Source organism: Carassius gibelio, chromosome A5, assembly GCF_023724105.1.
Source record: "Carassius gibelio isolate Cgi1373 ecotype wild population from Czech Republic chromosome A5, carGib1.2-hapl.c, whole genome shotgun sequence".
NCBI lineage: Eukaryota > Metazoa > Chordata > Actinopteri > Cypriniformes > Cyprinidae > Carassius > Carassius gibelio.
Window position 1 is genome coordinate 7,614,958 of NC_068375.1, and position 116,421 is coordinate 7,731,378.

A 116,421-nucleotide genomic window follows, 5' to 3' on the forward strand; every position below is an offset into this window, starting at 1 on the left:
ACGGGCGGCTCCTGACGGCTGGGATCTTGTACAACGACGGGGTCTACCTCGGCCACGGGGAGCGGGGCGGTCTGGATGGTCTTGATGAAAGTCAGTGAGAAGGCTGGGGTCCAGGATGTCGTTACGATTAACCCAGCAACGCTCCTCCGGGCCGTAGTTTTCCCAGTCCACAAGGTACTCCAGTTGAGGACCCCGTTGTCGAGAGTCGAGGATAGCTCTCACCCGGAAGATGTCGTTGTCGTCTTCGATGGCCGGAGGAGGAGGTACGGCATCATCACCAGGTTCTGTGGATAGAGGAGACAAAGGTTCAGTGAAGGGTTTGAGGAGTGAGACATGGAATGAAGGTGAGATACGGTACTGTGCAGGGAGTTGGAGTCTATAGGTCACTTCGTTCAGTTGCCGTTCAATAGTGAATGGTCCGATGTATCGGGGACTCAGCTTACGGCAGGGCAGTCGGAGGCGGATGTCCCTCGTCGAGAGCCAGACTTGTTGTCCAGGTTGGTATTGCGGCGTGGGTCCTCGACGAGCGTCCGCTTGCTCCTTATGCCTCCGCACTGCCCGCTGGAGATGCACGTGAGCCGAGTCCCAGACCCTCTCGCTCTGTCGGAACCAGTTTTCTACCGCTAGGACCTGCGAGGGCTCACCTGACCATGGGAAGAGCGGAGGTTGGTATCCAAGGACACATTGGAAGGGGGTGAGCCCGGTGGTAGATTGCTGGAGGGAGTTCTGAGCGTATTCGGCCCAGGGTAGGTACTGGCTCCAACAGTCCTGGTTACGGTGGCAGTAAATCCTCAGGAACCCCCCCAGCTCCTGAATCTTACGCTCCGTCTGGCCGTTGGTCTGAGGATGGTATCCCGAGGAGAGACTGACGGACACCCCTAGAAGACGGAAGAAAGCTGACCAGACTCTAGAGATGAATTGGGGGCCTCTGTCGGAGACGATATCTTCTGGGATGCCAAAGTGACGGAAGACGTTGTGGAATAGTGCCTCTGCCGCTTCGAACGCAGTGGGGAGTCCTTTGAGAGGGATGAGTTTACATGATTTTGAAAACCTGTCGACCACTACCAGTACACAGGTGTAGCCTTGAGAGAGAGGGAGGTCAGTCATGAAATCAATACCGATATGGGTCCATGGACGTTCAGGAATGGGCAGAGGCACCAGTTTACCTTCCGGGAGTCTTCTAGGGGTGTCTGCTATGGCGCAGACGGAGCATCCTTTGAGGTAGCGGACCGTATCCAGAGCCATCGATGGCCACCAGTAACGCTGTTGTAGGAGCGAGAGGGTCCGCCTCCTGCCTGGGTGTCCAGAGCCCGGAGAGGTGTGAGCTAAGTCCAGGAGGGTAATCCGATGTTGAGGGGGGACGAAGAGTTTCCCTTCTGGACCTCCCAGCGGAGCAGGGTGTTGAAGGTTTTCCTGTGCAATCAGATGATCAATACTCCACTGGATAGGACTAACTATCATGGCTGGAGGGAGGATTGGTTCTGGAGATTCGGGTTCGGGATCTGCTTGATGAAGACGGGAGAGTGCATGTTTTTTTTTTTTTTTTTGGTGTGTAACATGCAGGTGTTGTTGTGATCGTCAATGTCAGACACAGACGAGGACACAGAGGATTCAGTGATAAGGTAGTTTAATGTGAATCAGAGGTTTCAGACACAGGTGAATCTTGACACGTGGATAGAACGGTGACAACACAACTTCCCTTATGGTGAACGGTGATCCAGATGGTGCTCAGATGAAGATGATGGGGACAGGAAGACTGACGAGGATGAAGAGGGTTCAAGAGTTCAGGTAGGTTTAATAATGGCGTTCAGGCAAGTGAGGAGAACGGTGCAAGACCAGACGATGAGTGATGGCTTTATATTTGGTTCTGGTGATGATGCACAGGAGTTCAGAATTCGGGTGATTGGGGACGAGTGGGTGTGGCGTAAGTGTCCGATTCCGGGAGTGTAGAAGGTGTGGCTGTGACAGTACCCCCTCCTCCACGGGCGGCTCCTGACGGCTGGGATCTTGTGCGACGACGGGGTCTACCTCGGCCACGGGGAGCGGGGCGGTCTGGATGGTCTTGATGAAAGTCAGTGAGAAGGCTGGGGTCCAGGATGTCGTTACGATTAACCCAGCAACGCTCCTCCGGGCCGTAGTTTTCCCAGTCCACAAGGTACTCCAGTTGAGGACCCCGTTGTCGAGAGTCGAGGATAGCTCTCACCCGGAAGATGTCGTTGTCGTCTTCGATGGCCGGAGGAGGAGGTACGGCATCATCACCAGGTTCTGTGGATGGAGGAGACAAAGGTTCAGTGAAGGGTTTGAGGAGTGAGACATGGAATGAAGGTGAGATACGGTACTGTGCAGGGAGTTGGAGTCTATAGGTCACTTCGTTCAGTTGCCGTTCAATAGTGAATGGTCCGATGTATCGGGGACTCAGCTTACGGCAGGGCAGTCGGAGGCGGATGTCCCTCGTCGAGAGCCAGACTTGTTGTCCAGGTTGGTATTGCGGCGTGGGTCCTCGACGAGCGTCCGCTTGCTCCTTATGCCTCCGCACTGCCCGCTGGAGATGCACGTGAGCCGAGTCCCAGACCCTCTCGCTCTGTCGGAACCAGTTTTCTACCGCTAGGACCTGCGAGGGCTCACCTGACCATGGGAAGAGCGGAGGTTGGTATCCAAGGACACATTGGAAGGGGGTGAGCCCGGTGGTAGATTGCTGGAGGGAGTTCTGAGCGTATTCGGCCCAGGGTAGGTACTGGCTCCAACAGTCCTGGTTACGGTGGCAGTAAATCCTCAGGAACCCCCCCAGCTCCTGAATCTTGCGCTCCGTCTGGCCATTGGTCTGAGGATGGTATCCCGAGGAGAGACTGACGGACACCCCTAGAAGACGGAAGAAAGCTGACCAGACTCTAGAGATGAATTGGGGGCCTCTGTCGGAGACGATATCTTCTGGGATGCCAAAGTGACGGAAGACATTGTGGAATAGTGCCTCTGCCGCTTCGAACGCAGTGGGGAGTCCTTTGAGAGGGATGAGTTTACATGATTTTGAAAACCTGTCGACCACTACCAGTACACAGGTGTAGCCTTGAGAGAGAGGGAGGTCAGTCATGAAATCAATACCGATATGGGTCCATGGACGTTCAGGAATGGGCAGAGGCACCAGTTTACCTTCCGGGAGTCTTCTAGGGGTGTCTGCTATGGCGCAGACGGAGCATCCTTTGAGGTAGCGGACCGTATCCAGAGCCATCGATGGCCACCAGTAACGCTGTTGTAGGAGCGAGAGGGTCTGCCTCCTGCCTGGGTGTCCAGAGCCCGGAGAGGTGTGAGCTAAGTCCAGGAGGGTAATCCGATGTTGAGGGGGGACGAAGAGTTTCCCTTCTGGACCTCCCGGCGGAGCAGGGTGTTGAAGGTTTTCCTGTGCAATCAGATGATCAATACTCCACTGGATAGGACTAACTATCATGGCTGGAGGGAGGATTGGTTCTGGAGATTCGGGTTCGGGATCTGCTTGATGAAGACGGGAGAGGGCGTCGGCTCTATTGTTCTGGGAGCCAGGGCGATAGGTGACCTTGAAGTTGAATCTCGTGAAGAACAAGGCCCATCTAGCTTGGCGATGATTCAGTCTTTTGGCTTCACGGAGGTATTCCAGGTTCCGGTGGTCGGTTACCACCTCGAAAGGGAACTGGGCTCCCTCCAGCCAGTGACGCCATTCTTCCAGAGCCAGCTTAATGGCCAGTAGTTCACGGTTACCAATGTCATAATTCTGCTCCGCCGGGGATAGCTTCTTCGAGAAGAAGGCACATGGATGGAGTCGTGGTGGATTCCCCTGCCGCTGGGAGAGGACTGCTCCGACCCCGGTGGATGAGGCGTCCACTTCCACGATGAACTGGTGGCTGGGATCAGGGTGGATGAGGATTGGAGCGGTCTTGAAGGCTTGTTTGAGCAGGTGGAAAGCTTCAGTGGCCTCGGGGTTCCAGGACAGAGACTTGGGCCGGTTCCGGAGGAGAGAAGTTAGAGGGGAGCTGAGTAAACTGTAGTCCTTGATGAATCTTCGATAAAAGTTGGCAAAGCCCAGGAAGCGTTGAAGTTCTTTTATGGAGCCGGGTTGAGGCCAGTGTGTGATGGCGTCCACCTTCCCCTGGTCCATCTTCACGCCACATGGGTCGATGATGTAACCTAGGAACTGGACTGAGGGCGTATGGAACTCACATTTTTCGGATTTGAGGTAAAGGTGGTGTTGCCGGAGTTTTCGGAGTACGAGGATGACATGATGGATATGTTCTAGCTTGGATGTGGAGTAGATGAGGATGTCGTCGATGTAGACAATTACGAACTTGTTAAGGTAATCTCTGAAGACTTCATTCATGTAGTTTTGGAAGACGGATGGACTGTTGGATAACCCATACGGCATGACCCGGTATTCATAGTGCCCGGAAGGAGTGATGAAAGCGGTCTTCCATTCGTCCCCCTTCCGGATGCGGATTAGGTTGTAGGCGCTCCTCAAGTCCAGTTTCGTGAAGATCCTGGCTCCGCGTAGTTGTTCCAACGCTGCTGGGACCAGGGGAAGAGGATAACTGAATTTGACGGTTTGTGAATTGAGGTGGCGATAATCGATGCACTGCCTCAAGCCTCCGTCCTTCTTGGCCACGAAGAAGAAGCTAGAAGCGGCAGGGGAAGTAGATGGTCGGATGAACTCCTGAGCGAGGGCTTCCTGTATATACTCCTCCATGGCCTTCTGCTCCGGGATGGACAGGGGATAGATTCGTCCTTTAGGAAGGGTTGCTCCAGGCAGGAGGTCAATGGCTCAGTCCCATGGCCTATGAGGTGGTAGCTTCATTGCCAACCGCTTACTGAACACATCCTGGAACGCCCGATATTCAGGAGGGATGATATGATCCATCTTCGTTTCGGGGCTCTCCACTGATGTGGACTGGACCGGTAGGGAAGACTTCCTTAAGGGAGGACTGACCTTGGGGATTTTAGCTGGAGGAGTGATGCAGGTATGATGGCAGGACATTCCCCATTTCAGGATCTCGCCAGTGGGCCAATGGATGTGAGGTTGGTGGAGGTTAAGCCAGGGGCGTCCCAGGATGATGTCTGCGGTGGATTCCTCCAGCACCATGAACGTGATGTCTTCTTCGTGCAGGAGTCCCACGCGGAGGATGATTGTGGGGGAGAAATAGTGGACACGACCCTTGCCCAGCGGCTTTCCCTGTATGGTGGTTACTTTGAGTTCGACAGGGCTTCGGTGATGTTTGGCGTTGAGACGAGTTAAGGTTTGCCGGTTGATGAAGTTCCCCGCCGAACCGGAGTCGATGAGGGCTTGTACTGAAACATAAGAGCAAAGGTGTCTTAGAGTAACCCAGGTCTTAGTTAGATGAGCAGTTTGAGGAGGTATATGGATGGTACTCACCGCTGGGCGTGGAGGTCGAACTGGACAGGATGGTAAGAGGTGTCCATCTCCCCCACAATAGAGACATAGCCCGGCGTTGATCCTCCGCTGACGTTCCGATGCGGACAGATGGTGAGAGTCCATTTGCATGGGTTCAGGTGCTGGAGGACCGACAGATGGTATAGCGGGCGGAGGAAGTACAGCGGGAGTGAGCGGATGACAGGCAGTGAGTCTCTGGGCAACTCGAATGGATTTCTGAATGAGATTCTCTAGTCCTAGTGAGTCTTCGTACACAACTATCAAACTCTGTATCTTGTCATTCAATCCATGGCGATATGCTGTAATTAAGGCAGTTTCATTCCAGCCGCTTATGAGAGTACGGAAGCGTATGGCATAATCACTCACAGATTCATCTCTCTGTTGGTGAATGGTAAATAATTGGTCATGGACAGACAAGGCAGAAGTTTGATGGCCAAAGACGGATTTTAACTGGGAACAGAAGTTAGTGACGGATCCAAGGGCAGGTGAGTTCGAGTCCCAGAGAGATTCAGCCCATTGGAGGGCCTTACCTGAGAGTAGGTTGATGATGAAGGCTACTCGACTGCGTTCGGAGGTGAATAAATGAGAGTTGGATTCCATATAGAGGGAACACTGTAGCAGGAAGCCGCTGCAATCCTCCGCCGTGCCGCTGTATGTCGCTGGTTTGGCCATGGGACTCGCAGGGGCAACTGAAGAAGTGACCGGAGTTGTAGCGGTGTTTGAGTTGTTGACAGCCGGTGAAGAAGGGGGAGTTTGTTGCATCAGTGAGGACCGTACAGCGTGAACCAGTTGCGTGAAGGGATCAGCGGTGCGGTCCTCGCCCGTGTCCGAAGAGCTCTGCATGCGGTCTGGTCTTCTGTCAGACACAGACGAGGACACAGAGGATTCAGTGATAAGGTAGTTTAATGTGAATCAGAGGTTTCAGACACAGGTGAATCTTGACACGTGGATAGAACGGTGACAACACAACTTCCCTTATGGTGAACGGTGATCCAGATGGTGCTCAGATGAAGACGATGGGGACAGGAAGACTGACGAGGATGAAGAGGGTTCAAGAGTTCAGGTAGGTTTAATAATGGCGTTCAGGCAAGTGAGGAGATCAGTGCAAGACCAGACGATGAGTGATGGTGACTGATGGCTTTATATGTGGTTCTGGTGATGATGCACAGGAGTTCAGAATTCGGGTGATTGGGGACGAGTGGGTGTGGCGTAAGTGTCCGATTCCGGGAGTGTAGAAGGTGTGGCTGTGACAGTCAAGCTCTCCAGCAGTTGACATAAATGACACCTGTGACAATAGTTTTCTCCACACTTTTAAAGGCAAGCAAGATACATTCAGTACAGGGCTTGTTTTTTTGTAGTTTTTTTGCTTTTTGATTCTTGTTGCATGACAGTAAATTTAAAATATTCAGGCAAAATTACCATATGAGGGAGTGCACTAAATGTATATATACATTAGTTCAGGTTAACTAATGATAGTAAAGTCTTGCTAATGATTATGTTGATTAAAAAAGATCAATCATTCTGATGCTTTTCCAACTTGCCAACTCCGGTACAATACTTACATAAATCACTGAACATTATAAATACAAAGAGACATTAGTACCAACCAGAAGTGAACTTGGATTACCACTAAAGGGGCTTGTGTTAACCCATTTATAAGTGACCCAGGACTTATTATTTTGTAATAAACTGGTGTTTTCTGTATCGCTACAAAGATGAAGTTGACGATGCGGACTCGCCATGAACGCATGAGAGAAATACACATTTCATATGGATTACATAATCAGAGAGTAGCCTATTTGTTTTGGTTTGAATATGTTCGTTTAAAAGTAGACATTTGAAGCTTTCTGTAATATATTGCCTATATTTCTTTTTAAACCCACCAACGAAATAATTAAGACACTACCTGTCCCAAAATATCACCCAAAGTTTCTACAGCTTTTTCTTAGCTATTTCAGAATCTGGAAAAATGACTGGGGCAAACTTACTGAAGTCAGAGCGTATCTGCAGTTGTGATGTACGTATAAATTGCTCGTCACTTCTGCTGCCCAAACTTTGTCAGACTGTGGGTCATTTGGTGTATTGTAAAACCATTGCACTGATTTGCATGTTTCTTGATGATGTGCTTTTTTCTGTGGTACTCACATGCACCATGACGCTCACGTCGTATTCTCCACCATGTCCCATGGAAAAACTGCTTTTGCATAAAATGCAAAACGCTCTCTCTGCTTTGCCATCTACAGGTCTTAACCAAGAGAAGGCTATGTAGCGGTCCATTCGCTATTAAAACTGCATATTCTCTTTTTCATGGCCACACTGGCCATGGCTGCTTAACCTGACCGAACAGCGAGCGTGCTCTCCAATTTGAGATTCTTGAGGAGGCGTTCGTGCACCAGTCAACAGTTTGATTGACGTACGACTCAGCCTATCGACTTACGATTTTATTGCTCTCCTCTGAACTATTGGACCTAGTTAACAGTACGCCTATGGACGTATTCGTGTATTTATTAGGGTCGAATGAAAAAGCGGGACAGATGCTCAGTTTGCGTGAGGAGGGACAAAGGGTAAAATTTCTGTACTGTACAATGTAAAGCGGGACAGGTGGCCACTCTATTCATGCCAGTTATTCAGCCAATAAAGTGTAGGCCTATGTATTTCAAAATTGTGTCTAGTACTATATAAATTACATTTTTATTTCAAATGACCCGACCGACCGCGACCCGAATATCATTAAAAAAAATTTGCATGACTCGTAACCGCGGGTGAGCGCAGGCACCCACTCATTTCGGATTAACCCGCGCATCACTGGTGTGCACCACCACATTCATATTGTGGGAATTTATTGTATATTTGTTTGCGTCGTGACAGGCCTGTCCTTTCCACACCTATTTATGTATGTAATTAATAAATCGGTTTGATCCCAGGTTTGATCCCTTTGGGTTAATTCATTCTTCAGGCCAAGGGGGTTGTGCTTTTCACAAACGTTCTTGTTAGTTATTCCTTCAGTATGTCGATGTTGGTATTAACATTCCCATTGAATCAATGTAATGATGCAGCATTGAGTTTCATTTGAAAGGGAAACATCTTCCTTCAGACAGTTAAGAATCTGGTGACATACATTTCAGGTCTAATTTATGGTCTAATACGTTATGTAACCTATTTGTTATTTGGTCCATGAAAAAACAATAATAAATGTAATGTAGCTTCTGCATGGGCTATGTAAACTTAGGAGCAAAACTTTATCTGAATACTTTTCATCTCACGCTACTGTCTAATGTGCAAGAGGTTCAAGTATGCAGTTGTGTAACATTTGTTTCATCAGATAAAATCATTGGTGTGTTAAACTCACAGCTGCTGCTTACAGTCTGACTACACAACCAGCAGAAAGTGTGATGGACACTGCATACAATATGTGCTCATTTATATAGACTTGCCATTCTTTCTTTTTCTTTTTCTTTTTTAGGTGAATCTCCAAAAATAAATAAAGAAATAAGATTGAAATTGTATTTTGATATATCTTTATAAATTGGCAATACTTTTTTCCCCATTTCAATTAAGATAACTTGCAACTTGGTCCTAATTTTATGCAAAAAAAAATTTTCTTCTTTTGATTATGTGATTCAATATAATATGTTTTTTTCTTTTTATAAGATTCACTAAAGGCAGAGAATATCCCGAATGTCAAATGGTTTTAAAATGTTGGATTTGTTTAAATTACCTTTTACATGGGAATCTAAAATGACAATGTGCTTTTATTATGTGAGTTGTGAATTTATCTTGTTAGATGACATTCACAACACAGACGCTTGAATAAGAGTGCATGTTTGTTTTTTTTTGTTTGTTTTTGGTGTGTAACATGCAGGTGTTGTTGTGATCGTCAAGCTCTCCAGCAGTTGACATAAATGACACCTGTGACAATAGTTTTCTCCACACTTTTAAAGGCAAGCAAGATACATTCAGTACAGGGCTTGTTTTTTGTAGTTTTTTTGCTTTTTGATTCTTGTTGCATGACAGTAAATTTAAAATATTCAGGCAAAATTACCATATGAGGGAGTGCACTAAATTTATATATACATTAGTTCAGGTTAACTAATGATAGTAAAGTCTTGCTAATGATTATGTTGATTAAAAAAGATCAATCATTCTGATGCTTTTCCAACTTGCCAACTCCGGTACAATACTTACATAAATCACTGAACATTATAAATACAAAGAGACATTAGTACCAACCAGAAGTGAACTTGGATTACCACTAAAGGGGCTTGTGTTAACCCATTAATAAGTGAGCCAGGACCAGCTTGATGCTAAAAAAAAAAAAAAAAACCTGATCTCAGATCTGTCAGTGCTTATAATTCTCTCCAACCCCTGCTCTGTTTAATAGAGTAAAGCTTAGCAGTCTTGGCATTTTGGGGGAAAGAAAAAGCATTCAGAAAATGTTCAACAGCATAAAATCTGATTCTAATTGTAATAAATAGAGTGAATCTTGCTAGCTCTGCTGACCTAGGTCTGGTTTCTCCAATGCAACTCATATTACACACATTGTAAAACTGATCTCAGTTTAATATAAAATGATTAATTCTGTCTGTGCCCATTTATTGTGCTGAACTAAATCTTTTTGTCTTCTTGTTTTTGACTTGGTTCAGTAGAGTTAAAAGAATAGTTCACCAAAATGAAAATTAGCTTGAAGTTGGTTAATAAACACTAATTGGTTTATTGTCATCAGCTCAGTGATGATTTTGTGTTTGTTTCTTACAAACACACATCTTTTGTCTTCTCCAGATGTTCACTGATGGACTGGAGTGCTGTGGATTATTGTGATGTTTTTATCAGCTGTTTGGACTCTCATTCTGACGGCACCCATTCACTGCAGAGCATCCATTGATGAGAAACTGATGTTAAATGGAATGTAAATTACTCCAAATCTGTTCTGATGAAGAAACAAACATCATAGAAAACTTGAGGGCGAGTGCCTTTTCAGCTAATTATCAGTTTTGGGTGATCTATTCCTTTAAGCTTGATCAATAGCATGCTGTCATTTACTGCAGAAAATTTGATTTAGTTTGTAAAAAAAAAAAAAAAAAAAAAAAAAAAAAAACATTTTACAGTAATGCACTTGCAATAGTAGAAGTCTATGGGGCTTCGCTTTTCATTGTCACTGACGCAGCTTGTATTTGTCAAACACGCAAGCAATACTAGCACAGTTCTCTGGTCATGTTAACCTTTGACCTTCAGGACTATTTGTGAACTATGATCTTTAAATTATGACTCTGTCCACTTAGTGCAAAGGATGCTGACCGCTGAAGCCAAGCCCCACACGAATGATGATGCCTTGCAAAAGTATTCAGACCAGCATCCACTTCGTAAACTACTAATCCTGCGTATAAAGAAGTCAAGTGTCTATCTTGAGGATAATAATAAATATATTCAAACACCTGCCAATATTCAAGCAAGCTGTCTGTGTTGTATCAGGCCCAGACAGACTTCTCAAACAGACTGCACTTCCTTTTGGTTCTTTCATTTTTCCCAAACGCACTAATTCAATACAGGATATATATAGATTTAAGATTAAGAAAATAATCTTATATTACATTAAGAAAGTATTCTTAGAATAAATTATACACAAATAAAATAAAAAAAGCACCCTACTTATAACACAACTGTCGATGGAAGCTTATTTTTTTCTATTGACATTTTGTTTCACAATTTAGCTTTTTTTTCTTTTTTTAAAATTCTGAGAACAAAAAAGTCCAAATTTCAAGTTACAAACACTAAATTGCAAGAAGAAATGTCTGAATAGTGCATGAAATGGAATGCTCTACAAAATGTGAAAATTGGGAATAAATGCATGATATAGATCTTGTTATAGATCATTTCATACGGCATATTTATTTTCTATCTGTTTATTTATTTTGACCTGTTAATGTTTAATCAGAAGATCATCTTCCAGTGAAAATGACGAATTCTCTCCAGTGATGCAAGCGGGACTACTCTAATATTCTGTCTGCTCAAGAATGGTTTACTGTAAATCATATTGTCACCCAGCACAGCGCTTCAGATTTAACAGTGAAGATGTGGGAGGTCAGCAGCTTAACATTTCATATTTGACAGCCATTCTACAACAGAAATATTCATGATCAACAGCAATATAGAGCAATGCAAGCTACTCAACCTGTCAAATGTTGCTGATTTGAAAATATTTAATTTAGGACATTCATATAATTCATAATCAAATGTGACAAGACGATAAATATCTTGCATTTTTGACAAAATTAGGCATATGAATAAGATTAAATGTGTGCATTATTTAAAACAAAAATATTATTTGCTAACTAATTTGAGTAATGTTCTCCTTCTTTTCCAAATACAGTTAAATCCTTCATGTTTACATATATATATATATTATTTTATTTTATTTTAATAAAAAGACCTTTACCACTGCGGTCTTTCAAGACCACTACCACTGAGTTCAAGACATGGCTATGGTTTGGTTAATGATATTCTGGTCCTAAATGTGGCTATGAGATTAGATTTTCTTGCCCTTTTTTTGTAATTAAATCATTTGGAAACAAGCCTCATGATTTGAGGTGTCTTTCCAGTCTGTTGCACTGCATCAGTTTAAGTTTACTGAGAGTTCGGTGTCTGTCAGTAATAGTAATATTGACTAAAAGAGTTGTTTTTATATAAGTGAACTGGTGAGGGTCTGAATATATTGGCAAGGGACTGGATCCACACTCACACGCCTCTCCACTAACTGCACAGATTCTCTTAAAGGGACAGGTGCACTGTTGTAAACACGAGGAGAGATGGAACGAGGGAGATGGAGGAAGACTTGTGATGTGTCCAAACTGCTGTTTGCTGCATGTTGCTCCTGTAGGCAGTGAGCGTCCCAGCAAACGGGACGGGCAGCTTTTAGAAACATCTTCTGTGACACTCGTGTGCAACGCCAGCAACGGAGAGTTTGATTCAAAAAGTGTGTCACCGCATGCACACACGATCTTGAACGCACGGCCAGGCCCACGTGGAATCTGCGCAGGTTTCCGCAGAACGCTCATGATTCGGGAAGTCCTACACATCATTCATCCCACACATGTTCTTTTAATAAACATTTTGGCATATCTGATAATTCTTCCAGCTGGAAATAACAATGTAGCACTTTCCAATTTATCACATTTGATCCATTTCGCAGAATTCCACATTGGAATTTCCGTAGCGGATAAAGCTGCAGATTCCGTCTGGGCCGGCTAATAAACAAGCTTTTTGACACTTTCATCCTTCAATCAGCAGCACTTCCTCACCGCTGTGATGTTGCAGGCAGCCGTGTCTGTGTTGAGTTAAGAGGTTATGTTCAGATATCTGAGCAGGGGGACAGAGAGCAGTGTGGTGTGGGCTGGAAGCATGTTGCAGAAGGCATGCAGGTGTTGTAATATACGGGAGGTCAGGAAAGCCGTCTTTTCCCCGTTGCGTTCTTTGTCTTTTCCGGCTGCACATGTTCATGTCATCTCTCTGGTTCCTCACGCACGTGACTCTTTCTTGGAGTGAGGCTTGTTGCCCAGGAGAGCATCCATCTCGCTCACTGTCTGAGGATTCATCTGAGACAGCACCTAGAGAGAAGATCAAACTCATCTTATTAGGACGTCTGTCTCGTCACAGGATGCCCCTTTTCATCAAATGGTTTCAGCAAGGATTTATTACACGGATCAAAAACATCAAAGACTTTTAGAATGTTACTAAATATTTCCGTTTCAAATAAATTGTGTTCTATTGAACTTTGTTCATCAAACGCACACATCAATGAGTGTCTATGTGTTTGTGTGTGTCTGTGTGTATGGGTTTGTGTGTGTGTGTGTGTGTGTCTGTGTGTGTATGAGAGTGTGTATGTGTTTTTGTGTGTGTGTGTGTGTGTGTGTGTGTGTGTGTGTGTGTGTGTGTGTGTGTGTGTGTTTGTGTGTGTGTGTTACCCGCAGGGCTCCGAGGTTCTCAAGAAGCTGGTCTGTATTGGAGACACCAAGAAGTACAGAACTGACCCCTTCACTACGCAAGCACCACGCTGAAAGAGAGATTTCACAAAACATACTGTACACAAACACTGACATCAATCTGTTCACTGACCATCTGATGCATAACACACACAAAGATCACAAGCAGTCTCAGTCTGGCTAACGTCCAGGAGTTAGGAAGCACAATCAGTATAATGTAAGTGACCAGATCATATAATAAGAGTACAGAGACACTCACCGATGGCGAGCTGAGCCGCCGTGCAGCCCAGTCTGTCAGCCACCAGATGGAGCTCTTTGATTTTTGCCAGCTGTCTGCGTCCCTCTTCACTGAACACTCGCTCCTTCAGCCACTGATAGCCCTAATACACACACGGTCACTGGTTTAGACTTCAAACAGCACTGAGACCCTGAGCAGCGAGGAGAGACCATCTCCTGCTGTTTACGACTCACTTTAATTGCGGCTCTGGAGAAGTCTGGAACCCCGTCACTGTATTTCCCAGTGATCAGCCCACACGCCAGAGGAGACCAGGTCATGGCTCCAACACCTGACGCAGCATGTGACAGACACAACACATCTGTCCTCAAACCAAACCCTCAAATCAATAACTATTTTTAAACCTAAGATGTATGACTTCAGTATGGTTCAAGGTTAGATACAGTAAATATATCCTGCCGTTATATATATATATATATATATATATATATATATATATATATATATATATATATATATATATATATATATATATATATATATATATATATATATATATATATATAAAATCTAAAGTTATGTTTTCATCTAATTTCAGTTAGCATGAATTTAAGTGTCCAAAACATGGCATTTCAGTTCACGGTTTGAAGTGTGAAATTTGAAGGTGTGGTAAAGAGTGCTTGTTTCTGACTGAATATGATTCTGACCGATCTTGTGGTAGAGCTCTGGCAGCTGCACCTCCACTTTGTCCCTCTGGAAATAGTGATACTCGGCCTGCTCACACACCGGTGGGATTAGATTAAACTGCCTCGCTACAGAGTACGCCTCCTAAACACACAAACACACAGACCACAAGGGGTTAAAGTGTCCTTTCAGCGGCCCAGATCTTATAAACCAGCGTAAACAGCAGTTCTGGAGAGTGAATAATAGCAGCAACACAATCAATTCATCAGCTCATTGCAATTCTGAGAAATAGTTGAAATATCAACTCATAGATATCAGTCGCAATTGTGAATAAAAAAGCTGAAATTTGAGATAAAAAGTTGCAATAACTTTTTGTATTTCATGGTAGGAAAAAAAAACGGAATTGCGAGATGTAAACTCAGAACTTTTTTTTTTTTTTTTTAAAGCTAAGCCTATATTATTATATAATGTATCCAATGAGAAAAAATAAATAAATGAAAAAAACAGCAAAAGTCAGAATAACAAGATACAAATTCTCACAATTCTTAGTTATTATTATTATTATTATTATTATTATTATTATTATTATTATTTATGTATTTATTTATTTGCAGAAATGGGCTGCCATAATAACAAAACATGCTCTTCTACATTTTATTTAATTAATTAATTTATAAAAAAACATTTTTTTTTTTTGCATGTAGCATTAGGAAAATTTAAATGGACCAAGTAAATAATTTACAGGTAAGTAGAAATAAATATCTAACATGATATTGCGGGGTAGTAAATTTAATAGCTTGTAGTGTAACGAGCTTCCTTCCCAAAGCAGTTACTTGACTATATTTTAACTTCTTTAAATTGCGAGTTGAGTAGTTTGTAAAACTTGTGCTTGATTACATGCATCATATTATGAGAAATACACTCTCAGAAAAAAAAAAAAGATGCAAAAGACCTTTTCAAGTCCATACTGGTACCTTAAAGTGACAGCTTTTGTCCTTTTTTTTCTGAGAGCGCAGCTGCTGTGAGGAATGCATTATGGTATAGATGTGGTGTATTGAGAGAAGAGAGAGCGTACCATGATCTCCATGGAGCTCCAGCGGGACGTGCCCCAGTACATGGCCATCCCCTGGTTTATAACAAATGTCATCGCACGTACTACCTCTGCAAACACACACACACAACAGCGCTTGAGAGAAAGATGCATTCGTCACGCCGGCCATGAAAGATGCATGAGAAATGACAGACCTTCCATTGGGCTGTTCACATCGTTCCTGTTGGCGAAGACTATATCCACATACTCCAGCTGTAGTCTAGACAGGGATCCTCTGAGACCTGCAGACACATCACCATCAGCGTCCGTCCCCTTCATCATCATCATCATCAGTGTGAGAGTCAGAAACAGCACTTTACCTTCTATGATGTGTTTCCTGGACAGGCCTCTCTCTGTCTCTGCCCTGAGGATCATTGATGCTTGATTCACATAGTGCATTTGCCGATCACCTCTGATTTGTGTATATTTTAGACTTTACTGACTGATTATGATTCATAAATAGTTTAAGAACTTAATTAAAAAAACTACATTTATTAATTTTGACACTATTCTGAATCATTTGTGGTTTTGAATGAACGCATGATGAAACTCAAGATACTCACTGTCCTCCCCAGTAGATCTTAGTCGTTACTACATAACTGGACCGTCTGAAACACAGTTTAAAGGAAAAATTTAGATTATTATAGTGAAGACAAGCCTAATAGTGTTCTACATATTTTTTTCCTAAATGAATCCAAGATTGACCACAACCAGAGCAAAGAAATACAGAAATACTAGATAAAACATTACTGATTATTCTGTGTTATTCATATACTCCACAGAATTAATAAAAACAGAGTAAAAGCAGGTCACCTCCAGCCTTTCTTCTTGATGATATTCCCTAGAGTGATTTCAGCCCTGCAGGAAAAATAATACAAAATCTGAAAATATATGTTATGATTTCTATTACAATGCAAAAAAATAAAAAAAAATATAAATATATATATATTTTTTTTATATTATCAAATATTTTTTAACATTATATTATATATTGTATTATTCTATATTATATATTATATTATATTATATTTTCAGAAATTGTATACATGCATTTTATCATGTTTGACTTGCATAAATCAGAAAGGTCACTTATTTGCCACTATTTGTTCTTGTTATCCCACACAGCTATTTTTCAGTGTATTTAATCAGCATTTGTAGAGTTTAAAATAAGAATGTGGGAAAGATTTGATAGAAAAAAAAACATGACAGCAAGAACAAGAGGAGGATGAAGTGAACGCAGCATAGAAACAAAGACTGAGAGTGAAAGATTGATGAATGTGTCGTGGCTAAAGAAGTCATGACCACACTTTTATCAGGTGCCTCGGCTCTCAGATAATCCAGCATATGATATAACCACTATTACTATTTCTTATGCTTCGGGTCAGGATCTAAATAAGCATTAAAGAAAGTTAAAGACAGATGTTAAAACTGTAGATTTATCCAAATAAAATGTGTGAAATGAACTGAAAACAAAAGATGAAATAATGGATTTTACACAAATGTGTAATGTGTCATGTCGTGCATCAACCATATAAAACCTGACAAGTCACATTTGTCAAAAAAAAATGTTTTAAACAAAACTATTTATTGAATCTTTACACAAGATATTACAAATTGTAAAAGTTGTGCTTCATTTGAGTATTATATTTGATGCATAATGCATTTATGATTTACACAGTATGACAAAGAAGAATAAGTTGCTTATATTCAAGGAAGAAAAAATATAATGCAGTGTAATGCAATGATGATTAAGAGATGAACAAATAAATATTCCTTAATAGACTCATATTCACATTTTAACATGACTTTAAAAAAAAATTATGCATGGATAATCAGGTAAACATAGGCTGCTTCAGTGCAGTAAATATTAATTTTAAAATATCACAAACAATATAAAAGCTATTAGATTATGTTTATTTCAGTAAAGAACAACAACCTGAAGTTGCACATTTTTATAAAGATATTAAAAGACCTTTTACTTGCTAAAAATAGAATGAACCATAAGTCAGATGACAGAAGGCATGTGTTAGATTGTGTAGATCATGTTGATAATTTGGAGACCTTAGGAATTTGTGTATCAAATATGATATAGTACGCTTTATAGCATTAAGGAAAGTGCATAATAATTATAATACAAATAGCTATTTGAAACTAATTTTACACAGGACACGTTGACCTCTCGGAGGCTATTATGTAATCTACACAGCTCCACATGACGATGATCATGCTGGTATAATCCTCCCAAGCACAAAGATCCCCAAACAGCTGTTCAGTTCACTCCACCTTTATTTTAAACTAAGTAACTAGGTTAAATGGCACTACATCAGGGCTGTCAGACCCTGCTCCGGGAGGACCTCCATCCTGCAGGGTTCAGCTCAACACACCTGTTTAATTAGGACTGGAGTGAATTAAACCCTGCAGAGAGGTCCTCCAGGAGTGCTGCTCTACACCCATGCCTACAAATGAAGACCTCAGCTCTCAATTCTGTCAAGTCAAAAAGCTGCGTGTTGATTGCAATAAAAGTAAAATGTATTATTCAATGCAATTTCATAATTACAATTATTGTCTTTGAGATATGGTTAAAGTTACTGTTGAATAAGCTCACAAGCATTTGTGGTAAACTAGAAATATATACGAATATCATTTCTATAGACACATAAAGAGTTTAGTTCCAAAATGCCAATTAAATGGATAAATGCCTTTTTATATTTTTAAATGTAGTTTCCGCCAAAATTAGTATTGTATCTGGTCGGTATTGAAAAGTCAGTTTTTAACGTTATGCATTTATGCAGTTATTAGTTCATGTTTTCTCCCTTTTTTACACTCTCCCTTTTTCCAGATTGCGCTATATCTGCTTAACCAATCACAGCCCACCATTCCAAGCACTGTAAACATTAACAACCAATCACAGCACACCTTTCCAAGCACTGTAAACATTAACAACCAATCACAGCCCACCATTCCAAGCACTGTAAACATTAACAACCAATCACAGCCCACCATTCCAAGCACTGTAAAGATTAACAACCAATCACAGCCCACTAGTCCAAGCACTGTAAATGGTAACAAATAGATAAATAAATAATTTTATAATAAATCTTTGAAAATCTAAACTTGGATTTTTTATTTTTTTATGTTATTATAACCTAAAGATGTTATGTGAAAGTTTGAAACAGAACATAGTGGTTTTCATCTGGCCACTTTCTTAGTAAAGAAAACACATTTTTACTCAAATAAATAAAAATGGATTTATTATACCAAACTCTTCATATATCTATACATCACTTTTATATCCACTGCATCGGTGGCAGTCTTACCTGCCTGAAGCGTACACTTCAGCTGTGTCGAACAGATTGACTCCATTCTCATAAGCTACCGTCATCACACTCTCTGCCATCTGCAGAAAAACACACACACACAAAACACACACACGCAGAAGATGACAGAGATCTGGCCATTTACAGACACAATCTTTCACTTACCACAGAACAATGATTTAAACTCATTCAATAGCTATATATGTTTGCTTATTGAGTTCCATTACATGCACAACATTGTCTTCATTTTTTCCAAAATGATCTTCTTTTATGTTTCACAATGGAATGAAAGGACATGATGACAGGTTACTTATTTGTTTGTGTTAATAACACATATTAAACACTAGAGGAGCATTTATCCTGAACATTATGATTCACCTCATCAGAGATCTGAGATCCAAATGTCACCCAGGTCCCTGTGGACAGAAAGAGAGAGTGAGGGACAGACCGATGAAGAAAATAAGGAATAAAACAGATTGGGGAGGGCTGGGATGCATTAAATACAAGAGAGAAAAAATGTGGCAAAGACGAGACACATCACAACTTATTCCAGTTGTTCCACAGGAATTAAAACATAACTAAAAAAAAAAAACAATGAATCATCAACTTGTCTCTTTTCAATTTTCAGAAAATATCTCGATAATGTCCAACATGAACTAAGTGTGAGCAACGTATTTTTAATGTTACCGTTACTTTAAAAACAATTGTTTGTTCATCTTAGTTGAGAGTGCACTAACTAATGCTAACATACTTTTTGATTTTAAAAACATCTTAGTAAATGCAGAAATAAACATGAACTGAAATTAATGAATGCTGCTGAAGTGTTGTTTATTGTTAATGTTAACTAACGTAGTTAACTAATATTAATAAATTAATATGAATCAAACAATAAAGTGTTACCAGAATTGATCAAATATTGATTGATTTCAGCAGGTTTGTCTGCCGCTGGTTAGAATGTAACGCTGTGACTTATTTATAGTTGCATAAGCTGGGATAAATGAAAGCATTTAAACATGGACAAAATAGACACTTATGTTTTAAATAAATGACTGACTCCAGTTTAAACATTGAACAGTTTCAGTCTTTAACAGAGATGACTGAAAATCACTGGCTACTCACCAAGACCCAAGCAAGAAACACGCAGACCCGACTTTCCGAGGTTTCTGAGAGAAAAAATAAAAGCGAGAGAAAACACTTAGTAATTTGAACTCTGCTTTTGATATAGTTGTATAGTTTTATTGTCAGTATGCTTTAACTCTGACTGTATTCATTTGCATCAAACAGAAAAACGAAATCAGTAATTCTGCATATTCTTCATATAGCTTACATAAACTGCATTCGTTTACACAATTTTTGTGAAAAACAATGAGCTTGATGCACAATTATAAAAAAAAAAAAAAAAAAAAAATAGCCGTTTTGTAATCTAATTAATTGATTACTCAAAGGCATATCTGACTGATTAAATGATTATTAGAATAATAGTCCCATCCCAACACAATACATAACGTCAGAAAGCATACTGTATAGTGGATATGGATGCATATTCAAAACCATTGTACAATGGCTAATATTAAATAAAAGTAGCACCCTTTGTGTTTGAATTACAGATGCATGCTGCTCGCTCACGTGTGCGATAGAAACAGAGAGATAGAAAGAGACAGTCTGTCAGCATGTCTAGATCCAGGCGGCTGAACCACGCTTTCTCTTCTCTGCATCTATTTTTGTTTGCCCGGCCAGTCTATTTATAGAATGCTTGCAACTGTGCATTTGTTTGCGTCCAGTGTGCGAGTGTGTGGACTGCTCATTATATTGATATAGACATATTACCAGCCAAGACCGTGAGGAATTGCTGAATTAGTAGCATGAATCATTAATTTGATCTAAAAAAGCTGAGGAATAAAAGGCACATCTATTCATCTCATGAGAGGACTGTGTGAGAGAGGTAAAGAACGCTGCAAAGCTCTGTCTCGCTGACACAAATATTTTCACTTTCACTGTCATCCTTCGTTTTTATCTTTCTCCAACCTTTCTCTTTTTGCACAGCGCTGTATTAGAGCGCTGAATCACACACACACATGCACGCACACACACACACATCTATATGCATGTATATGATGAGACGCCGCAGGGAGGAAAACATGAAGATCATGGTGCTATTCACAGTCGATGCTGCATCACCACACACACACACACACACACACACACACATTTTACTATGATGGTGGGAACTTACTGCGATATTTCCTAGCCCCTAAACTCCTAACTGTTATAGAAACGTCACCTGCAATATTATTTTTTGCAATATATTTTAGTAATATATACATAATTCAGATTCTGTTATAATGTACTCATCCTCACATTGTTTTGAAGCTGTGTTGAACACAAGACGAGAATAACTCTTTTCCATGCAGTAGGTTTCTGTGTTTGAGGCTTTTAACTCGCGTTATGCTTTCAATATCTATACGATTTTCACACTCCAGGAGCGTTTGGACCGTCATAACGTAATATTATTTTTAAACTAAAACTATATTGTATGTGGTCGCCAACTTTTAATTAATGAGTGAATGTGAAAAAATGTGTTAGTTTTTATGTTATCATATTATTACCAAGTTATTACTGCATTTACCCCTTTTGATTCAAAAATAAGAAATTCTTCAAAATGTACAATTCAACATGAAACTATACATATATTTATTATTTGAATATATCTTTGTGTGAATTTGGATGCATTCAGTTAATTTGGCTTTATGATGTAATCCATGATTGTTAAAAAGCAGTCAAAATTTATGAAACCTACATATTAGTTTCTAACAAAACAACTTTCAAACAACATGAATATTACTCATAAAAGTTTTCAAATAAACAAAAATTCATCGTGCATGCATAAACTTTCCATTTCAGGTGAAAAAAATGTATATTGTTTGATGCTGCAATGGTTCATCTATGGGTGTACTCATGATTATCGACAAAATTAAGTCACAAACCCGAACACCAAACATTTTAAACATTTCTTAAAATTGGTATATCTTTTAACATGTAATCATATAATCTGTACTGTTTTAAGAAATGTTTGTGTAACTCCTCTGGGTCACAACGGATCTAAATGTGCAAACGCTCTAAAAGTAGCATCTTGTAAATCATGCCTATAATCTATAAAGCTGTGTTCAAGGTTTAATATAGCTGAATATCATGTGTGAAAACAGACTGAAGTTTACCTTCCAGTGAGTCAGCGATCCACTGAACGCACACATATATCACATATAGTGCCAAGGAAAGATAGGGCGATGTCAAGATTTTGAGTGATTAAAGATTTCAGTTTCAGCTTGAGTCTCACACAAACTATTGAGAAGTCAGCCTCATTGTAATGACGTGGAGAGCGTGACTATGCATTAAAAGTCAAACATTGAGAGTGATTTTTTGGGGAATGAAATGAATGCTTTTATCTAGCAATGATATATTAAATTGATAAAAAGTGACAGTGAAACATTTGTAATCTTGCAAAAGGCAATTGCATTTGGAATCGTGAAAAATGAATCATTCCATGAAATGAAAATCAGTATATTAGACTGATTTCTGAAGCATCACGTGACACTGAAGACTGGAGTTATGATGCTGAACATTCATTTCACGCATAGTTGTTTTTACCGAATAGATCTGAGCCAGAGACTTCTTTCAAAAACATTAAGAGATCTTAAGATACCAAACAGTAGTGTGCAATGACAAAACTGTAATATATGGGTGAACTAATCTTTTGGGAACCAGCCAACAGGAGATCATTTCAGGTTTTGCAAACAATGCTGTAACCTCCACACATAATCTTCACATGTTCTTAGATGCTGACTCATGCAATATGTCCAAGACAATTGATATCTCCACCATGAGTTGATATTGGGTTTGCATTGCTGCAAATACTGTACATACTGTACAAACATGTATTTTCTGGTAGTGACCGTGTTATGTGATGCAGCATTTCAATCTTAGACTTGTGGCCTGGTCCTGTTTTTTTCCCTGAGCATATCATCAGTAAACACTTTATTTGTCAAAGGCATTTTTTGCAAAAGATAGAAAAGAAAAGATCTTTTAAAAGTTGCACGCACCTTATATCTCTTTCTTTATTCTCCTTTGCCTTTTACTTTGAGACACAGAGGTTTAATAATGCTCTTTATCCTACCATAAGCCTCACTGTAAATCATCCTGTTGACACGCAAGCACATGCTAAATAACATCGGCCTCTGCAGCAACCACCGACTTCTATTTACTGATATGGGTATGAAGAAATAGACAGACACAGAAGTGTAGTTTGTGTAGTAAGCACTGCAGGAATCCATGCTACTGTGTGCTTTCATATAAAGCTGGAGTATTTGTGTCTAGCTGATGTAATCAGAAGTGGATAATTGTGTAAGATTATTTAATAATAATCTGTCATTCCCTGTTCCTGGAGCTGTGTGTATACAACTGTACGAAGCAAACAGTCACTAAGTAATATCTGAGCTGTTTCTCCCTGACAGCAGCGAGAGCAAACGTGTATTACTGCTAAACTTTCCTGCTCCTCGGCTGTATATAGAGAGTTTAACAAGAGATGTCTCAAACTGAGCTCAGATTTGCCAAGATACGAGAAGTTTAAAAACTGGACTAATAATTATCAATGCATTCTTTCAAAATATCCAAGCAATGACATTCACAATAACTGTACAGCAAGTGTATATCAAGAATGACCCCATCTGTTTTCAATTAGTTTTTTCAAAAATATTAGGAGAAACTTTATTTATTTATTTATTTAGGTTTTTTTTTTTGTTTTTTTTTTCGCATTCTCACATTTCGACATTCAGGATTTCAGTGAGAACACTTCAGCATCATACACAGATGTGAGTACAGTATGGGAATATCGCCTTGATGCAATTACGTATCGAAATATTAATAAATACCTGTAAAGAAATATTTGTGCAATACATTTATATTTATGCATGAAGAGTTTTACGCTTATGTTTCATATTTATGTTTATGTTTATTCTTTTATAAATATATATATATAAAATTGATACTTTTACATATGGAAAGAATTACATGCATCATCACATAAACTGAATTTTAAAAAGTGACTACGTGGGATCCTGATCAAAATTCAATAAATTCCTCCATTTTTTATTATTTTTATTTGTTTGGTTTTTGTATTTATTTTTTTATTTTTTTGTCTATTATTTTATGTTTACTGGGTTAAATGCAATTATGAGCAGCAACACAGAATGGAGCAATATTAGGCACGCAGTTTGCTGTGAGTACAGGAGGGCCCCAAAATTAACAGTAATAATATTATTATTATTAACATACAAATTAACTTGTAGAATTAACAAAAGTTCATGTCAGCTTGAGCACTGCGGTCATTAAAGCAAAACTGAAATACCAAACACTTATTCATTCTCAAGCTTATTTATTTATTTTAAAGGAAACGTTTCACTCCCATTGTTATGCTGATAATATGATTCACAGTGACATGACACATCATGTTTTCTCCTGTGGTCTCAGACTGTTGAGCCCCACTGTATACACAGAGGTCACATCATACATCAACACAGACATCAGGCAGATTCATAAAAATCAGAAATGCAGAGCACACAACTCCTCAGACACACTCCTCTCAGAATACTGCAGTGCACCACAACAGGGTGGAGAGAGAGAGAGATAGTGAGCGAGAGAGAGAGACAGAGAGAGAGCAACAAATGTGAAAATGTGAGTGAAGGAAGATAAAGTGGGAATGAAATAATGACAAGATGAGGGAAAATTGAAAAAATTGATAAAGGCAGAGGACAAAGAGTGAAAAGCAATGCGATAGAAATACAGAGGGAACAACATTGAAGGAGAGCAGTGAACATCGAGAGAGATAGAGAGAGAGGGAAGAAAATGAACAGCAGAACGGTGCACACTTCTCCACAGTGTGTCTGTCTGCAAGCCGTGAAAGGCCCAGTCTGATTAATGTACTTTATAATGAGTTAGCATAGGCAATTACTGCACATGCTGAGAAGTGACGATAAAAAAAAAAACAGTGAGTGAGCAAAAGAGAGAGAGAGTTATGTGTGGAAGGATTTCATGGGAGGCCGTTTGAGACAGAACCCATTGAAAACCTCGCTTCTGTTTCCAAATGAACTAAACTTCTGGTTGCAATTAAACGACTTACGGACATACTGAAAATGTTTATGCTCTCTCACACACGAAAATTTTTGAAAGTGCAGTCTTTGTGCAGGTTCAACAGTATGTGGGTGATAACATGGTATACGCAAAGAGTTTCTATGTAACCACGTCTTTCATATATATGCATAGATGTATAGTGTTTACCATGTACGCGCAAGTGTATCACATGTATGTGCAAGTGTTTCACATGTACGCGCAAGTGTTTCACATGTATGTGCAAGTGTTTCACATGTAAGGACAAGTGTTTCACAAGTATGTGCAAGTGTTTCACATGTAAGGACAAGTGTTTCACAAGTATGTGCAAGTGTTTCACATGTAAGCACAAGTGTTTCACATGTAAGCACAAGTGTTTCACAAGTATGAGCAAGTGTTTCACATGTAAGCACAAGTGTTTCACATGTATGTGCAAGTGTTTCACATGTAAGCACAAGTGTTTCACATGTATGTGCAAGTGTTTCACATGTAAGCACAATTGTTTCACATATATGTGCAAGTGTTTCACATGTAAGCGCCAGTGTTTCACATGTAAGGACAAGTGTTTCACAAGTATGTGCAAGTGTTTCACATGTAAGCACAAGTGTTTCACATGTAAGCACAAGTGTTTCACATGTATGTGCAAGTGTTTCACATGTAAGCACAAGTGTTTCACATGTATGTGCAAGTGTTTCACATGTAAGCACAAGTGTTTCACATGTAAGCACAAGTGTTTCACATGTACGCGCAAGTGTTTCACATGTAAGGACAAGTGTTTCACATGTATGTGCAAGTGTTTCACATGTAAGGACAAGTGTTTCACATGTAAGCGCAAGTGTTTCACATGTAAGGACAAGTGTTTCACATGTACGCGCAAGTGTTTCACATGTAAGGACAAGTGTTTCACATGTATGTGCAAGTGTTTCACATGTAAGGACAAGTGTTTCACATGTATGTGCAAGTGTTTCACATGTAAGGACAAGTGTTTCACATGTATGTGCAAGTGTTTCACATGTATGTGCAAGTGTTTCACATGTACGCGCAAGTGTTTCACGTGTACGCCCCAAGTGTTTCATATGTAACCACAAGTGTTTCACATGTAAGCACAAGTGTTTCACATGTATGCACAAGTGTTTCACATGTAAGCCCCAAGTGTTTCATATGTAACCACAAGTGTTTCACATGTAAGCACAAGTGTTTCACATGTAAGCACAAGTGTTTCACATGTATGCACAAGTGTTTCACATGTAAGCACAAGTGTTTCACATGTAAGCACAAGTGTTTCACATGTAAGCACAAGTGTTTCACATGTATGCACAAGTGTTTCACATGTATGCACAAGTGTTTGGGGCGGGGTTCTTCTTCGTGGGGAAGAAGGATGGATCGCTTCGTCCCTGTATAGATTATCGGGGTTTGAATGACATCACAGTCAAGAATCGTTATCCTTTTACTTACTTCTTTATTTAAAGAAACAGGGACAGCATACAATAAACATTAACCTAAAAGGGAGAGATGCATAGTACTGGGTTTTAGCTCAAGAGCTAATTTTCACCCGTAGTCCCTGCCGTTGATGCTATTGGCCATCTTTACGAAGTTGGACCTTCGTAATGCTTATCACCTAGTTCGGATTAGGGAGGGGGATGAATGGAAGACCACCTTTAACACCCCCACGGGGCACTTTGAGTATTTGGTCATGCCTTTTGGACATTCTAACTCCCCAGCAGTCTTCCAGGCACTCGTCAACGACGTGCTTAGAGAAATGGTCGACTGGTTTATATTTGTTTATCTCGACGACATCCATGTCCAACATGTCAGGCGAGTGCTCCAGTGGCTGCTTGAGAATCCTTTATTCGCCAAGGAGGAGAAGTGTGAGCTTCAAGCATGGTCGGTTCCGTTCCTGGGATTTATTTTTTCACCCTGAAGGAATCCGAATGGATCCTGCCAAGGTAAAAGCAGTTGCTGATTGGCCCACCCCAGATAGTCATAGAGCGGTCCAGCGATATCTGGGGTTTGACAATTTTTACAGGCGGTTTATTCAGAATTTTAGCCAGGTCTCTCATGGATCTCACCTCCACTTGAATACGCTTCTGTTGGTCGCTGCAGGCTCAGGCTGCATTCTCTAATTTAAAGAGTCACTTTGTTTCGGCTCCCATTCTTGTTACTCCCGATCTGTCTCGTCAGTTCGTTGTGGAGGTGGATGCATCAGAGGTGGGAGCAGGGGCAATTTTTCTCAGCGGTCACCTTCAGATGACAGAGTACATCCCTGTGCATTTTTTTTCCTCATCGTTTAGCCCCCTCGGAACGGAATTACGACATCGGGAGTAGGGAGTTACTGGCTGTTAAGTTGGCACTGGAGGAGTGGTGTCACTGGTTATAGGGTGCGGAGTAGTGTGGATCGATCATAATTGTGCTCAGGACTAGGAGTCTTCGTTGGCCTCGTGCCTGAGATCCTCTGTCTCGTTCTTCCATGTCCCGTTGGGCATTGCACCAGAGGTGGTCTCCAAAGCCTGTGTCCGCAGGTGACTGTATGGACGGCTCAGGGTTGTTACACCTGTTTTTTGCTCATGTGTGTGTCATCACACGTTGGATTCTTTTTGGATTTATGGTTATACCTAATAAACTGTTGCACTTATCCTCTGCGTTTGAGTCCTCTCTCTTCAAGTCCCTGACACGCGCAAGTGTTTCACATGTGTATCGCAAGTTTTCAATGGGTTTCTAATAGTCAACGCAAGTGTCCTTCCCGAAAGCACAACAAAAGATGTTTAAAAAAGTGATTCATAATGTACATAAAGCAAACTTTTATAAGTGCACTTTTTTTTTATTGTACTAAAGTGTGTTAAGAATCATATAGTCTTGGAAGTGGCAATGCAAAAAATACCACGTATATGGTGTAAAAACATTAGTTTTCAGGTTCAGGGTTAGAACGATTACCTAGTCTTCTTTTGTGTTCAGCAGAAAGAAATAAGGTCATAAAGTGAACTGTGTGAATTATCAGTTACATAGTACTGTTTGTAATTTGAAAATGAAAAATAGCCATTAGCAATAATTAAGAAACACATAAAAAGATGTATCAACGTCCTACTTAAAAACAGAAAAAGACACTCTAAAGATCAGCTTTATTGCTTTCGACATTGCTTTCCATTCATATGTTGTCTTGGATAAGTGTTAAAGAGATTTAATGGTAATCTTAGTTATGGATTTTGTGTGGGAATCAGATATCAGTGTCTCTGACCCGAGTGATTTTTTATCGACTAGCAATCAGACCAGTGCTGGATCCCTCACTGTTGATTATGATCTTATGAGATTTAGAGAAACAGAGGGACCATATTAATTTGCCCATATTTTGAATCAAATTTATCATTAGCCAAAACAGCATTTAATCTTTCTTTGTTTTTGTTTTTTTCCCCCAAAACAAAAAAATCTATCATCACTGACTCACCCTCATGTTGTTTCAAACCCATAACTTTCATTAATTTTCAAATCATAGATGAAGATATTTGAAAAGATATTCTGAAAGATTTCTGTCCCTCCTTTGGAAGTCTATTCACTGAAAACATTGACACTTCAAAAAGGTTAGAAAAAGATTGTAAAAGAAATCCGTATAATTTAAGTGGCTTCATTTGAGTCTCCTGAAGAGACACGATCACTTTATATGATGAACACATATAATTCATAAATAAACACTGATCAAAACACACATATATAGAGTGCATCAAAAATGGCGATAAGGAAGCTCAAGTGTTTTCATGTTGTGCTGTCTGTATGAATTTTAAACCTCCTTGTTTCAGATCATTTAAAATATAGTGCATCAATCATATGGAAAACTCTGATTCTGCTTTTTCGAAGTTGATTTTTGTTGTATGGGATAAGAGCAACATGGACATTTAGCTAAATGTCTTCGTTTGTGTTTTTCACAAATGAAAAATCACAAATTATAATTTTCATTGAACTAACATAAAAAATAAATAAATAAACCTTTCACAGTGAAAATGACCCTTGTGAAAAAGAAATACACTTAGAAAAAATAAAAATGCTTATTGCAGAATTAATAGTGCAAACTGAATGTAGTGCTTTTGGATATTTAATTTTATGTTATTTACAATTTATATAAAAATAAAAATGTATATTAAATTTAATTAGTTAAACTTAAAGGTGCTTTTTGACCTACTTAAATAGGAATTAATTGCGTATTTTGTATTTGAAATAAGATTAAAGTATATTGCCGAATGTATTGACAAGCATTTATGTTAAACAAAAATATACATTATTGATATGTTTGTAATTACACATTTATGGTAGGGCTACATTATAATCAATTTGAAATATATTAACTTTAAATGTAATATCAAACAATAAGTGTACTTCTTTAAAGTAACACAAAATTAATGCACAATGATTTAAAATAAAACCTTTCATCTGACATTATTACAAAGTGCATTTTTTAATAGTGCACTTAATTGTGTTATGACAAATATGATCATGAAAGTGTCTCTCTTTAAGTACACTTAAGTGGCCTTTTATTTCATTGAAATTATATTATCAAATACACTGTACTTTAAGAGACAGAATAGACTATAAGAACGAATTTTTGTTAAACATGTAAAACACTGCAAGCCACTTCATTCCTGCAGGAACTGATATAAAAACCTAACATACGGTTTGTAAATAACTTTCTGGCTAATATAGAAGGCTGGCTAAGGACGCTGCTGTATAACCTCTCTCTACGACAAGCACAACTGGGATATTCACAGATGATGAGCTCTCAGACGCATATGTTTCTTAATGGCCTCCATCTCCCAGTGCATGAAAATGAATGGTAGCTTTTTAATCACAACAATTAGGGGTCATTAGCATAATTATAGCAGTTGTTATTCTGAATGTCATTAATGATATTACACAGCAATTCTAATATGTTGGTATATGTGCCCTACATTAAAAAAAATGCACATGGGTGCATTTAACTGCATTCATGTTGGGAAGCTCTGAATAACATGCTATCTTCTACTAAATATCAACTTCACAATATTGTTACACACAGTACATGCATGCTGTTTAAAAAAAATATAGGCACTATGCAGTACGCTAGTATTCTGATCACTACTGATCAGTAAGAAAGTAAGAAAGAGAGAGATTTGGTGAGAATTTTCTAGGGTGGAGAGATAGAAAAATAGAAGGGAGTTTAAAAGCATATCAAATGTCTAGTGAGTGTTTCTTAAGCCAGCATAATAACATCCATCTCACTTTCCAACACTCTCCACTAAACCTGTACTGTACTCTGTGTGTGTGTGTGTGTGTGTGTGTGTCTGGAAATAGCAGAGTGTGCTTTAGGTCTAGCAGATCCAACAGAGTGATGTGCAGCAAAGTGGAAACTCATTTAAATAATGGCTCAGCAATCTCTGAGAAAGATCCGTGAACGATCCGTGGGTGTGAGTCTGAGGCTGAGATTAGCACAACACACGCTCACACAAACATATTTCACAGTCAAGCAACATATTCAATGAGAGGAAATGTGATGTGGTACTGGACTGTATCCACCCACAATTGACTCGACCATGAAAAGTGCGCATTCGGAGCAAGTTCATTTTGATCATGAACGTTTACAGAGCATTTTTTTATTTTTTATTTTAGGATAAGAGACGACACTTGTAACATTCTGGTGCCTTCACTGTAAAAAAAATGTGTACATTTTAATTTTCACATGCATAAATTTAACATCTCAAGTAACTTTGCTGTCAGATATGTTGGTTTTGACAGGGTTTTGTGTGGGTTATATGAAAGAAAACAATAAAAGGATATTCCCAGAAGTCCCTGAGAGATGATGACATATAAATATATTTTTTTAAATAGTTATCTTTCATACTTTTGTTTGCATTAATGTACATTGTGTTACATTTTCTGTTATTTAGTTAATGTGTATGCATTATTTAGAGATGTGTTTTGTCTTTGTGTGTTTGATGATATGCACATCTAAATACGAGTACTGGAAATGTTTTATGGACAAGCCACTTAATTATAATTATTTTTACTTTTTTGTACTATTTGCACTTTATAATTATTGATGTTATCAGTACATTTTAAGGTAAAAATCTGATAGTAAACTTTGATAGTAGATTGGTATTTAAAACATCAGCTAATTAAATATACTGTTTGTAAAATATGCAGGCAGCATTATGCCATCCTTGACAAACATTATCAGTTCTATTAGCAAATTATTTTTTATCATCCTCCAAATCACAAGTCAGATCATTAAAAAATATATTAATAAAACAAACTACTTTTCAGCAAGTTGTGTGTTTTATGCAACAACTAATTCTGAGGGTCATGGTATGAGAGCTTATCGTGCTATATATAAAATACTGAAATGTACTAAACACTGAAGGCATTAGATGAACTAATCAATAATGCAAGCAAAGGAGGTGATTCCATTCCTGGCCCATTAACATCCAGTTTGCCATTCATTCAACTCAGCCAAAACACACGCACTGAAGTGAGCACACACACACACACACACACACACACACACACTCAGTACTAAACTGGCTGTCACTAGGCCCTTATGAATCTTTAAAGAAGCCATAAAACATCATCCAGCACAGAATAACCCTGTCTGCCGCCCAACAGGTGGTGTAACACACATACACACACCACCTCCACCTGTCTCACCTGTATTTCATGCTACTGTGTCGCCCAAGAGCCTCCTTCATGTGGGCGTGGCCTTGCGGCAGGGGTCGGGACCCCGCCACGTCCCGAGACTTGACCAGGCTGTGAGGGGCGTAGTGGCCGTTGCCCCCCTGTCCACTGCCTCCTCCGCCGCTGTTGCTGCCCCCTGGTGGAGGGGCATTTCGCAGGCCGCACAGCCGGTCCTCACTGCGGCTCTTCAGATTGTGCTCCGTACAAGCAAATGAGACCTGCATCCTGACCGGCTCTCACACACTAGTGACTCCTGTGAGTTTGAGTCTATCAGACTGAGACGCTTTGTGTTTGTGGTAGTCTCACAGTATGAGCCAGATAGATAGATAGATAGATAGATAGATAGATAGATAGATAGATAGATAGATAGATAGATAGATAGATAGATAGATAGATAGACACTCAAGTCAGGTCTTGTACCTGTGTGTGTGTGTGTGTGTGTGTGTGTGTGTGTGTGTGTGTGTCTGGCTGCTGTCCAGGCCTTTATTGTGCCGCTGCGCGCTCAGTCTGTCTGTGCAGCCGCCCACTGCACTTCTCCGAGACCCGGATCGACGCAACTGGAAGACGCTCCTCTCCGTGTTGAGGCATGCCTCGGCAGAATCCGGGTGGTCTCTCTGTATACGGCGGGGGACTTCCTTAAAATCCGGAACCACCCTTCCACACCGGGCTTCCACCGACGGGATGCGTAACACGTGAACGGCACTGAAGCTCCGCTACGCGACGGCAGAGACGCTTGTGTTCAGGCGCGCCTGGACATCTCCTCGTCTGCACTCGTATGGACACACACTCACTAGATAGTGATGGTCACTATCTGACACACAGCGCGCCCTCACGCGCTCGACACACCGCAGCAAATGACGCGCTGTGTTCCTGACGCGTAATTATCATTGCCATGGTGATCATCGCACGAGATCAAAAGAGAGTTTGACAGATCCGCAGTGTCCATATTTCAATATCAGATCGGACTGTAGGAGCCCATAAGTCGCATCATGAAGGGGATATATAACGACGAAAGGCTGTCGATGGAGAAGTGAAGAGAAGTGTGCCTCCTTTCAGAGCGACAGAGCCATCAGACGCGATACTGCCACCTCAGAGCCCACTGAAACCCTCTGTGATCCCCCCCCCCCCCCCCCTCTCTCACTCACTCACTCTCTATCTCTCTCTCTCTCTCTCTCTCTCGGATCTCCATTGTGATTAATGTGTGAATTGAGGAGGACCACTGCAGATTAATCATGGGCTTGACATACACACACACACAATATTTTACATTCCTCTGTTGCTTAAATATAAGGATAAGGCAGCACAGCAAAAAGATTCCAAAGGGTTGGAATAAAATTAAAATAAAAACATTTAAAAAACTGTACTTTTCACTGTACAAGCAGACCAAAACAAGAGTTTGTCATGCAGACACTCAGTCAAAGTCTTTCTAATATAATGCTATTGAACTGATAAAATTGTAGGGCTATATTAAATTTTAGCAAATGCATCACAGTTTTCTTCTCAACCATTAAAACACCAACTTTTATCGAAACAAAATAGATGAATTAGAAATAAAACTGATAATACACACACACGCACTGTACGTACAACATTATATAAATATATTTGTAAATAATTTTTATATATATCTTCTTAAGTCCACATACCTTCTTAAAACTCTGAAAGTAGAATGTTATCCAACTATCTTCAAATTAAGTAAAACAATATACAAATATAGTTCCATAAACTAACATAAACCATAAACTTTTTCATGTTTAAAACTCAACTTTCTTTTCTTTTTTTTCATAAAATATATAACTACACTATATATATATATAAGTGCAACCCTGACATAAATATGAATAAAAAAAACATGCTCTTGGCTCTCCTCACAAACTGCTTAAGAAGGCCAAGGGTGGTTTTTAGAGCCAGAAGGTTGCTGATGGATGCTGCTGCTGTAACATCTGCACTGGACCACCTCTCTGACCACAGGCACAGGAGACAAAACCTCAAAATGATTCACATGAAACATCACGAATAATGCAGAATCAACATGAAACTGCAGCTGTTTGAGGAGAAATATAAGCTCTCCTAAATTCATAATTCTGTGTGTTGTTCAACTGACTGTTCAATTGGAGAGGCATTAGTACACTGTCATGCAGCTAAAGCATGTTATTCAAAGCCGTACTCAGTGCATCAGGGCACACAGAGACTGCTGCCAACCAATCAGAGCGAGGCAGTGCAGAGGAATCAGCCAATGACAGCGCAGCTGTGCAGTGTAGTGAACATGGGGGCGGGGCAGGGGGGATAGAACAAATCTGCTCTCATCAGAGAACATCTGCATGTAATCCAGAGCCAGAGAGAGAGAGAGAGGGAGAGAGAGAGAGAGAGGGGGAGAAATGGAGGTATAGCTGTATGTCACTCAATTAATTTTCTAACTGACAATGCAAAAGAACCAATCAAAAATCCTCTTTAAGGATCTGTCCAGGGCTCTGAAATGCTCCAAAAATGCTGGATCAGCTTGAATTTACAATTTATCAGTATTTAATACTGTGTTCAATACTGTGGTCACAGCTGTGTCAAACGGGATCCATCAATTTACACTGCATGCTGTGTTCCTGAGCAAGCCACTGAAATAAAGCTCATCGCATCCCTGTTGGGTTAGATCAGGGGTCTCAAAACCAAGGGCCACTGTCCTGCAGAGTTCAGCTCCAGCCCTAATTAAACACACCTGAACCAGTTAATCAAGGTCTTACTAGGCGTACTAGAAACTTCCAGGCAGGTGTGTTGAGGCTGAACTCTGCGGGACACTGAGTTTGGACACCCCTGTATTAGATTGTACTGCTGTTAGTCTGCAAACAGTCGTCTCAGCTGCAAACAACATGTGACTGAACATGTTTTAGTCCATATGGCAGTAGAACAATGGAAAGAAAAACAATATGCCCTCTTATTTGCCTGTAAGGTGTGTCCTACTAAAAGCATAATTAAGATATAATTGCAAACTAATTGGCAGAAAATGGCAAAAGTAGGTCTCGTCCGATAGCGTGCAGGGATTTATCAGAGGACAAAAAGCTCTACTTTCATCCTTGTTCTAGTTTAAGTAAAAAAAAGCATTAAATGGGGATTGGAAAACAGTTTAATTCTCATTCGCTTTTCTTCAGTAAATCTGTTGCATGGCCTCCAGTGGACAGCAAAGAGAACTGCATGTCAATTATTCATGAAGTAAGAATATGTTTTTTAAAAAAAGAGGAAAACTGGGAACAGATCGCTGTCCCCCCTGGAGAGACAGAGCTTTTAAGTGCTTCCATCTGGAGAAAACACAATATGCGGTAACATAAATGCGTACACACACACACACACACACACACATGCACAAACTCTTCAAACAGTGGGATATGCATTCAGACAAATGCTGCTTTTTTCTGTCTCTCATCTTCCAGATCCTCACCATTCCTGTGGCACTCATTTCCCTCTCTGTATTTTTTCTTCTCTTTAAGCTGCTAAACATAATCATCCTTTCTGTTGTTTCTGCATGTTTGTCATCTTTATCTTCTCAGAACCAATGTCATAATTTAATAACACACTGAAAATTTTGAAAAAAGACAGTATCAAGAATGATTTAAGAGAAATGAGACGTATCAACCCATATATAACCCATTCAAATGTGTTTCAAAATATTCACACAAGGCAAAAATATTTGTTTGCCAAAATATGTTTCAAGATACATTTGTGGTACACAAATGGGCAAAAAATATATTTGCTACAATATGTTAATAATTTATGTAAATATATCTTTCACCAAATTATTTCGGACCTTTTTCTTAAATATATTTTTGAACGTGTAAACGTGTAACACATTTGAATACAAATAGATACATTTTATGTATAATGCAAACAAAGTTGGTGACACTACAAAATAGACAAGGCAAACAAAAATACATACTGTATCAACAGCCAACCTGACAAGTCTATTCAAGTCTAGACTTATTTTTGGTTGTCTCTGCAGTTTGAGCCTGGACAGAACAATCAAGTAACGTTCTGTTTTGAATCTGTTTATGATTTCCATACACATACTGACGTGAGATGTCATAATGCACCACAGCTGACACCAGTCAGGCCATAGAGGACCGTCGCTCTTTCACATGCACACAAACAAGCACACACAGAGAGAGATCTCTCAGGATATATAAGGACACTGAGCCTCAAACCAGCGAACTTTGAGCACGGCCGGTAGTTCCCATGGAAACCTGCATAGAACTAACCACCTGGAGACACAGGACAGCCTTATGGGATTTGTAGATGTAGAAGTATACTTTATTGTCTGTAGAGGGGAAATTGTTATGGACTGTTATGTTGCAATTATAACAGGATCGAGTAATATAAACCTTACAAAATGTCCACTATGTCAGGAGTCTCGGTATATTAATAGTGTTCCTTGTGATAAAGAAGTATGGAATACTGTTCTTGTTCTGTTTCTGCTTTTTATGTAGATTTATTATATGCACAGAATACCTGAATGTCTTGCTACATTTGCCAGAGATAAGCAATATATAACCAGAACAGGCTGGGTCAGATACCAGTCAGGACAGGCTGGGTCAGATACCAGCAAACAATAACGTACAAGGCACAGACAAAAGAGTAATCCAACAAGACAGGCAATGATCAGGGCAGGCAGCAGTCAACCAAAACAAGGTAACAGTCCAAGGATCAAAACACGAGAAAGGCAAAACTTAGGAACATGCAAACTAGGAAACATGGAAGGGATGTGAGTGTGTGTGTGTGTGCGTGCTGTTATTATAGTGTGAGAATGATGAGGTGATGAGAGACAGGTGATTGCAATTTATGAGTCCCTGGAATGGAGTGCCCTCTATTGAAGCTCACAGGCATTCCAGCTAGAGATCGTGACAGAGGCCCCCACCAAGGAGCAGCTTCCAGATGCTCCAAACAGAATAGCTTAAAGTCCAGGAGGGAAGTGGAGGCGAAAACCATGGCTGGTTCAGAACAGGATGAGAGTTCAGAGATGGCCGCTTCAACTGGTTCAGAGCAAGGCAAAAGTTCAGAAGCGGCTTCCGTAGCCATGTCAGGAGAGGACAAGAGTTCACAGACTGCCTTTATAGCTGTGACAGAACAAGATGAGAGTTCACAGGTTGATACCACCGACACCTCTGGAGGTTCTAGAAAACAAGGTCAGTTCATTAATAGTATCTTTAACAGGGCAGAAACAATGTTCATCAATGGTTCCTTCGACTGTGACATAACGGACTGTGACTTCTACTCCAGAGAAGCTGCGGCGGATGTCATCACTTCGGGGAACATGGCGCTGTCTGCCACTACCTCATGAGGTTCTGCAGCATCAGTCGCCACCTCAAGCAGACATTACTGTGGCCGCTGCCATCTCTGGCAATTCTGTGGTGGTGTACACAGCCCAAACGCAAAATAAAGGAATCCCCATCATGGGAAGCACTTCAGTCTGGGGAATTAGTTCAGGATCAGCTGGACTCAAAGGGATAGGTGCTGGTTTAGGAATACCAGCCGGGGGTATTAAAGAACTGACCTCGAAGATCTGACTGCAAACAGGGAGTAAGGTGATCCTGGATGATCAGTGTGACTCCGGAAGTTCACCTAAGACATGACGATACTCCAGAAGTTCAGCTGAGACATGACAAAACTCCGGAAGTTCAGCTGAGACGTGACAAGACTCCGGAAGTTCAGCTGAGGCATGACGAGACTCCGGAAGTTCAGCTGACACATGACGAGACTCCGGAAGTTCAGCTGAGATGTGACGAGACTCCACAAGTTCAGCTGAGACATGACGAGACTCCGGATGTTCAGCTGAGACATGACGAGACTCCAGAAGTTCAACTGAGACATGACGTGACTCCGGAAGTTCAGCTGAGACGTGACGAGACTCCGGAAGTTCAGCTGAGGCATGACGAGACTCCGGAAGTTCAGCTGACACATGAAGAGACTCCGGAAGTTCAGCTGAGGTGTGACGAGACTCCACAAGTTCAGCTGAGACATGACGAGACTCCGGATGTTCAGCTGAGACATGACGAGACTCCAGAAGTTCAACTGAGACATGACGTGACTCCAGAAGTTCAGCTGAAACGTGACACGACTCGGGAAGTTCAGCTGAGACGTGACGAGACTCCGGATTTTCAGCTGAGACATGACGAGACTCCACAAGTTCAGCTGAGATGTGACGAGACTCCAGAAGTTCAGCTGAGACATGACGAGACTCCAGAAGTTCAGCTGAGACATGACGAGACTCCAGAAGTTCAGCTGAGACATGACGAGACTCCAGAAGTTCAGCTGAGACATGACGAAACTCCACAAGCTCAGCTGAGACGTGACGAAAACTCCACGAGTTCAGCTTAGATGTGACGAGACTCCGGGAGTTCAGCAGAGACGTGACGAGACTCCACAAGTTCAGCTTAGATGTGACGAGACTCCGGAAGTTCAGCTGAGACGTGACGAGACTCCGGAAGTTCAGCTTAGACGTGACGAGACTCCGGAAGTTCAGCTGAGACATGACGAGACTCCGGAAGTTCAGCTGAGACATGACGCGACTCCGGAAGTTCAGCTGAGACGTGACAAGACTCTGGAAGTTCAGCTGAGACATGACGTGACTCCGGAAGTTTAGCTGAGACACGATGAGACTCCGGAAATTCAGCTGAGACACGACGAGACTCCGGGAGTTCAGCTGAGACGTGACGCGACTCCTGAAGTTCAGCTGAGACGTGACAAGACTCCGGACGTTCAGCTGAGACACGACGTGACTCCGGAAGTTTAGCTGAGACACGACGAGACTCCGGAAATTCAGCTGAGACATGACGAGACTCAGGCAGTTCAGCTGAGACATGACGAGACTCCGGAAGTTCAGCTGAGACGTGACGAGACTCCGGAAGTTCAGCTGAGATGTAATGAGACTCTAGGAGGTCAGCTGAGATGTTACTTGATTCATGATCAACTGGGACTTGAATTGACTTAGGAAGATCAGCCGTGATGTGACTCAACTCAGGAAGATCAGCCGTGACTTGGCTTGGCTCAGGCTCTGGTTTGGCAGCCTTGATGGAATGATACTCAGGAATTTAGCAAAATGTCTCTGGATAAGCAGCCATTTTGGGCAGAGACACTGTTTCTCCAACAGTAAAAGCAGGGCCACATAACAACAGCACATAGTCCATACTGTCCCTCAAAGTACCGTTAAACTCCCCTCCAGGTAACAATGATTTAGTTGGTTCCTTAAACAAAACTTCATCATAAAGCGATACTTGATATGCCAACTCACAGAACTGGTGAACATACTCCTCAGTAGATAGGCCTCCTTCACGGAGATGTAATAACTGGTTTACTGGGTTCATGGTTGGGCTGGGTTTCCGAATAAAGCTTCTGGATCTGGGTGTGTCTGGTGATTCTGTGACAATAGAGCTGTCATGACAGCGAAGTGGTGATCCAATAGCAGACTTTATTAAAAGAGCGTAGTCAGGACAGGCTAGGTCAGATTCCAGCAAACAATAACATACAAGACACAGACACAAAGAGTAATCGTACAATGATCAGGGCAGGCAGCAGTCAATCAAACACAAGGTAACAGTCCAAGAGTGTGGAATGGAGCGCCCTCTAGTGAAGCTCACAGGCACTCCAGCTAGAGATTGTGACACAACTACTGTCAAAGACACTTTATCACTGCATATTTCACACTTTACACTTTTGCTTGTAGATATTTGTTTGTATATGTATGAATAATATTTGATATATTGACATATTCTATAATTATTTTAAATAATACACAACAATGAATCATGCAACATAATAACATCTATAATATGCATTATATTTAATGGTTAAACATTTTGGTAGTATGCAGGATTTAATTGTTTGTTTGTTTTCTTTTTATTTATTTTTTTAAAAAAATATGCAAAGAAACCAAATTTTATGAGAAAAGGACACTGTTTGCTGAATTAAACAAGCAACAGAGTGTCGTCACATAACAGCTATGTAGTGCACTACTGTAAACGGCTTACTGTGCAGCCGTATACAGCATGACAGCATCCCATTCACCTGCTGCTACCTCCACTTTTATACACCTTCATTTACCTACATTTACTAAGTTTGGCATTTTGACACCACTGAGAGAGCGTTTCCCCGAACACTTCTCCACACACACTCACCGGTACAGCATGGCTTGTCTCTCTGATTGGCAGTCATTGATGCTGAGGCTACACTCTCTCAGGTAAAGCTCAAGACGCCGTCGCTCGACCAGTCTGTGTGCCGCCTCCAGGATCTGAGAGGCCAGGGCATCTGTTTCTCCTTTCTGCCCCTTCCCACGGCCTTGCACAACTCTTTTTGCCCCAGTGCTGCATGCTGGCCCTGATGAGGCTTTAGGTTTCTTGGTGATCCCATACAGGTCCTCAACGGAGAACTTACCCCCCTTTGCCCCACGACTCCCAAACATGGCCATATTCCTGGGTTTGGTTTGTGTTCGTCCTTGGTTTGAGCTCTCAGTTGAGCATTTAGATGCACTCCAACGAGCAGGACTAAATATACAAAGATAAAAGAAAATAAAAAAAGATCAAAGTTTCAGCATGTAGGTACAAAATAAATATATAATTTGGAGATGCCATATTTATCCGAAACTCTCACAGACAAAAAAAAATCTCATCCTGGATGTTTGTTCTTTGAAAATGGAGCCAAAACATCTGCTCATATCACTGTCAAAAATCACACACACATTCCCTTTTACAATATCTTCTCTTGCACTGTACAATTTTTTTTTTAAATCACTGATTAGTTTTAATTTTCTATTCGCTAAATATCTTATTTTATATTTTCTAGTAGATATATCTAAAATTCAATAAAAAAAATTATCTCCTGATTTAAGATACTTTTTCTTTCTCCATCATAGTGAAAATAGTCTGATGTTGTTTACTGATGCTTTAAGCATAAACCTTTAGTTTGGTTTATGCTTAAAAGTAAACAAACAGACAACACATAAAGACAACCCAGGTGAACGAAGGGTGAAAATTCAAGAAAGTTTGCAAATCTCAGAAAAATGCAGTTTCTTTCTTACTTTCGTCTCTTTTGCTCTATCCCTGTTTTCTCCCGATCGCTTTCACTCTTTGGAATGACAGATGACGGGGATTTACAGTGATGTCATTTAGATTAAACACACACACGCACAGAGAGAGACTAATTCAGAAGCAGCTTGCATTAGACCTGACTAGCAAAAAAAAAAAAAGCCTCGGATGAAAAGTGACCAGGTCACCCCTCCCTCATCCAGCAGCTCAAACACAGGATGTAGGAACAGAAAGGCTGAAAGACACCCAACAAACAAAAGAGTGACATCCAAAGGTAAACCAAAAATACCACACAGAGATCTAATTATAAAACTGGATTTTGACATAAATGATTACACAGACGCACTCATCTTAATATAATCTGCAAACAGTAGAAGCACTGCTCAAAGCACGAGGTACAGAAAATACAGTACTCAGTATGATATAAGTGCAGATGTGTGTTTCCATACAGAAAGAATAAAAGCACAAGGCTGGATAGTAACTAGCAGTAGTAACTGGGTAGTAAAACGTGGAAACGTGATGTACAGTGATGAAACTTGCACGCAGCATCATGAGAAACATCTGGAAGAAAGTTGAGACTTAAGAGAGTGTGTTAGTCATGAAGAATCTGTGTCTATGTAGAATTTCCCTCTGGATTGTTTTCTCTTTATGGAACACTGTGCACTCACTGTCTTTCTCTCTCTCTCACACACACACACACACACACACAGAGGGATTGGGAGGAGAGACTAGAGAACAGTGATGCATCTGTTGAACTCAGCACAGCTCCAGCTTCAAGCACTGCACTCTTTAACTATTCCTCCATCACAGCACAGCCTGCAAACATGCACAGAAGACTTGTTTATGTCCTATTTTAAACATAAATCTATCGGGTTGGACCCTTGTGAAAAAGAAGTACACTTTAGCGTACAGGTTTTTAAAAAATTTTACTTAAATGTGTGAACTGAAAATAATGTTTTTTGACATTAATTGCATGTTAACTCCAATTGAATAAAAATGTATTATGTGCATTATAAATGCAATTAGATGAATTTAAGAGTGATTTTTGACACAATTAAGCACATCTTTATGTAAATTCATCATTTTGTCTATTGTCGCTGAAAAAGGGTTAAAGTGCTGCCGAATGTATCGACAAGCATTTATTGTGAACTAAAATATACTTTACTGTCATTGCTATTGAAAATGTTTATACATTGGTAGTGATGAAGTAGATTTAGAATATATATTAACTTTAAATGTAATATTAAATTAATTTAAAATGATCGAGTTCTTGATGTGCTTTAGTATGTTAAACACAACAAAATAAGAGTCCTTTTAAAGCACCCACAAACGATGATTAAAACAATGATTTAAAATGTGCTTTAAACTTTTAATTTGACTTTAATTACATTTTGATTGCAATTAGATTTTTATAAGTGTGTTATGGAACAATATAAAAGTGAACTATCTACAATACACTTAAGTGGCTTTTCATTTCATCAATATTTAATATATTACATACAAATATATATCTGAAAAAAAAATACTCACTTTTGTTTTTTCAAAAAGGACCTTCATTTATGAAACATGCATTTTTTAAAATAAATAAAAGAAAAGGAAAACTGACTAATTGACATAGACCTTTTTTTGTGTGTGTGTGGTAGATTGATATGTCTAATCCATGTTCTGGGTTATATAAGCTTTACATTAGATATGAATATGATCACCTGCACTTCAAAATGCAGGTTTATTGTAATATATCATACTAATAATATTTAACTAACTAACGAAATACTAATATAAATACACAACATACTAACAAATTCATAATATTTATTAATTTTCATTTGTTGAACTTGTTGTGTACAAATAACTTTAATTTGATATAAAAGTATATATATAGAAGGACTTTGTATAAAATGATTGAAAAGTTTTTTTTTTTTTTTTTTATGTATTCTGTAATATTCCATATTGTACATAATTCCTTTTTATTGACTTCATCTCATGTATAGTGCTAGGAATCAGCGCTTGATTAATATTGCTATCACAAGTTTCTGTGTGCTTCAGAGCTGCTCTTGCTCCATCATCTGCTGTAAGAGGGTCAGATTATCAAGGATTATACTCTAGAGACTCTGAACACAGCTGTTCTGTCACATCTCTTCTCTTTCATTCAGTCAGTCTCTCTCTCTCTCTCTCTCTCTCTCTCTTCATGCCTTCATTCAGGAACGCTGGGTTCCAGCCGCAGCAGGAGAAAGGTTCATGGTGTGTGTGATTCCAAAATTCTTCACGTTATTTAGTTCATGTCAGGGGCGATTCTAAGATTTTGATTTTAGGGGGGCTCAGCCCCCAATAAGAGTATGATTAAAAAATATTATTTTACTATTAGGGTAGGGTTGTATACTACTCCATTGTATTCCCTGTATTTCATATATGGGAGTAGGAGTACTGACTGAGCCATATATAACACTGTAAAAAAAAAAAAAAATACAGTTTTTTAGATGTGACCAGTCACTGGAAAATTTTGAATTGGGAATGTAGATATTTTTTTTTATTTTTATTTTTTTTACAATAAAGACTTCATGTTTATCCTTTGATGATACCACTGCTTTTTCTTATGAAATGTACGTGGAAATTGGCAGAAAATTAAAACAACATAAGGGTTCAATGACTGCAATGAATCTTGGGAACACAGTGGTATTGTGTGTGTGTGTGTGAGGCTGTCTGTTCTATTCTCACCTGACTGTTGCTCATTTGCAGACCTACTCCCGCACAACAAAAAAAATGTTGTATATCCATCTACAATGAAATATAAATTATTATATTATTATTATTATTATTAATTTTTAGCTTTTTAGCCTTTATAATCAACAATACGGTTGGTTATACATCAAGTCAGCCCCTGAACATTTATTTCATTTCAAATCATTTAACTAACCAGCTAATATTCATTAAGAATATAGACAAAACATGTATTAATGTAATTGTCTATTGGCAATATGTTTAATCTGTTCTATATTTATTTATATTTATTAAAAATAACATCATTATCAATTTGCCACTTCTATAAATCAATTACTTAAAAAAAAAAAAAAAAAAAATCACAGATCCCTTTACTCTTACTCTAATATATGTATCATGATACACTAATGATTAATTATTACTTAATACAAAATTATGTTTAATAATACAAAACAAAATAACTCCACATGATGTTTCTCTCTCTGTGACATTTAGTACTTTCAGACAATGATGTGTGTCGTTAATAATTTATTTTGCATGGCTGCATAATGTAATGCCGAAATACACAATAATATGTTTTCAATTTCAAAAAGTAAATTAAAATAAATCATGATCGTTTTCTAAAGTATGTTTTCATGGGTGTTAATCGCTTCATTTTTGTTGGAAGAAAAAACATCTGTCACACTGTGATAAAGGCTGAAAGTGAAAGCAGCGAAGACGTATTGGTATTGGATGCAAGAACCAGGGGCGTCGATAGGCCCTTTTTAGGGGGGCTTCAGCCCCCCTAAACTTATGCCCAGCCCCCCTAAAAAATTATTTGATTAATTAATTAGTGATCGCTTCAGTCTAGAGGATGACACGGGAGTGGATTTTCACTCCTGTCCCGTCCCACTCCCATAGAAAGAAATCTTGTCCCGTCCCACTCCCAGACCAAAGTTAAAAAAATAATCCCATCCCATCCCGCTCCTGGTAAATTGACTCCCACTCCCATCCCGCTCCTGTTTAAACTGATTCCCACTCCTGTACCGCTCCCATATATTTTTTTTCTTCAATTAGTGTTTAGTTAATACATAGAATTTGATTTAATCTGCTCTCCATCCTGTTTTAGACCAGCTACTGACGCCTGTTTCTAGATTTTCTCCAGAAAATGGAAGACAGCAAATAAAAGAAAAACAGTACATAGTTCACACCATGTGTACAATAGTTTAATAAACCCAAACAGCACATAAAGCTTCATTTTACTCATTTATTGTTGAGTAAACAATACATTTATAGTTTACATTTATAGTTTTTTTAAATTACATGTTAACGATTTTCAAAAGGTCTGTGGTTACAGCATGGTCCCTAGTCTGCATGAAAGGAAGAAGAATATTTTTAATGGGCCACAAAATATCTTACATGTAAAAAAGATTACCAGTTTAGAATATGGAGATATTATGGCGTTTAAAAATTGTAAGGAAAATCTGGTGTTTAGGGTTTAGAATTTATAGATCACAGACTACTGCGTGAGAGGTACAATTTATGTATAAAAATAGTGCAGAGTGACATAACTGACGGAGCTCCTCCATGACCAGCAGTTTTATTTTCTCATACTCCCTTTCTACGTGACGGGAAACTGTGCGTGCACATGGCAGTATGTCTTCCACCTGCACGTTACTTCCATATTTGGCTCCAATGTCGAGCAGCTCCTGTGATACATTGGTAAAGCCTTTCCCCTCTACCACAGAAAAGGGTCTGAGATCTTGGCTGCACATGCAAGCAATTTTGTCGGTCAGACGAGACTTGAGACCTGACGGCAATTTTCGCTTGATGAACGAAGCGATGCTTGGCTGATTCTTGCCTTGCCAGTGTGCCTCTTCAGACCGCTCGTCCCTGAATCACTTGCGTACTTGACTAAGACTAAGCATGTCTAACAAGCAGTGTACATCGTGCTATCACCGTCACATTCTACTTTCATAAACTTAATTAATATTTCAGACTTTCCGAACAGTTCTTTGAACATAATAGACATGTCATTACTTATGACTTTGCGCTGTAAATCATTTTTTGCCACATCGACTTCTCCGCGGCTGTTAGCTCTCTCCATCACTGCTCTTTGAATTCCGGCTGGAAGCCATGACAAAAAGCACTGATGGCTTCTGGGACGGCTGGGTCGTGTAGTTATTTTTTAATTGTGTCACATTGTAGGCGTATTAAAAGGAAACTACAAAATGGTGCATTTACTTTTTTCTTTTTTTGTCGTCTTTGCTATTGGTTGATTCCCGCTCCCGTCTGCTCCCGTTAACCATTTATCCTGTACCGTCCAAATCCCGTGATTAATAGCAAAGGTGACTCCCATCCTGCAGGAATCCCACGGGAATCCCGTGACCCGTGGGATTCCCGAAAAAATGTCAGCCTCTACTTCAGTCCCCTTTAAAAACTCATTTGAGACGGTGGCAAGCTGCATCAAGTTCCGGCTCCTCCCCTGATCTGAGTCTGCATGGATTCAGCGCGTTTTTCAATCCACAGGGGCGCCGAGCAGAGCGAACATCAGAGAGTACAAGGTGTGTGTGTGTGTGTGTGTGTGCGTGTGCGTGTGTGTGTGTGCGTGTGGTGTGTGTGTTCTTGCATCCAATACCAATACGTCTTCGCTGCTTTCACTTTCAGCCTTTATCACAGTGTGACAGATGTTTTTTCTTCCAACAAAAATGAAGCGATTAACACCCATGAAAACATACTTTAGAAAACGATCATGATTTATTTTAATTTACTTTTTGAAATTGAAAACATATTATTGTGTATTTCGGCATTACATTATGCAGCCATGCAAAATAAATTATTAACGACACACATCATTGTCTGAAAGTACTAAATGTCACAGAGAGAGAAACATCATGTGGAGTTATTTTGTTTTGTATTATTAAACATAATTTTGTATTAAGTAATAATTAATCATTAGTGTATCATGATACATATATTAGAGTAAGAGTAAAGGGATCTGTGATTTTTTTTTTTTTTTTTTTTTTTAAGTAATTGATTTATAGAAGTGGCAAATTGATAATGATGTTATTTTTAATAAATATAAATAAATATAGAACAGATTAAACATATTGCCAATAGACAATTACATTAATACATGTTTTGTCTATATTCTTAATGAATATTAGCTGGTTAGTTAAATGATTTGAAATGAAATAAATGTTCAGGGGCTGACTTGATGTATAACCAACCGTATTGTTGATTATAAAGGCTAAAAAGCTAAAAATTAATAATAATAATAATAATATAATAATTTATATTTCATTGTAGATGGATATACAACATTTTTTTTGTTGTGCGGGAGTAGGTCTGCAAATGAGCAACAGTCAGGTGAGAATAGAACAGACAGCCTCACACACACACACACAATACCACTGTGTTCCCAAGATTCATTGCAGTCATTGAACCCTTATGTTGTTTTAATTTTCTGCCAATTTCCACGTACATTTCATAAGAAAAAGCAGTGGTATCATCAAAGGATAAACATGAAGTCTTTATTGTAAAAAAAATAAAAATAAAAAAAAATATCTACATTCCCAATTCAAAATTTTCCAGTGACTGGTCACATCTAAAAAACTGTATTTTTTTTTTTTTTTACAGTGTTATATATGGCTCAGTCAGTACTCCTACTCCCATATATGAAATACAGGGAATACAATGGAGTAGTATACAACCCTACTCTAATAGTAAAATAATATTTTTTAATCATACTCTTATTGGGGGCTGAGCCCCCCTAAAATCAAAATCTTAGAATCGCCCCTGGCAAGAACACACACACCACACGCACACACACACGCGCACACGCACACACACACACACACACACACCTTGTACTCTCTGATGTTCGCTCTGCTCGGCGCCCCTGTGGATTGAAAAACGCGCTGAATCCATGCAGACTCAGATCAGGGGAGGAGCCGGAACTTGATGCAGCTTGCCACCGTCTCAAATGAGTTTTTAAAGGGGACTGAAGCGATCACTAATTAATTAATCAAATAATTTTTTAGGGGGGCTGGGCATAAGTTTAGGGGGGCTGAAGCCCCCCTAAAAAGGGCCTATCGACGCCCCTGGTTCATGTCCTATAAACTGCTAGTCCACATAAACCCAGTGCTTGCTAAGATTGAGGAGTGATTTATATCAGTTATAATTAATTTATTAGGGTGTTCTGGGTGCATGCTAAGCTGTTGCTGAAGTGATCATATTTAAAAAATATTGTTCCATCATTATTAAATAAGTACAGTCTTAAAAATGATGCTTATTAAAGGGGTTCTTCACAGTGATGCCACTGAAGAACCATTAAAGAACTAAATTAAATAAATAGTGATACATTTACATTTTAATCTCTCCTCTATTCACTGTTCATAATCGATAGGTAATAAACATATCATGCCAATCTTTTTCCAGCCAAGCAGCTCCCATTGATAACATGAAGAAGAAAAAAACCTCACCAACGACTCAAGAAAACAATCCTGTGACTGAAAACTTAAATAACAAAAAACACACTTTATACTTAACATTGGTTTACACAATTTAGGTATAAATTGTAGTTTATCCATGTATAAATTGTAGTTTAAAACATGTACTTCACTTACGCAAAAAAATATTTCCATATATATTAACATACAACATATGAAATACACATAATTTATGCATAATGAAATTATACAAAATAATAATGTATTGACGCAAAATATTTTTTACTTAAATATTGCTATGTATGTAATTCAAGATTCAGTAATACACTAATATATAGATGTGCATCTGATAAAATATACTGTATACACTTTATGTATAATCATATTTGATATATAGATATTATGGCCTTGGATTTTCAGCAAATTCTACTTTTTGGGTAATTTTGGAGTGAAATGTGACCTGGACATGCTCTCAACAGGCTAAAGTATAAAGAGTACAGTACATATTCAGGCAAGACTGATCTTACAAACACTAAGCGTAGTGTTTATCTTTGGCTGAAAATGAATCAGAATCAGTGGTCAGCAGCAGAACTGAATAACATGATCTAAACTGAGCTGCTGTGACTCCTGAGAAATCATTAGTCTATTTATATCTCCAGGATGATGTCATAAAAGAGTATATCCTGAAAACGAGAGGACTGTGTCTAGAACACTATATATATATGTGATGGAAAATAATATAAAACTAAAATAAAGGTCATTTGAACTCATGCATCAGACATTTAAAAGCATATAATAACACATTCACTGACCAATTCACGTTGTATACATGGTCACACACACACACACACACACACACACACACACTTGAATGAGTAAGAGTCATAATGCATGCTGACAGAGAGACGCCTAAGGCATCACACAGCCTTCAGGAGAAACTGTGATGGGTTATCATGATGTACCAAAGGAAAAGTGCCAGCCGATAGACACTCTCAGGAGAGCAGAGCCAGAACTGAACATGATCAGAAAGAGTGTGCGCGCACACACACACACACACACACACACACATTCACACACACATACACAAGAGAAGCAAACAATCAACTTCTGACCTGATATAAACATCAAATGGACTCATGTGTTGTATGGGTTTGTGCATTTCATCACACATGGCTGCAAACATACACAGTTGTGCTCTTTATAAATAAACTTAAATATTCCATGCCTTGGGCGTAAACATAAATAGGGGTATACAGTACAATGCACTCACACATTTTCATGCAGATATAACATATAAGTGCCTCTTCTTCTATGCTATTTTCAACATTCAGTACCAGAACATGCTATTGTTCAACTACAAAAGATTTATCACACATTGTTTCAAATTGTTGCATTACAAAGACTGATCTTTTTTATTTTATTTATTTAGCAGCTTGTATGTTTTGCACATTAAATGCTGTCTTGTATTACCTCGTGTGCACGTATGCACATAGAGATTCTTATACTGTATATTTTATATAGCCTACTTTATGTTTTTTCATGCTCTATATGTGAAAATATGCTCCAGGAACAGTAATCATAAATGACATGCATAAGTTGACTTAAGTTGAACATGTTCATGCAGCCTGTCTGCGCTTGTTCATCAGACAATGAAAGGACAAGCTTGCTTCTGAAACAATGTTAAATCATTGCAATAGCCTGGGATGCCCCTGCTGTCCTGCTACAATTAATTGTATTACACACATTCATCTGTCTTAAATTAAATCTATGATCTTCTATGGATGGCATTAAATCATCATATCCTTCTTAAAAGATCCCAATGATTTTACTAAATTCTATGTCCAAAAATAAAATAAAAAATAATTAAAAAATGCAAAAACATAGTTGATACTTTTCTGTATTAAAAAAATTTAGAAATTAAACATATTTTAAGTTTATTGCAATCTTTAATGGAAATTCAAGAGCTAGATATGGTGGCAAATGTTGCTAAAACCTTTTTTATGTTGCTGAAAGCTGATGAAAGTGTTATTCTTTCGGGGGTCACTTTGAGTATTGAAAAGCGTGAGCTTGATTTAATCACTTTCGGCTCTCTGTGTGTTTTTCATATGTTTTTGTTGATGCTGCTGTCGTTTTGGGACTGGACAGAAACCCAACTTTAACAGCCACAGAGAAACAGTGGATCCAGTAATTAAAGTCCAGGCAGTTCAGCAGTGGTTTGGACAACATTTCACTCCTCAACACTGACACTGAAAACACAGAACACACCGTAATGAGTTTAAATCATTACACTGCATCTGGATGACCTGACCGAATAGAATAAAATAATTATACAACAAGGCCTCAATAAACAGAAAGAATATTTTATATTCTAATACATGCATTGACTATAAAAGAAAAGCATAATGCATGTGCATAATTACGAGCAAGTAGCCTGGTGTCAGTAATGGTAATGCAAATTAGTAATAACAATGTACAGCTCTATGCATTAAACACAATTGAATAAAAGCATTGTTCGACAATACATACAAGACAGTATTAGCGATTTCTCTATTTTTAATGGATGACAGTTGAAGATAAAAGACGTGTCTGTCTCTTTTTTTATTTAATTTCAAGAACAGTAACATAACATACACATAGAGAGGGTCACAGTATTTACATCTATTATCAGTTACATTTATAATTGCATTAAAGGAACAAACAGAAAAAGAAGGGAGAAAACATTTAAACAAAAAAACTATAGGAGATACAATACATTTTCATAATAAAAGGATTCTATTCATACATTTTGCTTTCTTTAAAGGCTTCAGTGTAATGCTTAAGTTCAATTTTAAATAATGTAATGTTAGGTTTATTATTAGTCCATTTGGATATTTCCCATACATAATTATTAGATGAACCACAGAATTTTGCTCCAAACTCAAATGATTATTTTTTATAAAACAAAAATTTATCTTAAATTAACAGAAAATCGAATCTTTAATTGTATACATTTAAACATGAGATATACAACATCAATCCAAAATATTTAAGTAAACGTATCTGTCTCTTTAAGAGAAATTACACGTCACGTACGTGCTCGGCTCCGCGAGTGAAAATTCCTACGTGATTGGTCCCCGCGTGTTCCGCTCGACGTGCGCGGTCCTGGCGAGTCACCTTGCTCCACGCAGCGGAGCGACAGAAGCGGCGCACGGAGCGCGCAGGAGTCCTACAGAAACCCGAACCAGCACCGCAGGCATGGCATCCGCCGCGGACACAGCCAGGCCCAAAACCTCGCCCAAATCGATTAAGTTTCTCTTCGGTGGCTTGGCTGGGTACGTAAGCACCCGTGCAGGGCTCTGCTGCCCGGTTATCAGCTGAACCATCAGAGGATCAGCTGTAGTGTCTCTGTCAGTCGTGCTGTGATTGAGTTTACAGACCCGCGGGAAGCACTTCAGTCTAATGTCACAGTGCTTCTGTTTGGTCTGCTGGCACCTTTATTTGTGCTACTTTTCAAGTGGTTAAAATATTCAAGATTTATTATGAGGGAAGACTGTCTTCTGTAACGTTAGAAGTTTCGTTAGTCGCAGAAACACAGCGGGCAAAAAACAGTAGACGGGTAAATGTAAACATACTGGTGACGAAAAAGCTGAGATATTAATGTGTAAGCGCTTAACGTCACTTTGTACTGACAAAAGAACACGATATTAACCTAACGTTACCCGTGTATCTTCTGTCGCAGTTACACACCGGTCGACCGTTAGAATTTAAAAATTTGAACCCAACTGGTTTCGTTGTTATAGAAACAGCCAAACATACAGAGTCCTGCTATGTTTAACTCAGATACTGTGTACAGTAAACAACCCAAGAGCAGAAGTCTGACCTCTGCAGAGGACATTATCGTTTAGTAATGTCACAGTTTTATCACCACCTCCTGTATTCATTTGGGAAATTTACGATCATTTTCTGAGTGATTTTTTCCCCCAAGTTCTCCAGTGTTCTGCTATTCTGCTGCTGATACGAATAGGATTCCTTCAGGACTAGGACTGTGGAGTGGAACAGTGATGTAGGTGATGTGCATTGGTTCTGTGTCCAGGATGGGTGCCACGGTGTTTGTGCAGCCGCTGGACCTGGTGAAGAACCGTATGCAGCTGAGCGGTCAGGGATCAAAGGCTCGCGAGTACAAGACCAGCTTTCATGCCGTGGCCAGCATCCTTCGCAACGAGGGCATCGGCGGGATCTACACTGGGTACGAAAGACAGGCGTGAGCCTATAAGAGCGCTTAGATAGAGAGGTTAGAGATCTCAGACAAGAAGGATAAATCACACCACTCATGAATTATTGAATGAATGCTTTTTTGTTTTTCTAAGATTAGTTTTACCAGACACTGGATGTGAGAGACTAGGGAGCTTCCTGACTGTAGATGGAGCCCATAGCTGTAAATATCTGATTAGGTTTATATCTGATCATACATCTCGTTCCTGTCTCGCTGTGCATTTATTGTATTCATGTCTGTTTCTGTGCCGTGTTTGTCAGACTCTCTGCGGGTCTGTTGAGACAGGCTACCTACACCACGACCCGTCTGGGCATCTACACCGTCCTGTTTGAGCGCATGACCAGAGCTGATGGCACACCTCCCAACTTCTTGATGAAGGCTTTCATCGGGATGACGGCCGGGGCCACGGGGGCCTTCGTTGGGACTCCGGCCGAGGTGGCACTTATTCGAATGACCGCTGATGGCAGGTAGAAGGATATAATGCACTCCATATTTGACTTCCTCACACATTGTTTATATTCCTGAAAGTGACCAAATGACATGCTCTCTCCATTATCTCTCGCTTGTTCAGATTACCACCAGATCAAAGGAGGGGCTACACCAATGTCTTCAATGCCCTCATCAGAATCACTAGAGAGGAGGGGGTCACCACACTCTGGAGGGTATGTGTGTGTGTGTGTGTGTGTGTGTGTGTATGAGAGAGAGAGAGGGTGTGTGTGTGTGTGTGTGTGTGTGAGAGAGAGGGAGCGAGAGAGATGGGGTGTGTGTGTGTGTGTGTGAGAGAGTGTGTGTGTGTGTGAGAGAGAGTGTATATGTGAGAGTGTGTGTGTTTGTGTGTGTGAGAGAGAGTGTGTGTGTGTGTGAGAGAGAGTGTATATGTGAGAGAGTGAGTATGTGAGAGTGTGTGTGTGTGTGTGTGTGAGAGAGAGAGAGAGAAAGAGAGGGTGTGTGTGTGTGTGAGAGAGAGAGAGAGAGAGAGGGTGTGTGTGTGTGTGTGTGTGTGAGAGAGAGGGAGCGAGAGAGATGGGGTGTGTGTGTGTGTGTGTGTGTGTGAGAGAGAGTGTATATGTGAGAGTGAGTATGTGAGAGTGTGTGTGTGTTTGTGTGTGCGAGAGAGTGTGTGTGTGTGTGAGAGAGAGTGTATATGAGAGTGAGTATGTGAGAGTGTGTGTGTGTTTGTGTGTGTGTGTGTGTGTGTGTGTGTGAGAGAGAGAGAAGGTGTGTGTGTGTGTGTGAGAGAGTGTCTATGTGAGAGAGTGAGTATGTGAGAGTGTGTGTGTGTGAGAGAGAGAAAGTGTATATGTGAGAGAGTGAGTATGTGAGAGTGTGTGTGTGTGAGAGAGAGAGAAAGAGATGGTGTGTGTGTGTGTGAGAGAGAGTGTGTATGTGAGAGAGTGAGTGTGTGCGTGAGAGAGAGAGTGTTTGTGTGTGTGTGTGTTTGTGAGAGAGTGAGTGAGTGAGTGTGTTTATATGTGAGAAAGTGAGTGTGTGTGTAAAACTATGATTGGAGATGTTTTACTAGGATCTTGTTCAGTTCATGATGTTTGATTTAGTTCAAATTTCTAGAACATCTGCATTCTTTCAGCAGTGCAGGTGTAACATTGCACTAATCCCTGTTTTCTTCACTCTATTCAGCTGCTGTAATTTCTCCTTCCTTTTAAATAATAAAAATAGTCAAAGACTCACATTTCAGTTTCAGACTCATACGTTCAAGAGCTACTAGCCTGATGACCACGGTTTATGTGACAGTGTGTCACTTGGGTTTTTCTTTTTCTTTTCATTTATTCTGAAACTATATGCAGGGTTTTTGCGGTTCTTAAAAGGGTTTAATGTACCCTTAAATAAATTAAGGCCTTAAAGGGTCTTAAATCAGAGGCAGAAATCTTAAATTCATAAAGTCATGGCATTACGTTTTGCATTCACTTAAATCCACCCTTGTGGATTGTTCATATTCACTACCCTTTCGAGTTGTTCGGGATGAAAACATCCACTCAATTAAACTGCTGTAAAAATTTATCAGAATCATATATTTTTTTCTATTTTTTTTGGCATAAATCTTTTAACCAACTTCAGTCCTGATCAAAACTACCAGAGGTAAAAAAAAAATGTAATTTTACAGTTGATCACTAGGTGGGACCGTTAACCCTTTAGATAGGCCTGTGCAAAAAAGGCTTAGTTTCTGGCTTGTATATGGAGTTATATGGAGTATAACAGCAAATTATAGTGTTTTTGTGTGTGTGAGATTCTTGATTGTTGGTGGTTTTCCCTGTTGGGAAGAGGTAACATTTGTTATTTTTACAGTTGATCACTAGACGGGAACATTAACCATTTAGATAGGCCTGTGCAAAAAAAAGCTTAGTGTCTGACTTGTATATGAAGCTATAGATTTATGCAAAAAAAATGTAAAAAATATTTATCTGTTACATTTTTACAGCAGTTTCATTCCATTAGCTCAAACACAGAGAAAGTTGTGGCCAAAATAAGACTCAACTCTATCTCCCAGTGGACGAAAACCTCCCCAACAACCCACAAGGGTCAAGTAAATGTGTCTTGATAAATTAATCTTTAGACATTTTAACTTCAAAACAAGAGAACAAAAAAGTAAGGTACTGTGAGCAGGTATCTAAGTTTTTGTTTTTGTAAAATTAATGTGAAAAGTAATAAAGATTTATAGGAGGTTGTATTTTCAGACTTTTAAGTGTTGCTAATATTAATCAACTAAACACTTTGCCTTAGAAAGTCTTACTCTTACATGTACCTTCATCAAACCTGCAGAAACCCTTTGTATATGTAATGTGTGTGTGTGTGTGTTTTGTTTTTAATGTAGGGTTGTATACCCACCATGGCCAGAGCAGTCGTTGTGAACGCAGCCCAACTTGCCTCATATTCCCAGTCCAAACAAGCACTGTTGGACTCTGGTATCAACCTTCTTCTGTCTTCTCAGTCACAAACCTGTACTGTCTGCTCTCTAGGCAGTCTAGCTATAGCACATATATGTTATGTACCGTGTTACTTGCAGACGTTTCACTGAGTGTGTGTTGTTCTGAATGAGTGAGTAGTGAACTGAGGTCAAACTGAAATCTTGTGTGTGTGTGTACAGGTTATTTCAGAGATGATATCTTGTGTCACTTCTGTGCTAGTATGATCAGTGGACTGGTCACCACAGCTGCCTCCATGCCCGTGGACATCGTTAAGACCAGGTACACTCAGTTTTAACTCTTGTGATTTATTACTAGACATAGGGTGGTGTGATGATCCACCCTCTACACTGTGAGTAAATCACTCGCATATGCAACTAAATCTTCACTCTGGCGACTAAATGATGTGTAGTATTAGCCAATGGTTAATAAATGATCAGATTTTACTCGTCAGTTTGTGAGTTTGAGGCGGAGTATAAGTTTAGCACAGATATATATTCATTCGCCGAACAGTGATTGAGCGCTTGAGTTTCACTCTCCATCATGCGTTCTGTGATATTTTTCAGTTCATCTCAATGGATGCACAGCGCACCTGTGTTTGTGTATTTGGTGTACCTTAAACTCTAGTGTGAAGATGCGTTACATGTAAACGATGGTCTTTGTTGTATTTTCCTTTTGGATTTTTTCTTTCTTTCAGTTTTCTGGTAGTGGGCAGAACTAATGTGCAAACGACAATCTCTTTGGCTGGTGTTCATGTGTTATCATCCCTGTTTTGATTTCAGCAAATCAGTTCCTGTGAATGGACACAGTCTGATTAATATTCATGAATGCAGCAGCTCGTTCATCATTAGTGCATGTTTTACTGTAGTTATGAGTAGAATTTGGATTATTATTATCTTCTCATCAGTATTATTATTCATTTTTTCCACTTTTTAATTTTTTTTTACAGAAACACTGAATGACAAACAAAGCACCACCACCAGTCCTAAATTCAGTTAAAATGTCTGTGCATTCATACAGGGTTATGAATTATAATTACTAAAGTTCTATCATTAAATAGTATTATCCAGATATCATATTGTAATGCTTGACTGACTGATGTTAAGTATGTGCTTTCAATTATTTAAAAAGCTGTGCCATTTTAAAAACATATACAGTATGTTTATGTCTGTCTCTCTTTCTGGCGAGTAAACTAAAAACTTTACTAGCCAATGGCGATTCAATTGCTAAGGTGTCCGTAGAGGGTTGTGATCTGTGTGATTTAGGTTGTGAAGTAAATATTAGGGCTATTTTATTAATCGAGTAATCGGTTGACTATTCTACTGATCGTCGAAAAGCATCGTCAGAATAGTCCATCTGCCATCAGTGGTTCAACAGTAACATTATGAAACCATGAGAATACTTTTTGTACACGAATAAAACAAAAATAACAACATTATTCAACAATTCCTTTGTCAACAGATTCTGTAGAAATTGTGTTGAATATTTAATGCTGACATATATCTCCTTCTTTCAAAAGAATCCAGAACATGAGAATGATCGATGGGAAGCCGGAGTACAGGAATGGTTTGGTAAGTTTTCATCTCACTCATACTCGATCTCTCACCAAGCAAATACAGCAGTAACTAAAGCGGGTGTAGACCTATTGTAGGAGACTCCCAAAACAATATTAGGAACCTTAAAATGACATAATAGGGGCACTTTAACTGATGTAACATAAAATAAAAAATAATAGTTTTCATGAGCTGTATGCCAAAATCATCAGTATTAAAACAATAAAAGACCTGAAATATTTCAGTTGGTGTGCAATGAATCTAAAATATATGAAAGTTTAATTTTTATCATTACATTATGGAAAATAATGAACTTTATCACAATATGCTAATTTTTTGAGAAGGACCTGTATATATATTAGCTTTTATAGTATCAATAAAGACTCTTAACATATAAATATACACGGCTTTGGATGGTGTCTCTGTCACAGAAGGTGTAATAATTAAATGTCCTCTCTTATTGCTGTTGTTAATGGTTTAGTGGTAAAGACCATGACTTTGACTCGCTCTCCTCTTGTTCTCTCTCTCTCTCTGACCCTGTCTGTAGGATGTGTTGGTGAAGGTCATCAGGAAGGAAGGATTCTTCAGTCTGTGGAAGGGTTTTACTCCGTATTACGCTCGTCTCGGGCCACACACAGTTCTCACCTTCATCTTCCTGGAGCAGATGAACAGATTCTACAAGATCTATTTCCTTGACTCCTAGATTCCCCCTTGAGCTCGTCACTGGTGGACGCTGCGGGCCATGTTTCCACATGTTTCTCTCCCACACTTCTGTTTTTGATGGTTGCTAAATGACCAGTGTACTAGCTGGGTTAGTAACTCAACTCTTATGTTACACAGACTGATTCTCTAAACTGTAAAGTGCATTGAAAGAAGGGGCCATCACATTTGGTGATGTTTGCTAACGGTGAACAGAGCACAATTAATTGGAAAGTGTGTTGTAATAAAGATAATGTGGTGTGATAATGCCAATACCACACCTGACAGCATGTTGTGATGTATTAAATGATGTAACGAGGTATTTGAGAATACATTTCGTGGTCTGAGGAGCTAGACACAACTGGATATTTCCTTTTTAGTGTGTGAGGTGTGTTATATTCCTTTTCATTGAAGAGCAGTGTCAAACAGAGCCCAGCTTTTTATACAAAACAAAATGCTGCGGTTGTGGCTTTCATCAAGAAGCCATTTAAAAAAAAAAAAAAATCTGTCATTGTGGTGTTTCTCATTTGCTTGCTCTGCAGGAATGACGAACAAACACAACTTCTGCAATCTGACTAAAACCAGTCCATTAAATGAAACCTGAGGTAACCTGAAGACATGAGCATTCAGCTGTTAAAGCTGTAGTGCTGGGTTTGACTCCTATGCACCAGTAGCAAAGTGATAATTGGTCAAATATTACCAATATATAAAACAATCCTGAAAATATGAGAATAAATGACAATTCTAGAAAAAGTATGAATCACAAATTATCAATACACATAATACCATCACATACAACGCAGCTCTGTGAGAGTTGTATTATGGTCGATTACTAATTTACGAAACTGAGCTGGTGTCACGGCTGTAGAGGTCATATAACTAATGCTTTACTGAATCCAGAGTGATGATCAAAGCTGTGCGGCATGTGCTTTGCTTTTATTTATTTAATTTGATTTTTTGCGTATTGTTTCTTTATATTCGAACGGCGGATTAAACCAGTGACGTCACTGCGTTTGGACCACATTACCCATAATGCCAAGCGAGCTTCCGGCGAAAAATTAGACAGTCCAAAGATGGCGGACCTCCTGGGCTCGATCCTGAGCTCGATGGAAAAGCCTCCGACGGCTCACAACCAAGAAAGCCGACGGAAAGCTAAAGGTAGAAAAGATTTTAACCCTACGAATGCGCTTGCTCACAGTGTAGAAGACGAACCCGAGCTTGTTCGTAGATTTCCGAGAGAAACCTGAGAAATATCCGAGTGCCCTCTGCGACACTAACTGTGATCAAACAACCAATCAGCGCCCGAGAAACGATCGCTGTGCGTGCACGCGTCACCGCTACGCACGTCTGCCGTTGAAAACACGGGCTACAGCAAAAACCGAAAGCTAAAAATAAATTAAAATTTTCTTCCGATTAGATTGTTTTTTTAACGTCTACACCTGCTCCTCTTACAATAATGCAAAAATAGTAATTATTGTACATTGTGAGATAAATTAATATGCGCATGCGCAGTATTATTATTATTTTTTGCTCTATCCCTTCTAGCAAGTTGGTTTGTTTATACATTAGATTTACTAAATTGCCTCACAAATAGTGCATAAATATGCGTTGTGTTAAAATACACAACGAGGAAGATCCCAGATATAAACAATGACAGTATTTAATACATTTATCACTGACAGTTCACACATACATGTGGTGCATATTGAATGATATATTGTGATTAATCAACGTGCAGAACAAGCAGCCAGAATGAAGAAGATGGAGGAGGACGAGAGGAGGAAGAAGGCAGAGTTTAGGAAGAAGGTATAGCATGCTCTCTCACATCTGTGTCTCATGAGCTGGATCCTGTGATCCACTGAGTGTGAATGTGTTTCTCATCAGATGGAGAAGGAGGTGTCTGACTTCATTCAGGACAGCACCCTGCAGAAGAAGACCTACGAGCCCATGAGCAAGATCAAGAGAAGCATTCTGTGAGCTCAGCACACTGTTATCCTCCGACTTTACATTCACTTTCACTTTTAGAATCTGTGTGTTTCATTCTGATTTCGGGTTTTTTTTTATTTTATTTTGACTTTTTATTTTATTTTTGTTATTATTTTAGTACTTTTGTAGTAATTTTTTTTGCCTTTGCAACTAGCTTAAAGAAACTTTATTTTATTTTATTTTATTTTTATTGCAAGTAATGCAAAGGTTTTTAATGGTTTTAGTTCTAGTTAACTGTAGCCTTGCGTGATGCAAGTTGATATTTATCCAGTTTAGTTTTTTATATAAACTTGAAAAGAAAAAAAAGAAACAAACAAATATTTGAAATGTTGCCTGGGTAACTAAATGGAATAAAATCAGTTTAAGCTGAAGAACAAAAAAAAGTTTACTAAAAATGAATTGAGGCTAAATAAATCACAAAGTAATAAAATTGTTAAAATGTAAAATCTAAAAACAAAGCTATTCAAACAATTAATGAACACTGTAAAATAATCCTGAAATAGCAGTATGCCCCAGGGATTTGTTTCGTGGCGTGGAAATGTCTCCACATTAACAGACTCTTGGATGTATTCTGAGGAGTGTGTGCTGTGAACTTGACACATTTACATCTGTGTGTCTCAGGCATGATGTGGCCGAGGTGGCTGGCCTCACGTCCTTTTCCTTCGGTGAAGATGAAGAGAGCAGATACGTCATGCTGTTCAAACGGGTAAGTGTGTGTGTGTGTGTGTGTGTGTGTGTGTGTGTGTGTGTGTGTGTGTGTGTGTGTGTGTGTGTGTGTGTGTGTGTGTGTGTGTGTGTGTGTGTGTGTGTGTGTGTGTGTGTGTGTATGTATATATATATATATATATATATATATATATATATATATATATATATATATATATATATATATATATATATATATATATATATAATATACAGTTTTAGTTTAATAATAATCTATAATATTTCCATAATACAACATTGAAGGGTTAGTTCATCCAAAAATGAAGTTTCTGTGATCATTTATGGTAATGAAGGAGTTTGCGCCATCGGATGAAGAACTGGAGGCTTATCGGAAAGGTGAGGAGTGGGACCCGCAGAAGGCTGAGGAGCGGCGACGGAGGAAGGTGAGATCCTCCTGAATACTGTTCACCGTCCTGCAGAGTCTGTCTGCGTGTTGAAGTGTGTGAGACTGATTCACTGCTGGTTCTTCAGGAACAGGCTGCTCTGGAGACTGAGGAGGACAGTCGCTCTCAGAAGAGGCCTGCGTCGCCCAGCTCAAACTACAGAGACAAATACAGCCATCTGATTGGAACATCTGCTGCTAAAGACGCCGCCCACACGCTTCAGGCCAACCAATCATACGGCTGTGGTGAGTACAGTTACACAAACTGGACTCTAAGTAAAAAGTCAAAGCGAGGAAAAAAAAACTTTAGTTTTTTGCAACAGGATCGTGAAACTGTTTATTTCAGATTTAGAAAGTTCAATAACGCTAAATATATAAATAAAAGCCCAAAAAAACAAGATTACTAAAAAATTCATTAAATTGAAAACTGGACTGAAAAAATAAAAAGGTAATTCAAAATATAGTAAAATAACCACAGTTTAAGTGTAATAATAATAATAATAATAAATAAAAATATTATATATATATATATATATATATATATTTAAAAAAAAAAAAGATTTAATCCCAAATCATGACTATTTCTTCCACTAATACGCTGTAGGTCATTAGCAAAATGTGATTTAATGTAATTTAATTGATGTGCTGTTACAGGAAATATTTTTAGACCGCCGTTTAGAGCACATCCAATCACTTTTTTGAGCCAGAATCAGAGAGAAAAGTTTATTCAAGAGAACGAACATCTTACAGCCCTAACATGAGCGAGAGATCGACACAAAACGTTTAGTAAATTAATAATTATAAAGCAGTGTTGATTCTGTATCTTCCAGATATGAATTCTGTGTAACATTGAAGATGTCAGATATATATATATTTATATATTATTCTTTATTTAGGCTTTATTTAGTCAATAATAATCAGGTTTTTGTCAGAAAAGTACACAAGTATTAGGTTAACTGAAGTTATGTGATGTGCACGAGGCTCAAAATCATCTGTGCTTCTCTTAACCGATCTTAATAGCAGCTGTTAATGCCATACCCAATAAAATATCTCCTGTAGACTTGCTTTTGTGACAGTGCAGTATCCAGATTGACTGTTGTCTGGTTGTTACAGTCCCTGTGGCCAATAAGAGAGACACGCGCTCCATCGAGGAAGCCATGAACGAGATCCGAGCCAAGAAAAGGCAGAAGAAAGGCGAGGAGGACGGCGCTGGCAGCAGTGTGTGATCAGATGTTATACAGAGGAGCGATGGAGCAGCAAGCTTCAGATGAACGGAGGGGTTCAGGAAGTGTCATGCACATAAAGGCAGTGCAGAGCTGCTTTCATATTACTGTCCCAAATCATCTGTTTTTAGGGTAAACCCAAACATGTGGTGTGTAATGTTGCAAGTCCCCTGTGTTTTGTCATGATGCTCTTTTTAAAGTTAGGAATGGTTTTAGGATCGTTTTCTGGAGAGAGTCCTATTTATTGCCTGGACATAACTGTGTTTGTCTGACTCGAGGCCATGTCATGTTCATTTTAAGTCATGAAACAGAAACAGTGTGTGCTTGAACTAGGAGTTGTTTCTTCTTACTGTTTACTTGCTTTGTTTTAAAATAAATTTGGTTGAGGACTGTTTTTAAGTCATCTTGTTCTTTTATGTACAGTAGAGCTGTTGTATTGTGTGAGTCTCACCTACATCTAACATCCATTTAGACTTGTGTTTAAACTATTGTGTCTGTTTATATGGACTAGATTGAATCGAACGTGATGTTAGATGGGATTTTAGTCCGTTATAATGACACACAAAAAATATATTATTTTAAAATAAAGATTCAGAATCAGTTCTGCTGAGAACAAACCCTATTCACAGTCTCTGTAGTGATTGATGCAGTTATTTACCCTTATTGTGTTTTTGGAAGACAAATTGGGCAAATAAAATTGTGTTGTGTCATAAATATAATTTACATCATTTTATCATTTTCTTAACATTCTTTCTTAATTCTTTCAACATTTGTTTTTATAACAATACAACATTCTTTCTCCCAAAATGAATAATTAAAAAGTTTAAATGGGTAAATAAATATTTGTTATACTTAATTTTCTTTTCTGGCATAATTGTTAAAACGCTAGACATTATCGTTGTTGTTAAAACTTTTGGCATGCTTATTCTGTGCATTTTGAACAGGTTTTGTGTAAAATCATATTTATTTTTCCATCAAAAGTGTGCTTTCACTTTAATTGAGCGTGAGCAGCAAAGCAAAAATAGACCGGACGCCGAAACCCCCGCTTCACTGCTGTTCACGCGACGCTCCTGCTTCACGCTCACGCGACGCTCCTGGTCCCGGTGTGAATGCACTCATTTATTAACATGGACGCCGAAAAAATACGCGCTGCTCGCGCGCCGCTCACGCTTGCGGTGTGAAACAGGGGTAACAGTTTTTACCTGACAACTAAATAATAAATAATGTAATTATATTTTAATAATAAATAAAAATAATAGAAGATATAATATAATTAGAATAGAGTGCAAGTTTTAGAGGGTCAAATTATTATTATAAATGTAACCTTTAACCTGGTTTTATAATTGTATTTTTTGTTTATATTATTATGTCTATTATTATTTTTATTACAACCTCTCGCTCATCTGTCTCGCGATAACTGCAACTGCGCACTTCACGAGATCCCGTTGGCCTCGCGGTATTGTAAACAAACGTGTGATCGTAGTTCCACCAAGGGCTGGATCGGACAAGCTCCTCGAGAGAAACCGACTCGAATCAATGAGCTGTAAGCGTCGAGAGAGCGTTTTCGGGAGAAAAGGCGCCGTGTTTCACCGATTTGATCGGAATCACAGTGAAGTCTCGAGTGAGTGAGAGATCAGCTGGATCGAGTGATTAGCCGCTAGCGCTAACATACAGAGTAAACAACAGTCCTCTGAAACTACACTTCAAATACGGTACTGTGTGTGTGTGTCAGTTAACAATTGGCGGCAGAAATGGGCTTAGGAAGTTGTAATTGTATTTTGTGGATATAACGTTATATAGCAATAACGTTTGTTCAGACTTCAGATTTGTTTTACTGTTTCCTGTAATCATCCAGGGCTATCGTAAAGCGTAACATAGTAACGTTATCTACTAATGTATGTTAGGCCTTGTTTCTTGTTGAAAACCTCTTGGCACTGTACTCTTTGCGTGTGTTTTGATACTCGGGATGGCAAGCACTTGTGAAATAGCCGGATATGTTTGAGTAACACAGTCAAAGAAACGGAACTATAAACACATTTATGTAAAGATGACGACAGTAAAACATTAGCGACACGTCGTGTGAAGGGTTAATGAGGTGCAGTTTCATACGTCCCAACATCTGAGAAGTGTGACGTCACTGTCCGGGAATGTTAGCGCATCGTAATTAATGTTTTAAACTGAGGAGTTAGTTTTGAGGTCTGAAACCCGCAGTATGTCTTTATTGTGGAGTGACCTCTGAGATGTGTGAACATCAAGAGCATTTGATTCTTGCCTTCATGAAGTGACAATCACAGTTCATCTCTAAAATCTCAGCCTTGATGATGAGGAACCAGAACTTCCTGCTCTTCATCTGATCCAGCAGCTCCCGAACACGTGGGATGACTCTCAGACACTGCTTGTGTCGCATGTCCTGTCCCATTTCTTTATGAATTAAACCCTGTCACAGTAGATCATTCAGCTGCTGTCAAACCTTCACAGATCTGAACGAGAGACACTTGTCTCAAGCAGTTTCACTTCCTCACAGTTTGTTGATGACGCGTGGAAACCACAGATTCCTCACAGAGCCTTTCATTCCTGGGGTTAATCATTCATTGAAGATGAGTAAAGTGCAGGTCTCAGAACGGCTTGATGACGTCAGATCAGGAGTGGCTTTCTTCTAAGGACGTTTTTAAGCAATAAAGCACAGAAGAAGATCAAGGAAATCATCTCGGAGCACTACTTGCTGAAAGGACCTCCGTTTAATAATCCAGAAGGTGCTCTTTGGTTGGGTTCAAACTTGTGTCTATAGAAAATAATAAGACAAGGCACTTCTTCCGGCTCCAAAATATTAAAAATACCTTTGCTTCTTATTTTCTACAGACCGAAGAAGATAATTTGAAAGATTAAAAACATTAAATGTGCTTTTAAAGCATATTAAAGCTATTAAAACTGCTTTGGGCAGGTCATTGAAATAAAAAATTCTCCTTATCTGTTTTCTAAATGCATCTGTGCCATTTTTTATTTTTATAAAAAATTTTTTAATGTTTTTATATTCTGGTGAAATTGATGCCTGCTGGATTTCTGCTTAAACCCACAAAAGTAGTGCAAGATGAGTGCCACGCCCACTTTTCACAAGCCAATCAACATCCACATCCCTCCCTACATATATTTCACTTAGATGTACGTCACAATATGGAAAAAAAGAGAGCGATCTGGTGCTACTTTTGTCCTGTGGCAACTTTAAAAGTAGCTCACCGCAGTGCTGTAACTCACACAAATGAAATCATTCATAATTAACATTTGTGTGTGTGTGTTAGCACATGACCGATCCACTCACAGAGCCTTCATCCTGAGGGGAGAGGGTTATGTGCTTTCTTAGAAACCAGTTATTTTAAAGCTAAAGCATGATTGCTGTGTTCAGGCATGTTTCTCTCTGTAGACCAGGTCAGACTGGAGATGTTTGATGGTGAAGGTGTTGAACTCGTGTGTCTGTGCAGGTCTCCGTCGCTCTGGTTCAGGATGGTGTCTGTGGAGAGCGTGTCCGTCCTAGTCTTCTTCTGCACTGTGGCGCCGTCTCCTGGTCAGGCGTATATATATGCTGTAAGTGTCTGGTTTTAGGCGTTTTCTAGATGTTTTTATGATATCGAGCAGCATTCGGTGTGTATTTAATGAAGTGGGGTTGATTGCTGTATAATGCCTCTTCTCTCTTCTGTGCAGCATTACAATAACATGACCTCCATGCTGTTCGAGGATCTGCCCGCTCTCTTCGGCTCTCCTCTGCCAAAAGATGGACTTGAGGTAATGAATCTCTACTCCTGGACATTAATACTGTGACTGAGTAGGAGTGACTGACTTCTCTTTCCTTCTCTCTCTCTCTCTCTCTCTCTGTTTCTCTCTCGCTCTGTCTCTCAATTCAATTCATTATGTGCTTTATTGGCATTACAATGTATTGCCAAAGCATAGTGTTTACACTGAATCTAGAACATATATATATGCAACAACAACATGTATGTATATACATTAAAGAAAGTAGAACAGTGTGGGCTCATCGCTGATTTGTTGACTCCTCCCTCTTTTTGTGACAGGCATCACTGTATCTGTCGTCTTTCACTGCACGCAGATATTCTGCAGTTGTGTAGTCTCTGTTTAGGGCCAAATAGAATTCAAGTTTTAGTTTTTCTGTTGTCTCAGTCCAGTAAGTTGTGCTTTTACAATTTGTTTGGGCTGAACTGTGTGGATGGGTATTTCAGAGTCCTGATGCTGGCTGGTGTTAGTTGTGATAGTTTGCTTCTGCAGCTTCAGGATCATCTGAATCAGGGGATTTTTTCAGGGTTCACTTCATGGTGTTTAAGGGCTTTAAACTGGTAAGAGTTGGGGTCGCTCATTTCTAGGTGTTCCAGAATGTGATGGCTGGTTTCTCACTGTGCATTAGTAGAGGGTATTGGCCTAATTCTGCGCTGCGTGTGTTGTTCGTAGTGTTCCTCTGGACTCTGAGGAGACTCTTACAGAACTCAGCATGCAGGGCTTCAGTCGGAGTTTTGTCCCATTTTTCAAAATTGGTGATTCAGGAGAGGACCCCACACCTCACTGCCATATAAAGCAGTAGGTTCAGTGACTGATGGGAATATTTTGAGCCAGATTCGAATCGGTATTTCAATTTGTAGAGATTTTGCAAGCAGATATTCTGGTTTTGTTTTGGTTGATGTATTTGTGGATCAGGGTGTGTAGGGTGAAGATGTGGTCTGATGTTCTCTCTCTTCATCTCACATAGTGCACATATGTATTAACAGAAAGAAAAGGAATAATAAAAATACATGAAGTATTAAGCATGTAGTGCAAAATGGGGGTCACTGGGTTTCAAGAATTGAGTTGCCCTTTGTTGTATCTTTATAATTGGAGGATATTTTCCTAATTCTGCCCTGCATGTGTGTATTTCTCTCTCTCTCCGTCTCTCTCAGGGTGTGCTGGTAGAAGCTCGTCCTCAGAACGCCTGTGTGTCTATAGATCCTCCTCCAGTTTCTCCCACAGCGTCTGATCTCAACAGCACTAAATACATCGTCCTCATCCGACGCTATGACTGTAACTTTGATATCAAGGTTAATGTTCCCGCACAGCTGCACTATTACAGTACATTACAAAATATCCTTCATAAAAATAATATGTCAATTGACAAGGATATATATATATACACAACTAAAAGCATGTGGCAATAGACAATGTACCCTTGAGAAAAAGAAGAAATACTTATTATGACTAAATACCTGGTACTTATTCTGGAATTAATATACTTTAAAATAATATGTGTCCCCACAGCACAAAAGCAGTCTTGAGTCTCAGGGTATATTTGTTGAAACACCCAAAAAATACATAGTATGGGTCAAAATTATACACTTCTCTTTTATGCCAAAAACCATTAGGATATTGAGTAAAGATATTTAGTAAATTTCCTACTGTAAATATATCAAAACTTAATTACTGATTAGTAATATGCATTGCCAATAACTTCATCTGAACAACTTTAAAGGTGATTTTCTCAATATTTAGATTTTTGGCTCCCTCAGATTCCAGATTTATAATAGTTGTATCTCAGTCAAATATTGTCCTCCGAACAAACCACACAGTAATAATAATTAAAAAAAAATACAATATATGAAATATACTTTAATTTCTATTGAAACGTGTTTGTCATGCACTTACAAATGTATAATTATAAATGTATTTATTTGTAATGATAATCACAAACCGTCTAAGATGTATTAAATTCAAACGTAGTGTCAAGTTTAGTCAAATAAAAATAAAAATTAAAGTAATAAAAATAAGTAATAAAATCAAAATAAGTGTTCACGTTTGAAGCATGAGAAGGAAATGATCAAAGCAGAATGATTATGAAGCATGCCTGAAAAGCAAAACTTTTAATTTGTGATTAGTTAACTGTGTAAAGTACACTTGGGTAGCCTTTTGATTTATTAATAATCTGCAAGTAGTTGTTTTACTTTTTATGTACCTATAAATCTGAAGCGCTCTTCTTCCTCACAAGGACATGTTATCTGGTGTCAAGCCTTGTGTGTGTGCCACAGATGTGCTTCCTGAGTAACAGAATATGAGAGCAGTACTGTTTTTTGATTATTGTGTCTTCTAGGTGCTCCATGCACAGCAGGCAGGATTCAGCGCAGCCATAGTTCACAACGTGTACTCTAATTCACTTCTCAGTATGGGATACAGCAATGGTGAGACACACACACACACACACTGCACTCTTATTAGTAGCTGAAAACAAACAAGTACTGATTAATAAATGAACAGACGAGCAGTGGTGGATGTGTAGGATGAGCGGTGTCTGAAGCCTATCATTGACCCTTACTGAAGAGGGTTGAAGACGTTTGTTGTAAGACTCATACTCGATCATATTTGTCCATCTTGTTCCTGTGTAGACACGATCATGGAGAAGATCGAGATCCCTTCTGTGTTCACGAGCTACTACGCGTCTCAGATCCTGCGCAGCATCATCATCCCAGAGAAAGGGTGAGAAGGACATCGGCTACATACAGAGAATTAGAAATATGGGTAGAAATGGATAGAAATATGAATAGAAACACAACTACATTCTCAGAAATGGGGTATTGCCTTTTTGAAAGGCACAATTTTGTACATATTTTACCCCTGGAGGAGTTATTTTAGTGTTTTAAAATACAGTATAGTACCTAAAAGTTAAATTTTTTTGAAAAGGTCCTGCCTCCAAGACTGAGAGTGTACGCCATAATTTTAGTAAATGATCAGTAGTAAGTGATCAAAGCTACGAAATAACAAATATGGGCACGTGGAAATGTTTTTTTTTTGTTTTTCACATGCTAAAATATCTCTGCATAGTTTATTTTCTGACGATTTCCTCTTTGGATGCTCTCTTAAAACTCTTTTAACTCTCTGCTCTCACACATCCATGTGTAATAAAAGATAGATGTTTGTTTATTTATTACATTTTTTTTTAAATTTGTAACAGAATCAATCTTGAGCATTTATATTTGTGTACAAATCTAATTTCACTCAGAGAGCATTGTGTGCTAAACCTAAGTCCTATGTCCAGGATTTTAAGAGGTTTTTACTGGTTTTGAATGACTTTATAACCTCGAAGGTGTTTTGATGTTTTTACGCTTGTGTGTGTGACTTTATTTGTTGACCTCTGTGCTGTAGGGCTTTTGTGATTCTGAAGCCCGAGTTCTCCTTCCCTCTGTCCTACTATCTCATCCCCTTCACTGGAGTAGTGGGCATTATCATCCTGGTCATGGTCATCATACTGGTCAGTGCTGCTCGACTGCTGTAGAAACACCTGAATGATGTGTACTAGACTCATGCATGAAAGCACAGGTGTCTACAACATGGTTTCAAATGTGCACAAATCCGGAAGTATTGAAAAGAGTGTTGTTGTGATGTAATAAAAGTGTAGTCTGGGTGGCAGCTGTATAGTGGATGAAGTGTTCATGATGTGTTCTCCTCCTGGCTGCTTTAGATTGTGCGCTGCATGCAGCACAGGAAGAGACTTCAGAAAAACAGACTCTCCAAACAACAGCTGAAGAAAATCCCCACTCACAAGTTTGTTAAAGGTGAGCGGAAGAGACTTCGTTAAAGGTCTAATCAGCGTTAAACAGGTGGCTGACGATCAAATCCAAAATATAGTCAAGTTTGCATGTTAATTCTACAATATAGATAGAGATTTATCAGAACTGCGTGGTGGAAATCATAGAAGTTACCATCTTCTTCCTTTTTTCTTTTCTTCTTTTTTAGGGGCATACCAAGGATATTAGTTAAACTAAAAACATTAAAACAACACTTGTTACTTGAAATAAAATAAATGTTAACTGAAATAAGATACAAGAAAATAAAAAAAACTTTTCACATTTCCATTTAAAATTAAAGCTGAAATAAAAATGTATTAAAAATATATAGACATTTTTAAAAACTAATCACAAATGCACAGCAGTGTGACTAAAACTTTTACTTAAATTAACACGGAAGTAGAAAATGTAAAAATTGAATATAATTCAAAATATAACAAAAACTATAATAGTATGTGGAAGATGCTGGAATAACACTGGCATGCAGCACTTACTCAAACGTGTGATGTGGCACTTTTCCAGATTGTTCTGTCGCTCTAATAACGGTGTGTTGTTCTCAGGTGATAGTTATGATGTGTGTGCGATCTGCCTGGATGAGTATGAAGAGGGAGACAAGCTGAGAGTGCTGCCGTGTTCTCACGGTAAGAGAACACACACACACACACACGCATGCAAGCATTAAACATGCTTTAGTTTAACATTCAGTGCATTTAGAGCTGATCGGAGCCGAACTGGAGGTGTCTCACACATATAACCGTGAGGACTGTTAAACAGCAGTGAATGGCTGCAGGAAAAAGCACTGATTTCAAATCACAAGATTACAGCCAGAATGAGTGCAAAGTGTTTTTTCTTTTGTTTCATGTTTTTATGAATCTCTTTATTTGTGAAAAAAATTACATCGAGGGATTGATTACAGAATAAAGAAGTTGCATGTGATATCATATACATATATATCAGCCATTCTGCTCTTTGGTTTCAAAGAATCATCGATCAATAAATAAATAAACATATTGGTCAACATCTCGTGATTAGTTTTCCTTGTATTGTCTTCTTAAACTCTGTAAATCCATATGTAGAAATGTTCCTGCACATTAAGTAACCAAAACAGAACAAACTGAAAAAAATAGCTAATTGTAAGAAGTAATTGTTTTAGTAAATACTATTATGTAAAATAAATGGGAATCCCATTGCATAAATGATGCATGTGTTATTTACTATATTTAAATGAAATAGTGTTTTATCATTAAGTGCTTGTCAAAGTGTGGAAACCGTATTATATATCAGTGTTTATAATGAACTCTCTTCTGCATTTATTTGGTGGTAAAAACACTAATATTGTGAAATTTTAACAATTCAAAGCTGAATTGTTTTAGCAGTCTTCAGCATCACATGCTCCTTCAGAAATCCTTCTCATTGTAAAAACCGTGGTTTTAAATAGTTTTCACATTATCAGTGTGTTGAGCCGAAGAGATCTCGCACAGCGTTTTAAAGTTATTTAGTGTCTGTGTTCAGGATCCCCTAACATCATCATTGTGTTTTTGTCCCGTGGTTCAGCGTACCACTGCAGGTGTGTGGACCCCTGGCTCACCCAAACTAAGAAAACCTGCCCGGTGTGCAAGCAGCGAGTGACCCGTCCCGACCCCGAGTCTTCAGACTCCGACAGAGAGGAAGAGGAAGAGGAGGCAGACTCTGAGCGCACGCCTCTCCTCCGGCCCCCCGCCGCCTCCAGCCCGCCTCACACATACTCCTCCACGGTCACCACCTCCGCACAGTGTCTGCAGCCGGACGAGCCCCCGCTGGGGGGGGACCAGCACCACTCGCCCGTCCAGGACTCGGAGGAAGACACTGATGATGATGGAGACACCACAGCGCTCATGGGACGGGGCGCACTGCGAGTCTGAGGACTCAGAACAGAACAGCTTCTCCTCTCCAGTCTTCATGGAGATTTGCATCCGTCTCGTTCTTCACTAGCTACACTACACAGCTTCACACATTTGTGTGTTTCACTAAATCATCTTTCCCCTAAAACTTGGTCCGTGTCCAAAAGAGAAGCTGACGTTCTGAAGTGAAGGAGGCAGAATAGCCCATCCCCAAACCGATCCGTTCAGAAGCGATCATTGCGTCCCGCTCGTGTCGTTCCAAACCCACGAGACGTTCATTCATCTCTTGAACACAAATCAAGATGCGTGTCGTATTCCCTCATCTGTTGGAAGGCCGCTTTCATTGAACGTGTCGTCTTCATGTGTGTTTTGAAGACGGATGAGAGTCTTATGGGTTTGGAGCAACATGATGGAAAGCAAATGACTATTTTAATTTCTGGTTTATTGATAGTCAGTTTGTGGAAAAGAGCAGCCTCCTTATTCTGCTAAAGATCTCCATTTGTGTTTGACTGAAAATAAACAAAACACAAGGGCGAGTAAATAGTGACACATTTCTCAAAATTCATCTAAGTTGGTGGTTCTTGGCTGATCATCATTTATGTGCAATACAGACCAGTTTGTAAATTAACACTTTATTTTATTTTATTTATAATCCAGAGGCCACACAGAAATCATCAGTGTCCTGGTTTTATGTTATTTTTAGTAAACCCCTGTATAACTCAACCTGCGATCCAACAACAGTATTCAGTTTTGATTCGTTTGGGTTGTTAGAACAGCACAGATCCTTCATTATCTGCTGTTTGTCTTTCTAAAGCAGATCTCTCTCTCTACATCATGTATCAGCATTATTCACTCTCTCACACTGACACACAGTTCAGATTTCTTACCATTATTGATGCAAGCTGTAAAGCTGAATGAACAAACTCTATGTTTAATGTAGACCTTCATGATTTGAATGCTAGCTGCTGTTTCAGATTGACTCTGATCGTAGCCTTGTCCTGTGACTGAATAAACCTGTGCCTACGTCAGATTTCTGTGGATGTGACTCCATCATCTCTTGCTCTGAATCACTAATCATAATTAAATCAGCGTCTAGTGATTTAGAGGTATTTGTTCACGTGTCATTCACCTAATTAGGGCTCAAGCCCAAAGGGCGAGAGGCCTATTGTTTTCCTTAGGATTATTTTTTATTATTAGGGCCCGAGCCAATGGGCGCAGGGCCCTATTGTTCCCCTAAGGATTATTCTTCTTATTATTATTTTTATTTTTTATGAACCTTCTGGGGGGTTTTGGGGGCCTTAACATACTCAAAAACTCTTGAAAATTGGCACACACATTGGAACCTGCGGCCATCAGGACGCCACAGAGGCTGGGACCCGGGCGTGGCACAGGGGCTCTACAGCGCCCCCTGGAACACAGTCAGAAACCTTGAACCATAGCTCACACACACTTGCATGTATTTATATGAAACTCAGTACACTTATAGATCTCATTGAGCTGAACAACTTTTGCGCTCTATGTCATAGGCTCCGCCCAACAGGAAGTCAGCTATTCAGGGCTGTTTAAAAAAAGCATGCTCTGGAATTTGAAATACTCCTCTGAGGACTTTCAACCATTTGCTTCAAAACTCGGTGAACATGATCTCAAGACATTGGGGATGAAAAATTGCGAGGGGATTTTTGATATCTCGAACGGTTTGCCCGTGGCGTGGCGTTGAATTTAGGGCAAAAAATTAGAAACAGGAAATGCCTAATAACATCCACATACATTACCTGAGTTTGATCAAACTTCATCGGTTTGTTCGAAGTATGATACCGATCGTATATATGTGACTATTAAGAGTCAACGTTATAGCGCCACCAACTGGCAGCAGGAAATTGAGTCATTTTCAAAATGCTTTGAATTCAGCATCTTATTTTTACTCGATTTGCTTCAAACTTCATCAGAATAATGACAAAACATGGCCGATGTAAACCTGTTGTGGGAATATTGATATCTTATATATTGTTGCCATGGCAACGTGTCAAACTTGAATATTCTGTTATGGTGATTTTGAGGCAGATAACAACCTCAGATTTACATGAAACTCAAAACACATATCAGTATTATTGACAGCTAGACAATGGAAAAAGCTTTTACAAGGGCGTGGAAGAGGCACTCTATAGCGCCACCTTTTGTCAAAAGTGGGGGGAGTTAGTTTTAGCTACAGACACCAAACTCGGTACGTATATTGTTCTTATCAAGACGGACAACTTTCTAATTCACAGTTATCAGCTACGACCAACAGGAAGTCGGCTATTTTGATTTGAATATGGATTTTTGGAAAAAAAATTAGCTGTGATTTAATCCATACTCCTCAGAGGAAAAGTTCACTATACTCACAAAACTTTATCTACATATTGCAAAAACATTGAGGAACTTAAATTGCAAACGGATTTTGGTTAGCTTGAACGGTTTTGTCGTGGTGATTTTTTGAAATGACAGTCAAAAAAGGAATCATTAACTGTCTTGTATTTTTAAATTGCAGCTTCCAAACACTTAAAATCATTTTCTCATACAGAGATCAAATCATTCTGAGGAAATATGCATAGTTTCATGACTTTACGACACTGTATGATTAAAAGAAAATTAAAAAACTGTCAGACATCTCATCTCACTCTGTCCCTCTGTTTGAGGAATGTATGTGTGCTGACTGAGTGTGTGTGTGTGTGTGTGTGTGTGTGTGTGAGTGTGAGTGGGGGATGGGCATGAGCTGAGTGGCAGACAGACAGGAAGAGAGAGAGGGACTTAAACATCTCTTTAATCACCAGAAAAAAAAAAATATTATTTTAAATTGTTTTTTTGTTGTTGTTGTTGTTGTTGCTAATTGTGCTGTTTTCATTACAGCTTAAGAAATCTCTTAGGCCTTATCCTTTTCTGACAGTTTCAGTGATTAAAAAAAAATTCTAAAAATACTTATTTGTGCTGCAAATAATAATTTCGGTCCCACTTTATATTAGGTGGCCTTAACTACTATGTACTTACATAAAAAAATAAGTACAATGTACTTATTGTGTTCATATTGTATTGTAAAAAACTTTTGCTGCTATTGAGGTGGGATAGGGGTAAGGTTAGGGAGAGGGTTGGAGGTATGGGTAAGTTTAAGGGTGGGTTAAGGTGTAAAGTATGGGTCAACAGTGTATTTATAAATGCAATTACAGAAATTAAATACAGATGTAATTACATGTAGTTTTTTTTTTTAAATATATAAGTACAATGTAAAAACATGTATGTACACAATAAGTACATTGTACTAAATTATTAATTAAAATGTAAGTACATAGTAGTTAAGGCCACTTAATATAAAGTGGGTCCATAATTTCAAACTCATTTGATACTGACCTCTGACACCCTGTGATTGACATTAATCTGAATTTATATAATCTCATGGATGTAACAGTAAAACTGTTCAGCTCACAGATGACGACCAAGCTGTGATGCAAGCAGAACTATTTCACAAATGCTTATAGGTCAATAAATTTATAACAAAACACTTTTAATTACTTAACGATTTGGTAAAAAAATTAAAATAATGTCTCATTTTTAACATTAGTAAATGCATTGGTAGATACCTACAAAATACCTACCACAAAGTCTCTTGGTAGGAAATCCAAATCCCAACAGGAAGTCGGTTATTTAGAATTTTCTCTGCAAAATTGGTGTTGTTTTTGCCATTTTCTGGGGATGTACTTTAACAAACTCCTCCTGGAGATTTATTCAGATCACCACCAAACTTGGTCAGTTAAATCTAAAGGCCTTTGCGATGTTAAATTGCGAAGATCTTGAGGTTTCGTTAAAGGGCGTGTCCATGGCGACCTGACAGATTTCGATGTTTCGCCATGAAAAAGGAAGTTGCTGTAACTCAGACATACAATGTCCAGTCTACCCCAAACTTCACATGTTAGATAAGACTTCTGCCCTTAACAGAGCTACATGCCCATATTCAGTTATAGTCATAGCGCCACCTGCTGGCAACAGGAAGTGACATGTTTTACGCTGCGACAAACTACTCCTAGAAATCTTTTGACATTAATGTATTTTTTGTGGTCAGTCTAATCTTAAGGCCTGAGCAATGTTAAATTGTGGAGATCTTGAGTTTTTGTTAAAGGGCGTGTCCATGGCGCCATGACAAAATTTGACGTCTCGCCACAGCAAGAGAAGTTGTTGTAACTGAGGCATAAAATGTTCAATCTTCCCCAAACTTCACATGTTCGATAAGAGTCCTGCCCTGAACACATCTGAAGGCCAATATTCCATTATAATTATAGCGCCACCTGCTGGCAACAGGAAGATTGGCACATATATTGAATAAACATTGATATATTCTACTTATATTTATGAGTTTAAACGCATATTTCTCACCGTTCACCTATTTACTAAAGTCACTCGCTGCTGGTGAGCCCGGGTGCGAGGGCCCGTTTATCGCTGCTTGCAGCTTTAATTAGGGCCCGAGCACCGATGGTGTGAGGACCCTATTGGAATTGCTCCGTTTATTATTATTATTATTCCGCTTCTCCAAAATGAATCGCATTTTTGAGGGCCTAAACATGCTCAAAAAGTCACCAAATTTTGCACACGCCTCCGAACTGGCGAAAATTTACGTCTGATATGGGTTTCAGAAGTGGGCGTGGTAAAATGGCTCGACAGCGCCACCTATGCACGTTCAGCGGTGTGCGCCTCGAGCTACATTTCACGTACATGTATGAAAATCGGTACACACATATAACACATCAATACCTACAAAAAAGATTCTTGGAGCAAAATTCTAAACCCAACAGGAAGTCGGTTATTTTTAATATTATTAGCAAATTTTGTGTCATTTTTGCCATTTCCATGCATTATATTTTAACGAACTCCTCCTAGAGATTTCTTCAAATCAACTCCAAATTTGGTATGCCTAATCTAAAGGCCTTTGCGATGTTAAATTGCGAAGATTTTGAGTTTTCGTTGAAGGGCGTGTCCGTGGCGGCCTGGCGAATTTCGATGACTCGCCATGAAAAATGAAGTTGCTATAACTCAGACATACAATGTCCAATCCGCCTCAAACTTCACATGGTTGATAAGACTCTGGATCAGAATAGATTGACATGCCCATATGCAGTTATAGTCATAGCGCCACCTATTGGCAACAGGAAGTGTCATATTTTATGCTGCGAAGAACTACTCCTAGAAATTTTATGACATCAATGTATTTTTTGTGGTCAGTCTAATCTAAAGGCCTGTGCGATGTTAAGTTGTGAAGATCTTGAGTTTTCGTTAAAAGGCGTGTCCATGGCGCCGTCACGAAGTTCGATGTCTCGCCATGGGAATAAAAGATGTTATAACTCAGGCATAAAATGTCCGATCTTCCCCAAACTGCACATGTGTGATAAGAGTCCTGGCCTGAACACATCTGAAGGCCAAAATTCCATCAGGTGTGGCAAAATGGCTCGATAGCGCCACCTATACACATTCAACAGAGTGCGCCTCGAGCTATGTTTCACGTACATGTACAAAAATCGGTATACACATGTAACACAGCAATACCTACAAAAAAGTCTCTTGGCACAAAATCCGAATCCCAACAGGAAGTCGGTTATTTAGAATTTTCTCTGCAAAATTGGCATTGTTTTTGCCATTTTCAGGGGTTGTACTTTAACGAACTCCTCCTAGAGATTTATTCAAATCAACAACAAACTTGGTCAGTGTAATCTTAAGCCCTTTGCGATGTTAAATTGCGAAGATCTTTAGATTTCGTTAAAGGGCGTGTCCATGGCGGCCTGACAAATTTCGATGTTTCGCCATGAAAAAGGAAGTTGCTGTAACTCAGACATACAATGTCCAATCTGCCCCAAACTTCACATGTTAGATAAAACTTCTGCCCTTAACAGATCTACATGCCCACATTCAGTTATAATCATAGCGCCACCTATTGGCAACAGGAAGTGACATGTTTTACGCTGCGACAAACTACTCCTATAATTTTTTTGAGATTAACATATATTTTGTGGTCAGTCTAATCTAAAGGCCTGTGCAATGTTAACTTTTGGAGATCTTGAGTTTTTGTTAAAGGGCGTTTCCATGGCGCCATGACAAAATTTGATGTCTTGCCACAGCAAGAGAAGTTGTTGTAACTCAAGCATAAAATGTTCAATCTTTCCCAAACTTCACATGTTTGATAAGAGTCCTGGCCTGAACACATCTGAAGGCCAATATTCCATTATAATGATAGCACCACCTGCTGGCAACGGTAAGATTGGCACATATATGGGATATACTTTGATATATTCCACTTATATTTTTGACATTAAATGCATTCTCTCACCGTTCACCTTTTTACTAAAGCAACTCGCTGGTGGTGAGCCCGGGTGCGAGGGCCCGTTCATCGCTGCTTGCAGCTTTAATTATTATTATTTTTTTTTTTTTCCAACGTCTCGGGGGCTTTTGGGGCCCTTAACGTGCTTAAAAAGTCTTGAAAATTGGCACACAGATTGGAACCTGCGGCCATTAGGGCCGGGCAGAGACTGATACACGGGCGTGGCACAGGGGCTCTACAGCGCCCCCTGGAATATGGAGGGCCATATATCATACATTCTTGCTAGTAGACGTATGAAACTCGGTACACATATAAATCTCATCAATCCAAACAACTTTTGTATTGCATATCATAGGCTCCGCCCAACAGGAAGTTGGCTATTTAGGGTTTAGTATTCAAATTTTTCGTCAAAGTTGTGGGGGCTTTGGGGGTCCTTAACATACTCAAAAACTCTTGAAAATTTGCGCACACTTTGGAATCTGTGGCCTTTAGGAGCCTGCAGAGGCTGGGACCCGGGCGTGGCACAGGGGCTCTATGGCGCCCCCTGGAACACAGTCATAAATGTTGATGTATAGCTCACACATACTTGCACATATTCATATGAAACTCAGTACACATATAGATCTCATCGTGCCGAACAACTTTCATATTGCATGTCATAGGCTCCACCCAACAGGAAGTCAGCTATTTAGAGTTATGTAAAAAGCGCATGCTCTGGAATTTGAAATACTTGTCATAGGTTTTTTTCTCGATTGCCGCCAAACTCGGTCAACATGATCTCAAGACACTGGGGATGAAAAATTGCCAGGGGATTTTTGATATCTCGAACGGTTTGCTCGTGGCGAGGCGTTGAAATTATGGCGAGAAATGAGAAACAGGAAGTGTCTAATACCATCCACATACAGTTCCTGATTTTAATCAAACTTCATCAGATTATTCGTTGTATGATGTCGATCGCATATATGTGACTATTAGGAGTCAAAGTTATAGCGCCACCAACTGGCAGCAGGAAGTGTGTCATTTTCAAAATGATTTGAATTCAGCATCTTATTATTACTCGATTTGCTTCAAACTTCATCAGAATAATGTTAAAACACAGCCGATATAAATCTGCAAGGGGGATATTGATATCTAAAAAATTGTTGGCGTGGCAACATGTCAAACTGGAATACTTCTCAGGTGATTTTGAGGCAAATACCATACTTAGAATTTCACAAAACTCTGAACACACATCAGTATTTCTGATAGGAACTTAAATTGTGAATGGATTTTGGATAGCTTGAATGGTTTTGCCGTGGTGATTTTTTGAAATTACCTTACAAAGGGAATCATTATTGTATTTTTAAATTGCAGCTTCCAAACACGTCAAAGAATTTTTTCATACAGATGAAAAAGTCATTCTGAGGAAATATGCATAGTTTCAAGACTTTACAACACTGTATGGATAACAGAAAATTAAAAAACTGTCAGACATCTCATCTCACTCTGTCCCTCTGTTTGAGTATGTGTGCTTCAGACTTCCATTGTCTGAGAGAAATTGCGCCCCTACAGGTTCAATTCCCGAACTTTTACTTTCACTTTTAAATCGGTTAAAAATACAAATAAATACTTAGATTTAATTCACACTGACAAGCTAAACCAACATATCTGATTATTACCGGTTCAGGGCTCATGGATAAATTATTTCTGGCCAGAGATACGTGAGAAATAGGAGAGATGAATCACCGCTGTGATCATGAGCGTCTGGAGTAAAGAGCTCAGATAAAACGAATTTATTCCTGTTTTATAGCTTTTAAAAATAAATTATTACAGCGATATCACACAATCAACCAATTAGAACACACCAAGAGCTAAATTCAGATGTTTTTGAACTGTTTGTGTGAAAATGAAATATTTGTGGCTGCCTATCTGAAATCACGCCTCCGATCAGCGCGTACAGTGTCGAGCTCAAAACAAACGAATTTATTCTTGTTTAAGAGCTTTTTTAAATAAAACATTACCACAAATGCACACAATAAACCCATTGTAACACATCAAGAGGTAAATGCAGGTGTTTGTGACCCGTTTAAGTGCGCAAGACTATTTGAAAGCGAGACTGGCAGAATAACATATATCTCTCGAGCTGCAGGTTTCTGTCTTTCGTCGTACGAACGAACACATAACGGACAAGATTATTTCAAAACACATAATAGCTTGGCGACTATAAACGAAAACAGCCACGTGAACATAAACTGTTGAGAAATATATCTGAAGTGGATCTACTGGATTTTAATATTAAGTGACCGCATATACCAGCTGCTTCTGTCTTCAATTTTAATCTATATAAAAAATGAAATTCATTCATCTTGGCTGCTTTTTTAATGTGTGTACGTATTTATTTATTTATTTATTATTTTGCTCTAACAAGAATTAATCTATATTTAATTAAATCAATTACATTTTATTTTACATTTGATTTGTCCATATCTGCATCTAAACGCCTAAAAACCTAAAACATGCTCTATTATACTATTGTTAGCAATTTCTTTATCGTCCAATTTATCTGGTGTACACACTTTTATTTTCATAATAAACTTGTTTGTTAGATTATACACAGTTACAGTGGTCTATAATAAATATTAACAGGTTTTATTCAAGCTGTTTAGAATGATTGCAGTAGGCTAATTTTTTTAAATGTAAATCCAAAAAAACAAAAAAAAAAAAACATTGGAAAACAATGACTGTTGTACTTTTTTATACATTTTGTATAATTTCATAGTTTATGCATTATAGTTATAAAACAAATAAATGTAGCCACTCACATAGAAATCTTAGGCCTTATCCTTTTCTGACAGTTTTAGGGATTTTTAAAAATCCTAATAAACCCTAATTTGTGCTGCAAATAATAATTTCAAACTCAAAAAGTAAATAGTCAGTTCATGCTTTATAAAGCCTTGTCCCAATATTAATAGTCAGTAGTAAGCAGTTTATAAATACAGCTATAAATAGCTTGTTTTTGGTTTATAAGCACATTTATTAAAAAGGAGAGTAAAGGATCAGTTATCTTCCTATGAAAAATAAAAGATAAAAATAAACAAACAACAACACAGATTGATACAGAACAGAAAAATAAATTTTATTGTGGATTTATGATAAAATCAGCCTGTAAATGAATTCATACTCCTCCTCATACTACTCCATACTCCTTTTTCAACATGATGCCAATATACTGAGATGTTAAATTGTGAATGGGTTTAGGATAGCTTAAATGGTGTTGCCATAGAGATTTATTAATGTAACATAAAAAAATACAATAGTTATTTTACTATATCTTTAAATTTTTTCATTCTAACTCTTCATAATTTTTTATATAAGTAGAAGTCCTCATTTGAAGGAAGCACAGTAAGTTTCATAGCTTTTTCATTTTCAAGAGCCAGCATAAAATTTAAACTATCATAACTTATAAATCAAGCTTGCAATTCTTAGTACCAATAATGGTCACCAGAGGGAGCTATAGGATTACTTTTAAATAATTATTGTAGAAACGAGTATGATTTAAATAATTTATAGAAATCTTTCAAATAAAATAATATGTATTTTAGGAATTTTACTGATAAAAATGACCCTCACTTAATTAGAATAACAAGCTGAAGTATTGTGAACTGTATATTAAGAATAATTCTTTATAGGCTTTATGGACAGATACGTTTTGAGTGACTCTTGAAGGATCAGCACCACATCCTCTTTTACCACTGTTTAAAGAATTAATCTTACAGAACAGGTGTGAATGAATTTTGGATAGCTTGAATGGTTTTGTCGTGGTGATTTTTTGAAATAATAGTAAAAAAGGAACCAGTAAATGTCTTTTTATTTTTTTTAAAGTGCAGCTTCTAAACACTTAAAAAAAATGTACACATAAAAGACAAGTCATTCTGAGGCATATTTCCTCAGAATGACTGGTCTCATGACAATAGTTTCATGACTATACAACACTATATGGATGATAGAAAATAAAAAAACTATCATACATCTAATGTCACTCAGTCCCACTGTCACTGTGGGTAGTGTGTGTGTGTGTGTGTGTTTGTGTGTGTGTTAAGTGAATTAGGTGTGAAACTATCAGGGAGCATTTAGTCTCCAGCGCCAACATTTTACAGAACTGCCACTTTCCTGGAGTCTCCAGAATTACTCGGTGTCGGACTCTGAGAGACTTAAGATTCCAAAAAATGATTTAATTAGAATACCATGAAGTATTGTGAAATACTATATATTAAGGCTTTATATATAGGCTTTATGAACAGATTAGAGTGACTCGTGAAGGACCAGCACCACCTCCTCTTGTTCGATGGTTTGAGGAGTATATCTTCCAGAATCCAGGATTAAGATTTAAGAGCTCATTTTTATTCCACCTCCTTTCCTGAAAGTCTGTCTTGCAGAATTGACTAAAAATTAATCTTCACATTATTTCCTAATTATTTTGCAATTCTTTTTGTCAGTTCTTCTTGACCTGTTTTTCTCTTCCAGCTTTCCTGGACTATTGTATAGCACTCATAAATGATTAAATAAAAAATAATGGTAGTTATTAAGATTGATATGGTTTGGAATTGGTAAAAAATGCTTGGAAAAAAATCACAATAAAACAATGTTTTAATGTTTAAGTTTGGAATATTAACTGACGTGAATGAATGCTATATAAACATTGTTCATGTTAACATAATGTTTATGAATGGAATCTTATTGTAAAGTGTTACTAAAGTTATATATATATATATTGTTCTGTGAATGTGATTTTAAAGTCTAGATGATTCGGATTAACCCTTTAACTGCCATATCCTTTAAAACCTCACTGCCAGAGGGATATTGTGAATGCATGTGCCCGCTGGGCACAGTTTACCTGATGCCACCGGGGTGGCGATGGCACTGGTGGCTTGAGCCCGCCATCGCTGCTTGCAGCTATATTTTATATTACACTTGTTTCTAAAACATGAACTTTCTTTCTGACCGATTGGAGTGGGGAAAAGAGAAAAGTAATAAATTGTACTTTTTATTTCCTAAGGCTAAAGGGAATGTATTCTTGACTGAACAATGACTTGATTTAGTTTTTAGAGAAAAGTCTGTTGAAATGCACATGTCACAGAAGTGAACCCGTGCTGTAGAGATGTGGATTGCAGAAGTCAGCAGAAATATCTGTTTAATATCCACACAGCTTCATTTTATATTGAACAGAATTCAGCAAATAACTACATTTGCACAACGTACAATTAATGCAATGATTTACTTTGGATAAATTAAACATTAATATTGAATAAAATTATAATCAAGTACCTCACATGAACTTTAGTTCAAAATAACTGTACTTTAAAGCATTACAAAATATTATTTAAACATTATTATTAAAGTAATACTTTTAATTTGACCTTATTACAATGTGCATTTGATCACACTTTATTTTAACGTCCAATTCTCACTATTAATTATCTATTAACTATGACTTTTGTCTCAATAAACTCCTAATTTGCTGCTTATTAATAGCTAGTAGGATAGTTGTATTGGGTAGGATTAGGTATGTACAAAATATGAAAATATGCTTTTAGTATTAATAAACAGCCAATATATTGTAAGTATATAGTAAGAATTGTTCCGTAAACCAAGGCATTACCATGCTTTTTTCTTTTAAATGTCCTTATGTGTTTTAATAAAATGAAAGTGAAAGTGGACTCTTTTTAGGTACATTTATGTTGCCTTTTAATTCAATAGTTCATTTGCAAGTACATTTTTTTTTATATACTTTTAAGATTTGAAGATCACTACAAGTGCACATTCAATTCAGTTAAGCTCACTTCTTTTTCATGATGCTGTACATAATTTTAATTGGATTTTGACCGCATTTTAATTAATATTGTAAAATTCTTGTAACATGTAAGATGTCTGTGTTAATAGTCATATACTTCATTGAAAAAAAATTAATTGCTTCAAAAGGTTCTTCACAGCAATGCCATAGAAAAAACATTTTTGGTTCCACAAAGATCCATTCAGTCAAAGGTTCTTTAAAGAACCATATCTTTCTTTCTTTTTTATAATCCAAAGAACCTTCTTTTACCACAAAGAACCTTTTGTGAAACAGAAAGGTTCTTCACATGTTAAAGATTCTTTATGGAATCATTTAGACAAAAAGGTTCTTCTATGGCATCGTGAAACACCTTTATTTTTAAGAGTGTATTGCTATAAAAAGGCAATGAGCATTTTGGATTGTAACTCTGGAACCAAAACTGTTAGAATATAAATATTTTTTTTTTGCGTAAATATATTTTATTTCTGTCATGAAAATTGTCACACCATTTTCAAAAATAAAATAAAAAATTAACTAAAAATGTGATGAAAAAAAAAAAAAAAGTGTTAATTGGTGCTCACCTGCTCATCTGTTATTAACAGTGTCTGCCCTTCTTGACTCAACTTCATCTCCAGGACTCTCTGTTGCCATCTCAATAAGATCCCTTCCAACACAGCCCCCCTCATCCAATAAATAAGTGGAGACATTCCTCTAATAGTTCTGGAAGGCTCAACCATTGATATATTATCTAAGAGTCCAGCGCAGTGTAAGCACTCTCCAGTCATTTCTTGGAAGTCAAGTAAAGTTTTAAAGTAAGGTAAAGAGATGGAGATTCTGGTCTGTTATCATGATTAACTTTATGTCTCCTGCCCCACGTGAGTCCTAGAAAACAAACTGCATCCACTGTTCACGTAACGCTGGGTTCTTTGGAAAGCTAAACAAGGTTATCTTTCAATCACAACCTAAAAAACCCTTCTTTGTTGACATTCTTCTCCATTAAGTCCTGTGCCATGCTGCCAACGACTGCCATGACCCGAATGAAGCACGTTGATGGGTTGCTCTAGCTCTGGTTGATGTGTGAGTGAACTCTTGGGAGAATTTCCTTTTCAAGGAATTCTGCCCTTCATGACGTCAAAATGCTCAAGAAAAAAAAAAAACTTTCCGAAACTTATATGAACCTGGAAGGAGTGACGTCATACGTCCAAATCATTTTTTGTTTTTTAACTTTGGCCATGTTTAGCATGAGAACATTGTAAACAGTGTAAAGTGAAGTATAAAGTCTTAAACAGTGTAAATAACTCAAAATGCATGAAATAGCATTAGAGCCACCTGCCCACCATATTAAAGCTTAAACATACAACATAGACACAGATTTAACTGCTGTCACACACAACATGTGTGAGTGATACAGATGTGTGTGCTCCGAAAACTGGACTGCATTGAGTACTCTTTCTGTCTCATCACACTTTCTCTAATTTATCATATCTCTGCTTTTTTCTTACTCCAAGACATTTACATTTTTTTATGTTTTATGAGGCTTACAGCAAGTGTATACTAGATGGATCAGTACAGCTCAAATGTGTGATTTGACCATGCAGAAGATTCGTTCTGATTGGGTCTCTTCCCGAATCGTCCCTCCCTAACATTTTTGTCTCATTTTTATGCGTTGACAAAAATTTCAACAGATTTAGTCATAGTTTTTGTAATTTAAAACAAGTTTTTATTCAAAGGCCTTTAGCTTCTTGAACTGATTGCAGACTTTATAGACAGTTGTCAACATAAAATGATTGTTCTACTGATTTTGTTGGAGTGGAGTCAGTTATACCTGTTGCAGAGCATATACAACAAAGACTTACCAAAAGGTTAGACTTGACACTCAAAGCTCAGATCTTTTAATTTTTCTCCATAGGAAGTGGAAGGGTGGACTCTCCTTAACTACCACCAATGTGCATCATCCACCTGGACGGCAGCCATATTGCACTAGAATGCAATGTGAACACACACCAGCAACTGGCGAGTTTGGTCACACTGCTGGGGTTACACCCCTACTGTTTTTTTTTTTTTTTTGGGACATCTTTGGATTTTTAATGACCACAGAGAGTCTGGACCTCGGTTTAACATCTTATTCGAAAGATGGTGCTTTTTGACAGCATAGTGCCCCCATTACTATATTGGGGCATTAAGACCCACACAGACCACCGGGTGAGCCATGGAATGTACCAGGTCTGTTTTGTATCTTGTACGTGAGAACATTGTAACAAGATTGGATTTCACATTCAAAGCTCTTGTTCTTAAGGATCGAGACTGAGCCATTTTAAGGTGTCAAACCACCTTTTCACCTTATGTATAACAACCTAACAACCTTAAGGTGACACCATGGTTGGAGACAGATCACTGCTGTGGGGAATTGTCAAACAATGTATGTCTCTGAAAGGATAAATGATATCAGATAACAGAAAAGACTCAAGGATTTAAGGGATGCTGTATCATTTTGTATGTGTGCCATGTTGTAGAGGATTGTGAGGAGAAATTTAAGGAGAAACAGTTCTGGGAAGCCAGCACTCAGCTGAATGAAATGGAATCTGGAGTATGCCAATGTTGCTGAGCAGCAGGCATGGAGATGGAGTTATTCATGACTGGTGTTACTTTTCTGCAGTGCCAGCTCGCCTGGTGTGCATCGGTTAGGCTTTACGTTACATTGTTAGAATGCAATCACTGCTTGAGGTTATAGGTTTTGTTCAGACATTTTTTTCAGGGTACGCCGCATCTCTTGCGCCCAGTGAATTTGGAATAGCAGAAAACTGTCTTGAGATATCTGAAGCACTCGGCTGGCAGAAATTCTAAATGCTCAAAAATATGATTTGTTTTTCCTTCTGGATTGATTTAGTCTGCCCTGATCCAAAATTTGTTTCTACATGCTTATCATTGACTGATGCATACTTTCCAGTAATTATCTATCATAAGGATATCATGCTTTTTTATTATTATTATTATTATTATTATTGTAATGCACAGTTCTTTTGACTCATTTTTCAAAAATATAAATAAAAGAAAAACTAAAGCAATAATATGGTTTACAGTGAGTTACTTACACTGAAAATGAATGAGACCAATCTGAAAATTATGGATAAAAAAATATTAATCATGTGAACAATTTACTAATTCGTTCGCTCAATGTACTAAAACGTGCACACAATTACTATTGCTTTCCCTCGATTTACTATTTAGTTCACTCGATTTATAAATTGTGCGCATGATTTAGCAAATTGACTGAACGCAATAGTAAATCAAGGGAACGCAAAAGTAATAGTGCATAGGCGAAATAGGCAAATGCTAGGGGCACCCAAATTAGTTACGAGGGAAGGGATTTGTGGAAACTGTGGTAACTAATTATTGTGAAACAACATTTGTCTCGCATTTCAGGATGAAAAAACAAACATTTCAGATGAAGTATAATCCACTTCTTACCTCCGAGACTGTTATTCATTTGTTTATTGTGAGTATAAAGGCTTATCATTAACATACATGTTGCTGCTGATTGGGTTGACATGTTTGACAAACCCAAACAAGAGAAAACGTATCTCAATCCCCGTTGCACACCGTTAACCAGGAAACTTGTCATTTAAACCGGAAACCATAACAAAACACTGCACACCAGTTTAAGCTTGAACTTCCCCATGTTAAAAACATAGACAGTAAAAGAAATGGACACAGTGACCCCATTGGATTCAACGGAGACAAATGAAGTCAGTTAGAAGCAGGCACTTCCTGGGGGTCGAGGGTACTGCACAGACTCAAACTGAGCTTGATGAAGTAGAGGTCACGTGAGCAACCTGTCTGACAACTGTAAGTCTTCTAATGCCTGTGCCAAGAGAAATCTGAATCACCCACCAAATCTTGCAGACGTTGTTGAACAATTTTGTCCCGTGTCTTTTATGGACTCTCTATGGGCTTCTCCCTTGGCTTTATACCTCCACGTCCCCCTGATAGCCTCATAGACAGTTAAAGATTGCCTGCGAGCTTCTCCTCCTGTCCATACGGTAATTTATCTGCTGTGCGACAGACAGTCGCAGGTTATGATGCAATCATTAGCCTATTTTTACAAAAACTGCTTCTACGGGACCATAACTTAAGATACAAGGTAATGGAGCCTTTATACATTTTCGTGTTTCTTTAGAAATAATTAATGGACAAATTAAGTCTTTAAACACCTCAGATGTAAAGTTATTTGCTGTCAAAGTGACGCCAAAATGAATGAGAGTCAATGGAATGCTAACAGCAGGTGGGGGTCCACTAGCCAATGGTGGTGCCCAGGGCTGCTTCATACAATATGAAACCCTGCCCCCCTGGTAAAACCCCCTTTTTCAGGCTTCCGATTGGCAAACATGGCTTAATGGTTAGGGTTATATCGCCATCTGTTGGTTTGGCATGCTCTTGACTCCTAGCATGTTTTTGCATTTTCATGTGGACTAGATGTTTTGTTGTTGTTGTTGTTGTTGTTTTTTAACAAAGGACGATAAACCCCGTTTATATAAATATCCTTGTACGTGTGGACTAGGCCTAAGTTTTGACCTCTTTGGCGTTCCATACAGGATGTGTCATGTTAGTGTTGATGTGACGTCAGATGTTTCGTAGGCAATCAAAATGAAGGCACACACGCGGTAGATCTGGCCATACCTCGTAACTGAACACATGACAATGCATGAAACTAACGTTAAACCCGGCGCAACATTTATTTGTTCGTTTCCCGACTGTCATGCGTCGTACAACAAAGCGTGGAAGCTAGAAGCGCATCTCTGTAAACACACAGGAGAGGTAAGTCAAGCGCAGGCCAACACGTGAGCGTACAGTAGCTAATGTTACATTTCATATAACGTTAAATCAAACCTTTCTGTTCTATTTGCGCATGTATGATAAGTTCAAATCGGTCAACACGGCTGTCAGAGGTTTGATATGAACGATAACTTTACTTATTGATTGATTGCAGAGGCCTTATAAGTGCGAGGATAGCGGGTGCGGGAAATCATTCTGCACAAAATACCATCTCGCGCGCCATAAGCTGACACACACCGGAGACAGACCTTACACGTAAGTGTGTGTGTGTGTGTGTGTGAGAGAGATAGAGAGTGAGAGAGCTCGTGTTTAATAGAATAGTAAAGTGTCATTTCTCGCGCTATGTTGACAGATGCACGGAGGACGGATGCAACGAAGGATTCACCACAAACTCCAACTTGAAGAAACATATTTCACGTATTCACAGACAAGAGACAAAACAATACATAGTAAGTAAATGTAACTGCATCTGGCCACAAAAAATTCCATGCATTTCTGTGTACTGAATTAAATGTCTACACTCAAATGTAAAGATGGTTCTATTCATATTTATTTAAACTCCCTTTTGCTGGAAAACAGTGGCATGCGCAACAAACCTGAGATATACAAACAAGTAGCAGCTAATACTTCAGCTCTAATACTTCATAAAGTAATATTAAGGGTGTATATTATATATGTGATTTTTGTTGATTTCATTGTTCTAATACTGTTTTTGTTCCCCAGTGTACATTCGAAGGATGTGGCAAAGCATTCAAGAAAAACAACCAGCTGAAAACCCATGAGTGTGCGCACACAGAGCTGCTTCCTTTCTTGTAAGACCTTTTACACCGGTTTGTCTTGCGCTAACTCTCTTTCAGTAAACTAGCATAATAAAACACTTGATTTCAGCTGATGTCCTGTACTCTGCAATGTTTCTGATCCTCAGGTGTACACATGAAGGCTGCGGGAGACGCTTTTCACAACGTGGGAAACTGAAGCGCCACGAGAAGGTACACAAAGGTACGTCCTCCGCTTGTTCTGTCATACAAGTATTATATAGTATAAGCTTATATACAAGTACTCTGATCGCATACAGTGGCTTTGTGAGGCGTAACAAGTACAAATATCACCATATTTGATCAGAACACAAGATTGTAGTAGTTTTTTGTCTCTTTAATTAATCAGATGTGCATCGTATTACCATTCATACTGACATAACTTTGCAGGTTATTCTTGCACTGAGGAGGGTTGCTCGTTTGTGGGAAAGAACTGGACGGAGATGACAAACCACAAAAAAGTTCATATAGGTAACCCTATGTGTTTTTCTGAATGTAAATAGCGTAGCCTTACAGAAAGTTACAGAATATAACTTTGGTTATTGTTGTGTGTGTGTGTGTGTGTGTTCAGTCAGGGTACAGTGTGATCAGTGTCAGAAAACATTCAGGGACAGCTGGTTCCTGAAGCAGCATCAGCATGTTCACTCTGAGGAGCGTGTGGTGTATCACTGTCCCAGAGATGGATGTTCACGCTCGTACACCACTGCCTTCAACCTGCAGAGCCACATACTGTCCTTCCACGAGGAGCAGCGCTGCTTCATCTGCGCTCACCCCGGCTGCGGCAGGTCCTTTGCCATGAAGGTAACCGTGCTTTCCCATCATCAGAGATTTGAAGGATCTGCCTCACTAACTACTAGGGCTGTCACGATTCCTCGATTCAGTTCGAATACTTGATTTAGCATTTTGCCCGTGTCGCGTGATCGGCAAAATTCCAGAAGTGGTGCATTCCACGGATGAGACTCCATGAAATGCGTTATTAGACCGTCTTCCAAGACCACGTGTTATATTAGACCCATTTTAAAATCATGATAAAGCATCATGCTATTATGAATTCACAGACACTACGATTCAGTTAAATAAAAATATGCAATGCGTCTAAGAGTGGCTCCATTTACAGTAAATGCTGCTCCACACAAACTGTTAACATTTACATGCGTCTCAAACTCCATCTTCTGCATATTGCTGTGAGTTCGGGTTTATTATAACGTTCATCTGGGAACGCAATGTGCACCACTTCATCAGATTTATAAGATAAATCATTTATAAACCCATGCAAACACAGGAGAATACATCAGTATCTTTCTCGATATGCGAACTGTTCATCGTGATTTCAGAATAAGTTAACACAAAGTGGCTGTAGTATATCAGTCGTAAACAAATGGCCAAATTTTAAAGATTAAGTGGACTTTTTAATTAAATGTTTACTCAAAATTAAGCACATATTTGATTGTGCTGTAGTGTTCGTCAGCACCTCTAAAGGCCTTTAATGCATAATGTTTATTAGCTGTATTGTTTATAATACATTATGTATTTTTGTGTTTTGTTCAATAAAACCATATGGTAACTTGCTTTTGATTCTTTATTTGAACTAATAATTATTGCCTCATTGCTATTATATATGTTTTCTAAGTAATTCTAAAGCCTGTTTTTCGCTTTGGTCTGTTTTTATTACCACAAAAAAAATTGTAATTTAATCGTCAGAATAATCGTCAGAATAATCGTCAGATTACTTGAGTACCAAAATAATCGTTAGTGACGCCACTACTAACTACATTTCTATCCAAGGATTTATTTTTTGCACAAACAAAAAGAGGTTTTAAAATTCAACATAGAGCTGACTGAAATGCTAATTATAGATAAAATTAAGACAACAAGGACTTTACGAAAAGTGCTTTTATTATTTTCATCTTGTAACTCGACATTGTCGTCTGATTTTATAAGCATTTCCTAATTTGATAATCTTAAATTAGTAAACTTTTTTTCTTTTTTTTTTTTGCTACAGCAAAGTTTACTGCGCCATGGTGTGATGCATGATCCTGAAAAGAAACAGGTAACTACTTGTAGTATTGATTACTGATCAGCTGAAACTGACTTTTAGTCTTTAGGTTGTAATTGAAGGGTTGATGAAAACAGGTATTTAAAACGTTTTAAAGTTGAAAATAAGTGCTCTTATCGTCTCTTTCAGTTGAAACCCCGTCCGAAGCGCTCTCTGGCGTCCCGTCTGAGTGGCCACAAACCAAAAAACAAACGTCTAAAGAAAACTTCAAATCCAGATGATTCTTCGGTGCCACAAATCAACCAATCAGAAACGACCATGAATCCGCAATTAATTGGTCAGTTGCATTCTCTCAGCTCTGAAAGCAGTACATTTCCAGACCCAGACTTCCCAGAAACCCCCCAGAGTTTCATAAGTCCTGATTTAGAGCCCATTCAATCAAAAAGTGCTGTCAGCGAAACAAAATCCATTTATTCTGAGCTCAGTGACGCTGCAGATCCAGTGGTTCACCTCCTTGAGCCGCTCTTAGTGTAGAGTCATATTCCACTGAACCACAAAACAACGTTTGTTCCAAAGCAAACATACCACTGCAGAAAAATACACGTTTGTACTGAAACTTGCATGTTTTATTGTTGCTTCAAGTCGTTCGGTTCCTCTGTGGAGGAGGTATAAAGAGATGCTGGTGTCTCAGGTTTTCATTAAGACTTTGACCTGCTTCGGGGGAAAAAATGAAGAAGATACTGAAGTCTGCTGTGCTCATTTAATAGTAAATGTAACCGTTTTGTTGGTTGTAAGTTGACATTTATACAATGAATTTGTGTATAAATAAACTAACAGCATGTAAACTTGGATCAAGCGTTTCGGGGTCAATTCAAGTTAAGATTTTTGACAGCATCCATGATCAAGTTCATAATAATAAATCATGATTTTACAAGACATCGTAGTGGAACAAAAGTCGTCATTCTGAAAGTATTGCCACAAGTCTTGACCACATACTAGACGACTAAATTACTAGTAATGCTAAATAAATACTTTCATTAGTAAAGCCGTGAGCCAGAAATGTAGTCTCGCAGGTAAAAGGATGATATACACAAACATAGACGGGAAGTGCTTTTGAACAATGTACTGATTTACTAATGAAATGCAAATGAAAGGTGCATTTACTCAAAACCCACAGTAACACAAGTAGAGACGCTTCCTCCGTTGTTATTATTGTGGATTCTGGTGAATTACGCTCCTTCAGACCGAAGCTACTCACACTGGATCATGAGAAACCAACGGAGAAAGCGGAATCAGTCGAGTGAATCTGGGTCATAAACACTCATTTTGCCCAGAAAACATGAAGGCGAATGACTTTTCTGACTGATAAACAACTCTTGGCATCACACGCACTGCTGCGGTTTATATTATAATGTTTGTGTTTGTTCAGAAATGACTTAACACATTTCTCAGATGTCCTTAGTACAGTGAAAAGTCAAAATGCAACAAATCTGATTAATCTTGGATTTGTTGCGCTAGCCTTGCATCAGGGTTGCCATCTCTCAAGTGACAGTCCTGCTTGCGGTATGAAACAAAGTCACAGTTTACTAAATTCTAACAATAAATACCATTTTGGCGCACTTTGTGTAGCGCTTCAATTAAAGCCAGAGCCAATTAAAAACAGGAGTTTTGACTAGCTTAGATCTCCATGGAACAAAACACACCTGAATGGGTTTAAGGAGGTAGACGAAAGCTTCATTACACAGGTATTTGCAGCAATTTGGGTAGGCCTAAACAGTACAGGATATAACGCATTGATTATTATGTTGATGACATTTACAGGATCTTGTAGAGTGATGAAGAGGCAACATTAATAAGGTTTTCTTAGTCCTATTGCTTGCGAATAATGTGACCATACAGCTTAACTATTTATTTATTTAAATGTGTTGTATATTTATACAACAAGTGTTGTATATTTTAGTCCTATAATATTTATTTAATATTTTTAGGCGATGCTTTGGTACTAAATACTGTTTGTGCAATAATTATTGTCCATTCATTACTTAATTTTGAAATAATACTCATAATTACTTTTAATTGATTAATGCAAGCAAGTACTGAATTTAAACCAAGTTAAAAATGGTGCTGAAAAGTAATTTGACTGGATTCAACTAAATATTTTTCATAATAAAACACACAAAATTAAATAAATAAAAAATAAATGAGTAAACTCTCACTACAAGCTGAAATTAACAGTTTGGCTGCCCTGATTCAATGCTAGTTTCTCTTTAAATACTGTTTATGACATTTTGTTGCATGCAGCTTTTATATTTGAGAAAAATAAAATACATAAAAATTTCCTCTGATTTGCAGGTGTCTTTTGTAAAGGAGAACAACTTTGCTTAGCCAAATAAATCAACATTTCAATCCCTTTCGAATATAGGTGTAACATAAAGTGTGATTAGAAAATAACATTTTTCAAACTTTCTAAGAATAAAAGTTTAATATGTTTAAAATATATTTGTAGAAGAGATACTCCATTATTTTGTGAATTTTTTTTTTTTTTTTTTTAATTTCTATTTATTTCCATTATAGTACTTGTACTGTGCTGTGCATTTTAAGTATGGCATTATGGATGACATTTTTGTGGGCTATTTCAGTTAAGGAAAAAGTGAAGGTTAATTAAAAGTTATGATTTCCTTGCATAGACCTGGGTTTAAATGAAATATAAGACTGTAGTACATTTGAACATGGTAAACTTAAGCCAGATGTATCAAATGTCGTTAATAATAACAATAATTGTTTGTTTTTAATTTAGGAATGCAGACCTCGCGACTGACCAATCAGAATCAAGTATTCCACAGAGCCGTGCAATAATGAATAACTGGAGCTGACACAATCTGAAATAAATAAATAAACTACAACATAATCAGCTATAATAATATGATCTCCTTTTTATTTTGTTCTACTTTTGTTCCATTTAGACGGTGGGCCGAGGACAGGGCCGTTTGAAGAAATTTGGGGGCCCCAAGCAAAATGGACATAGAGGCCCCCCGACCCCCGCACACACGCAAAGCCTACAGGAACCACAGCATAGCCATACAGTTTAAGTTCACCCACACTTTATATAAATAAAACAGGTTTACAGTGCAAAAACTGCTTGAAAAAATAGTTTGGTGGAAATTCAATAGTGATTTGCACTGTTTTTGTTTTTTCTAATAATATGACGCCACACACTTATCAGTTTATACTCTGGGTTGTGCAGGATATCAAGCTATAATTATAGAGCTTGTGGTACATTGTGCTATATAGAGGAAACATCAGCACTGAGAAGTGATGCATCTGTTGATGTTGAGGATGAAGTTTATGGTGTAGCTGGGAAAATAATTGAAAAAAAAAAAATCTGAAATTACCTGTGAATTACGTTTTACCATTTCACTGTTAGCATGTTGAAAGAGGTCACTATTAACAGCTCAGGGGTGCGTTTCCCAAAACCATAGTTGATAAGTTAGATGGTAGACACTTTGTAATAACAATCATTAATAGATGGTAAATTTATAGTTAATTAATCTTTAGTTAATTGTCATTTAACTGTTAGCAAACAGTATTTTTACTTATTATAAAGTTTACAGAAAACTTAAAGATATGTTAGCATTTCCATATTTTGATATTAGAAGGGAAGGGATGCAGGCAATTGCTTTCACTACCTATGCTTAAAAACATCCCAAGCTAATGTTTGATGCACGGAATTTATTGTGTGGTTTTCATAACCCCCATTTAATAAATAGATTATCACGGTGGAATAGTATAGCATGCTATTTGCTATGCTACTGTCATCTAGGGCTGTAGCTATCGAATATTTTAGTAATCGAGTATTCTACCAAAAATTCCATTGATTAATCGAGTAATAGGATAAAATGTGTTTTTACTTAATTAAAGTACAATATTAATTATGCAAGAGAAAATAAGACTCCTGGGTCTCTTAAAATGAATAACTAAGTTTCCTTTTTAAAAAAAAAATAATAATATTTGTATTTTTTAAATGCATAGAATGCAATGCATACATCAAAAATAAACATTTAATTATTACCCATTGTTTCTCTGTCTGTACTTGTACTGTGAACAATGACAATAAAGTTGACAGATGAATTAAGTGCATTTAAGCCCCATTTGGTTGGGGTTTAAATAAAGAATTTTCTGAGATGTACATTAAACATTAAACACAAAATATGAATTTAATTAATTTTTTAATTATTGCCACGTTTGCCCGCGCCCTCAAATCAAAACACTGCTGACTCCTTGCAAGTATGCGATTTCTGATCTGCGTCTTCCTTATCCCGTTAAAAAACATATTACAGTAACCATATTCCTTCCTTTCGAAAGAAAAAAAGCTGCACTAACTGTTCGTTACAAGCAGCATTTGCCGTCTGGCAGGTAGCTAACATAAACATATTTTTGCTAGCCTACCTGCTGCAAAAAATTACACCATAAAATGTCTCAAGAGAAAAATAAAATATTAAAAGCACTACGTTTATTATACATTTAATTATATATGTTTACATTTTAATTAAGCTGTACAACTAATATAAGTAGTATTTTGCAAGTAGTATTTTGCAAGTGGTATCTTGGTGTAATGTATGAACAACGATTTGAAACAAATATGATGTTTTTTTTTAAAATATAAAACTATGCAGATGGCGCTCTGTGGCGCGGGAGAAATTTGAACAGCATTCTGTCGTAGCTGGGCGCCGCGGACAGACGCTGAATGGCGCCTCCTGTGTGTGTACACTCATATATGAGTTACAAGAATAATGTGTTCGAATTTTAAAGTCGTGGCGCGACGCGATGCGGCGCTGCGCTTCTCGTCCGGTGTGCGACCCCCTTGAGTGTGGCTCCCAAATGAGGGCCGCACAAGGGTTAAGTTGGTGCGTTTAACGGTTTCTGTAACTTATTACACAAAGGGCAATGCTGTTTAGCTTTATTAACTAGAGGCTGTGCAAAAAATCTAATAAGATTTTAATGCGCATCTCATCAGTAAAGGTGTTCTGTGTACTCCAGCACGTGCGTTCAGATCAGGGGCCTGTTCTTCGTACGTCGCTAACTCAGTTAGCTGGATTTGATTGTTGACGATTTGGCGTGATCTTGGATCATTTGGTTCTTCGAAGCTCATCCCGGAGCTGCTGTCATAGCAACAGGTCCGTTAGCTTAAACCTGCTCGGGAGCAGCTTATTTCATGTAAACAGGATTAGATCGCTTCTTTTCAACCAGAACTGATACTCAAAATATGTCTGCTACCACCGCTACTTTATTACAAGAGTATCGTACTGATCCAGGGACAATAATTTAAAATAATAATCATTTAAAAAAATATTTAAAAATAATATAAAAATGTTGTTGTTCGAGTATGGCTCTGTGTGACGTTAGATGGAGCGGAATTTCCTTATATGGGTCCTGAGGCACTTCTCCCGGAAGAGTGCGCTCCCGTAGCAGAGCACCGAGGGCACAACAGACTTCACTGATCAGAGCGAGAGCGTCGCGAAATGTCACAAAAGGAGTGTGTTTTTGGTTGCCAGGGCAAGACAACCCTGCACAGATTACCAAAAGAGAAACAGCATTAAGGGACCAGTGGATGGGGTTTATTTTTACAGAGCATCAACGGAGTTGTGCAAGTGTTTTTGTTTGTTCCCCTGCATTTCGGAGATGCTTGTTTTACAAACAAGGCCCAGTTTGACGACGGATTTGTACATCGTTTATTTCTTAAGGATAATGCAGTCCCAACGAAAAAGGGTCACGATCGTGTGTTGGAACCGCAGGCGGTGAGTAAAACTGCTTCAAATATCTCTGTGTTGTTAACTTAGCTATCGGCGCATAAGCACATCAAGTAAACAATATGCGATGTTGTCATCTAACTGCACTTTCCACATGTACAGCTTATTTTTCCAAATTTAATTTTCCAAAACCGCTAAGCAAATATATACACTTTCAGTACATACCACATAGAGAAGCCTTTGCTGATGCTGCTCTTGTTAAATTTCAGCCTCTAGATCTGTGTCACAGCTTCCAAACGCTCTCAACTCAAAAGCCTATTCGCGCTCGTGATTCTTTAGCTCCGCCCACACGTCACGCCTCCAGGCGCTCGTGTTATTTTTTTTTTGGCGTTTTAAATTATATGACGTAATTACATTGCCGTCTTGCCACCAGCCAATCGCTGCACTGCTGATCATGGTTTCGAGTATCGATACATATCCCCTTTTAAGACAACACATGAACGCGCAATTATCTCAGATAACTCAATCCAGCGATACTAATCATACACAACAGGTGTGTTCGAAGAACCCAATTAGCCGGATCATGATTAGCACGATGATATCATCTTGGATGTGTAATTTGATCCTGTACCGACTAAATTACTGAAAGAGTTGTTACCTGTAGCCGAAGAACCGCTTCTCAATATCATTAACTCGTCGCTATCTTTAGGTCACGTCCCAAAACCATTCAAGCTGGCGGTTATTAGGTCCCTTATTAAAAAAAACACAACTAGATCCTTGTGAGCTGGCAAATTAAAGGCCTATTTCAAATCTTCCATTTATGTCTAAAATTTTAGAATTATTTTTTTCTAAGTAAATATTATTAGAAAATACGGGATTAGCTTCCACTGTTATGCTGATAATACTCAACTATATATCTCAACGAGACCAGATTAAACTTCTAAATTATCTAAGATAACAGAGTGTGTTAGAAATGTAAAAGATTTGATGACCAATAATTTTCTCCTATTCAGACAAGACAGAGATATTACTTTTTGGACCAAAAAACAGTACACCGAATCTAGTAGACTTCTAGTTTGCAACTAGACGGATGTACTGTTACTTCCTCTACATTCAAAAATCTGGGTGTTATATTAGATAGCAACTTATCTTTTGAAATCCATATTTCCCATTTTACAAAAAAATGAATTCTTCAATTTTAGAAACATTGCCAAGCTACGAAATATATTATCTGTTTCTGAAGCAGAAAAGCTAGTTCATGCATTCATGACCTCTAGACTGGACTATTGTAATGCACTTCTAGGTGGTTGTCCTGATTCGTCAATAAACAAGCTACAGGTAGTCCAAAATGCAGCAGCTAGAGTCCTTACCAGGTCAAGAAAATATGATCATATTACCCCAATTTTACAGTCTCTGCACTAGGGCTGTCAACGAATATTCTAAATTATAATATGTATTCGAATAGTTTTTAAAAAACGAATTTCGAAGGTGAAAATTAATATTCAAATAAAACAAAAATGTGGGAAAAAAAGGCCCGCGGTAGTAGAGACGTGGTTGTCAGCTTTGCGAGTGGGCGCGCTAGCGTGCCTGAGGGTTCAGGTACAGGTCACAGGAGTCGCACTGTCTGGCACAACATCACTGCTGAAAGTTGACGCGTCTTCATGGAAGATGGCAGCAAGTGCAGAGCCCAACTCGACCGCAGTAGAGAAAATTAGGTAAAATTGTTGACCCGCAAGATAAAGTTGTATGCAAGCTATTTAAGATACCGTTAGCATACCATTCGACCGCTAGCAACATGAGGTCACATCTCAAAAATGTGCACCCAAATGAGCATTGCATAATGTGTGGAACATCAGCTAAACAGTCACGTCTTGACACTTAACGTTACTTTGCATTGCCCGCCGCAAGCTCTTTGTCTGCAACACGACAAGCGGCCATAACGGATAAAATAATTTCGTTCATTTATAAGGACATGAGACCGATCAGTAGCCTATCGCGGGTGGGGCAGGCTTCGGGGAGTTCTGTCAAGCAATGGATCCGAGGTTTGATTATTTATCGTTTCATGTCAAGGAAAAGTTCCATGTTTACCACAGCACAGCTCACTCTGAGCATTCAATGTCAGTTCTATATGCTGTAAAACTTCAATTAATATTAATAATATTTGTTTCAATCACTGAATGAAGCCTGCTATATTTGGGACAACAGTCGCAACCTTAAATTGCTTGCACAAAAATGTGTTTGTTCATTTAAACCATTATGCGCAGAGAACGTGAGGGTGAGAGAGCGTGAGGTCTGCAGTCTTGGCCATTAGTTGATTTCCTTGTTTTTGTTTAGGTAATACGTTGTCATATATGTTTAAACTCTAGACTCTCTATACAAGTAGTTTTGTCTCTTTGTATTATTTTGGCCTGTTATTGACGTAATGCGGGTCATTGACAACATGCGCAACCAGATGTTCGAATAGTTCAAATATTAGTGTATTTTTTAGAGGGAATATTCGAACGTCATTTTTGAGCAATTTTGACAGCCCTACTCTGTACTGGCTACCTATTAAGTTCCGTATCAGTAACAAAATATAATTAATTACCTATACTGTAAGTCCCTCAATGGATTAGCTCCTGCGTACCTAACTAGTCTTCTACAATGTTACAACCCATCACACTCCCTAAGGTCACAAAACACCTGACTTTTGGTATTTCTTAGGATAGCAAAGTCCACTAAAGGAGTTAGAGCTTTTTCACATTTGGCTCCCAAACTCTGGAATATCCTTCCTGATAACGTTTGGGGTTCAGATACACTCTCTCTGTTTAAATCTAGATTAAAAACACATCTCTTTGACCAAGCATTCAAATAATGCATCTCATAATTTTGGACTGCAGTTATATCTGATCAAATGCACATTATTAATCTTTAGCTTGGGTTAAACTAATTAATTTTATTTTGTTGGAATAGCAGCTACACTAATAATGTATCTATTTGTTTCTTTGTTTCTGCTGGGATTTACATCCTGTGGTAACCCGTGGATCCAGAATACCTGAGAAGAGATGACGTCACCCCCTCAGAGGACTTCAGATGATGCTAACCCTGAAACAACATACAGAACTACCAAATTTTTGCTATAAGTTTGATTGCATCATATCATAATTACTGTTAAAAGTGTTCATCGTCTGTTTGATCACGTCTTTAATAGATTTTTCCACTGGGCTAAGTTGTAGGGAAGGTGTCTTCCGGTGTCCCGAGCAAGAACCAGTCTGCCGCAGTTCACAGCTCACCTAAGCCCCACGTTTGCTCATATGGCAAGCCAAAAGGAAGTTGAAAGAGCTTGCTCCAGTGTCAGCCTAGACCACGCCTTTTCCCCCCGATTCAGAAGAGAAACTAGGGTTGAGGAGAAGATTGTCGGTCCAGGCCCCAGATTTCGTTCCAGTGTTGGTCCAGCCCCAGAGCATAGTTCAGACCATGATGGGCTCCTGTTCCTGAGTTAAGCCTAGGAAGGGCTCCTGGTCCCCAGTTATGCCCCATAAATTCCCCCAAGTATTTTTTTTAGGGGGTGGGGTGTGGTATTAGGTCTCCAGCCGTAGAGGCGGAAGCTGGGGCTATGGCCTCCTGAGTCTCCTGCCCCACCATGGCCTCCGGAGTCCCCAAACTCCCCAGTTCCTGCCCCGCCATGGGCTCCCGATTCTCCTGCTCCGCCATGGCCTCCCGAGTCTCCTGCCCCACCATGCCCTCCCGAGTCCCCAGACTCCTGAGTCTCCTGCCCCGCCATGACCTCCCGAGTCTCCTGCCCCACCATGGCCTCCCGAGTCCCCTGCCCCGCCATGGCCTTCTGAGTCTCCTGCCCCACCATGGCCTCCCCAGTACCTGCCCCACCATGGCCTCCCGAGTCCCCTGCCCCGCCATGGCCTTCTGAGTCTCCTGCCCCACCATGGCCTCCCGAGTCTCCTGCTCCGCCATGGCCTCTCGAGTCTCCTGCCCCACCATGCCCTCCCGAGTCCCCAGACTCCTGAGTCTCCTGCCCCGCCATGACCTCCCGAGTCTCCTGCCCCACCATGGCCTCCCGAGTCCCCTGCCCCGCCAAGGCCTCCAGAGTCTCCTGCCCCACCATGCCCTCCCGAGTCCCCAGACTCCTGAGTCTCCTGCCCCGCCATGACCTCCCGAGTCTCCTGCCCCACCATGGCCTCCCGAGTCCCCTGCCCCGCCATGGCCTTCTGAGTCTCCTGCCCCACCATGGCCTCCCCAGTACCTGCCCCGCCATGGCCTGCCTAGTCCCCTGCCCCACCATGGCCTCCCGAGTCTCCTGCCCCGCTATGGCCTCCCGAGTCCCCAGATCTGCCATGGCCTCCCGAGTCCCCTGCCCCACCATGGCCTCCCGAGTATCCTGCCCCGCCATGGAGTCCCCAGTTCCTGCCCCGCCATGGCCTCCCCAGTCTCCTGCCCCTCCATGGCCTCCCGAGTCTCCTGCCCCACCATTGCCTCCCGAGTCTTCTGCCCTGCCATGGCCTCCCCAGTCTCCTGCCCCGCCATGACCTCCCGAGTCTCCTGCCCCACCATGGCCTCCCGAGTCCCCTGCCCCACCATGGCCTCCCGAGTCTCCTGCCCCGCTATGGCCTCCCGAGTCCCCAGATCTGCCATGGCCTCCTGAGTCCCCTTCCCCGCCATGGCCTCCCGAGTCCCCTGCCCCACCATGGCCTCCCGAGTATCCTGCCCCGCCATGGAGTCCCCAGTTCCTGCCCGCCATGGCCTCCCCAGTCTCCTGCCCCTACATGGCCTCCCGAGTCTTCTGCCCTGCCATGGCCTCCCCAGTCCCCTGCCCCACCATGGCCTCCCGAGTCTTCTGCACTGCCATGGTCTCCCCAGTCCCCTGCCCCACCATGGCCTCCCGAGTCTTCTGCCCTGCCATGGCCTCCCCAGTCCCCTGCCCCGCCATTGCCTCCCAAGTCTTCTGCCCTGCCATGGCCTCCCCAGTCCCCTGCCCTACCATGGCCTCCCGAGTCTCCTGCCCTGCTATGGCCTCCCGAGTCCCCAGATCTGCCATGGCCTCCCGAGTCACCTGCCCCGCCATGGCCTCCCGAGTCCCCTGCCCCACCATGGCCTCCCGAGTATCCTGCCCCGCCATGGAGTCCCCAGTTCCTGCCCCGCCATGGCCTCCCAAGTCTCCTGCCCCGCCATGGCCTCCCGAGTCTCCTGCCCCGCCATGGCCTCCCGAGTCTCCTGCCCCGCCATTGCCTACCGAGTCTTCTGCCCCGCCATGGCCTCCCCAGTCTCCTGCCCTGCCATGGCCTCCCCAGTCTCCTGCCCCGCCATGGCCTCCCGAGTCCCCTGCCCCACCATGGCCTTCTGAGTCTCCTGCCCCACCATGGACTCCCCAGTACCTGCCACGCCATGGCCTCCCCAGTCAGACTCTGTTCCATGTTTTGTCTGTGTTTTCTCTCCATGACCCAGTTTCTGTCTTCCGTTCATTGATTTAATTCCAGGATATATATAAATATATATATATATATATATATATATATATATATATATATATATATATATATATATATATATATATATATATATATATATTACTTCTTATTATTTGTTCACACTGCAGAGTAATATAAAATCAACTAAAATTATTCAAACTAAAACATTTTCAACTATTTTCTCCTTTCAATATAAGAAACTCCCAACATTCATGTTTATTGTACTTTTATTTATATTAACATGCAAATAATTACAGACATTTATACAAACATCAACAGCAAGGAAAATCAGTTTTACAAGCTGACATACCACTACTACTTAAAAAAAAAAAAAGAATAAAGAACGATAGGCTAATAATAATTAAAAATCAAAATAACATCCTGCAACACCTGGAGTTTGTCAAAACAATGCAATGTACTTTTTATTTAATCTTCTATTATATTGTCATTCATATAACTACAGATTAGCATGAAATATAACATCCGGTTATTACATTTTAAATGTGCATTCGCATTTTTCTAGGGAGAAAACATGGGATCAACTACATATCACATTGGTAATGTTTTTCCTATTATCTTTCACTTAATCTTTCACCAAAATAAATGAAGAAAAAGAACTACACATGAATAGTCTTACAGTGACTCTACTATGTTTTTCACTCCTGATTCTCTCCTTTAACTTGACGTTGTATAGTTATACTTCAACGGAGGTTTTACATATTTATTCTTCTTGGTGCTGCCATGGTTCTCATACACAGGTAAAGGTAATAAAGAAATATTGTAAAGAGTAAAATGTAGAAGTAAGAGTATTAGAAGAATTAAAAACACATAAGGATGTGGCCCTAAAGCATTAGATTAAAAATGTGTATTAAATAAATATCTAATGAGCAGGTTTTTGTAGCTTTTGTACATTATTTAAGGAAAATAGCAGTGTTTTGTCTTTATACCAAACCCAAAAGCTACATATAGAATCGGAAAACACTGTGAGATCATCTTGTGTCCTGGGAGACATATATCTGTCACTGTGATCCCAAACTAAACACAACCGACTTAGCACTGACTCTCCATTTTACTGACTTTATTTTGACATATCCCATTGCTAATAATTCTTTTTCAAATCTAAGTTTTCCTAACAAACATCAACCAGGAGTAAATTGCTACATTAAATATAATACTTTTATAGAGAGAGAGAGTAGAGTAAAACTATGCCTAAATAGGCATTTGGCCTATTAATCAATATATAATGCACATTTCCAGTTCTAGCACGTCTCAGGTGTTAATCACAGGTGTGTGCTCTCCCCTTCATGAATAAAGTGGTTGAGCATTTTCTGAGCAGACTCCAGCCCAAGCATCCCGCTTCTGTCCTCTCTGCCCGCTCCTCTCCAGTCACACGTGATCTGGTCTGCATACGAGTCAGACTGTGACAGGTGCAGGTCCATCATGGATGTATTGCTCCTCAGCTGGACGAGATGATCCTGCTGCTGCTTCAGATGTCCGGTGGAGTGGATGTCCTCCAGGCTGACGGAGAGCATGCGGATGGAGGAGCCCAGGTCACGCACCTCTGTGATCCGGTAACCTTCGGGACTCGGCTTGAATCGGGCCAGGCTGGCATCCTCAATGGGAACCGGCAGGGTTTCGGGGTGGACGGTGAACTTGAGATGCGGTATCTGTAGGCCGTGACCAGCTTGATGAGTTTTGCTTTCCTCACCCCCGGACTCGCTCTCCGTGTCCACCATTCCCCAGCCGCCTTGCCTCTGCTGCCACTGGAAATACACTGCATCTGCATGACTGAAGTGTCGTGCCTCCTCCCCCATTTCTGACCAGTCGGATTCCTCCTCCTCCGGGAGGGTTCCCAGCGACTGGTCATCGGACACTTTCTCATAAAGGTCACTGCTCATGAAGGGAGCTGGAGGAGCTGCGGCTGGAAGTGGGTGTGTTATGGGATCATCAGACTTCAGATGTTTCTCCAGGGCATCCTGTAGCATTGATGTGACCTGAGAACACAGGAACGTCATTGAATCAAGCCAGATGGTTCTGAATGGACACATATTTGGAAAAAGCTTAAATTAACTAATTATTGCACATATGACTTTATGTAATACAATGCATTTGAATTAGGAGACGAAATGTTGTGAGGAACACTTCTGAAAGCAAACAGATACGGATGTGAACACAGAAAGGGTCATTCTCAAAAAATGATAGCAGTATCTTCATTTCTTATTTTCTCTAGCTTGTTAACTAATCTAGTTGTCTAATAAAGATGGAATTGAACATTACAAACATTTTCGGCTTTTTGATGTATTGCTTTTGGTCCTTGAAAATCACTTTTGATAAAGAATCTGCCGAATATATATGTAAAAGCAAAAAAGGATATCTGAACATGGTATCATCTAACTTGTAATATATATATATATATATTAGAATAATTATTATATAAATCATATATTTAAAAATTAAATTATGTTATGTATTTTAAATATTATAAATTATACAATTTAACATTACTGAATCAACATATATACATTAGTTGAATGTATAAATAGCTAACAATTAATTAGTGTGTAAATGTAAAAAAAAATCGTTTTGAATAAAATATTACTATTTATAATATATATATATATATATATATATATATATATATATATATATATATGTAGAATAGCTGCCAGTTTCCTCAAATCACTATTATATTAAAAGAGTTAATTAATATAAGAAGTCTTATTCAACCTGAATTTTGATTTCACTAAAATTTAGATGGTCATCAACTCAGTCAATATATTTCTTATTCCTAAAATAAAATTCTTATTAAAGGGAATGAAATCATAAAATACCTCACTGTGAGCTCTCTCACAATCTGTATCTATGTTTGAAGAATAGCCTCTTATATTCATCATCTTGATATCTGAATGGGAACTCAGTAACTAAGTTCTACGAAGGAGCATCTCAATAAATGTGAATATTTCTAATGAAATCAAGTTCTCACATTAATGGTCTCTAGAGTCTGGATGGTGGTCTTGGCTGCAGACAGATGTTCTGTGAGCTCTGAGATTCGCTCGTTCAGTCGCTCTCGCTCTCCATCCATACTTTGAGACTAAATTGAAGTAACAAAAAAGTTACTAAAGCAATAGAGTCATATTTAAAACAAACACATTTTAATATTGTTATGTAAATCAATGGTATATTGATATTATGTGATTAAGAATCCATTCAAATATACGGGATTCATTCTTTAGGGTGGAGCAACTAAGAAAGATTAAATGGAGGAGTAAATTGGGCTTTACCACACAATGCAGTTTTTTCTCCAGAAGGTGGCTGGTCTGTTGTGTGCAGGAGTAGTTGTCCTGAAGCCTGATGAAACAGAAAGCCATATGATATATTCCAATGCATTCTTATATATATATATATATATATATATATATATATATATATATATATATATATATATATATATATATATATATATATATATATATATATATATATATAATTCTGGTTTGCAATAAATTTGAGAAAATCTGTGATTGGTTGGCACAGATTTATTTATTGATTTATTATTTATTTTTAATAACAACAAACATACAATTTGTCACTCACTCATCTTTATAAAACATAAGTACACTTCCATTTTTATTAAATGCAATTAGCTGAACATTAGAGTGTTTTCTGGCACTTAAGTAGGACTTAATTACATCTTCGTGTATCATTTAATAATTAATAAAATATAATTTATTTAAATATATTTGCAATTACAAATTTGTAAGTTGGAATTATGTACATTTATATAATATTTTTTATTTTAATATAACACCAAATAACACTACAAAATAAAATGATAATCAAGTACTTTAAGTCAACACTTCTAAATAAGTGCTCTTCTTTAAAGAACAACAAAATATTTTTAAAACATAATGAATTTAAATGTATTTAAAGTAAAACTTTTAATTTGGCATTATTACAAAGTGCACTTTTTGAAAGAGTACGTTTGTTAAGATACATGAAATTGTCTGTTTTTAAGCAAATTTAAGTGGCCTTTTATTTCATTGATTATACAGGTGCTGGTCATATAATTAGAATATCAACAAAAGTTCATTGCAAAAGACTCTGGCTGTTCACAGAGCTCTGTGTCCAAGCACATTAATAGAGAGGCGAAGTGAAGGAAAAGATGAGGTAGAAAAAAGTGTACAAGCAATAGGGATAACTGCACCCTGGAGAGGATTGTGAAACAAAACCCATTAGAAAATGTGGGGAAAGAGTGGACTGCAGCTGGAGTCAATGCTTCAAGAACCACTACACACAGATGTATGCAAAACATGGGTTTCAGCTTCGCCTTCCTTGTGTCAAACCACTCGTGAATAACAGACAGCGTCAGAAGCGTCTCGCTTCAAAAAGGACTGGACTGCTGCTGAGTGGTGCACAGTTATGTTCTCTGATGAAAGTACATTTTGCATTTCCCTTGAAAATCAGGGTATTGGAATCAGAACTTGGCACCTGCACACAATGCCAAAGCTACCAGTACCTGGTTTAAGGACCATGGTATCCCTGTTCTTATTTGGCCAGCAAACTCGCCGGAGCTTAACCCCATAGAAAATCTATATCGTTATTGGTGAAGAGGAAGATGTGATGTGCCAGACCCAAGAATGCAGAAGAGCTGAAGGCCACTATCAGAGACACCTGGTCTCTCATAACACCTGAGCAGTGCCACAGACTGATCGACTCCACGCCGCATTGCTGCAGGAATTCAGACACAAGGAGCCCCAACTAAGTACTGAGTGCTGTACATGCTCATACTTTTCATTTTTATACTTTTTAGTTGGCCAAGATTTCTAAAAATCCTTTCTTTGTATTGGTCTTAAAGGTCCCCTTCTTCGTGATCCCATGTTTTAAACTTTAGTTAGTGTGTAATGTTGTTGTTAGAGTATAAATAATATCTGTAAAATCTAAAGCTCAAAGTTCAATGCCAAGCGAGATATTTTATTTAACAGAATTTGCCTACATCGAACGACCTGTTTGGACTACATCCCTCTAGTTCCTGCAGGAATGACGTCACTAAAACAGTTTTTTGACTAACCTCCGCCCACATGAATACACAAAAAAGGGGCGTGGTCTTGTTTCGCTCGCATGGAGAAGAGGAAGAGTTGCGTTTGAAGAGTGCGTTTGTCGCCATGTCGTCGAAACGCTGTTATTTTCATCTCGGAGTCCAAGGCGATTGGGACGCAGACTGATTAGGTGGAATATAAAAGGGACATTTTGACATGAAGAGCGAGGGGAACAGAGGGGAAGAACAGAGTGGGAACGGGAACAGGACGGAACGGACGGATTAGTGTCGCGGGGACGGAGCGGACGGATTAATGCCGCGGAAAAGACTAGCAGGAAGGACTAGCGCGGCGGGAAGGTGGAACTCTAGTCACAGCGTTTTTTGGGGAATTGGAGGAACGAATTCATAGAGTGAACTGGATGAGGATTGGAGAGCGGCTGAACACCCTTATCATCTATACAGCAGTTAAGTGCCTCTTGGATATTCTTCTGTGAAGCGCTTTTGTCTTTTATATTTGTGGGGACAATTGCCAGTGGATAGCATTTCTACATTAGTTCAAGACATGGATTGAAATCTCTTCGTAATATTCCTCACAGTGTTGGAGATTTAAGCTCTAGATGGTAGAAGATGCCGGCGGTGACCGTGAGCGAGAGCTATATTCGCTGTGAGTTTGCTGTGGACTGCAGTGTCTAGTGTGAAGTGAACACGTGTGATTCTTTGAGGTGATCAAATGTATGCACGAGTATGGGTGGATAATTCTGCTGTCTGCTCTGAAGGACGACCTCGTACTACTGTCTGTTCCATAAACTGTTGTCATACTTTTAAGAGAGGCCGTGGAGCGAGGCGATTTGATCATTGTCTGCTCTAAGATCCAGTGATATATTTTGAAGATAAGCTGCTGTGAAAAAGTCTCTTGTTACAATTTGTTCCCTAGTTGGCCGCTGCCCTCTTGGAGAAGTTGTTGGTCTGTTGTTGTCTGCTCTGAAGAGAAGCTGTTGTAGCCCATGTGGCAGAAAAGCCACTGGGTACAGCTCTTTTCCCATTGTACGTTCCACTATCTGCTGGCACACTCTGGAAGAGAAACCGTTGGGTGAAGTACCCCCCCCCCCCATTGTCCATTCTACATTCTGCTGTTATACTCTGGAGATAAGTTGTTGTGTGACAGCTCCTTCTTATAGACCGTCACATTATCTGCTGGGTCGAGACCATCGTGCCAAAAGCCCACACTGCTGCTGGACCGAGGAAACGGAGCTGGAACTCTTCCATCTTGTGTTTTAGTATTTAGGGTTTTAACTTAATGAAATCAAACTTTTATACCTACCTTGCTGTCTGTCTGTGGTGTCTCTGGGTAACTCCTCGAGGTGGTACATACGATAGTGGGGACCAGTTACCGGCCGCCCGTGACAATTAGCTCAGATGAAAAAAAAAAAGTCAAATCTGCTGTGCTGTTTCTCTTGTTAGAGGAAATCTTATATAAACTATCAAAAGTTAAAGAATCAGACTTCTTGTTAGATGTCTTAAAAATTGTATGACATCAAATACAGCATTGTCAGGTCTGCCCTCTTATATATCTCTTATAAAAATGTATTCATTGCTAAAATTTTGGGTTGACTAAATGGGTAAATGTAGTGTATGCATTTGTATATAGTGTGTGTTGGAGCATGTGCACAGTCCACAAAAACACAAACCTGTCTGATGTTAAACAAGGCTGAAGTTTTTAGCTCAAATCCTGCTAAAAATAGCATTTTAACTGCTATATTTTATGTGCATGCATTATATATGAATAGAATAGAATAGAATAGAATAGAATAGAATAGAATAGAATAGAATAGAGCACAGTGCAGTTTAGTCTTGTGTCTCACCTTGTGAATTGCTCCATTAAGCTGCTAAGCTCAGTGCGAGTTCTTTGTAACTCAGATTCAAGGAGCTGGTGTCCGGTTTTGAACTCAGCTCCCATGCATTTAATTTGTGTTGTGGTCTGCAGCAAGCTGTGGTGGAGAGCCTCATTCTGCTCCTGTAACAACCTGGACAGATTAAACAGACAGTCCATCAAGCACACCTCCAAGAAAACAACCACAATGCTTTTATGAGCAATAACATGCCAAGAGATCATTTGGGAAGCATATTGTTTAACTACCATGCCGATGAAGCTGAAAAGCCATTTCCAGAAACTTTAGCAGACAGCATGCAAGAATGCATAGTAAATAAAAAGACTCACATTAACCTCTCCAATGAATCCTTTTCCTACGCAAACACAAAAACAGAGGCATATTTGGAAATCATCAACAACAAATAATAATCTGTTTATATAAAGAAGTATATTTTCACTCTGCTTCAATACTAAAGATAAAATACTCACCTTTGGGAAGGAGGATGACTCTTGGTAGCTCCCTGTGGATTGATCGTACTGGATAATGGAGCTTGCAGATGAATCTGACTTGTTAGAAAGTGGAGAAGTAGACCGCTGGCCCACTGGAGAGTGGCGAAGATGGCTTGGGTTATCATCATTGTGATGATCCTCTTTGAAGTGGGAATGATAGTGGTTTGATTCTGAATGATAGAGGTGGTGTCCTGTATGGGAATGCTGAATCTGTGAGTCCGGATGGTCATGGTGATGATGGTGATCTTTGGAATGATGATGGTGGGAATCTGGATGGGAATGATGATGAGATTTTGAAATCCCATGATGTGGAGAATGGTTGGTCTCTGGACTGGACTGGTGATGGGCATTTGAATGGGAATAATGGTGGGATTCCTGAGATTTGTGGTGATGGTAATGATCTGATTCAACAGGGGGGTTATCATGACTTACTGAGTGGAAATGGTGAGGGTGAGGTTCCGGAGAATTACGATCACTTTGATGGTGGAAGTCCAAATTGGAAAGGTGTGCTTTATAATGTGATGTACCGTGATTTGTGGACTCTGAATGTAAGTTGAAATGATTTTCATTAAGATGGGGTGAATTAGAGTGTACAGGGATTTTTGGCTGAGTGCCAGACAAATGATAATGAGGAGGATTATGGTGAGTATCAGTATGGGAAGAATAATAATGGTGTTCAGGAGTAGGGGATGTATCACGTGAATGAGAGTATTGCTGAGTTTCAGAGTGGGAATTTTCATGGAAATTATGGTGTTCTGGTTCTGAAACTATAGTGTGATGGTGTTGATCAGGGTTGGGGGAATGAGTAGGATGGGAAAGATCATGGCGATGGTGAACCTTGGGATGAGAGGATTCAAAGTCAGAATAATGATGTTGCGATTTCACACCAAACTGAGTTTCTGAGTCTGTAGAAAGATGAGATATACTACCATGGTTTTCTCTGTGATGGTGGAGAGGAGGAGGAGAAAGAGGCGAGTCATAGTGATGAGATTTTGGATGGGAATGATGGTGGGAAGTTTCTGAATGTGTGGAATGATGGTGGGAAGATGAGGTGTGATGAATTCCATGGTGGTGATGTGGTGGTGAAGGCGAATGATTATGGTGGTTTGATTCTACATGAGAAGGATAACAGTGATCTTCTGGATGATGGTGAGACCCTGATTTAGAAGATTGTGTTGGACTGCGGTACGATCCATGATGGTTAGTTGGTAGAGAAGGTAAACGGTGGTGGGAATCTGAATGAAGAGAGTGGTGGTGTGGAGATGGGCTACGATTAGTTCCAAGATGGTGCTGTGATGATGAATGATGGTGTTGGGAGTCTGTATGGGCATGATGGTGATGGGATTCTGGATGGACATGATGGTGATGGGATTCTGGATGGGCATGATGTTGTTGGGTTTCTGGATGGGCATGATGTTGTTGGGTTTCTGGATGGGCATGATGTTGTTGGGTATCTGGATGGGCATGATGTTGTTGGGTATCTGGATGGACATGATGGTGATGGGATTCTGGATGGGCATGATGTTGTTGGGTATCTGGATGGGCATGATGGTGATGGGATTCTGGATGGACATGATGGTGATGGGATTCTGGATGGGCATGATGTTGTTGGGTTTCTGGATGGGCATGATGTTGTTGGGTTTCTGGATAGGCATGATGGTGTTGGATGTCTGGATGGACATGATGGTGTTGGGATTCTGGATGGGGATGATGGTGTTGCGATTCTCTACGGGCATGATGGTGTTTGGTGTCTGGATGGGCATGATGGTGTTGGGTTTCTGAATGGGCATGATGGTGTTGCGATTTTCTATGGGCATGATGGTGATGGGATTCTGGGTGGGCATGTTGTTGTAGGGTTTCTGGATGGGCATAATGATGGCAGTTATCTGATTCTGGAGAACAAGGACCTGAAGGTGGGCTATGATAATCTTTGCTGTAATGATGGTGTGATGGAGATGATTTGTGGTGTGAAGTTTGATGATTCAATGAATTCAAATGCTGTTCTTTGGGGGCAATTTGGTGCTTTTTCTGACTTTTGTGGTCATCTTGAGTACCAGATGAAAGACCTTTTGAAGAAGAACTAGTACAGCTTGTATCACTTTTTGTACTGTCACATCTATTCCTGGGAACAGCTTGGTGATGTTGTTGATAGGTGTGGCGCCTTTCAGAATTTGAATGCTTGTTGGAGTGGGAGGTCTTGCTTGAATGTGAGTGCCGTCTGGAATGGGAGCACTTGCTTGACTGAGAATGCTTACTGGAGTGTGAGTATTTGCTGAGATGGGAATTAGCAGTTGATGTTATTGAGCTGGCATTGCTTCCCGGCCGGCTTCTGGTAATTTTTGATGCCTTTTCACTTTTATGTTCAGGATTTGGAGAAAATGTCTTTGGAGATGTTGAAGTTTGATAAGGGCTCAATGGCCTATGAACATCTGTTACCCCGAGAGATGTAAGTCTTGATGGGCTAAGCACCTGCCTTGTGATTTCATTCAGAAAGGCAGAAAACTTAATCTTCTCCTTCACAAAGTTCTTATGAGGTTCTTGCTTCTTTTTTCCCCTCCCCTCCATGTCTCCAACACCAGCATGATCTGTTTGCCTCGATAGAACCTCCATAGACTTGGTCTTTCTTATGTTTTCAGCCCCTTTCCCGTTATTTTGTTGCACCTTATTGCCCTTTTCATTCTTCTGTTGAGAATTCAGTGCAGTCTTCTTGGCAGTTCTTCCAGTTTTTTCTTTGACAGTCAGGTTCTTTTCCATGCCTGTGGACTCCTTCAGTTGGTCATCAGCATCCAATAAAGGCATTGTATCTGCATCATCCTCATCATCCTCAAAGGCTCTCTGTCCTCTGCTGATATCTATACATGATTGTGACTTCTTTGAACACTGAATAGCTCGCTTGGACTCAGTATTCAAAGGGGCATTTTCCAGACTGTATTCAGATGACCAAGAAGAACATGAACCAGAGGAAGAGGAAGAAGAGGGAAAGCTAGAATTGGAGAAATGTGATTTGGAGGAAGAAGATGAAGAGGAATTGGAGGAGGAAGAGGAATCAGAACTGGATGAGCTTGATGAAGCCTTTGACGAGGAACTAGAGGAAGACCCAGAAGAGTTTGAGGAACTGACTGAAGCATTAGAGTGAGTTTTTTTTTTCTGTGCGTGACGTTTATCCTTTTGTTGTGGATAATGATGATGATGATGATGGCTATCAGCTTGGGGGTGATGATGGTTATAATGCTTATGAATGTGATGGCGACAACTGCTGGCATCTGAAGTACTATAGATAAAAGTGAAGAAAAAATATTTAGTGATTCTTACTGAGGCACTATTCATTAGTTACTAATACTATTACTCATTAAAAACCAATTACTTATTTTATGTATAAATTCATCCAACACCATTTGTGCTGTAGATGTAATAGAGACAAGTTAAGAGCTGTGCAGGTGAACGTCTCTCCCCTAATCTCAAGAGGTACACTAGCGACTGACACTAGAGTCTGCAGTCTTTTCTGTCCTTATTACTGCCCCTACCTCCTATGCCAGAAACAACGGTTCGAATCCCGCCTACATAGGGTCAAGTATATCCGGAGGGGTTATGTTGGTGCCAAATAGATAGTCATCTATTTGCTCGCATACGAGCAGCTTCGTTTCATCTCGGAGACGCGTTCTGTCTTTGTGCTTGCCAAATTCTACCATGTAAATATTAAATCTGTCATGGCACGGGTGCAACTGGCTCTTAAAGGGAATAGAAGATGAGACTCTGATTGGTTTATTGCACGTACCTGCACCGTGCGATTTACACTTTACATTTAGATCCTTAAAATAGGGCCCCAAAAGTTTTTGGTTGTTCAAAAAGGTGTGCTCATTGAAAACAGTTGCGTTCGCTCCTTCGCTGGCTGTGCTGATTTAAATCTAGCGGTTCTTTTGTGTATGTGTCACAAGTTCAGTGACGGAGGTAGTGATGATTCTCTCCAGCCACTCAGTGATCAGAGTTTACATTTCATGTTTTGGTAACGGTACGGTAACAAACCGTACATGCAGTTGAAAAGTGCCAATAGACATGAAGTATTCCTAAAACCATGTGGCTCGAATAGCATAAAAACTTGCAGGTGGTTTCATTTGACTTGGGCTTGTCAACAACCACTCAGAAAAACCCTATAGCAACAATTTAGCGAAGCCCGAAGAACTACCCACAACACCATAGCAACCAACTGCTTAGAAACAACACACATTCTTCTTAAGAAAATAATTGTTTCTTATTTTTCTAAGTTTTTTTTGCTTCAATATATAACAGCAGCATGTATATACATTATGCATATTTATAAATACATCTAACAAATGTTTTTTTAATGTTTCTTTTTTATAAATCATATATTTTTATCACCTCTTATCCTCCTGTTCCTCTGGAAGGTGTGCACCACGTTGGTGATGATGGTGACGATGAGATGAGTGGCGACGCTGATGGTGTTGACCATGGTGATCTATCTGATTATGAGCCATTGTCTATGTTCTTGCTTCTCCTCAGAAAGACAATTTAATTTAATTAAATTTTTCTTGCTTTGTAAAACTTTTTTGTTGATTTCCAAGCAACAAATTGTCCAAACGTGTAATGGTTAGTGCTGTGGGGATACATAACAGATATAGTACAGATTTAGTAGTGTAATTTAAAGTGTAAAACATTTTTTGTTACAAAGCTACAAACACTGTTCACATGTTAAAGCATGGCTGATATTACAATATCAATATAACTGGCATTTAGATGATCTAAACAAATGGGTTAATTTAACATACTTGGATCTTTTATACTTAATAGAAAGGATTTACAAGAAAATTATTAATAATTAAAAGTGTCAAATAAAATTGTAACATATAGCTCTCTTTCTCTCTCTCTTTCTCTCTCTCTTTAATTAACATAAAATAAAAACTCTTAAAAGTTAGCTACAGTATATGAAATTGCAATATCTTACCGTAAAATGATCAAAATTGCCAACAAAGCCAGACTTCCTCAAAGGATCAAAGAAATATATATAAAAAATGTGTAATACCAATTTAAAAACAAAATTACAACTCTTAATTCCGAACAAATGAAAATTATAAGCCACAGCAAAAACAAAAAAATATAAAAAATGTTGCTTGCTTGAAGGCTTTGAGAGAGATGATGAGAGCTCTGGTATTCTCATAACTTTTCAATGCATGTGTGTCCGGCCCCTTTATCTGACAGGGATGATTTCCCAGCAGCCATCAGCACAGCCTGAGCACCAGATGTCAATAATTCCTGTCCCATTCTCTGAAGTGCCCACGGCAGTTTGTACAGCAATGACATTAACATCAATTCACTTTGAAGGGGAGATTATTTTCCATGGAAGGCACTAGTTGCTAATTCTTTTAATTTTGAGGGGCATCAGATGATATAAGCTGCATAATTATCTTTATAGGACTTTAGAGATAATTTATACAGTTGAGGTCAATTTCACATAAAAGATGTCTACTCATGGTCCACTAGAGAAAATAACTGAATTTATAAAAATGGCCCTGTTCAAAAGTTTACACCCCCTTGATTCTTAATAGTGTTATCTGGATGATCCACGGCTGTGTTTATTATTATTATTATTATTATTAATTACTTTGTGATGGTTGTCCATGAGTCCTGAACGTTAAACTGCCTGCTGTTCTTCAGAAAAATCCTTCAGCTCCCACCAATTCTTTGGTTTTCCAGCATCTTTTGTGTATTTGAACCATTTCCATCAGTGACTGTATGATTCTGACATCCATTTTTACACACTGAGGGACTCGATGCATTTACACAACTATTGTTACAGAAGGTTCAGACACTCACTGATGCTCCAGAAGGAGAAAAATGCAATAAGAGCTGGGGGTTGAAAACATTTGAACAGAATGATGATGTGTAAATTTTTCTTATTTTGTCGATATATATATATATATATATATTTAATTTAGTACTGCCTTTCAGAATCTACAGAGGATACTTACATATTTCCCAGAAAACAAAATAAGTGCAGTTTACCCTGATCTTCAAATTCAAAATGTTTTCACACCTAGCTCTTAATGGTCTTATCTTCTGGAGCATCAGTAAGTGTTTGATCCTTCTTATTTTGGTAAAATAATGAACATTTTGCAGATTCTGCCAGGTGTATGTTAACTTTTAACCATAACTGTAAATATTTTTTTCCCAAAAATTTACATTTTCGCCAAGTAACAGTCTCAACTTTTAACTTGTCATTTTAATAAAACACTGATCGATTCTTAAACTGACACAGAATGCACTGCACTATGGTTCATAGTTTCCTTTGCTTGGGGCCTGTGCTAGTATCTGTCATCACTGTTGATGCACATGTGAATACAGCGAGGCTGACGGAGGATGGAATCATCGAGAATCAATCTGAATTCACAACATTAATCATAAAACACGTTCACAGACACGTTTGCCCTCGCCGTCACTGTTTGACAACGTGACACATCCTGATGCCCTCCACAAAACTATCACACAAACAAACAAAAAACCACAAAGCCTTATGAAACAAACACTTAAGATTTAGAATAACAGCTGAGAGACTTCAGAATAATACTGTAAAGCACTAATTCACTGTATTTTTGTTCTTTTGTAATTTGGTTTATTATACTGTATTCTACTAAATTGATATATTACAGCTAATCATTCCTTATAATAATATTATTATTTATGATATGTAGCTAGTACAGTATATACTGTACTTCTCTAGTCAGGGTATGTAATTAATAATGCACTAACTATACTTCAGAACATCATTACAAAAGGCAACACAAACAATATTTATCATGCATACTGTATATCACAGAGAACCCAAATGTAAAGACTTTACTCTCAAAGAAACACTCTCATGAGGATACTAGGAGAAGTATTATTCCAAATATTCAACTGTGAAGCAGATTCATGAAAGCCATGAGAATCAGCGACAGCAGTTTTGGGGCAGAAACGGGATCTCAGTGGTTTGTGGGTATGTATTAGTTCATGCTAGAAACGATGGATGATCAGTTCTGTGA

The 116,421-nt window shown here is 39.0% G+C and overlaps 7 protein-coding genes across 8 annotated transcripts; 4 read left to right on the forward strand and 3 right to left on the reverse strand.

Moving 5' to 3' along the window:
- Positions 1-9,331: 9,331 nt before the first annotated feature.
- Positions 9,332-32,665, reverse strand: LOC127990817 (voltage-gated potassium channel subunit beta-2). Its single transcript, XM_052591525.1, has 14 exons — positions 31,535-32,665; positions 19,832-19,875; positions 19,091-19,128; positions 18,713-18,792; positions 16,209-16,253; positions 15,959-16,003; positions 15,716-15,759; positions 15,551-15,637; positions 15,381-15,466; positions 14,329-14,449; positions 13,858-13,952; positions 13,646-13,766; positions 13,369-13,457; positions 9,332-13,011 (listed from the first exon to the last, which is right to left on the reverse strand). Exons 1-14 carry the CDS (start codon positions 31,783-31,785, stop codon positions 12,922-12,924), a joined length of 1,236 nt encoding a protein of 411 aa, XP_052447485.1. The 5' UTR covers positions 31,786-32,665; the 3' UTR covers positions 9,332-12,921.
- Positions 32,666-50,892: 18,227 nt separating this feature from the next.
- LOC127990876 (mitochondrial 2-oxoglutarate/malate carrier protein) lies at positions 50,893-57,477 on the forward strand. The gene is made up of 8 exons (XM_052591529.1): positions 50,893-51,079; positions 51,841-51,993; positions 52,281-52,487; positions 52,592-52,682; positions 54,848-54,938; positions 55,121-55,220; positions 56,458-56,509; positions 57,039-57,477. Exons 1-8 carry the CDS (start codon positions 51,003-51,005, stop codon positions 57,192-57,194), a joined length of 927 nt encoding a protein of 308 aa, XP_052447489.1. The 5' UTR covers positions 50,893-51,002; the 3' UTR covers positions 57,195-57,477.
- A 707-nt stretch (positions 57,478-58,184) lies between these two features.
- Positions 58,185-62,129, forward strand: LOC127990892 (sperm-associated antigen 7 homolog). Its single transcript, XM_052591530.1, has 7 exons — positions 58,185-58,348; positions 58,929-58,996; positions 59,075-59,163; positions 59,798-59,882; positions 60,196-60,285; positions 60,374-60,530; positions 61,398-62,129. The coding sequence occupies exons 1-7, from the start codon at positions 58,264-58,266 to the stop codon at positions 61,508-61,510; spliced, it is 687 nt and encodes a 228-aa protein (XP_052447490.1). The 5' UTR covers positions 58,185-58,263; the 3' UTR covers positions 61,511-62,129.
- A 798-nt stretch (positions 62,130-62,927) lies between these two features.
- Positions 62,928-72,004, forward strand: LOC127990849 (E3 ubiquitin-protein ligase RNF167). Of its 2 annotated transcripts, none has more exons than XM_052591527.1 (10): positions 62,928-63,219; positions 64,984-65,086; positions 65,204-65,284; positions 66,445-66,582; positions 67,626-67,713; positions 67,918-68,008; positions 68,675-68,780; positions 68,991-69,084; positions 69,657-69,737; positions 70,651-72,004. In XM_052591527.1, the coding sequence occupies exons 2-10, from the start codon at positions 65,006-65,008 to the stop codon at positions 70,995-70,997; spliced, it is 1,107 nt and encodes a 368-aa protein (XP_052447487.1). In that variant the 5' UTR covers positions 62,928-63,219; positions 64,984-65,005; the 3' UTR covers positions 70,998-72,004. The 2 variants fall into 2 exon arrangements, with proteins under 2 accessions (XP_052447487.1, XP_052447488.1); XM_052591528.1 differs by having other exon boundaries at positions 62,928-63,128.
- A 15,548-nt stretch (positions 72,005-87,552) lies between these two features.
- Positions 87,553-91,699, forward strand: gtf3aa (general transcription factor IIIAa). The gene is made up of 9 exons (XM_052591526.1): positions 87,553-87,934; positions 88,107-88,207; positions 88,305-88,401; positions 88,676-88,764; positions 88,878-88,951; positions 89,158-89,238; positions 89,339-89,568; positions 90,770-90,817; positions 90,953-91,699. Exons 1-9 carry the CDS (start codon positions 87,812-87,814, stop codon positions 91,295-91,297), a joined length of 1,188 nt encoding a protein of 395 aa, XP_052447486.1. The 5' UTR covers positions 87,553-87,811; the 3' UTR covers positions 91,298-91,699.
- An 8,319-nt stretch (positions 91,700-100,018) lies between these two features.
- Positions 100,019-101,245, reverse strand: LOC127988245 (uncharacterized PE-PGRS family protein PE_PGRS20-like). The gene has a single exon (XM_052590884.1). The coding sequence runs from the start codon at positions 101,243-101,245 to the stop codon at positions 100,019-100,021; it is 1,227 nt and encodes a 408-aa protein (XP_052446844.1).
- A 936-nt stretch (positions 101,246-102,181) lies between these two features.
- On the reverse strand, positions 102,182-110,596 carry LOC127990908 (probable serine/threonine-protein kinase DDB_G0280133). Its single transcript, XM_052591531.1, has 7 exons — positions 110,317-110,596; positions 109,367-110,224; positions 109,226-109,251; positions 108,870-109,031; positions 105,254-105,320; positions 104,956-105,063; positions 102,182-103,966 (listed from the first exon to the last, which is right to left on the reverse strand). The coding sequence occupies exons 1-7, from the start codon at positions 110,452-110,454 to the stop codon at positions 103,253-103,255; spliced, it is 2,073 nt and encodes a 690-aa protein (XP_052447491.1). The 5' UTR covers positions 110,455-110,596; the 3' UTR covers positions 102,182-103,252.
- Positions 110,597-116,421: the final 5,825 nt, after the last annotated feature.

What these genes read in the sequence shown, in the direction of transcription:
- LOC127990817 (XM_052591525.1), bottom strand. Translation starts at nt 31,785, where the DNA reads ATGCAGGTCTCATTTGCTTGTACGGAGCACAATCTGAAGAGCCGCAGT. An exon ending in GATCTCAGATCTCTGATGAG is followed by an intron (nt 18,793 to 19,090) that starts GTGAATCATAAT and finishes GTTTTTCTGCAG; the next exon opens with ATGGCAGAGAGTGTGATGAC. An exon ending in GAAGTGTACGCTTCAGGCAG is followed by an intron (nt 16,254 to 18,712) that starts GTAAGACTGCCA and finishes TTTTTCCTGCAG; the next exon opens with GGCTGAAATCACTCTAGGGA.
- LOC127990876 (XM_052591529.1), top strand. Translation starts at nt 51,003, where the DNA reads ATGGCATCCGCCGCGGACACAGCCAGGCCCAAAACCTCGCCCAAATCG. An exon ending in ATCGGCGGGATCTACACTGG is followed by an intron (nt 51,994 to 52,280) that starts GTACGAAAGACA and finishes CGTGTTTGTCAG; the next exon opens with ACTCTCTGCGGGTCTGTTGA. An exon ending in CGAATGACCGCTGATGGCAG is followed by an intron (nt 52,488 to 52,591) that starts GTAGAAGGATAT and finishes TCGCTTGTTCAG; the next exon opens with ATTACCACCAGATCAAAGGA.
- LOC127990892 (XM_052591530.1), top strand. Translation starts at nt 58,264, where the DNA reads ATGGCGGACCTCCTGGGCTCGATCCTGAGCTCGATGGAAAAGCCTCCG. An exon ending in AGGAGCGGCGACGGAGGAAG is followed by an intron (nt 60,286 to 60,373) that starts GTGAGATCCTCC and finishes CTGGTTCTTCAG; the next exon opens with GAACAGGCTGCTCTGGAGAC. An exon ending in CAACCAATCATACGGCTGTG is followed by an intron (nt 60,531 to 61,397) that starts GTGAGTACAGTT and finishes TGGTTGTTACAG; the next exon opens with TCCCTGTGGCCAATAAGAGA.
- LOC127990849 (XM_052591527.1), top strand. Translation starts at nt 65,006, where the DNA reads ATGGTGTCTGTGGAGAGCGTGTCCGTCCTAGTCTTCTTCTGCACTGTG. An exon ending in TGCCAAAAGATGGACTTGAG is followed by an intron (nt 65,285 to 66,444) that starts GTAATGAATCTC and finishes CGTCTCTCTCAG; the next exon opens with GGTGTGCTGGTAGAAGCTCG. An exon ending in CAGTATGGGATACAGCAATG is followed by an intron (nt 67,714 to 67,917) that starts GTGAGACACACA and finishes GTTCCTGTGTAG; the next exon opens with ACACGATCATGGAGAAGATC.
- gtf3aa (XM_052591526.1), top strand. Translation starts at nt 87,812, where the DNA reads ATGACAATGCATGAAACTAACGTTAAACCCGGCGCAACATTTATTTGT. An exon ending in CCACAAAAAAGTTCATATAG is followed by an intron (nt 89,239 to 89,338) that starts GTAACCCTATGT and finishes GTGTGTGTTCAG; the next exon opens with TCAGGGTACAGTGTGATCAG. An exon ending in GCAGGTCCTTTGCCATGAAG is followed by an intron (nt 89,569 to 90,769) that starts GTAACCGTGCTT and finishes TTTTTGCTACAG; the next exon opens with CAAAGTTTACTGCGCCATGG.
- LOC127988245 (XM_052590884.1), bottom strand. Translation starts at nt 101,245, where the DNA reads ATGGCGGGCAGGAACTGGGGACTCCATGGCGGGGCAGGATACTCGGGA.
- LOC127990908 (XM_052591531.1), bottom strand. Translation starts at nt 110,454, where the DNA reads ATGGAATTCATCACACCTCATCTTCCCACCATCATTCCACACATTCAG. An exon ending in AGAAAAAACTGCATTGTGTG is followed by an intron (nt 105,064 to 105,253) that starts GTAAAGCCCAAT and finishes ACTTCAATTTAG; the next exon opens with TCTCAAAGTATGGATGGAGA. An exon ending in AGACTCTAGAGACCATTAAT is followed by an intron (nt 103,967 to 104,955) that starts GTGAGAACTTGA and finishes CTGTGTTCTCAG; the next exon opens with GTCACATCAATGCTACAGGA.